Source organism: Pempheris klunzingeri, chromosome 5 (genome assembly GCF_042242105.1).
Source record: "Pempheris klunzingeri isolate RE-2024b chromosome 5, fPemKlu1.hap1, whole genome shotgun sequence".
NCBI lineage: Eukaryota > Metazoa > Chordata > Actinopteri > Acropomatiformes > Pempheridae > Pempheris > Pempheris klunzingeri.
The window spans coordinates 12445852-12555388 of record NC_092016.1 but is presented as its reverse complement, the minus strand read 5'-3'; the positions used below and the strand labels follow the sequence as shown (position 1 = coordinate 12555388).

Here is a 109537-nt window from a genome sequence, read left to right as displayed (position 1 = left end):
AACAAGACAACTATCTTGTCACATGACATACCGCAATGAACTGCACTCGTAAAAATATATAAACTTCACAAGGGGTTACATTAATAAGTGATTTTTCTCCTAGGTATGATTTTTCCACTTTCCTTTGTCGACATTTCTCTTTATATTGACAGTGAGAGGGATAAGTCTCCCCTCAGCAATAATACGAAATATTGGCTTTTAACAGCTACTTTAAAGCATATGGACGCTCAAGGCCATTCCAACATTGTGTAAAAGCCTAAAGGGATTTATACAGAGTGCAGTTTCCCCACAAATCTGCAGTACGCACCAAAACAACTATCACTTTATGTGGGAATTAGCAAATAGTTATCATTTCTGTGACATAAAAGGGCCCATGCCAACATGCACTGAAATAATAAAATATTGAAAGGTCTATGAAACATAAATGTGAATTCTTGCTACATCTGTCTCTTGCTAATTGAGTTGCTACCAAGAATGTTAGTACTCTGGAGAATAATTTGTCAGTGCAAAACATCGAATGGACCAATTTATTGGTTGCTGCAGGCTGTAGAGTTCCAACAGTCTTTGATCAACCTTTTTAGGTCAGTATCTCTTGAAATACAGAGAGGAGAATTACATAGCAGAGAAAATATTTCATCTTTTTAAAAGACAAGGAAAAGTATTTTTGTAGTTACACTGTTTGGCTGTAATGGTGAATAAATTCTTCAGAGGGCTTGAAGCCAGAGAGGGGAAAATAGCTGCTTTTGTACACCATATTTATTGTTTTGTGTGGATGGTAACTTAAACATTTATCATGACAAAAGTGACAGAAAGAGTAATTATAAGTTTTGCTTTCTCTCATTACTCACTGGATGTGAGATACATGCACTGACAGTTACCGGTAGGCTTTTCTGGCACATTAAATTAAAAGAGTGCTTCAAAGAGTTTTGTGCTGGCTGAAGGGTTGATCAATCTTTGATTTTGAAACATTCTTGGCACTTTGACAATGGATGTACCAAAGCTTGTTTGATAGATCAGTCAAGTGTCAAAAATATGTTTTGCCAAAATAACATGAGAACTGAGTTATAAGAAGTGTGCTGATCTTCATGATGAGTGCCCTCAGTGAACCTATGCCAAGGCTAATTCACTGTTGTTGTATCAATAATGCTGCACCTTGATGTGACACAAAACAAATGTGGACCATGTGACCTCAATTAGGCAGTATTCAATTACTTAGAATTTTAATAGTAACAATAATTATGATCAAAACTGTATTATTATCTTAACTGACTGTAAACCTTCTACAAAAACCTCACCTAACAATACTACAAACATGTAGATGTGTTCATTGTAGATTTATCATGTCATACGTATCTTAAAATTTCATACATCAAATCATACGGTAGTGAGAAAATAGGTTTCACTTCATGTCTTTTCATTTATTATTTAAGTCTCTTTAAGTCTAACATTTCCTTGGACAATGATTATTTGTCTTGTTTGTTAGTGAATTCAACACTCTTAGTGACCACCCAGGAACCTGAGCTGTGGATGAGTATAAAGACCATGTTTACTGTTTGTTAAGCCTTTTTCACCAGGCACCCTGGGCCTTGTTGCCATAGGAACAGACAACAAATCCTATAGTGACTTATAGTGACTTTTTAAAGCCATTTTCCTGTTTAACCACATTACAACATTTTACAAGTGACAGCTGAATAAATCAATTGCCATTGGAGTTGCACATAATAGCGTGTGTGTTTCTTTTTCTAAGTAGCCTATAACACGTTATAGACATTATGTGACATATTGTATTGTAATAGTGTAAGAGTACAGCTGGCCTTTTCCTCATTAAGCAAATTTTTAGTTCTGAAAATGGCAAAGAGTCTATGCTGATCACCACCTTATCCCATTCATTATATCTTTGAATGGTCCCCTGGTCACATGGCTAGAAACTGCAATTATGCTGGCAGTAAAAAGGAAAAATTGAGTAGTACATTTAAAAATGCTGAATTGCTTTAACTAATTTGGAAATAGAAGACTTAGCTAGTGAAGGCCTATATCCTCCTGTGTCCCTCCAGAAGTGCTGTCTCAACACCAGGCCATCGCTTTGTTGGTCTGCGCCAATGTGAATCTCCATGTAGTTTTGTTTGATTCAATTTTTTCCACTAGTATTCAATTTAATGTAAAGAGTTGGAAATAACAGAGAATCCAGCCTCTTTATATAAATCATCAAGTATTATCAACTGTAATACAGTTAGATAAACATCATATCTAAACATATGTGAGAACCTGATCACAAAGCAAATATCTGTGTGTAACACCACCAAATCTCTGAATTCATGGGGCAATCAAACCGAACAAAAGTCAGAATTATGCACTAAAAACAGACACAATAAACTAAAACATATTTACTTGGAATATATCTACACTCCATAATGGTGAGGTCATATTATTCATTTCTACTCAAAACATTTCAACAAGGCCCTCAAGATAATATTTCAGGTTGTACAGCGCACTACATCATTAGCTCATACATGTACAGCGTCTCAGAGGACCTTTAATTTGAGTAGGAAAAGTCTGTTCCTCCGCTATGAGGTTAAAGAGTGGGTGACAAGTGAAGAAAATCACAGTGGAATGCATTAATTAGATAGACCCAAAAGCATATTTATCAAAGGCTAAGCCATATGGGAATTATCTTAGAAAGGATCTAGTAAAGATAGGACAGGTTAATAGAATAAAAGGCCTTGAATAGAATGTGTGCTTATACATAAAATTTCCACCTGATCTCACATGTAAACGAATCATTAGGATGTGACGATTAAATGGTATGGCAAGCAGATCCTTAACAATTGAAATGACCTTCATGTGGTTTGACAGTGACAATTGGCTTCTTATGTTCACTCATTAAAATGTCAAACCTCTGACTTAATTCATCGCTGCATTTGGAAAATTCCACATGAAATGGGCCAATATTTGCTCAGAGTGAGAAGAGTGATTGTATGAAGTCGAATACGCTGATATCAAAAATAAATATTTCATGACCCCCCCCTTAATCAGAAAACAGTTCACAGGTCTGCAGAGGAAATAAACAGCCCGGTGATTCTGACTGAATCATCTAAACGGTGTCAATCACAAGTGAATATGGAGGGCTCCCGTCCCAGCTAGTGATGACTGATGGCCCTTCAGTCTCGATTGAGACAGACGGAGCTGATTGAGAGAGCTTATCTTTATGGTGGAGCCATGGAATTGTTAACAGGATGTGATGGCTCGCGTCCGCCAAGTTGAGCTGGGAAATAAAGCTGTTGGGCTCGGGCTACCTTACCATCATTCACGGGGGTAATGATGTCTGTCTGGCTCAGAGGTAAGTAATAGTGTGCCCATGGGTTGGTAAGGGCGTGACACAGCCACGCTGGCAAAGTTGAACTTGGACAAGTCAGTGCATTGCTACATTTTTAATAAATTTAAAAGACAATTTATAGATTAGAGTATAATGTAAAGCCTAAGGTTCATGGAGTTTAAGTAAGAGATGAGAAGCCATTGATTTCCAGCCATGGACATTTTTTTAAAATTTTTCCTTATGATGTATAGTAGTGCAGAGCAAAGTGACTGCAAATTTAAAATACAGCTTCTACATAAGCTTCTACAAAATAAAGTCTACAAATAAAGTCCTACATGTCAGTAAATAAAGGCAATTTCTGTGAACAGGCAAGAGGACGATGACCAGATGTAATAAATGGTGGAGGAGATGAAATTCTTCTTGAAATCAAAATGGAGGCAAGAGTATGTTGAGAGGAAGCAGTCAAAGATCTAACTCAATTATCTTTAGCAGGATAATTAATCAATTCAGTATGCACATCCAAGTCTCAGAGGCGTCTTTGAGATAATTGTTCTCATTGACTTGAATAATTATTTGTTTGCTGATTTAATTATTTTCGCATTTGGAAAACAAACGAACTGTGCTGGTACATACTCTAGGTTTTTTTTTTTTCTTTTCGGTGTTGGTAGGTGAAATTTTACTAAATATACTCTAGAGTGTCAGACTGAAACACTGATGTTATTATAAACCCTCATCCAGATTGTCTCTAGTGAAATTAACTGCAACCACATTCAGACTTTATGTCATTATCTGTGTGTGTGTGTGTGTGTGTGTTTTTTTTTTTCACAATCCTAACTTCAACTTGAAGAAGGTCAATAAAACATGAAATGTTTCTGCCTCGTGGCGTCAATACAAACTGCCCTGAATCAAAGGCTAATATTTCTCAGCTATGAGGTCAGCCCTGGGTTACAGACACACTGTCCTCATAATCACTGGCATGTTGAAAACAATTGTCGGAGTTCTCAGTTCACACCATTATGAGCATGAATGAGACCTCATGGCGACTGCAGCAAATAGCACAAATTATGAGGGTCATCTTAATGGCACTCACTATTATTTATCATGCCGTTTTAAATGTTTTGCTCATTTGTTTCCATTAAATATTTCATCTTCCCTTAAATATTCATTTAACTTCCTCTTTAAATTTTTTACCAGTCTCTTTGCAGTTGCTATCTTTTTGCCTCCCTTTTAGGCTTTGCAATCATAAATAATTATTCATCTACACCCAGAAAGAGATTGCATAAAACATGCACATGAATCCTTTTTGTCTTTTCTCATTAGTGATATACTTCGAGTAGCCTAAATACTTCCCGCTACCCCACTTATGGAAATTGGTTGGAGAACCTTCCTAATGATTCTGCTTCACAAATAGGTTACAGTTCCCATCTCTGATCCTAACGTTCATCCCTCTTTTCATGATGAAAGGAGGGGTCTGCTACAGCATCTGCGTTGAGATCTGGAGTTCACGTATTAGGCTACTTCTAAAAGGAGGAATCACATACATCCCACATCATATAATGCTATTATCGTACCTTTTATTGTTGAACAACAACAGCTGCTCGCTGACACTTATTTGGACACTGAGGAGAGACGTTTACTGTAATGAACAATGCAACACAAGCAGGATAGGATGGCAGGATGCTTGCTAAAAGTCGTCCTTATTATAGTTGATCCGTTTTTGCATCAATTTCATAATAATAATAATAGTAATTAATAATGACAAAAATTCCATGGTTGACATAAATGTGAAATACATTTATTAGAAATATTTAGGATAAATTCCTCTATCTGTGTTATATGTGTTGATGCTATTGACTGGCTCAGTCGATTTATCTTCTAGCTTCTTGGCTAAACAGACAACATTGGTCTTAATTTGTTAGATAATTGCAACATGACTCATTAGCAAACAGTGCCATGGAGGAAGGTGGAAGGGAAGCATAAACTCTCAATTTGACTGGATTATCCTTTTGTGATGAGGCCTAATGATCCAACAGAGTAAATAGCAACGTGTTAATTAGAAATTACACTGAATGATCCGCTGCACACAGAGGGGGTATTAACCAGGCAGCATCATTATGTTAGATCTATAGCTGTGTTTTCTTATCTCTCTTTTTTTTTTACCATGAGGTCTAATAGTAAAATGGCAATTATAAGTATCCCCAAAAGATTGAAAATTATAGTGCATTTGCTGCAGTTGGCTCCTTTCAGTTTGGGAATGAGTGTTTTTGAAATCTCATAAAACTAAATGGACTGACATGCTTTCTGCTCTCCAGAAATATTCACTCATAAGGCCTCACCTGACGGATGATGGCAACCATATTACTTAAATCACCATTAAAAAAAACATGTAAGTTTACCTGTATCACAAAGAAGACACAAGAGCATTTAATTTACTCGTTCAAATAAATTAAAACAATCTGGAAATGTGAGATAAACGATAGCTCTTGTAATTATAATTATAATAGTAATTTGTCTTACATCTTAGGCTTTGGTTCAATTTGATTTTCACAAGGGTTTGAGGTATGGTGGATTTTTATCATTCAAGGCATCTCCCAGGCTTGGCTGACTGTGTAAGTAAGCATCTGCCTCCACCTAGTGGCAAAGATTAGTCACTGAGGGGGAAAGCTAAGACCAAACACGACTTACTGAAGTCACTAGTGTGGCCGTTTCAAAATCAGATTAAAATCCTACTGGTGGAAATTAACCAACCACAGTTTATATTATATGTAATGAAACAACTAAACTGTCTTTTATGATGACAGGGGAAATCCACACATATATGAAACAGTTAATTACAGCTTGATTATTCCAAACTATGTGGACTGCAACAAGACACTGAGAGTCTGACATTTTTCCTGCCACCAGTCGGCTGCTTGTCCTATGAATCATGGACTACTGAGATCTGCTGTCCTACTAACACATTTGTGTTTTTGCATAGTCAAAAAAAAAAAAAAAAACAGGGGTTGTTTATGAAGCAAAAATCTTTTGGACTGAAGATGCAAGTTGAGAAATAATATAGGACTACTGCTAGGCTTACTTATACATCCAAATCAATGGTGGAAGACATACTCAGATCTTTTACTTATGTACAAGCAGCAATACTGCAAATGTAAAAATGCCTGCACTCAATTTTACCCTAGCAAAAGTATTAGCAACAAAATGTGTTTATAGTATGAAAGGTAAACCTGCTTGTTATGCAGAATGGACCCTTTTTTAGTGTTTTATTATTCTATAGTTTACATTATTAGATTATTATTACCAATTCATCAAATGTAAGCAGCATGTTAACATTTCATCTCATTAAGGTGGAGGTAAAAGCCATTCAACTAGCCTACATTGTGTACTATTGGGTTATTTAATTAATACCAATGAATCATATTTCATAAACTGATCATAGGTTTTGTAATATGCAACTTTCATTAATTGAAACAGAGTAAAATGTACAATACCTCACTGAAATAAAGTGAAGTTGAGGTAGGCCTCAAAAATATCACAAAATGAAGATATTCAAGTGGAATACCAAAAAATTACATTACTTTAATACATGTAGTTAGTTACTCCCCACTGCAACAGGTTAACCACTACAATTTACTGTAAGTGCAACTGATAATATAGAGAATATAGAATAATATAGAATATAGAGACAAAATTTACCTCACATCCCACAGGGAAATTCATTTGTTACCGCGACAGAGGAGAAAAGGTGCTGCAATAAGGGATCAATAACAGAATTAGTGCAAAAACAAGGAATATAAAGGGATATAACAAAATGTAAAAAATAGATGCAAATATAAAAATATGAGGAAAAAATATAAAATATATACATGAGTGTTTTGCACAGGATTCTGCAAGTAAAAGGTGGAATTACACTTTTTTTACAGACTGGAAATGGAAAATCTAACTTTTAGGAGATCCAATGGAAAACACAGTTGAGGTTTAAATCACTGTTTTGACCCCAGTGCAGACAGATTTTTCAGTCTCGTCCTTTCATAATGTTCCTGTCAGCAGAGGGCAGTGAGACCTTTTCTGAGGCAGTGAGACAGTTCACGGGAAGATCAAAACTGCCAGGGGTGCCAGGTCTGTGATTTTCCACAGGGCAGTCCGACACATAACTCATGTGTTATATATTCACCTATATCAAAGTCTCTGAATCTATTCGTATGGCATGTCTTACACTACAGCTTGATAGCAGTGCACTTTACAAAGTTTGTTTTGATCGTTTCAACTTGGGACACACCACAGAGAAGTGACATTTCTTGAACACAGAATCACATTTTGCATCACAAGAATGAGGCGGTGGAAAACACATAACCCAAAATGCACCAAAATAACAATTTCGTGTTTTTTTTTTTTTTATTTTAATGTGTACTTGATGGTTGAAAGATGAAGATGTAGAGAGATCATATACGAACCTGAAGGAAACACAACTGGCAACTCCGTAGACCGCTCACCCGCTCACTCAGTCACTGCGGCTAGCTAGAGAAGTAACAACAGTTAAAGTTAGCTGTAGCTTTGTTACCGTCCTCTGTGGCTACAATTCTGACATACTAGAGGAACCCAAGTTAGATAAATCAGCGGGTACTGACTTTATACTTCATATGGACCAGTGGGACAGCTGTCCTAACGTTGCGTCGTTGCTGACAACTACTTAATTTTACGGATTAATGCCGGCGTTAAGTATTTTTGCTGCGGCTAATTAAGTTAGCTAACTGTAGCCCATATGCTAGCGTGACTAACGCCTGTTACGTTAGCAGGAGAGCACTCCGACTTGGAGGAAGGAAGGGAGGAAATTGATAAGTCCGACCACTGCGCACGGCTGCCTATGCACAGCTAGCGTCCTTTTTTTGGCTCCAGGGTTCACACACTGTGACGCATTTAGGAAAGGTGGCTATCTGTGCACCCTGTGTGACATTTTACACTGTTTATATAATAAGATGCGCTCTTGGTCGGCATAGTTAGCTGTCAACAACAACAGTCCTCTCGGCTAGCTGTGCAGCGGACGAGAGCTACCGCGCTAGCCACAAACTTCTAACGAAGTTGTGTAAGTCTGATTTTTATCTGTCTGATTTATGTTAACTTGCAAGCCGGTGTTTTAAGCGTTTCTTCGTCTGACTCTTTGACTCGGACTGGCTTTAGCACCGGAGCGACAGGAGAAACTTATGGCATCGGATGTGATTGAGAGCGACGCGGTGCTGAAGGGTGTAAGTGATATGAATTTGAACAATAGCAGCCGAGATTTTGTCACACCCAGGAGGACTCATGAGGAGCTGGGAAACAGGCAAAGCTCCAGTCCCTCGTCCTCTGGAGTGTCCGGAGAAGGGGACGAGGAGGAGTTAGACGAGTTGCAAAGCAGCACAGCTTCTACGGTTGAAAATGGCGAAGAGGCACTTCAGGAGAGCCTAACCAAAACAAGAGGTACGCCACAGGAAAGGACAAGTCCTGACAATGAGCAGGAACAGCCGGCAGCGAGGAGCTCGACCCCGGTGAGCCTTCCCCAGCCACGCTCACCATCTGGGCCCATAGGAAGGTCTGTATGTGTGCAGTTTTATGATTGGCTTAAAATATGACCTAGTTTGTGGTTTCACCTCCATCGGTGCATGGCCTGACTGCAGCACCTGAGCCAGATGACTGCCTGAATGTTATCCACTCTACTGGGTTTAAAAGTTGGTAGACAGGCCAGCTATTCCCCTGCATCACTGCCAATACCAGTGCTAATTGTTAATATTAAGTAGTATTAGTAGTAGTAATACTTGTTAAGTAGTATTAACAATTAGCAGTACCCAAAACACAAGGATCAGTGCTGGCTAAAATGATAACAGGATCCTGCTCTGCCTTTTTAGATATAAAGCCTGTTTTCAGCAGACATTTTCATAAGTGAAGACCATTGATACCAAACGAGGAGGACATAACATTTCCAAACCCATATTTGTAGCCTGGCCAGAAATGAAGTCAAGTGACGCTAAGCTGTGGCTGGCATGAAATGTATTTCCTGAACACTACAGAGGGTGTGGACGCAACAACAGGAATACCTGTACAGTCTAATGTTGTTTTCTCCAGCTTCAGATAAAACACTAGGATCACACTGCCTTATAATGCAAACCAATGCAATAGCACCACAAACTAGAATGTCAAAAATGAAGTTAACAACAGCACTTTTTAAACAAAAGTGGAAACCATAAGTTTCAGATATGTGGCATATATTGCATATTTTTTGGACTGCGTGCTAGTTTACAGGTGTAACTCTTCAGGCTAAATGAGAGGATTGTACATGAAAATAGAAATCAGTAGATGAAAGCTGGACAGCAACACTAGTTTTAACCATAAGGAGACGACCTTTCAGGATGTCATTATCTCCTGGAAATGCCCACTGTGTTGATTTGTGTTTGAAAGGGCTTTTTAATCTTCAGTAGCCAGCAGTTTTTTGTCTGAAGAATTTGCTATTTAAGCTCAGCAAGTGCTTCACTAAAGCCATAATAGGCCACTTTTTTCTGACAGTGACACGTTTGTGTATCATAGACACTCTTATAAGCTGAACAGTGCCAGGGGAACTTGAGGCTCTCTTGAAGTGGGTCCCACCAGCTTGCACTGTATTGCTTCAAGTATAGTAGTTTATTGTGCTGGTTGCTCATCCTTCTCATCATGAAAATGGGGCGTAACAGTTTATGGGGGTAGACACTGCATGATGAAAAAGAGCATTGTACTGCAAAGATGTTGATAAATAATATTCCTGTCAAGACTGATGAAAAATATATTCGTCATTAACATTTTAGCCAACCCTCTCGATCAACATCTTTATATGGATTTATCTTTGTTTTGATATTTTAAGTTGACATTCAAACTCTCCATTATTGATCTGCAACTTAATTCAGCTCACTACTAAGTGCATTATTATTGTTCTAGTCTTTAAAAAGTAATTAATTTTTTCCATTCGACTTCCTGATGTGGCTGATACCACTTACATGCATCATGGTCTCCCTTGCACTTGGATTGTTAGGGTTGCTTTTCAGGAAACCACGTTAACGTGGCACTTCTTTTTTCTCAGCTGGATTTCAAATGTAACGTGGGGATTAGCGCTATACATAAGCAAACAGCTAACCTGATACGTTATGAAATGTTGAGTACCAAATGCTCAGAATGTTTCTGTGTCTGGGAGCACAAATGCAGTCGTGCATGTGATTAATGCATCAAAGGGAGCTCTGTACAGGCAAGATACAGATACCATGATCAGCATTAGTGAGTAGCCTTATGGTTTATAAACTAAGCCCCAACGCAAGCTTGTAAGCTTTTCAAGAAGCTAGTGATCTGATTATGTTACCAGCTGAAACCCTCGAGGAGATTCTCAATCAACATGCATGACTATGAATTATGTATTGATACAGCACGCATCTGTCCAGTAGCTCGTACAATGAAGGTGTCATGATTATTTATTTCTCTTGTCTAAGTATTTGGTTTGTTGAAAAAAGGCAATAAGCCTATGCCACCTTCTTTAGACTGTTGTGGTGGTTTAAAAAAAAAAGCACATTATACTTAGCATATCGATATAAACAGGACTTTTTAATGACTTGATGCAAATCTAAGGTGATAAGTAAACATGCAGGGTTGGCCACAGCAAACAAAAAACAGTTATTCCCCTTTATTTTCAGTAAGTTTTGAAAGCTAAAGGTTCATCGTAAAAGCCTTCTTTCTAGAATTCCCCCCTGGGGATCAATAAAGTATTTCTATCTATATCTATCTATCTATCTACTTGAGTTATGCACACAAAGTTTCACTTTATACAGCATGTCCAGCTGTGAAGATAAAAATGGCCTATTTGAAATGAAAATGTGCTTAAATGTTGCAAAAAAAAAGTGCTTGAATGCAAAAGTGACATGATGTTTCACTCCGTGGTGCTTGTTCATCTGTCATGTGCATTGTGACTAAAATCTGCAACTGAGGAGTAAGCTGTACTGCTTTTGGGTGTTAGCGAAAACGATGTCCGTGAACTTATCAGCCACTTCACATGAACAATTTGGCAGTGCGTGACACACTATCTCTTACCAACAACAGAGATAGATTCGACTTGCTCGACAAATACCTCTGTAGAAAAATACAAACGTATACATCGAGATTAAAGTGTCGAATCTGTTTACATTAATTAGATGGATCTGTTCAGGTATTGTGTAGCATTTTCTCATCATAGCCTACTTGTAACATAAAGACTCACACCCTTGTTTGCTGGGTGTATAATCATCTGCGTTTGTGTGGCTTTAGTCAAGAGTATCTTTTATCTTGTACATTTCCATCAGTGTCACCTGCCATATCCACTAACTTTGAAAGATTGTAGTTGACATATTAACCCACGAACAAAAAAATCCTTTTGACTCTTAGTCTACTTCCCCCCCGTAATTCTTTTGAGGATTGTGCAAGTCACAAGCACCCATTGACAGATAAGCAATTAAGTGTTAAGTTTTTGTTTGTCATGGATAATCTCTGCTTGCCCTGCTCTTGATGTTTTTAGCAATTAGAGATCATTGAACATAAAAGATGGCACAACCTTTCTTTGTTGTCATTTCTAGCTTGGAGCGCCAAGAGTCAGTCGCCACAACAGAAGCCCGCCTAAGAATGGAAGGAGTTGAACTGAAGGAAGAGTGGCAGGATGAGGACTTTCCACGGTAACGCCAATTAGTCTCAGTGTTGTAAATCACGCGGTTCCGAGCTTTGTACACGTTTGTGTTTTGAAAGTTGTCCAATAATCACCTCCTGTTCAATTATTAGGCCCCTACCGGAGGAAGAGGAGCTTGACGATGAGCTTTTTGCAGGAACCGTTGAAGAGAGAGACCCTGGTAATGAAAACAGAATAGTATACAATGTAGGGATGTGCATTTCAAGCAAAAGTATTATTCCATAGCCACTGGGAACCAATCGAGGGTTATGCGAATACCTCCCATCCGTTACAAACAATATAACCACTGATGACTTGACATCTACCCTAGGCTTTGCAATGAACCATGGCAAGAAGGCAAAGAAGAAGCTCGCAGCTCCTGACATCAGTCTCACACTGGACCGCAGTGAAGGTTCTCTTCTCTCTGACGAGCTGGATGAAAGCACAGAGCTGGACCTTGATGACATAGACACACCTTCAGACAACAGCAATGAGTTTGAATGGGAAGGTAAGAACTTGATTTGCAAGATGATAACAGTTTTAGTTCTGTGTATATTTTAACCCAGTTTGTTCCAGTTGAACAGTAAAGTTTAGATTGACTCAATGAGATGGGAGGTGCAACGATTCTTTAAAACTGGACCCAGATGAAGTGTGTTTTCCTTCCTTGACTTTACAGGTCATGGTAGGCAGCTGACTGCCTGAAGTGTAAAATGTGCTCTGTTGTTTTTGTGTTTCCGCACTGCTGCCTTCCTCTTTTTCACTTGGAAGAATTGTTTCCATTCTCTGCCTGGAAACAGGCTGCAGGCCAGCAACAGGTTTCTGTCTTCCTTGTGGTAAGGTCTCTTGGTCAGCCCCCGCTTTTTTTCTGCCAACCACGAGTCAATCAACTCCTATTGTCCAGATTTAAGTTCTGTCTTCGGTTGTTCAAACAAATCATGGGGACGTTTCATGTGCCACACCTTTCATTTTCAGTTCATGTTTGTGTGCATGCTATTTTTCCTTTCCTTGAAATGTTCTTGTTTGAGTAAACAATCAGTAGCAGCTGAACTGGTGTAATCTGCACTGTAACTCTACAGTTATCAGTGTCATATTTTACAAGCACATTATAAGGTATTACACAATAAGTGAATACACCATATCATAATAAAAACGTGCACTTAATGAATTTAGCTTTTAGGAGACATATTACATATGGCATGTAACTATATTAAACTTAATAGAAGATAAGATAAACCTTTATTGTTCCCCAGAGGGGAAATTCAGGTGTTTGCAGCAACACAAGAAAGAAATGCAAAGATGAAATGGAGAGCATAAAAAAGAAATAAATTATAGAAATTATATAAAATGAAAATAATATAGAGTAGAGACTATACAAGAGCAATTAAACTCAAAATTACAGCGCAAGAGTGACATAGTATTGTGATTAGTAGGAACAATTCTGTTAAGCTGACATAAGCTTATGTAAATTTTTCAATCATTCATTTGGTAGATGATTTCATAAATGATGAGCAGTAGAGCTGTGACCGAACAACGTCCATATGCCTGCCGCACATCGTATTATGCTTCTCCAGAAGCCCTTGAACATGGGATGGAAGACAGTCGATGACGATAAACTAATAATGATTAATGTGATATTTCACATCACACACACACCATATGCACTCCTGTAACTTTCACCAGCAAAAGAAATTAAATACAAACAAAATAAATTTGGGGTGGTGATGGCTATAAGCTCAACCCCCCGCGGAAGGCGTCACAGTTCCGTCACAGCCCTACTCGCCAGTTATTTTCAGAATCCGTATGTGGATTATACAGTGCTCTGAAGAAACACAGATCAATGTGTTAAATTCAGTCTATTTAGGAAATGGGTCGCTCACAGAAAGATCCTCATAAAAGCGTGCTGGTGTGATTTGGTTGCACTATTCACTTATTTTTCGATTCTGCTTGTTGCATGCACGATATATGTGATCATTTGAACACTTTGCTTGATGTCTCATACATCCCATGAAAGATGCACAGAAGTCCTCGGGGATTTCGGGGATGGCGCGTCGCTGTGAATGAGAGTGCTTCTTTGACACATTTATTTCCTTTTGTTATACCGTGACATGACAGGCTCACGCAGAGCACAATAGCAGGGGTTCCCTGAGAAAATGGTAGATTCTCCCTCTGGGACAGGCTGGCCTCAAGTGAAGGGGAGACATGGAAGTTGAGATGTGATTGTTGGTGTTGATTTGGAGAGAAAGCATGTCACCCAGATACAAAAAGATAAAAGCAAAAAAATTCCATGCAACACTAATGTCCATTGATTAAAATGCATGTGATTGAAAAGCCTTATGAAATATTGAGTGATCTAAACATTTAATAAATCCTTTGATCAAAGTAGATTTGATAACATCAGACAGCCCTCACATCCAGGGGTTGTAGTGTCCAAGCTGCGGGTTTTAACGCACCTCTTCTCCTTCAGACGATCTCCCCAAGCCAAAAACCACAGAGCTGCTGCAGAAGGGCGTGGAGTCGGTGCAGGAGTACTCAGCCTTGGAGGAGAGGGACGAGGGTCGACGCTGGAGGGTGTTTCGTTTCGGAGACCAGGAACACAGAGTGGACATGAAGGCCATCGAACCTTACAAGAGGGTTATCAGCCATGGAGGTCAGGGCTTTACATTGTGAAATTTTGCGACTCTCACATGAACACAGCAATATTAAGTGTCTGTCTTCTCTTTTAATGTACAAAATGAACAAGCTGTATTACATTTGTGGTTGACGGGAGTTGATCAGTCTGTGCTTATTAAAATTGGGAAGTAAAAAAAAAAGATGTTTTGATACTGAAACACCACTTTTTAATGTTTGATTTTTCGCTGCAGGTTACTATGGGGACGGTTTGAATGCCATAATTGTGTTTGCCGTGTGCTTTATGCCTGAGAGCAATCAGCCAAATTACAGATACATCATGGACAATTTATTCAAGTGAGTGGTTATTTGAATTTCCCAGTCCTTGTGAGCAAACATTGTAGAACCAGCCCTAATTGAATTTCCCCGGCGCAGGTATGTCATCGGCACGCTGGAGCTTTTGGTTGCTGAGAACTATATGATTGTGTATTTGAACGGGGCGACCTCTCGGAAAAAGATGCCAACCGTCGGCTGGCTCAGAAAGTGTTATCAACAGATTGATAGGAGGTGAGTCTGAGTGGTTTTTCGACACTCCAAACAAATAGTATTTACAAGAGATGCAGAGGCAAAAGCATCATCATGTGCGATGTGTGATTACCTTGTTGACAGCTCCTCACTCTCTTTTTAAACAGGTTAAGGAAGAACTTGAAGTCTTTGATAATTGTCCATCCCTCCTGGTTTATTCGCACCCTGCTGGCACTTACAAAACCTTTCATAAGGTAAGACTTAATGTTTAAGGTCTTTGGAATAATGAAACATAGCTCTCCTCGGGTAACCTTCAGATTGTGACATTTCCTGCTTTTCACAGCTCCAAGTTTACTCAGAAAATCAAGTATGTGTACAGCTTGACAGACCTTGCAGAACTGGTCCCAATGGAGTATGTGTCCATACCAGAGTGTATCAAGCAGTAAGTATGCTCCACCCAAACACATCAGCACTTCTCAGATTCTCTGAAAACAAGACAAAGTAGTTGGATGTCTGCAAGATAAGAAATAGAAGCCCAAGGCCAATACAGATATTGGTGCTAAACGGTGCTAATGGTCAAACGCTAACATTGAAGTAAGCATTCACATGGTTGGTTTACATGTCAGGGTGGTTCCCAGTTCATTTATTAATTTGTTTATTTATCTGTATCCCCATTAGCTGCCACCGTGGTAGCAGCTACTGCCATGATGGCAGCGGCATAGTTAGACTTGTTTTTTGTACATCTGGTGATTCCAGGTTTGCAGATAGAAACCACTGTGCAATGGAGCAATACTTGGCTGCTCACTTAATTAGTGAATAAGTAAATGAACCATGACCACAGCCGTGAACGTCACATTCCATTTCTTCACTTCTACAAGTTTCACCCGATCTTCACGACACTTGGTACAAAACACAATTAGATAATTCCTAAAATAAACGTTATTACCATGATGCTACTTGCCTTGATGTTTTCCCTACTATCAGTCTGTCGTAGGTACTTTTTGTGCTTGTACAGTGTCAGCTTTAACTGAACCTGCAAGATTAGGCCGCATCTCATCTGTAGGTGGTGCTACAGCAACATTCTTCTCCTCCTATGTGGCCAGTGTAGACAAGATGTCAGTCATTATGAGTGTGACTCAGTTTGCGCAATGCTTATTAGATCAAATCCCCAAGATTCCCAGGCAGGATTTAGGCGTTTTCCAAAATCTTGGACACTTTGGCATTATAAGCATTATTGTCTCACTTGCACTATTATATGATGGAGAAGAGATTTAAATGAATACTACAAATATATACAAACTACAAATATATATTAACTTCTTTTTTTTTGTGGCAAATATGCACTTAGAGTTCTCCTTAGCATGTAAACATCACTTAAAGGTGTGCCCCCAGATCATCTTGTTCTATGAACTGCTTTTAAAGAATACAGCCTTCATTTTTGAGCGTTCGCCGTTGCTGATGTGAGTCAACTATAGAGCTCACGGTGAGAAACTGCTCATGCTGTATTTCTCTTTGATGTGGCTTAACCTGAGGCAGATCTTGTATCTTCGTGGCATTTGAAGATACTTCAGCACAAATACTCATCAAATGTTTTTGCTCTTTTGGATGTTTGGTTGCTTTTGGCTGTGTATTTCTCCTTTCCTTAACTCCGTTTCCCTGCCCCCTCCAAAGGTTTGACGACGAAAAAAATAGGAAAAGCCGTAAAAGGTATATGCACTTTCACCCAGGATTAGTTTCAGCATTTTATTTTTATTTTTTTTTCGCATTTCACAAAACTAACAAGGAAATGATCGATTGGCTCTCAGAAATGCACCAATACACCTCACTCTGTCCTGCGTATTTTGTAGATGGATGATTTGCTGTTACCCTCTGGCCAAAATCAACAACTTTCCTCCCTAGTGCCCCACATTTTCCCCTCAGTAGATTCAGGAGGTTTAATCTGTTTGATTAGTTTCCCAAAATAGGTGGCTTGGTGATTGTTTAACCAACTAAATCCCATTTCTGAGCCAAATCTGTGAAGTTCATCTCAAAGCCAATTCACATTAAATTTCTTTTTGTTGTTTACAGCCCCCCAAAATATCAGCTATCTGCATGGGGGTTTTAAACACACCACGTACCTTTTTTTTTTTTTACAAGGTACTGTTTTCACTGTGATGCTGCCTGTCAGAAAGTTATGAGTTCTGTCAATAACATGGTCGAATGGTTTATGGGTGGATGGTTGCATTGCTGCTTTCCGATATCAAATTCAGGCCATCAAGTAGCACTTACCTGCATGTGTCTTTTTAAAAATCAGGTTTACTATTTGACGTGGTCGACGTTGGGTAAGTTTGTTGTGTGTCTGTGCAACTGAATTTGGTGGAAGCACAAAGAAGTAGCTCCTCTTAGTCACTGGTGTGTGGTTTCGCTGCAGCCGTGATGTCCTCACATGGTTCCCCTCAGTAACTCACCCTCACTGAACACCCAGCTTGTTCACTCTCACAGCTCTTGCATGACTCACTGCATACCCACGCCCTGCTGATGTTTAGTATTTGCCACAAACCTTTGTCAGCTTAACTCATGCACGCAAGAGATCGTCTGCTCCAATTGCTGGGGTTATTTAATTTATTTGCAAATATATCATGGGATGTTGGAACATTAGAAAAGTAATAACAGCAGGGTTGTAGAAGAGACTTAGTATTGCATATAAAACACTGCAGCAATTAGTTGTATTCTGTTATTAGGTGCACAAGTCTCTAAGTTGAACTTGCAAGACAAAAGCACTAAAACCTCTCACATTCCCATGGACCTAAGCCAAGTCTTACTGACAGTATCAACACACATTACACATTTTAAGCTCAAAAGTTGCACTCACCACATGGCTATAGATTGTAATGGACGATTCACAGGTTTGCAAAAGTGCAAAGATTGTATATACTGTGTGCATATACTTAGTGTACGACTGTTTGCAGTGTGTGCACTAGGCATTGAAGTACAAGTTTCAATGGAAGAACCTCATAATAACACAACTGATATTGAATTGATTGCTTTGTATTTTGCAGGTATTACCAACGTTTTCCTGAAAAAGTGAATGGATAATATTTTAATTGTGAATAAAAGTTGTTAAGGATGTAAAATACAAACAAATCAAACAGGCATGTGTGGGGAAATGTGAAAGTGTGAGTGAGAATAGAAATGTTCTCTCACGTAAAGAATTCCCTTCTAGTGACATAAAAGTAACGATCACATTCCAGGATGTGATCATATGGAAAGTGTGTCTATGAAGCAGTGTAGCAGCACGACGTGAGTTCGACTGTGAGTGAACCGTGGCCTGTTAGACAGCCCGCCGTCCAGGTCACACAGGAGCCTGATCGCTGTTGAATTTGTTTGCAGAATCGACCAAGACATGCACGGCAAAGTGGAGATCGCTGCTGCTGCTGCTGCTGTTCCAGAGTGACCCTGCTCGCACTGCAAGATGAGGAGGAGGAGGAGGAGGAAGAGGAGGAGGAGAACGATGAAGAATGTTCTGGGCAACGCGACTGGAGACTTAGCTCTTTGCATCAAGAAAGTGCCTTTTTGAAACTATGCTGCCTGTTACATTGTGGAACTTTTTACAGTTTGATCCTCGGCGTTTTTCCACATGCTGTCATTTTTAATCTTTTATATTTACTGCCCGTATATCATGTCAAACTTCGCTTATTGGTGTTCCCTAGTTACTGTTGTATCTACACATTATTTAAGGCACTCTGTTACAGATGGTTGGTGCATGTTCTGCTTTATTACATTTAAATATATATTTATATTCAAAAGGTGACAAAGGAGAGAAATTAATATATTTTTATGGTTGCTCTGATTTTAAACTGCATTTTAGGTCTCTGACCCATTGAGTGGCATTTCATAGAACAAGTTTTGATGGCACCTTTTTCACTGTTCACTGCTGACGTTCTGTTAAAATCCTGCCTGGGGAAAATAAAGTTTTATTTTTTGCCCCTCACTTGAATGTGCCCCCTGACTTGTGGAGGGAGAACATTTGTGAGAGCAACAATCTGCAAGCAAAGATGTAGGTCTTAATGTAACATTTCCTCCAAGTAAAGTCATGGATCCGCATCATTGTTGTGTATTTTTTTTATATTAAGTGCCAATTTTGCAGTGGTAACAAGATTGAAAACACTCATGCGGCAGCACTCATTGATAATGGTGACCAAAGGCAGAGTCTGTGCAACAACACTCAAATGATAGTCACCAAATTCTTAAAGGCAGCAGAGTCTGTGCAACAACACTCAAATGATAGTCACCAAATTCTTAAAGGCAGTGTTTTTACTTTGTGGAGCACTTCCACTCATAATCCACAAGATGGCATCACAAATACAGATTCCTCTGAAATCATACAGTATAAAATGTAAGAAATCACAAGATCCATACCAATAACTTGACAATGATATATAACAATATGCACAGAATATTATAAGAAATTATGTAAGATCTCTAACAATATTCCAACAATAACAGGAACAGAATATTTAAGACACTTCAGTAGATCCTTGATGAATTTTCCATAATAAATTAATCTAGTTTCTATGATATTTACTTGTTTCAAACATGAAGTGTTATTCATTTGAAATGTCAAGTTAAATATATGAATTTAAATAAGCTTTACAAAAAAGTGGAATATTGATCTGTGGACAGTGGGTCATGGCCTAAAGCCTTAAAACGCAGAACAGACTCCAAACATCGAATGGCGACATCATCAACCCCAGGATCAAACTTATTTGCGAGCAGGTGGTGGCGTCCCAGGAGCCACTTGAGGTCGCCAGCTCCGTACACACAAACTGCTCTTCTGTAAGACCCAGTGCAAGGATAGTAAGGGGCCCCGTTTTTCATATCTCCTGCTAAAAAACTCCACTTCACCACGCGAGCGCGGGCTTGCATATCTGACGAATCGTACTTGATGTGAGCAGGCACTGATCCGGGAACAGAGGGCATCCTCTGCAGAGTGGCCCACAGGTGCTCATCAGGGCTGTATGTGTCCTTCTCCCACTCCAGAAGTTCCTGAACCTCTCTGTCCTGCATCACATGTTTCACAAAGGCTCTTGTGACCACAAAGTAAGCATTTCCTGAGAACATGGGGCTGCTAATGGGTGGAGGACTTTTCCTCACATCGGTCATGACGACAGTGTCCGTGACATAGTAATGATACTGCCAACGGCTTTTCTTGTGGTCACTGGTGGTCTCAGACTCCATGCTGTTTCTCCCCCTGAGAGCCTTCAGCGCCTCAACTATCTCTCTGTTGGTTTTGATGGGGAAATCTGTCCCGCAGGTGTTAAGCAAGTACCTCCACTGGACGGATGAGCTCAGCAGATCTTTCATGCAGTTCAAATCCGCCTGCACCCTGGACCATGAGGTATATATCACTCCTTCCAATCTACTGGCTACAAAAACATTAGAAAAGCAGGAGACAATTGCCCTCACAGCTTCCTGAAACTGTTTAGAGGATTTCTGGTCCACATGCACACAGTAGATGTTCTGAGGAGCGTAAACGGCACGAAGAAGTCGCTCAAACATCTCAATCTTCTCATGGATCACCATGGAGTAGGCGATAGGAAAATCATTCTCCTCTTTACTGAGAGGTGCTGTGATGAAGCCTCTCTTTTCAATGTACGCTGGGCAGTCTTTTGTAATGTTGAGATAGAAGTCTTCAGACAACAAATTCAGTCTTTTCCTGGATGCCAGAAGCACTTCTACTTCGTTTTTCTTGCCCTCCATGTCTCCACTGATGATGGCCACGCAGCCCGGCAGGTCAGCAGAGAACTGCTGTGGTATCCTAAGGCCAGACAATGACTGGAGCCAGTTTCCCCAAAGGAAAACAGAGAGGAACATACCCACAAGGATGAGAGAGAGGGTCCTCAACAACATTTGACACTTCGCCTTCAGCCTTACAAGAGCCATCGCCTTGGATGTGGAGAACACAGCACAGGTGACCTCGTCTTCAGTGCAGGTTACAGGTTTGCAGCCGGCAGCAGCGCTTCATTTAACGCAGCACAAGCTGAATCAGCCTCCTAAGAAGGTGTGTCAAAACTAAGGTGTGGACAAACTAAACAAGACTTCTGATCTGAGCTACTGCATGTCCTGGTGCATGGTTCAACAATAATGCTGTGTCTTCTTAGACGTGAGGCAGAGCCCGCAAACCGCAGACTACACCTTCATGTGACAATATTTGACGTGTTGGAGAAAAGCATTTTTCCCGAGTTGCTATTCATGTTTTGTGCACGTGAATTTATAGCATCCCTCTGTAGCTTAGAGTGAGACTTTCACATTTTCTATATAATTTAGTAAACTCTAGTTTGAAAATTAGAATATTCTCAGAATAGTATCATAATATAGTCGAGATACACTGAGAAACACTCAAATGGGAAAGATTTTATTTCATTTATATATTTCTATTTACAACAAATCATGCAGATTTAAATTATTATACATGATCATGTTACTGTTTAACAAAAATCTCTGATATCAAGTAAAAAAAAGAAAAATTCATACATACGTCTATGTATTTTTTCACCATACCAACATACCAAAACAAAATACAGCTACATTCTCTTTTAAAAAGTAACTAAACTATTTTGAGTCTTCATATTGTGAGCATCCACGATACATTCCTCACTTACTGTAAGCTCAGGCATGGATGAATCTAGGAATGATTGAGACAAGTGCTCTCGTCCACATCCTGGTCTGCATCTGCGTCCTGCTCGTGGATGAAGCTGTAGCGCCGATATACTGATCCACCTCTGCTGGTGTACACCACATCCACCTCGTCTCCGCTGTCTGGCTCGGGCACCCCGTGGGGCATGTTGATGCTGCCGCTGCCACTCAGTCTCTCATAACTCTGGCTCCAGCAAAGCCTCTTCCTGGCATGGGCCTTGACCAAAGCGAACACAGCCAGGGCCAACCCCAGTGCTAGCAGCAGGGCAATAGGCAACGCGGCTGAGGTGTGCTTCAGAGCTCTAGTGGACATATTCAGGTCTGCTACCTGATCGTCTCCTGCCTTGGGTTGGGGGACCTCCACACACAGAGCTAGAACAGAAAGCTGCCTTTAATAGATGATCGTATCTGAACAATCCTGTGTTTATGATGACTTATGATAGGCAGACAGGGTCTCTACCTGAGCGGCTGTCACACACACAGCAATCGGTGTCATTCCCACCGGCCTGACAGCAGCGGGCGCAGCGGTTCTCCACAGCATGAAGAGCAGAATCCCGGTGACAAGTCAGACACTGTTCAGGTCTGGGCCCGGTGCAATGCCGACATGAGCTGTCGCACGGTTCACAAGTTTCCTACGATGGCACAATTTCACAAATTACTGCACTGGGTAAATAAAAGAAAAACATGTCAGTTGCTAGTTGGTAATGTTACGATATTTGGAAAAGAGAATGAAACCTTGTTTGGACAAATCTGAGTTACACTAAGTTTCTGTCTGTACTTTCTGTTGCTTGTTGAAGAAAAATGCTACATAAGGTTAAAAAAAACACAACTTCATTTTAAGTATTTATTTACAGCATCAAATATTCATTATAAACCAAGCACCAAGTTTGGAGAATATAGTTATAATTAACCTGACACTCACTTCATCCTAATAAACAGTGGCCTGGCAACACAAGCAAACAACAGCTGAATCAGCTGAACCTAAACCAGTATGAGGAGCCCACAAACAACACAAACACAGAAATAACCAAAGCTATTTGTGCTAAAGTGGACATCGCCCATACTTAGATACGAAAAAATGTTGTCAGGGCCTTTAGTTATTCACTTATGTAAGTGTGATTAAGAATTTGAAATGGACATCAGCAGCATCTCGTTAATGAATATAACACTCTTATGATGTGTCCTGGTGCACTAATCTAATGATTTAAATTGAACAGCTTTACCCTTTGCTTTGGATGACAATACAAAAGAAATACTGATCTTTTGCTATTACATATTGGGTAAATAAATAAATAATCAAAGCAATATGTGACATGACTCATAACTAAGAGCAAACCTCTTCTGAAAAGTATCGCCCCTCCTCACAACGCGGATAGCAAACATTATCCTTTAGAGTGCTGCCCCAGTCGCACGTCACACACCCCTGAGGCGAGGCATCTGCAAACACATATGCATACACACGGTCCGACTTCTTACGCAAGTAAAAAAAAAAAACATTGACTACAGAGCTTTACTTAACAGCTCCTTCATGCGTACCTGTGCAGGTCTGACAGCTTGTGTGACACTGTTTGCACACATCAGCCAGCAGATAGAAGCGGTGTGGGCAGCGCTCGACACACAGCTTGGTGCCTTGCAGTTCCAGAAGAGGAGGGAGACAGGCCCTGCAGGACTCGGGCCCTGGTCCTGTACACAGCTCACAGGACTGGTCACATTTCTCACATTGGGAGCCCTCTCTGTAATACCTGAAAAAAGATGCATGAAATAATCATTATTTACAAGTCAGCCGTACATAGATTTTTCATTCTCACGGATGTAAGTTCTACCTGTGGTAAGAACTAAGTGAAAAATGGTCATTATCAGTCAATGGTAAAAAAAACAAACCCAAATCACCACCAAAATCTTAACAATGGGCTGAAGCCACAACTCTATTGGTAGACATAATCAAATCAAAATAAAAAAAATATTAATAACAATACATAAAAAAAAAAAAAAAAAGTCAAGTGCTGTCAAAAATGGAACTGAAAATAAAAGTTTTCAGGGAAAGTTTGGCTCATCTCCAGGAAACGAGCAAAGTGGACTCAATAGAGGTCGTGTTTCAATGCTAAGTAAATGTTTCTGAGATTATGGTGGAGCCCCAGCTTTGTACCCTGTGGGACAATGGGTGATGCAGAGGTGAAGGAGACGCAGGAATCCTGGAGAGCACGTGAGGCAATCCCTAGGCAATGCTCCGGAGCAGGTGGAACAGGCGTGGTCACAAGGCAAACAGAATCCCAGCTCTGTGCCGTCAGCCTCCTGCCTTGTGCTGTATGTACCAGCCGGACAGTCGCTCACACAGGTGCTGTCTGGAAAAAGGCACACAGGACAAAAAGCTCCATTCTCAATTTATTACTACCCACTCATGTACTCTTTTTTTCATTTTGATTTAGTTTTTCTTTCCTGTTCATCTGGACACTTTTTGGCACCCGACTAGTGGGTGAACAAATATCAGTTCACATAAGAATCGCACTTTTTAATCCTCTATGATTCTGAATCAATTCACAAATGCCAAAGATTCATTAGTTAGCTGGTTAAGAAAGTTGTGCTGACAGAATGAAAAAGGTGGGAGGTGAGGGGACATCACACCCTGAAAGTGTGCATCACACACATACTTTTGTATTCATGTAGTTCAGCTTTAAAAAAGCCCATGTTTGATACCAACGTTAAGTTTTCCTCTGCAAACACAGTGAAGCATTTTGCTTTTTCTCTTTTCCCTTTTACTCCAGAACACCTGTTCTGTTTTTACAAAAAAAAACATTTAATCAGTGATGTTGGTCGATAAAACTACTTTCGTTTCACTATTTTCATACAGGAAGAGGACTAAGTTAAGTTAACTGTATCAACTTTGAAGCATCTTACCTTCAAAGTTGATACAGTTAACTTAAATAAATACCTGGAAAACACGGAATCCTTTTCAATTGTGGGATTGCCAAAGATTCCCTACTAACTAGTCCATCTTTAGACTGGAGGCTAGACTGGATTATGTCAAGAACACAGAAAGATACTGTGGTTAAGCAAAAATATCACAATATCACAAATTATATATTCAAAATGTTCCCATTAGTCTTCTTCTTCTAAAACTGTAACAAAAATGAACCCACAGGAGTTTTGTTTTGGAGTCTTTAAGTTATCAGAAGCGACCTATCAGGGTCTCATTCAGTGCTGGTTAAAGAGAAGATTGAAAAAGGTCTCTGGTTCACACCCCGCTGGGCCAACATGCCTGTTTGTTGCTAATGACAATGGCACTAATATCACACAGGTAGTAAATCTTCAACTTGTTTTAATTCTTCAGCTTTGACTGGCTTTTTAACTCCTTTCAGTGCTTCCACTTCAGTATAGAAATTCATGTTGCTTCTATCTGTTAAATGCTCTCAGAAGAACCATCATTATGAAGCCAATTTTTAATGTGTACTGGGGGCATCAACTGCAAAGCTGAGACAAGCTGACAAAAATCTCTGTAAAGGCTCAAATTAAATTAGTCAGAGTTAAAAATAAGACTGGTATTGAGTCCCTGAAGAGCTGATGGTCAGGAGATACATGATTTCACTTCGTTATATGGTTGCATAATAAATGCACTTTGTAAAAACCTGCTTTGCTGCTGAGTTTTGTTTTTTACACCCTGAACCGCATCAGTGTGTGCAGTCGAATATCCGTGGAAAATGCTCACTCTGAAGGTATTTGGGGACGGCACAGGTCTGGCATTCATCGCTGCCCGGGCCCTCACAAGAGTAACAGTGCCGATGGCAACCCATGCAAGTGAACTGGTCATCGTGCAGGTAGGTCCTGGGTGGGCAGTCTGTGTCACCTGTGACACCACACAACAGTGTGTTGGGATCAAGCACGAGTCCTCTCTCGCACTGCGTGCACTGGTTTGCGTCTGGGCCGGAGCAGCTCATACAAGTCTGGTGGCACTCTGCACATAGTCAGAGAAATCAGACTACATCACTGGAATGTCATACTACTGCAATTCATCATCACTAAACCTATGAGACAATACACGGCAGTGACACTGTTGTGGTTCTAGACACGGGCTTGAAAAATGTCATTGTGGGTCCCTTGTAAGACTTATCAGATAAAGTTTATATCAAGACATTTCTCTTTCTACTACTTTATCATTTTATTACTTTTTATCTGTTAAGCCACCTGCACCTTTCCAATCCCACTATCCAGGGTCTGAACTGTGCTTACAATTCCTCATCCTAATGTTTAGTTTTACAAGCCATGGAAACCACATTCTATATCTTGAAAGGCGATACATTTACTATTTTAAATTTAGTTTCCATGGGTGAGATGCCTCTGTGCATGAACAATGGGACCTGATTTAAGATTTAAAAGACAGTGTCAGACAGCGTACATGGTCAGAAACAATGCTTAAAAAAAAAAAGAGTATTGAGAGGCTAACCTTGACATTCCATAGCTTCAGTTTCATAGTAAGTACCACTGGGGCAGTCTTTGGAGCATGTCCCCTTATAGAGTTTGGGGCTAAATGTCGAGCAGGTCTCACAGTCATCTGCCAGGGGCCCTGAACAGCTGCCACAGGTGGGGTGGCACTGACCACAGCGACCCTCCTCCATGTCTTCATAATAGCCCATGGGACAACTAGCCTTACACACACCGTTCAGCATCAAGTAGAGGAAACTGCATTCTGAAATAATACAGAAGAGGATTGGTTAAGTTTTAAGAGACTTAAGGACTTCATGACACAATATCATCCACTTGGAATATCTTTCCATGTAAAGCTCAGTTGCACACACAGCTAATAACTCACTGAAACAGGTCCTGTCGTCTGAGCAAACATCGCAGTGGGGAGGACAGCGTCTGCAGGTACCATCATCTGCAGGATATGTTCGCAGTGAACAGTTGAGTCTGCACATACCACTCTCTAAGTAGTGGCCATCAGCACAGGACAGACACTGGGACTTGATCCCATCACATGTCAGACAGGAGCTATCACAGGCTTCACATGACCCCTCCGCTACTTCAAAGAAACCTCTGAAAGTAAAGTCAGGAGACAGTTGATAAAGCCTAAAGAGCAAAATCCCCAAAAACAACACCATATATAGTACTTTGTACTTTGTTGTATTGCTTAGTTTATGCAGCTGCTTACTCCGGGCAATTTGACCAGCACCGCCCCTGGTGGAGAAAAAGTTTATAGCTGCCTTTGGAACAGCTGATGCAGTTATCACTGGTGTCCATGCAGGCCTCACAGTTTGGCGAGCAGTCCTCACATAACTGAGTCGCAGAGTTTGCGTAGGAGCCGGACGGACACTGCACTACACAAGAACTGTCTTGATCCAGGAAATATCCTGTGAAAACAAAAACCCATAAAACACAATGCTCATTGGGATAATGTTTACATTTTTTTGCCATGACTGAAAAAAGAAAACATTTATACCTTTGAAACATGAAGAACAATCCAGCGCTTGTGGGCCAAAGCAGGTCTTACAGGATGCATCACATGCGTGACATTCACTGTATTTCCCTGAAATTAAAACGATAAACAGAGTAACCTTATCTCATACTATAACAGATCGTCACATTGGGGAAAAAAAAACAGAGTCTTGTTAAAACTGAATGCTGACTGGAGAACTCTCTGTTTGACCTACCTTCACCGCTAGAGGGAAGCACAATAAGCTGTGAGCAAGTCATAAAGTGCTTGGTGCCACTGATTGCTCAACACTGGCAGAGTGCAGTGGAGGCTGCATTGTGTTTTCAGTAAGTTCGTGTATATGACACCTGCAACTTACCACTTGTTATTATAGGAATCTGTACAGTGTCTAACATCTTGGACTATTGTTACAGCAACTTGGAAGTGGAAGTCACCATCATGGCATGTAAGCTATTTATATTTAAACATATGTATAGCTAAAGCTACCTGTTACTGACATAGAAATTTCAAGTGTAAAAGTGTAAAACTCAGATATTCTTGCAGTGAAACAATGTACAAGGTTACAAAATCAATTGAAAATGTATTTTTGTCACAATGGTCAGCAATGGGCAGTTTAGAAAATGACTAAAAATGGACTAAGTGACAATGAACAGGCTGATCTAAACAAGGATGTAAATAATCAAACCACTGAGGCAGAAATATAAATGATCAGCCTGATTACCCTGTATGCCTGAAGATAATGGAGTACTGTATTCCAACACTGTTGACACAGACACCAAAGGGGAAGCTGGTGAAGAGCCCCGTGCTTGAGGCAGAGGAGCCTTTTAAAAGTGTTCGACTAAAAAAAGTGCTCTTGAACGAGAGGTGACGCGGTGTATGTGCAGCAGGGTGACACAGTGAGAGGGGGGCCCGTCCTTCAACCTAGCGATCCTTCAGCAGGGTTCAAGCCCCGTCTCAGTGGCAAGCAGCCCACCATGTGTAAGTGTCCTTGAGGAGGACAGTGAATCCCTCTAGCTTCCAGGGACACTGTACTGACCTCTGCACTGACCTCCCATATGAGAAAAGCAATTACTTCCATCAGGGAATCAACCAGCCAAGTGTCATGTTATTGGGAATAATCTGACTCCACAGCCAGCCATTCAGTTCTTGTTTTATAGTAAATCAAATAGGACTCACAATCCTACAAAGCTACATATCTCTAAAGAAAAAAAAAAAACGGAGAAAATGAGATTAACATTGTTACTCTTACCGTCATAGAACTGTCCCAGTGGGCAGTTAACCAGGGGGCACTGCCCATGTAGAGGAGGGTTCCCACCAAGGCAAAGGTCACAGTCTGTTGAATGAGGTCCGTGACACGTCTGGCATGAACTGTGACAAGGCTGGCAGCGCCATCCACTGGAGTCACTGAAGGTTTGCTGTGGGCACTGTTTGACACACTCGCCTCCTGATAGGACAGAGCAGTACACAGAGGAAATGACATTACTACCTCACTGTACTTTTTAACCCGTTCTTATTTTGGAGATGTTTCACTGAAAGCCAGGTTATCTGTTCCAGAATTCCCTGATCACTATCTGTTGCTTAAACATAAATGATTTGAATCGCAAAATGCCAAAAAGTACATTTAATTTGAAAAACACGATGCATTAGCATCAGCACAATCTGTTCCTTTTAGGTTGCTCTGATATGGTCTCAGAAAAGATCTCTTCATGTGTTCCACAACTGTTTAAATCCTTCTCCACCATCTCTCCCTCTCCAAATTCCATCCACATGCCCAAGCACAAAACAATGACCTAGATCTTTTGAAACGGGACCTTGTGGCTGAAGAGAGAATAAGCTGATCATCCGTGATAGATGCTGTCTGGCACAATGTACAAGCACAAGTCCATAAAATATGAACCCGTACATGTTAAATAATCTTTGATAGTGCTGTGGTGTTCTTGCTAATCTTCTTTTTTTAGTAGCTACAGGCTTTATTTACAATCTCAAAGCTTTAACAGAGATGTCTATAGAGAACACAACCTAACAACACTATCCCAATTGCTGGTTTGCATAAACCAAACATTTGCATATCTCATGTTACAGATTTGCTGACACGAACATGATTTGCAATCCAAATGATGACTCAAGAGTGCCATCACTAGTCTTTAACAAGAATGATTGATTACTCTGACACACAGTGATTTATGAGTATATTAAATACATTTTCTGCTAGAACTGTATAGGACGAAAGGGTCGCCTGAATCCTTTAGTATGCTAATAGCAAGCAAAATATACACAGAAATGATAATTATTTGCTACTGGTACCATTGAGGAAGTAATCAGACTGGCAGGAAAGGCAGTGTGTGTTGCTCCTGCAATCAGTGCATGGTGATGGACAGGACAGACACAAACCCCTGCCCCAGTCCTCATAGGTGCTCTGGGGGCAATGCCTGCGACACTGGCGTCTGAAACTGTAAAAGAAAAGGTTAATTCAATCCTAAAATTAAATGGTGAACTAAAACTGTCCGTCACAGCTATTGCATAAAAGGAGCCTATTTTTTTTATTTTTTTAAACACAAACATGCAGAACAAAGCTATTGAAATATCAAAGGCCTGAGGAAAACTATTGTGGTTTAATGGAACTTTCAAAGATTTATAGTGAATGAAGAATGAAGCTGCTGCAGGCAGCCTTTGGCCCATATGGATGAACCAAAACCAGAGGAAAGACAAAACACACCACATGCAAGACGCAATCCCAACATGCACTTTGTCACTCCACAGCACACCTGCCGCTGTATTGTTGACTTCAATAGAGCCCTCGGCCAACGGGCGCGCTCAATCAAACGTCAGTAAGGACGGCAAACAGAGACAACAACATAATGTAGGCTGCTTTTCTTCAAGCTTATCATGGTTCTATTCTCTTCTTAAGGCAGAAAGTTAATTGGTGTTTTATTTGTAGCCCAGAGGCATGGGGAGATTTCTGTCATTAACCTATCCTATCAGTCCTTTGGGGCCTAACTGAGCTATTAAACATGAGACGGCTGTCCTAAAAAAAAAAAAAAAATTAAAATAAAACTACCCTAAAGGAGCTCAGAAGTTGCAATATATGTCACACATAAAACACTAAAGCAAGAATGACACCTACTTTACAGACTTACCACTCTAAATGAAACGAGCTAAATAGGAATTTAAGCCATTAGCTTTTATAGTATAACATCCTCTGTTGCCTCCTCTTCCACCTCCCTACATGAGAGAATCCGATCACTGACAGCCCAAGCTGAACTTCCTACTGCGTTGCCGTGGATTTGGTGCTAAGATGCAGTGGTTGTTTGAGAAGGAACAGCTGGAGGCGCCACACTGCATCCATCAACTCACTCACAATAGCAGCTGGTGCAGACCAGGCCCTGTCTCTGGCCTGGAAACAGTATTCTACTTAAGAATCTGTGGGATGTTTAAAAATCCCTCAGAGCAAATATTAGACTATCCATTCCAGGAGGGCGCATTAGCATTTCCAAAGCAACTTTTGTTTAGGGTTTTTACCCCCTGAATTAGTTAAGAAAAGCTGAAAATATGCTGTAAGTAGTCCCTAAAGTTAAGAAGGCTTAAGTAAATAAACTATATAGACCATATTAAGAGTGAATCTCAATATTCTTTTGGTTCAGCTGCACTTGCTTCCTTAGAGAGGAAGGAAAATGTCAATAAATACCAAGCATCCATCATGCTGAAAGTCTTTGTAATACTCACTGTTATATGAGAGAATAACATTGACTCCACACAGTTGAGCAAAAGCTGCCCAACTTAAACATTTGCCATTACTACCCTCAAAACATTAATAGTGGTATTAAGTGCTGGAATCTGTCACAGTTTATCGCAGTGAGGCTCTTCCTGCATTTCATGATCACCCCATGCTCTATTGGGCTTCTTTTATTGGTGTTTTCCTCGCAAGGCAAAGTACAGCGGCCACAGATATTACCGAGACCATCTGTCATTTTAAATCTCTGAAACCATTACTAATAAAGTAAAAGTCAGAGAAGACCGAGTATCTCGCTGTACCTATGTAACAGCAGTAACAGGAGGGGAGTGCAGTGAGGCGGTGGATTTTCCTTCAACCCTCCTCTGCTGTGATTCAGACGAGCAGTCAGTAAAGTCAAGATGGTGTACCCTATATAATCACACCTGCTACTGGCTATGCTTTCCACTTATACTTGCTCTCTTTCTCTCTCCTCTCCCCTCCATCTCACACATAACATAAAAACACACTTTGTTAAGTATCTCTGTGAAGCAGACCGCTCTCCTGTGCTCAAACCAAGGCTCAGATAACAGCATATGACTCGGAATGGAAGGTAACCTGATTCACACAATACCTGGAGGCCTAAACTCGGGGGGAGTGGGGGGGTACACAATTGGAGGCCTGTTCTTGCTCTGTAACTTGTGTTACACACTGGGTCCAAGTGATGCACCGGTGTAAACTGAAATACAGGTGAAATGAAGTTTCTCGTGGTATGGACAATAATTTAAAAAAATTCTATAAGCCAATATATGGAAAAGTACATTACCCTGCATACTGCATATTGATTTACCTAACTCTCAATCTTGCAAGACAATGGTAAGACAAATAAAAACCACCACAAGGTCATTTTGAGGTTAATTATTTCTTGGCAGAATCTTAAACGTCCATGAATTAAAACTTCTGAAAAAAGACATTTCACTGTATTCATTGTTGATTGACTGATTACCTTTGCCATTTTCCAAGCAAAAAATGCCAAAAAAACAAACAATGATTCCGACTTCTCAAGCACAATTATTCACAGTTTTATGATTGTAAACTAAATATCAGGGTTTTGGAGTGTTACACAAAATACAGTTTAAGAATGTCAACTTCTTTACTAGTTTTTCTAGTAACTTCTCAATTATTTGAGAATATAACAGTTACATTCATTGAAAGTAATTGTTAGTTGCAGCCTTGGTGTTAAATTTAGGTTTTTCAAATTATACTTGAGAATGCGCTTGATTTTATAGCAGAGGACATGGGAAGCCAGAAAAGTCATCTCATCAAGACAATAATAAAATGAGGGGGAAAAAAAACTCACAAAACATAACCTTCAACACAGCTGTTGCAGATCTCAGGGTCTTCTGTGTACAAATGAGAAAAGGTGATTAATTAGAATTCATGTGGCTACAACTCTTGGCTACATGGCTGCATGTGTGTGTGCTCCGCTGTGCATTATTGTTTTAACAAACATCACAGATCCTCCTTACATTGGAGAGAGAGCAGGATGGTGAATGCTGATCCAGTAAGGGTTTCACTTACCCACAGAACATGTTTTGCAGCCCATCTCACAGTCAATGCACTCTCCTGTATCAGGGTCCTGCACCTGCCCTGAGACACAGAGACCCAGCATAACAAGCCCAAATACCTTTCTGTTAGCCTACAGCCAACTCAGAAATTCTGCTTTACATTTACCTATGTCACAGGACGCTGTTTGGCAGACCCCATTCTGGAGTTTGTAGTGTTCCCGACATTTGGCACATATGTTGCCGTCTGTGCAGAGTTCACAATTAGCTATGCAGGACAGGCAGGTATAGTGACCCCTGTCAGGATAGAGTCCCCGGGGGCAGTGTATCCGACAGCGACCTTGGTGAAGGAAACGTTCCTGTCCATCTTCATCTGAGGAGGAGGAGGAGGAGGAGGAGGAGAAGGAGGACACAGAGGACTTGTTAATATAAAGCCTCCGCTAGTTTATCCTGTAATAAAGATGCCATTAGCCATATGGAACTCCTGCCAGGAAACGCCTTTTCCAAAAATCTGGACTCTTCTGAAAGTGAAAATCAATGAGCTCCACATAATAAATGCAGAGGTAGAGCCAAATGGACCTGACGATTACATGGGATGAAGGGTAGAGGAAAAGACATGCTGACAACTGTGTGAGAGTTCAGAGCCGTCAGCAAATGACGATGATGAGTATTAATACATATAACAGAGAGACCGTTTTATTGATAGGAAAGAAATTTCGTGGAGCTTAATAAGTGAATCAGTGGCAAGCATTTCATTATGCATGCTTTATTGACAAAGAAAATAATGGCAGAGCAAACAGATGTTAAAGCCATGAACAACATCATGAACTGATGGCTGCAGCCCAGCATGCTGACTGTAAGCCTGCAACGAACAGATCACAGTGTGAGATCACTTCCTGACTGATGATGCTCCAACTTATGTAAACAAAGGCAATCAGAGATCAGAGCCGTGGGCAGAGACAGAGTCCTGTGTTGGCCCAAAATGATTAATACTCTGCCACCTGCCACTAGCCTAGCTGTGGCACCGGAGGCATTTCTGGAAGCAGCTGAGTTACAGCATTGTCTCATCTGCTCAGCGCTGCACAGAAGATGTGTGAGACAGGGAGGAGAGAGGCAACAAGCTGCTGCAGCCCCTCTCACCCCTCTACTACCCTTAACCTCAGCATGCACAGAGAAATGTGGCCCCTATATGACGACAAACCACAGAGTAAGGAGTGAGGCTTTTGGCATTTGATGTTCTTTCACAAAGAGCATCACACAGATATACAAATGGAATAAACAAAAATCAGTCAAGCAAAAACAGCAAAAAACACATGGGGCACACAGTTAGTAAAAACAAGTGCATGATCGTAGCAACGTCAAAATGCATGTATTCCAAAAGGGGGGGTGTGTGTGTGTGAGAGGGAAAGAGGAAGAGAGAAGTGCAGGTTTTGCAGGTTAAGCCCAGTGAACTGCAACAGTAACACTTCTAGCCCAAGGGGATATTTTTTCCTCTCCCTCTGATTAACAAAGGCCCCATTCTGACATGATCAGATTACATCGAGTGAAAACTTGGGAGAAAAATGATCACACCTTCATTTCTTGCCCATTTCAAAGTGCCCCTGTGACAGAGAAATCTCAAGTTCTACAGCCAATCTCTGACTGTTTAACAAGAGTAAATGGTAAACCAGAGCTGAGTGCACCTCCCTTAATTCAAAAGCCTTTAAAAGAACTTTGGCTTTGGTAACCATTAAATTGTGCAGCTCTGACAAAAAACTCCACCTCCCTTTCAGTTGGATTAATGAGTCTGTGACATGGCTTTGTTTTATTCAAGCATCTGTGGAGCCAAGAAAAAAAAAAATGCTCAAAACAGAGGACTCATGTCGGCCAATGACAAGCAATTTAGTGTTCACATTTTCACACTTTATCCAGACAGTAATAGAAATGCTCATTTGAATTAATCGTTTGTTTAGCTGGTGATTATTTATTTTTTTCCTTGGTCCTTGCAGAAACTAAGGTATACAAGCATTGCCCTTAAAAACCCCTCTTTGGGTGAATCTAATGCATCGCAGTGTGACGAAAATTAAATATTTAATACTTATATAATTCGCCCTTTTTCTTTTGGATTAGTCACCCGTGGTTTTATCCTGTGTTCAAAGTACGTGCATAGGAAAAAAAAATGTGCTTACCAACTCCACAGGTAGTGCATTCAAACAGCTCATGTCCGTCGCACTCAAAGCAGGTGGGATGACAGAGAACACACTGGTTCTTCAGCATAAACTGTCCACTGGGACAGGACGACGAGGGTTTGCATCCAATAAATCCGACACCGGAGAGAAAGATCAGAAAAGCGGCCAAGCACCTCATGGCTGAGCCCGAGGACTTCCACTGCAAGTGAGAAGAAAAACAGCAAACACTCAGGATTGTCTTCAAAGACGCAGTGTCCGTGCAGCAGGTCCGCTGGCAGATCGATATGGAGGTCTGTGACACCAGCTCAGAAATAACTTGCTGGACCAGTTTGATCATGTGAAGCACCGGACAATGAGCGTGGACTGCGGTCAGGATTTAGCAAATGAGAGGAAAAAGACAGAACAACCCACTTTCTGTGTCACAATAGATCGGTAGCCTTATAGTACACACATTTCCCACAATTCATATTAATGCAATGGAGTGTTTGTCTGTTTGCACAGTGTTTAGCCTGCTAATTACAAACAAGGTTCCGGTTCTGACAACCCCTGACAAAACAAAATACCTTTGTAAAGACACACCTGTGGCTACAATTTACTGGTAGGTACTGAAATGTCTAAGTCTGTCACTAGGATGATGTTATATAATGCAGCCAAAAGTCAAAACCGGATTATTTAGATAGCCTATCTATGGTGTGGATTTATATAAACTAAATATAAAATGGGTGACCGTCATACGCCACAGGCTTCAACTGCATGATGAAAGATTTGACGTTAGCTAACACTAGGTTTAATTAAGTTATAGCTAGCCCAGCTAAAATGCATTAAGTGGACTGATGATGGCTTACAGATTAAGTTTTGTGTTTTTTAAAGCTAAAGGGGACACTTTAATTTGAAAAGAAAGAAGAAAACAATTCATAAGCTACTTTTACTGGTTTTGTGAGCAACTTTTCTCGGACTATATTGCTTTATGGAAGAATAATTGATTTCTGTTAGCTTAAATTAAGCTAGTTTTAACAGTCTTACCGTTCTTTGCGGTTTAAAACACTGTGATACATTCAACCCGAGCATTTGTTTTCTTTCTAACGTATCATTGTTGTCGTTTTGATGAAGCCCTACGCTGCTGGACGCTATTTATTCCTGAGATTTGGTTTAAAACCGAGTTGAAGTGGTTTGTTTTTGTTGAGACACAGCGGCCTCTCGCGGCTACTTCCGGGATGTGTAACCGAGGGCGTCATCGTCGCCGGCTGACGTCACGCGTCAGTCGGAGGAGGCGTGGCTTTGTTCTGCTGCAGCGGAGAAACATGACATGGGGATGAGCGAGGGAGAGGGAGAGAGTGAGGCAGCCTGATAGGAATTAACGGATCGTCAGAGGTCTGGACCGAAAACCTTAGGATGGGGAGTAATGACTGAAAACAGAACGGTAAGAGTCAGACATGTTTTTGTTTCCCACCCACCCACATACAGCGCGACAGGCCGATTCATGGCTCATTTGATAGTTAACACAATAGGCTACCACTGCAGACAGGTGCACCTGCCTTTATGCGAGTACGTGCCTCGATGCATTCAACTTCAGGTTCCGTGCGAATACCTTTTTATAAAATTTAGGTCGAAGGCAAATGCATCGAGGCCACAAATCTCCTCGACGGTTTGGGATGAGACGTCTGTAAACATGGATGTGGTGTTGAATCTGCATGCTTAGTCACAGACCTTTGTGATGTAGGAACATACAGTAGCAATATAATATCTGAGACAGCTGGGCATATTTTGTGATGGTGGCTTATCCTCAAACAAATTGCCTTATTGAGGTTTTGAAGCCTTGAAGGCTGTGATTCTTTTTTACAGACCTGGAATATCAATTATCACAGTGTGTTTTTTTTTTATGGGCCAGATGGCTTAACATGTAGATGGTGATGAAATACACAACTGCTATAGGTTTCATGCAATAAATCACAGCAGTTTCACTATCTGCTCATCTTAAAATATAGGAAGCCATACAATAACTGCAAATGCCACTGCCTGGTTTAATCCTGGTGCTCATATACGTTTCTTTTATTGTTGGCCTGGTTCACAATATCTACCAACTACGACTGCCTTGTAAAGATGGTGAGCTCACTAATTCATTGCTATGGTATTTTAAAACCATAATCATGTCCGCTGACAAAGACCTACATAATATCTTCAATCTATCTTTAATCCAAGCAGTTTTTATTTGAGCTAGGTGCAACACTAGTGGAATAAACTCACCACGGTTTCCTTCCTGGTCATTTGGAAGATGATGATTTACATCAAATCAACTTGTTTGCTGTCTCAACTGAATAACTTATTTAGCCACCTATTGCCCCCGTCCAAATGCTTAACACCAGCTTGGGAGACGGGCAGCTGACAGCAGTCGAGTCTGATTTGGAGACAGCTTGAATGGTCGGGGCAGAGATACAAAGCAGGGCCCATGGCTGCCAGGGCAAGCCAGGCCATGCCAGCTCCACAGAGGGCTTCAGTGCAGCAGGGCACTGGGGAGAGGGCGCTTGGCACCTGATCAGTTACCACAGTGAATTCTGTTCCTGTCACTGGCATTTAGCTACAGAAAAGCAGAGCAGAGATGACGGTTGTTGTTGAACCCAGTTGGGCTTTCATGTCACTGTGGCACTGCCGCTTTATCAAACTGCCTCTCAACTGATACAAAATGACATTCCTTTGCAAACATCTGTGCCAATTGCCCCCACCTACTTCAAAACCCTGAGCAGCAAAAGTTATCATCATAAGCTAAAAAAAAACACAGGTTGCAGTATTAAGATAACGTCTCACATTTACATTGATACATGTTTTGCACCAGGGGACCCAGCAGCAATGGTGTATTTTTCCGCTGGTATCATTAGTCAAGGATCTAAAAGAATGAGCCAAATAAATCATCTTGTGGACCCCGAAAAGCATCTGCAAAGGGGGCTTAAATCTCCTGTTTCCTTGCAAAATAAATCCCATGTCTCCATGCCCGATTCCTCCAGAGTTAAGACCTTCAGAGGAGATGAAATGAGTCAAGAGCCCACGGTAATCATGGCCCAATCACTGCATGCTTTGAAGTGGGCCCTGTTCTCTCCAGCCATCTCTACAGGTGGGGAAGCAATGTTAGGTGTTCCGTCTGCAGGCGGAGGGAGGTCAGCTAGAGGCCATGGAGGCAGGCAGAGGGGCTCCACTCACACAGCAAAACAGGGGAGGAGGGAAGGGGGTCACTACTTTGTGTGCCTGTGTGAGCCTGTATGCTGACGCCATGATGTTGCATAGATCCTTATGGGGAAATGTGTCTCCCAGTGAGCAAACCCCATTCTTAAATCTGTTTGTGGATATGTGACATTATGAAATGTACCTCGGAATCACCGTCAAATTAAGTCGTAAGCCATGTGCAATAAAGCTGTAATAAATCCTCACACCAGTATTCCCTTTCATGCTGTGGTAAAGGCTTCAAACCACAGATGTGCTGTAATAAGTTGACTGCAAAAACATTTAACCATGATTTATGGCCTTTTTTTTCCTAGTGGATCTAGATTTGACAGTGTTTGCAAGGCTAGCTTGTGTCTTACATTTGTCGTTTTTTTTTATGTCTGGATCACTGAAGAGGTGTATATATATATAACAGATCCTACGTGGCTTGTAACTATAGTCTGAAGGGACCCACAGACCTGTAGGTTTTTGAAAGGATGTTTGGATAACAGAACTTTAGCCTGTTTTGTAAGTTACTGGAGCCAGAAAATCCTAGTTTGAGCCAAGATTGGGAAACCTGTGGGGGCTGTGGTGAGACGGGGAAGCGGCAACTGCTGTGGCCGACTGTGAAAGGCTGAGGCACTTGTCAGTCAAGCAAACACCCCCACAAACGCAGCCTGTGTTCATCCTTAACGTGATGAACACTTTTTTTTTTTAAATCAACATGAAAAAAGTGACATTGGCCATTAAGGCGCACTCTTCTTTTGAATAAAATATTTTTCAAGAGAGAATTTTGGGCCTTTCCCATTAATATTGAACACAGACACTTTTCCTTAAGCTAGCATCTAACAGCACTTTAAAGGCATGCGTTGGCTTCAGAATTCAATCATAATGGCTGATGTTTGATTTCTAAAAGTGGGAATGGATCTCTGAGTGCACTAGTAAGTCGTTTTTTTTTATCTCGCGCTTACGGCTCAGGTTAATGAATCCAGACGCTGAGACCAAAACAAACCTGTTTAACACATAAGTCACTAAATTACATGCTGCTTGACACATTTAACCAAATTTAACTACCCTCCTTAAACAAGATAATGCTCTGCTACACCGCAAAGCTACATGGACTCTCACCACATATGTGCAAATGTCACTGCTTTAATTGCAATATAATAGCAGTATTTTTTAATAATATGTATCATGATAGCACTGCCCCTGAAGACACCAATCCTGCATTGGCTGTACATTAATGTACTGTACAACTTGTGTTAATATGGTGTAACAGGGATTGTGCCCGTTGAAGTTCTAATTAACCCTTAAGTTTAGCAAAAGGTGTTGTTATTACGGAATATTGTAATGAATGAGTTGGCATATATATATGTATATATATATATATATATATATATATATATATATATATATATATATTTGTTTACATTTAACACATTGTCTGAGATTGAACTTTCATCACCAATGAGCTGAGAGTGACACCCCCATACAGAAAGAGGCCACGGGTTGTGAGCTTTTTCTCAGTCTCTATCCAAATGTGACACAGGCAGCAACAGGAGTTAGATGTTGTGTTTGTCCAAGAACACATCCTCTGTGACAGCCTTTGCTTGTGTGTGATGTGTGTACACGTGTGTGTCTGTGCCTCCTACAACTAATTGCATTTGTGTTGCTTCACTTGCCCGGTGCCGTGTCTGGGAGCAGGCTGGCTGCTGGAGACGTCTGCCATTGTAACATTTTCACCACAAGGCCCAGCGGGCACAGCCATCCCCTGTCCTGCCTCGAATCAGCAAGGGAGCAGTTTCTAAATCAAACAGAACACTGTTGCACAGGATACCCTTGGTGACTCAATTTAGATTCATGCAGGCCCACAGCGTAGGTCATTTTCATTCATTCAGAAAAAGAGGTCAGGCCTCCTTTTTCGCTGCTATACCCAGCTGCATTTGTTGGAAACTCAGTCTATCTCCATTTTGTCTCACAGTTTATTTCCTTTGAAAAAGATATTAGAAGGGAAATGCAGGTTAGACAACACCTGGAGAAACCACTGTTGCTTCCTGTCATTCATTTTCTTAAATAGAGAAACACTTGCTGTGCAGTCTGTGACTGTCACTGCCCTTTCTTTCATCTGTACTCCGTGAGATACAGCGCACGTCATCAAATGGTTAACACAAGTCATTTGTGGAGTGCTGGAGAGAAAATTTGCCCGTTGTCAGCCATAGAAATATTTCTCCTATTTTCTGGAGAGATGAAGAAGAACACAGCTGAGATGACTCAGGAGGGTCAAGAAATGCAGTAGTCTATATTTTTGTACACTGTAATTATCATATGTCATAAATATCATATATTATCTCCCCCTGTTAACAATCGCACAGTTGCACATACTGTATTGTACACAGTTGAATTAATTTTACAAGAATAAGAGGAGGAGACCTGTGCCAATTGTTCACCCTTTAGTTCAAGCTCCCTTAGGCTTATTGGCTGTCTGTCATACTGTCTCCACTGTGGGTCTGGACACCATGTGAGCCCCTCTGACAAGTAGGTGCCATGTGGAAAATTTCTCATGAGAGAATTATTTCTTATAAGAACAAATCAGATATGTTTGGAATGAATCATCCTTAATATTTAGCAGCTTAGCCGGAAAACTGTGTATATATTAGAACCTTACTTTGCATTTTAGTTGATTTGGCGATGCCCATGGTAGCAGCCAGTATGGTTCAGTACTCCCTGAATTCTTTAGGGCAGCTAACTTTCCTTGAGCAGCAGCTGGAATGGCGGACTCCGACTTTAAATAGCTATTGCTGGAAAAATTCCAACCCTTAATAGCATCTACAATAAGGGTTGATTTTATAAAAATCCAAAAACTAGGTTAAATCTATCTTATAAATAATTGGTATAACTAAATAAAAATAACTAAACAGTGCCTGGATAATGTCACATCAATGACTAGCTAATAAACAAGGATAACAAGGATAAGTAACTGACTTTGTACTACACAAATTATTCCTGTCGAATTATAAAATGAACAATAATCAAAAAAGTGGCACGGCATGTTACATTTTTTTAGCTCACAAAACTCGTGAAGTAAGGAACTGATGTTAGTTATTTAAAGCAAATGTAGATTCATTACATCTTAACTTGCTTTAAACTATTAAAAGTGTACAAACTAGAATAATCAGACGATAGGCTCTACTACGTCAATAAATCACTGACCATCTCTGCTATTTCTAAAACTCATTTATTAGTGAAAATCCTTAGAACTGTAAAATCTTTTTTTGCATCACCAGTCACTACAACATGAATGTCAGTTACTGATACTGATATGACACATCTCTCCTCCGCAATGCACCCACACCCACTGAATGCCCTCTTTGTGGGGGCGCCCGAGGCCAGTTTGGAGAACATGCAGCAGTTACTTAAAACAACAAAGCAAACACAGAAACTTCCTATCTGGCTTGAAGTCTGTCGTAGTATTGGCTCTGTGTGTCTGTAGAAGCCGTCTCTGGAGTTGCTCTGTCAGGACATGTTGCTCAGGGTGAACACATGCCAACCTCTGCTTATGTTATTTGTTCTCTTGTTCATCAGTCGGCTTCTGTTGGCCAACAATTAACTTAAGTGTATATAACATTACGGACACTGATATAGAATTAAGCAACTATTTGGAGTAATGTTGATCTGAGTAGAGAATGAAGTCACACTCACTCTGTGTGTGTTGTAATGTGAGCTTCTCTGACTTTTGTTATGGTAGCCGGGACAGCTCCACGTGCATGTTAGTACGTGCGATTCTATGAATCGCCTTGCGAGCGAATCTGTAGCGCAGTGAAACTGAGCCGAAACACAAGTCAGAGCTGCTGTCCAGTGTTAGACTCAGCCAAGCTACTGATCTATCACAGCAGTACAAAAGCTGAATGAGGTTGTCAGTCAGCAGTTATGTACAGAATGAATGAGAAAGAATGAGGGACCCGACCACGGCAGTAGCAGCAAGGGGTGGTGGACGCGCACATTTGTATTTGTCTGAGATACTGAGATCTTGTATAGAGAACCTCTAAAATTAAGATTCATCACATTAATGCAGTTCTTTTGCAGCTTCCGTTAACTATTGATTTGTGCTTTGGTCAAGCATCCTTGACAGGCACAGTTAAGGTATCAGATGAAGTCTGCTGTTCCAAAGTTGGCTGCTTAGCATCAGTTCATAGCTAATCGTTTAGTCAAACGACTAAACAAACAAAGAAACCACAGGGCCACAAGTGGCGGAAGCCCTTGTGGCCCTGTGGTTGAATTTAGGGTTAAATGTAGCTTCCTTCAGTCGGAGTAAGAAGCGCCTTCTGTCCTGTTCTTCTGATCAGTAAGAGCATGTTAATGTTGTGATCAGATCATTGTTTGGTTTCCAGTCTGTCTTTGTGCTCATTTTTTATTTACTGGCTTGAGTGTTTGATTCTTTACATTTTTTAACATTTGGGGAACCTTGGGGCATTACCTGTGAGAATACACTGACCACAGTTAGTCTCCTAAGGCACTCCTTTACAGAGATCTTTTTCCCTCTCGCATGTCTCTTAAACTTGAGTAAAACATTAGCTAGTAATCATTCATTGACATTATACATAAAACAAAGAGAATGACTCACAGTTGCTTTTCTCTTTCACTTTCCAGTTATGGAACTTTGTTGCCGAAAAAGTGGCTTGACAGAGTGCAAGCACTCGATGCGTTTCAATATGTGTATGCATGTGGTTTGCTTTGATGGATGTGCACGCAACAGTCAAAAACACAGGCAGTAACAAGGAACTTAATTGACGTCACCACTAGAACTCAGAAATGTGTTTTAACAGTTCAAAATTCATGAACTCATGGTGACTATTCTTGTGGTTTAGCCAGAAAACTTTTTTTTTTTAAACTCAAGAACCTGCAGGTTTATGGGTTTAATCTCTTTTCTTCAGATACTAAATTAAGAATAAGTTTATATGATATTGCCCTCTCCACCTACTTAACTGAACATGTACAACTATCCAGTGGTGATGCCCCTCTGTAGAATACAGATATATAACAGGTGTCCAAACAATCTCTTCTAGTGTTTCCCGTCTTATTGAAGTTTCTGTGGAGATAATGAAATTCTTGTTTCACTATTTGTCATTTTGGGACATCTTAGCTGCCCTATGATCAAAGTAGAGCTTCAGCTGAATACAATTATTTCCTTTATTTTATTACATCTCAGATGCTTGTTTTGAGAAACTACAGACTGTCGTTGATCTAGCTAGGAGATCTTGTGCTCTGCTTTGCAGTAAATGCTGTTTTCCTGTTTTGTTTTTTCCATGGGACCAAAATGAAATAATCAGGTTGACAAGAGAACATGAAGTACTGTATAGCTGCTTAGCTTAGCTATAAGTGGCTCTGTGTGTGTGTGTGTGTCTGTGTGTGTGTGTGTGTGTGTGTGTGTGTGTGTGTGTGTGTGTGTGTGTGTGTGTGTGTGTGTGTGTGTGTTTCATTTCTGAAATAGAAAATTTAGATTCATAGGAGACATCATTGTAACCTACTATATACATCCTTTGGACTCAGATATAAAGAATATATATGTACAGTAACAGTATACCCACAATTCATCACTGACCACTGATCTGTAGGTGATGATAGACAGATAAAGCCTGTCAATCTACTTATTCACAGATATCCTCAAGAGTTGAGCTACATGTAGGTCTTTGAGCTGGCAAGGACAGTGGAAGCAAGCAAAAGATTCTGTGTGTTCAACACTTGAGAGGACACCGTCCCTCAGCACAAACTCAAATAGGAAACACCAGCTGGCTTCAGCTAGTTGGTCTGTTTATCTCACGTGGCATCAGAAGATAACTATTCAGATAGCAAGCAGTTCTTTATGTCTCTTCGTTTCCATGCTTGAAAGCCCCCTTTCACCGTGTCATTAATATACATCACAAGTGTGTCATATCCTTTGTGCTTTCCTCAAATCAACAGTAAAGTCACTTCGCACTTAGTGAGGCTTTGATTTCTAGTCACAGCTGTCTGCTTGTGGCACTACGTCGAAAAGGGTCTGTTCGTGAAAAGTGGGTATTGCCCGCTGTGGTAGTAGAGCTGGAGGGACTGACATTTTAAAGGGTTATGATCTTGTTCTGTGCCCCTCAGCAACCAGCTCTTTGTTTGGGTGCACGCTGCAACACAGCTGAGCTGTGTCTGCAGCTATGTTAGAACTGACGATTTGACTTGACTTTAAGGTCAGACAGAAGAATTATTAGTTGCTTTGTGAAACGGATTTGTTGCATGCGCTGTAAACACTGGTTGTTGCTTTTTGGAGACATGATGTGCAACCTGTCGTTTTTGCGTCGGTAAGTAAGCAAAGTTTATATGGAAGCGGTAAACTGTATAATTTTGATGCCCCTCAGGTAAATGGACAGTGCAGTGCTCATGCTGTACACTGCAGCATTAATTGAAATTTACCTCTAATATTAATGCGATGATGCATTTTTTGCAAATTGACAACAACTCTCCCGCCCATACATATGCTGTGCTGGCAGTGTGCGATGCAGCAATGAAATGCAAAGTGACATTATTGCTTCCAGCAGCATCTTTCTCGCAGCATGTGAAGGGTCGCTTCACAGAAGACTGGCTTTTTTTTTAAGTTTAGAGAAGGATTAACAGAGAGAAAGAGAAAGAGAAAGTATTTGTGTGAGTGGTTGTGCATGGTTTAATTACAGACCGTCTAGAAGTAAAGAGTATTACACTTTCTGCCTCGGATCAAGGAGTGGTTAGTGTTTGACTGACATGCAGCAGAGTCAGTCCTTCCGCCTTCCTGGCGTTCTTTCTGTTGGTCTCTCCATCTTCTTGCCTGTGGAAGTGGGCTCAGCGGTGGATTTCTCAGTTTGTCGGGGTGCTCCGAGGTCACAGCAAATAAATGTCGTCTGTGGGTCCTGACGGCAGGGGAAGTCCCACCAGTGGTCAGAGCATAACGGAGGGAGAAGGAGGGACCTCGCACACTGCCAGGTGGTAACTGGGGAGACAGACAGACATAAATGGAGCCCTCAAAAATCAAAATGGCTTAACTTGATGAGCCGGTGCTAGGTGAAGAGCCCTTGCTTGAATATGTCATCCACCAGCACTGATTGAAACACGTCACACATTCCACAGGCCGCCTGTAACATCGTCTAGATGACAGCATGTATGCATGTACAAACACACGTGTGCACGTTTGCTTCTCCTACACTCTGAGCGCTGGTGAGGCACATACACAATCGGCACAAGTACAAGCTTTCCATTGTGGCAGGAAGAGGAGAGAGAGGAGGAGGAGGGACAGAGATTGAGGCTGACTGACTGATATGAAGGCTGAATAGCAAGTGCTGCTTCCACTCTGCATTGAAATTCACTGATTGAATCTTGTGCTCTCAAGCAAGGACTTTGAAATACTGGAAGTGCTTAGTTTGTAGTTTGGTGAGACATTATAATATCCCATTACATGAATTTTCCATGCCACTTAAGTGTGCCGTGTTATGAAGTACGCTAATGGATTGTGTTGATTATTCAGTATTGATGCAAGGTGGAAATGATCTGTTTCCTTGGAATTGTGTTCATTTGTCTCTCCAATATACAATTACCTCAAATCTAATGTAACAATATTTTCCATTGCTGTATTTTTTTCCAGCATTCATTGAATTATATCAATAGCTGATGTTTCGGTCTCCTAGTATATTCAGATAGCAAATAATCATGTTTTTTTTTTCTCTGACCATAACAGTGAGTGTGTCTTGACATTTTGCTGTGCACAGGCATGTGAGTAAGTACGGGATAAGAATGAATGCCATCTTTTATTAGCTGTCTCCTGTGTTTTGGCAGCCCTTCGTGAAAGCACTTGCTCTGTTGGCTTTGAGATTGGTAAACACACTGAGGGCACAGTGAGTAGCGAACATGCAATTTTTAGTGTTTTTGCCCATACACGCACGTGCACATGCACACACACATATGCAGATTTGTGTACTCACACACTCATACACTCCTGAGACAGGGATCATAGGGTGGTTATCTAGCAATGTTGAACACAGCAGTTTGAGCCTGTTGGTGCTTGGCCCTGCTAACGGCAGCTCAGCTCACACACTGGTGGTGATTGCCACATTTGGCTTGTCGGAGTTGTTTTTCTAAGCCAAAATGTAAGATGCGATTCTCTGCCTTCCTTGAAGAACCCAAAATATTCTGTCCATCAGAGGAGGGATCAGACTGTCAGAGGTTTGACTAACTTAATTTGTGTTTAACCAACAAGCCCACATCTTATGTCCAACCCTTGCTGGGCAGGTCTCTTGCCACTATTTTGTAAATCGGGCTCAGGTTTTAGGTTTCAAAGGTCATTTGGACTCTCTGGACTGGTGCCACCTACTATACTGGGTAAGAGGCTATTCTGTGGAGAGAGCTAGTCCCTCCACAAAGTTTCACTGAATCAGTCACTCATTCATAGATTTACTCAACAAATTTACTGTTTCAGCACAAAGACTTTATCAGCAGAGATATCTGAAGATAATAGTCTGATATATTCAAGATCACTAATCTGCTTGAATCACAACGTATAGAGAAATAACAGCCATAAAGGGCTAAAACAATGACTGATTATTGAATTAAACTGTACCACCTTTCACCAGTCATACAGGAAGACTTGCGTTATAAACAAAAAAATAAAAAAAACTAGAGACGAACTTGCAATGGGATGTCAAATCAGTTTGTGTGCTGTGTGAAATATGGACAGGGACATTCAAGTACATGTTTAATACAACTTCTCCTCATGTCATCTTTTTTTGTTCTTTAAGCATGTAATGGTCATTGTCAACAGATTTTTCCACAAAATACTGTTATGTGTATATGTGGACTATGTCTGATGTATCATGTTAGCTGTCATTAGTAGTCGTTAGTGATAATAATGGTTGATGGTGGGATACAGTGATCTGCCACCTTAAAACAAATGTGGGGCAGGAACATAAAGTGTTGGGGGTTAAAGTCCCCTTACTCACTACCCCCCTACTTCCAGTGCCCTTGTGTGGACCATACCCACGTCCAAACTCGGCCTTCATTGGATTCTTAACTACACACCTGTGTGTAGTTTCATGACTGGATGCTATCGCGTTGACAAAATCTGCCCACAGCCAGACGTATAAACACACACACACACACACACACAGACTCACAAGGTGCTGTTGGTAAAGATACCAATACCAATCGAAATACCAATTTCTCTACTGGCAGTAGCCTCAATCGACCAGAACAGTTTATTAAGTTGCATTATGTTGTGGGGGGGGTTGTGTAATTGTGTCGCTCATCTGCACAGCATACTGAATGCCTGTATGCTGTCTTTTGGAAGCATTTTTTGGGGGGAATTGTGAAAAGCATTCCGTGAAATGGAGGGCATCAGAAGCCTTAGCCGAAGCAGACAATGTGAAACAGAAAGTGGAAACACAAATATAAATGATATAGAAATAAGATGAATGCAGTGAACATAAATTAATAATGCCTAACAGTGTGTAAAAAAATTATTTTTCCATAACACTGATGTCCCTAAACAACAGTAAGTGTAATACTGTAGCATACAGTCCACTCGGGGCACTCGTGAGCTCTCTGACATCTACATAAACTCACAACTAAGTATAAAATATACTGCAAATCTACACACTGCTGTTAACCTTGGTGTGCATGAAGGATTTGCTGCCTAACCATTTCCAGTTATAGAGGAGATGCAGTGCTTGTAGTACAATGTTTGTACAGTATGTTCACCTCCCACCTGCTGTGTATCTTCCTTCCATGTGGGCGATCACCGCTCACTATGGAGACAATTATCTCAGCTATAACTCATCCTATTATTGTAAAACAGCTACGTATACACATGTGCATTATGGAAACAGTGCCTGTTTCACAATTTCCGTGGAAGGGTGCACCTTATGGAAAAGAAAATTTGTATTAAACAGCAAATAAGCTTCTGTAAATTGGAAACTAAATTTGCATCATTTTCCTCTGATTGTCTACTTTGCACTGTCCGGTTTTCACGGAACAAAGGCTGCAAGTTTTCATTGTTAAGTTCGATAGAATCACTCACAGTAAGTCGTTTCATACTTTCTACTTTATTGGTGGATTAAAGTAGTGAAGCTAAAAAAAAAAAGGAAGTATGGTGGGTGGGGAACTGTTAGCATGCATAGTGTAAGGTGCTTTTGCATCTAATTATATTTGAGGAAGCATGAAAAATATCTGCTTTTTTTTATCTTTTCACAACTTCACTAAAGATACGTTATTCCTTCTCTGAGAAACGGCTTACTCAACTCAAGAATTCACACAGGTAGGTTTATTGTCTTGTGGTGTAAAGTGTAAACTTGATAGATGAAAAATATCATCAGCATAACTTGATAGACAGCTGGTAATGATGATCTAGTAAAGTGGTAGTAGTTGTCAAATAGCCACATGCCATGGAAACCACGTTTTAAATGTCGCACGATGTCTTTTGGTTCTTAAATTACAAACATCAGCAACGTACGGCTCTCAGTGGGGCAGATCGAACAGCTGTCTCATTTATAATAGTTGGTTCTGCTCTGCGTGTGTCTGCTTGCATTAAAATTATGACTGATATTTATGAAAAAATATATATGAGCTTGCATATTTTAAGTATGCGTTTCAATCAAACCATATCTGATGCTAAACGCTACATCTGACTGCGATTGAAAGACATTTTATAGCTAATTTGAGGCCCGAATAGCCGAATAGCTACAGAATAGTGATGCTGGGAGAGAGTGTTTGGGCAGGCAGATGATTAAGAAATAAATCAAATCCTGTGTGTGTGTGTGTGTGTGTGTGTGTGTGTGTATTTTTACAAACAGACCCTTGTAAATATGGAGGGGACATACAGCGGGCAGAATGCTCTCAGGTCAGTGGACCATAGGAGGCAAACAATGCGTGTGTGTTTGGTTGTGATTACAGTAAGGAGTATACAAGAGAATATACAACTTGACCCTGTTCTGTTACGAATATGTCTGCTCCTCAGCAGCATAATGGGAAGACTGTAAGAGAGCAAAAACATATGAGTTGCTGGTCGCAAGAGCACATGTTTTCCCCTGTGGTCTAAAGACATAAGTGTTTGTGTAGAGACCACAACATCAGAGACGCAGCCTGCAGTAAACATTTTCTGTTCATCTGTGACCTAAATATACTTGCATATACACTAATTACCAGGTGTGGTAACATGCACTGTGTACTTTTAATATTGTAATTGAGGAGCATCGTCAAGTGCTGTATGATGAACCCTAAATTCTGTTATTATGCTTTCATTGGTTGATTTTTGTAATATAAAGTATTTGCTTTCAAGTCTTTAGAAATGAAAGAATTCAGACCATTTATGCAAGTAGTTGTAGCATGAACACAATAAAGTAATTGTCAAGCATTAAAAACTTCACTTAAGTAAATGTACAGAGTTATTGGCATTAAAATGTACTTTTAGTGTGCTTCTTTTTCCACTATGTCATCTATATTTGCATTAATAAGTAATCATTAGTTTAATCTACTATAATGCCACATGTTTTGAAAGTGGACCACGTTTTCCATAAAAATGGATGAAAAGTAACGAGTAACGTCCGCTTTTAGATAAATGTCATAGACTAAAAGTAAAAAGAAGCATGAAATGGAAATACTCAAGTACAGTACTAGTATTTCAGGATTTTACTCAAGTGCAGTATGTGTACAGTAAATGTATTTAGTCACTTTCCACCATGAAAGAATAACACTTACAGGATAGTTATGGTGAAGCAATGAGGGGAATTGGCGTTTACATCGGGGGCAGCTGTTGCTCAGGTGGCACAGCAGTTCGGCCATTAATTATAGGGTTGGTGGTCTGGTCCCCAGCTCCTCCAGTTTCTTTGAGCAACACACTGAACTCTAAAGTTATGCAATTTTAACCTTTTAAACTTCCATTTCCATTCATGACAAAATCTTAGATAAATATTCTTCAATTGACCTCCAAGTCACCACTTCGGAGGTCACTAAATTGAAGAGGTTATTTGGGCAGTGGTGCATGCTCATATTGAAATATCAGTCATAATCCTGCTTTCATAATGACTGTCACCCAGACGAGCTTTCTATTTTAGAACTTCTGCTTGTTTTTAAGCTCATGTAATCTCACTTTTACTTGAGAATGTCAGTCAAGTAACTTCTGCATGTACTAATCTTGCACTATTTCCAGTGGTATATATACATACAATATACATAAAATATGAATATACATTTCTTATAGCCATCACTAGCATGCATGCCCAGCAGCTATGGCTGAAGTGGTAATAGGCTAATAGGTAATCACATCAACAACTAATTTATGATTTTCTAACTTTGCGTAGCTCACGGGTAAAAATCAGCATCCACTGATTCCCAAATTTACTCTACAATTTACTGGTTGTCATTTTAAGTGAGGAACTGCTCTGATTTCGAAGGTAACGCATAGTGCTGTGGTTAAAGCTGCTGTGATAGATTGTAGAAATAAACAGAGGACACATACAGTATATGAACCTTTTTTTTTACTGTTCATTTGAATTATGCATGACACTGAAGGATATTTCAGTCGCACTTAGGAGGGCTTTGACGCTAACTCCTCAGCACTTGCCAGTGTTCTGCTGAAAAGGTGGAGAGAGGCGTCGGCTGATGCGATCCGCAGGGGACAGACATGGCACAATCTCCTCTGAGTTTCCACTGTTGTTCTGTGCGGCTCTCACTCTCAGTGTTTCCACGTGTGGTCGTCTCCATGATCACATCTCCGTCTGCTGTGTCATGCAGGATCATCCTAGTACACGAAAAAACCCAGCAGCGACCTTATTTGCCTTTACCGGCGTCAGCATGTTTGCGTTTCGTTACGTAAAAGCAAGGGATGTGAGGCTAGCTCTGCACTTCCTTTACCACGCTGGTGTCACAAACACACCTGCGTTTCAGTGTGACAACCTGAAAATGTGATTACGTGGGATCTAAAGGAAAAAAAAGTGCTGCTTTTAAGTGCTGCTACTACCTAAACATATGGCTGATTAAGGAAATGTTTATGCATCCAGGAATAAAAGATGCTGCTTTAAAGGGATCTTACAACAGCTGAAAGTTGTAGTTACATATATCACAGAGCAGATTAAAACCCCTCTGCTGTTCTAAAAGTACTCAAGCATGGCATTAAGTGATATAATTTCATAAAAAACATCATAGTAAAAAGGTTGCAAAAGTAGGAAATTGGTCATTAAAGTCATTACAAGTAAACAAAGCGGTTTTTAAATGACACATGATGAAAGTAATGGCTCGAGGGGTTATTTTGGAGTAGCTTATTAACTCAGATGCAATCACAGATGTGCGTCAGTTGGGTATTTTACAGCAGCTTCAAAATGAACTCAGTCAATCAGACTGAAGGGTCATAACTCTGTGTTTCAGGGTGGTGACTCTCAATATCTTTCTGTGTGTTTCAGGGTCCTCTGCATCCCCAGTGTCTTCCTCTCCTCTGCTGCCTCTGACGCCATGGACTAGAGCTGCGTCTGGTTCTGATAGTCCCGTGGTCATCAGATGGCTTCTCAACAACCCTCAGCGAAAATACAGAAAGTATGTGTGATAACTAACAGAAGAAAGTTGAATCTGCATAGTCAGGGACAGCTCCTAAATAACATTAAAAGGACGAGGCTGCAGGTATTCTATACCTTAGTGATTATCAACAAAGCCCATGCAAAGAGCAAATTGCTTTGCCATAGATCTCCATTGTTGTCTAGATCCTATTGAAATACATTGCTGCCCTGGGTTTCTTTATTACGATAGACCAGGTAGTGTACTATTTTTTGAGTCAAGCCCACATACAGTGCCTTGGTCAGTACTTAGATCTTTTACTGACATAAATGTAGCAATACAACCAAGTTCAGTACCGAAGTGTTCATCAGCAAAATACGCCAAAAATAAGTATTAGTTGTGCAGACAATAGGCCCCTGTGGTTGTAATACTTATTTATACAGTGTTACATTATTGGATTACTGTCACTGATGCATTAATTTCGAAAATAGCATTTTTCTGTAGTTGGTCAACCTGGAGGTAATTTTAACTGCATTATGCAGGGTGAGGTAGTTTTGTCACAATGTGTCATATTTCACAAACTGATCATATGTTTTGTGTTAAATCTTAATCTGCGAAGTAACTAGTAAATATAGCTGTCAAATAAACATAGTTGGAATAAAAAGTATAAAGTCACATAAAATGCACAAGCATGTCACAAACGTGCGTAAAGTATAGTACTTGAATAAATGTGCTTAGTAACCACTGCTGCTGATGCCACAGATGTTCACTGATACACCAAATGTGTATTAATCTGATATAAGCCTGATATAAGGACTATCCTTTACAAATGCACTGTTTACTCCTGTTTGAGCAACATTTGCTGAAAACTACATTTCCCAGTTGTTTTAGGAGATTACTTTTGCAGGAAACCTATATAGTACAGATCTGAAACACATAGTTGGCTCCAGTGTTTTTGTGGGAATTGTTAAAAATAAGGAAGAACATAGACAAACGTCAGCCTCATCCTTTAAAGTAGATCACAGTGCTGTTATAAAGCCTTCATATTTTGTAGAAGCCTGATGCATTGTTTGTGTGACAAATATGCAAATTGTCATTCTGATTACCAGGAAGGTAGACACTCCCAGGTTTTACGTCAGATAGAAAAACATGCGTTAGGGTGTTTCTGAGTCATAATTACCTCCCACAGGGAAACGATCTGAATAGGGCTATTCTTAAGGGAAAAGGTGAGGTCATGACTTATAATATTCAGCTATTTATCTGTCTCACTCCACACCACTACAGTCTTGGCTTTTTGCCCCGCAAAGCAATATTGTGATTCTCACTTGATGGACAGCCTATTATTCTGCACTGTAACTGTCTGTAAGTTAAGGGTCCACCCCTAGAGAGTGTAATTATGTGCACATCTGTTGTCTCATTGGTCGTCAGAGAAGGCAACTGACTTTTAAACCTTTTGAATTTCTTGTAAGAGGTTTTCTTATAACTGAAATGAGTACACTCAAATGTTTTAAATTGAGGAAATAGCACATCAGAAAAACAGTGATCCAGAAGATAAACACGGTAGACAGACATGATGGACAGATATACAGACAATAACATAAAGCAGTTATGATGATTTATGTAATGGTATGAGAAGAGTCCAGGAGCAGAGATTAGGCCAGATTAAGTATGGTGTGTGTCTGTGTGTGTGTGTGTGTGTGTGTGTGTGTGTCTGTGTGTGTTTGCATTGAGCGGTGGTGAAATGTATTCATATTTGATGATCTTGGGGTTAGCATGTAAAGCAAGGGCTATGGCATGTGCTGTAGAGAGACAGAAAAAGACACATTACTGTTGTAGTATACATGATGTAACAGCAATATAATAATAATAATAACGACAACAACAATAATAGTAATACAATGTAATAATATTACCACTATCATCATTATATGAAATATGGTGTGATAGATGAAATATAATAATGCCCATGATCATAATTAACTTACATTTCTCCTGCAATGAGGATTGAGGCCAGACTGGGGTACTGGGGAGTGAGGAGCAAGCTTGCCAAACTAACTAACCAACATTTAGTTTAAGGTTGCATTTTGGGCCTTCCTTGATCTGATAACATGATATGCATCAACGATAATGTCACCCTGTGTTTCCTGTAGTTTACATGTGCTTAGACCCTCTCAGTACAACAATGCACATGCACCACAATGCAAATGGCTGACTGTAACTGGGTCAGCTAAACTACAGCTTAAGTGCAGCTTTGACTCATTAATATTGCATATGATAAAGACTAAAGTTGCTGGGCCTTGAACAAAGATATTTTTCTCTCTGGTGCCAACAATCAAGCAGTCTGGATAAACTGTCTGTCTTTTTTATTGTCATGAGCTTTTAATTTTCATGTGATGATAATACTGACAGAAGGGACATTTCTGAGATTGTTCTGTCCCAGCCAGTAAAAGATATGCAGTGATGTCCCGTTCATCCCGCTTTTGGAGTAATCCACTAATATTCCTCAGCGTCAGAAGCAGGAAACAACAGCATTTGAGCATTTGTTTTGCGTCAGCTTTATTTAGCGTCTGTTGGTTCACAACACTGAGCCAAACCCTGATGGACAGTCATGTCATGTGGCACACTGTGAGTTGGAGCCTCTCTGCTGCCTGCTGCTCAGAGGCGTGGGCAGAGGCAGAGTATCTGAATGTCTTTGCCATGCTCTCACTCCTCTTTAGGTCAAAGCCACAGGCCTGAGCAGCCCTCAAACCTCCGGTCCGCACACTGGGGCCTGGTATCAGAGCTGCAAACCTGTGGGTGTTTGTTTCTTCACCGACAATGCTCTGAGCTCCGTTCCTCTGTCACCCACACAGCCTCAAGTGGAATGAAAGCTATGCATGGACTCATTCATTCCGTGGCCTGAGGGAGTGAACGCGTGTGCATCTTAGAAATGTTGTTTATGACCTAACAAGGCAATATTTGTTGCTCATTAGAGCCCCAGTGCTATATAGCCGTGATGTTAACATGCTCTCCAGTGAGGATCATACTAAATAACATCACACTGAATCTCCCCAGCTCCACAAACAGTTGCCAGGCATCCTTCCTTGCTGTCCAACTCAGATTACTGATGTGGTTCAAGATACTGGATCATACCCAGAAACCCCTGGTTGACACTCGGTGGCAGGAAGAGGGTTAGTGTTGTTATGATCATGGGCGGTGGGCCAAAGGCTTTGAAGATAGGCAGGTGTGTCCTGGATAGAACCTTTGGCTGTGTTGTTGATATTACATCTGTGCTGCTGGATATTATGTTAGGACTGTTAGCAAGAGCTGGGAGGAGCACAGGGAGTGGAGTGTTATTCACAGTATTATGAATTATCAGCAGTATGTGGCATCAGCGCAAGCAGGCTGAGGCTACAGGCTGGGATTAAAATAAGAGAGAGGAGTCATCCAGTGATAGTTTTCTCACAGGGGTTAGTGGGTGATGTGGATTCACTGTGAAATGGTGTGTTTAAGGCCGGTTGTGTTTCCCGTTGCTGTTTTTTCCCCCCAGATGAGAACGTGAAGGCTGGCGTCCACCAAGGCCACCGCTGCACCTTGGGCAGCGCACACACATGATCACATGACTCTGGACATGGACGCGGTCCTGTCAGACTTTGTTCGGTCCACGGGGGCAGAACCAGGTCTGGCAAGAGACCTGCTGGAAGGTAAGACACCGACACCGTCCTGCACGTCCAAGATTAGAGGCTATCAAGCAAATTGTTATAGAGTCAGTACTTGGGAATTTCTGTTTTGATCAGCTGCTCCCCCTGTTGTGCTGCAGTTGCACTCAAGCGAGCAGAGGAGAGGACAGATCAGAAGAGGAGAGGAAATGAGGGGAAAGGAAAAGAAAGGAAACAAAGGAGGGGAGGAGAGGAATGGGGCTTGCAACAGCGAGCCAGCTTGCTGATTTAGAGGCCAGTGTGACGGTTTTACGAGTGCACTCCCCAGGGAGAGCTTTGTGCCCATTCATTGGAACTCATTGAGGAGTGCTACTGGCACTTGTATAGCTTACATACAGTGCCGCTTGGAGAGAAAAAACAGGAGAGCAAAAGTGCACACAGCAACAGAAAGCTGGTTGATAGTCAGCTGTATTGGCTTCTATAGCTAGAGACCGTAAAAGTGATGTTTTGTTGGGGGGGGGGTCATTTTTTTCCCAAGAATTTAGCAAATTCCTGTTTCATTCCAGGTTCTGATCAAACTGCAGTAAAGAAATGCTAAACGTGAAATGCAGATACATTTTTGTCTACTTTGCAGGACTAAAAGCATGCTCCACATTAATCAGACTTCCATTAGGGGATGAAATCCTTGTAGATTGTGTTCAGTACGTGTGTGTCCTGGAAATGTTCTTTTGTCTCTCTGTGTGTATATTATGCAGCTGGTGTCTAGTCTGATAAAAGAATTAAAGTGCTGTGTGTCTGTCTCTCCCTCCCCCTCAGTCTTTTTTTCTGATTCTGCTTTGGCACAAAGCCACAGGGGCATACTTGTGACACTAACAGACACCAAACAAGACACTGCACTCAGACAAGACAGACGTGGGCCTGGATGTCCTATTTCAGTATTATGCCCGCTGCTTCTTTCTGGTGTTAGCTTAACTTTCCAGACCTGCCTCAATCAGCCACTCTGTGACCCTGTGGTCTGAATCAGGATGGTGTGAGGAGCAGGCAGAGAGATGGAGCGGCAGAGAGAGAAATATGACAGCACCTCGTGTGGTGCTTCCCCCTAGAGGCTGCTTTATGCACTGGAGAATGTGTTTTGACCTTTGTGGTCAAGTTTATTGAGAGCCACAGTGAGCTCTTGGGTGAGGATATTTGATTTTTACTTGAGAGGGAAAAAAATTAAATGACCTAATTTTGGTGATTTTGTTCAATTAAAGAAATCAATTTGATTAGATTAGTTAGTAAAGCTGCTCATAGAGATCTAATTCTTTAGTCCCTGTATGGAAAATCCTCCTATGCAGCTGAGCTAATTTATAATACTTTAATGAGAAAAAGGGAGTTCAGTAAAAATGCTGTGTTTTTCATAGACGGGGATAATGTATGTTCATACTGCAGATGAATTTATCGGTGTTCCTTCTGCTGACGACAGCCATTACAAATGAAGGAGCAGAAACAATGCTTCCTCTGCCACAGTAATAGTACGCTAATGTAGAAGCATTTAAAGAGCATGCATTAGGTGTGGGGTGGCTATGTTGCTGGACCTTAAGTTGTCTTCCTGGATATGTGCGGCTCAAGCTGTTGAGATCCATAAAGTAGAATCAGTTTTGCATTGATTGGCGTGAGAGACAGTGATTAGTCTTCCCAGGTTTCATGTTCAGACTGCCGAGAATCACTATGTCTGGAAGTCAGTAGGAAAGAGGACAACTTCCTGCAGGTCTCTTACACGGGGAGTCCATTAATGGATCCTGTCTCACGAACACGCTCAGATTATATGCAGGCACCCTCTGAAGGTTTGTAGTTGTAGGCACTGATGTGAGTTTTATAAAGAATCTTTTGCAGATAGTTCCTGTGGCATCGTGAGAAGGCACGCTAAGTTATAATAAGACTGAGGCTTGACTTGTGTCTCTTAAACCTGGAAGGGATCTCTGTTAGAAAGACAGCACACAGAGAGGACAACTGTGTGTGTGAGTGTGTTCATGATGTGCATGTGTTACCAGTGTGTGGGTCCCGCCTGCACATCAATATATCGCTGTCACTCTGTTAAAGGATCTGTCTCCCGTCACTATCTTCATTGTTGTGGCACCACCCAACCTCAACCTCCAGTTATTCTCCCGATGATGCAGCATGTTTTACTCAGACAAAAGCATTGAAGGGTATTGCTCCATATGGGCTATATATAATATTATAGTTGGGGCACATTATTTCAAATTTTTAAAGATCTGGAAAATGTATCAGTGTTTATTTCGAACATGAAAAAAGCAATCCAGAAATCTTGGTTAAGGTCAGATTATCAAAATACTAAGTGCATCTGGAGTGAATCTGGCTTTCTGCAGCTTACTCAGCAGATCTTTTGCATTTTTATGCCCATTTTCCTCTTCACTTAACAATGACTGAGTTATTGACTGTGAGATAACCCTGTTTACTGTAAACTGCAGAGAACAGTGTCCCATTGCACCAGAAAAACTTTTTAATTTATTGGAAAATAACATTTGGTGAGGCACTTTTATTTAATAGAACTTCATATATTTTCAAGTGAAAATCTAAAAAAATCAAGGCAGTTTTCGTACAATATGAGCAACATTTATTCTTGATATTCATAGTCAGTGTTGATGTTCAATCATCCAGACCTTTGTTTGTGTCCCGCAGGTAAAAACTGGGACCTCAGTGCTGCTCTAAATGACTACGAGGAGCTCAGGCAGGTCCACACTGCCAACCTGCCGCAGGTCTTCAACGAGGGCCGCTACTACAAGCAGCCAGAGACACGTGACACGCCCACCCATGTCAGCAAGATCGACAGGCCGTGTGCGCAGAAGCAGGACGACAATGCGCAAGGTACGAAGGCCACCTCGGCATCATATTATCACCACGAGTGACTTCGACAGTTTTCTCTTTCTTCACTTTTTTTCCCACTCATCTGTTCAGCTCTCCCTTCTTCTCCCCTTTAGAGAAGCGTCTGTCCCGCGGGATCTCCCACGCCAGCTCTGCTATTGTCTCGCTGGCACGGCTGCAGGTGGCCAGCGAGTGTACCAGTGAGCAGTTCCCTCTTGAGATGCCCATCTACACATTCCAGCTCCCAGACCTTAGCGTGTACAGCGAGGATTTTAGGAGCTTCATCGAGAGGGACCTAATAGAGCAGTCCACCATGATGGCTCTAGAGCAGGCTGGTGAGTATTACAGCACATAATATAATATAATACATTCTACTATAGTGCATCTACTACTGCTGTATTAGATATGTAACAGAATCTTTTCACCATATTCCCTATTTAGATTACAGTGAAATGCAGAAGGCCTACAAGGCAGCAGCGATGAGAAATGCCAAATGTGAAATTCAGTAATGTAGACAGAGACGTAGAGGGTGAGACTGAAAGTAAGATAGAGCAGATCAGAGAAGCAGCATCATCTGGAAGCAAGATGACAACAACTAATTCAAAGCATCCAGCATCCCAAAGGATCCATTTCCCAGCTGAAGCTTTGAACTAACGGAGAGAAACTAGTTAGTGAAGCTTCAAATCTTCCAGAAGATTTTCCCACATAGAACATGTAGATATTGTAAAGCCTTCCTCACCTAAATCTGAGCACAGTCAACATTGGGGCACTTAAATATACTGACTGTCACATTTCTTTATTTCGTAAACACATTAATATATAAGCCAGCATCTGTCTTGTAGTTTTATAAATACATTTTAACAGTGACTCTTACCCAACCAGAAGATATTATCTGAATTGTTGTGGTAAGTGAGGGATGTACAGTCATAAAATCGTCGCACCATCATAGATTTAATCGAAAATATATTCATCACAAACTGTGGGCAAGTCCGCAACTGACACTTTTATAAAATATGTATCTCTGCAGTTAAGAAAAGGTAAAATAAAGTACAAACAGCCAGTTGTGTATAAGTGTCATTTTATGGGTGGTTGAATCTCAACCAACATATGGATCATTCTTGAGACACAACACAATGGAATGTAATTGGAGTCCATATTTCTAGAAAATTAACTAAGGTATGTCACCTATGAATAAAACTGAGAAATGCAAAAACATCTGCATTTTGAATCCATCTATACTGAGGGGTAAATCTTTCAGAGCCTCTTCTGTGTTTACTGTTGTTAAATAAATGATGCAGTCAGATCACCCCAGGCTCAGAGCAGCGAGGCTGTCTGCAGTAAAGCAGTGTGCCGTGCCCAGGGCTGTGAAGCAGTCGTCTCTCCCTCAGGGACGCAGGCAGGGCGGTGATGGAGCAGAAACTGGAGATACTGTAAAAGTCGGGCTGAGGAGGAGGATAGGTTGTTTTTTTTTTTTTCTGGAGACTGCTGAGGATGTTTGCAAGCATATGGCCAGTGCTGATGATTTCCTTCAAAGCTCAGCTATGGAGGCTAATTATGCCTGTTTACCAATTGTTCTCATTGGACAGCTGGGACATTAATTTATATTTGAATATCAAGGTGATGCAGAGTTAAGACTTCCAATTAAAGATTCACGTCAAGACATATTGTATGTGGTTGTGACATTTCTAATGCAGATGCGTCTTTACCAAATCTGATTGATAAATGTTTATGTCTGAAAGAATAAAATTAGGATATAAATTGAACTCAAAATGACAATTTTTACTTTGATTAGTTAGACAGTGCCATAGATAATTAAAAATAATGTGCCATAGAACTTTTTCACGGACTTGCGTCTTGAGACTTATCTGTTTGGAGTTGTTTTAGTGCTCTTGTTAAATCTAACTTAGGCTTACTATAAGCACACTGTTGTTGTATTTCTATTATTTATGAAATTAATAGTTTTCTGTTCTCCCCACCTTTCTCCTGGTACATCCTCAGCCATGCGTGGAATAAACATCTCTCTTTGAATGGCCTCTCCTAAAGTGTTTTTGTTTTTCTTGTGTGCAAAGGCCTCTTGTTAATAGATTATATTCCTCTGAGTTGGGGATAAAGGTTATTGTGGGTACGTGAGACATGTACTCATTGGATTATACTCATAAATTTAATATGGGGATCTTATTACCAATCTTTTTTGTGCGTGTTTCAATTTGAGTAAATTAAGAGAACACTGAAATATAAAACGATTTGTATTGCAGTGTGTTTGCTTCCCCCTGTGCACAGAATTCATGGCCTCATAATATTGCATGTGTATGCAGGTCGTCTGAACTGGTGGTCCACCATGTGCACCAGCTGTAAGAAGCTGCTTCCTCTTGCCACCACAGGGGATGGTAACTGCCTGCTGCATGCTGCCTCTTTAGGTGAGCCACTCACGTACACTACAGAATATTTAACATACAGTACCACCGTAGCATCCATCACAATCTCGAGTTTCGCTTTTAAAGTCAAACTTGGTGTGGAACAACTGTGCCAGGCAGTGTCACAGCTGGATTATAACAGTGTCAGTGCTGCGTCACAGCCTAATGGAGTGAGAAAGCAGGATGAGAGAGCAAAGGAAGCAATGAAGTGAGGGAGGGAGATAACTGACCTATACATTGCAGGAAACTGTCAGCCGCAGGGTTCAGGGTGGATAACATCATATTCAGGTCTGTGCTGAAGGAGATTGTTGACTCCCCAGTGTGAGGACTGCTGGAGCAGCAGAGGAGCCGTTGGGGTTAGAGGCACCAAAGCTAATATAATCTACACTGACAGTTAGACAACTAAGGCCCTTTGATGAGTGATGAAAGACATTTTTAGACATGAATTTAAAGAGCTGATGTCATCTTAGAATGATTGTGGTAGATTTTACTTTGGTGCAGTTAAGAAGTTCAAACTCTTGTTTTGTTTACGTGCAATGGCTGGATTGTGTGTTTTATGTCCTTGGTCTGGACGTGCAGTAACAGTGTTGTGTGTCTGTGTTGATCAGGGATGTGGGGCTTCCATGACAGAGACCTGATGCTGAGGAAATCCTTGTATACCATGATGAAGAGCGGAGCGGAGAGAGACGCTCTGAAGAGGAGGTGGAGGTGGCAGCAAACCCAACAGAACAAGGAGGTTGGGAGAGTCTTTGCACACTGCACTTCCTAAACGCATCACATCCCCCTTTCACTGATGACATGTTAATAAATCCGTATAAACAAGCAAATGGATGAGCCGCACGTAACCTCTGATAATAAGTGCAGATTTTAGCTTCCTTGCTGGGTCGCTTTCTACGATACCAAGTGTGCATTAGTAGCAGTGCAGCTAATACTGTCAAATCCTCTGCACTTCCTCTCCCTTTTTCTTGATGTTCATGGATTAAAGTATTTGCCAATCTATTAGTAAAAATTGTGTCACCAAAGATAGCTCAGGCAAAGAAGTAGTCCAGATGCTCATGTTTTAAAAATGCCAGGGGCGTCTTGGTGGCGCAGTGATCTAAGGCACATCTCATGGAAACGCAGCGTCTTGGTTCGAGTCTGATCAAGACCCTTGTTGCAAGTCATCCAAAATGAATAATAATAGGGATTGTGTGGGTGAGCATCATCACATGCTCATCAGAATTTGTCTGTGTGTGTGTGTGTGTGTGTGTGTGTGTGTGTGTGTGTGTGTGTGTGTGTGTGTGTGTGTGTGTGTGTGTGTGTGTGTGTGTGTGTGTGTGTGTGTGTGTGTGTGTGTTGCATGCATGTGTGTTTATGCAGTCAGGGCTGGTGTACACTGAGGAGGAGTGGGAGAGAGAGTGGAACGAGCTTCTGAAGTTGGCCTCCAGTGAGCCTCGCAGTCACCTAAGCAAAAACGGCAACACCAGTGGAGGGTAAGCTGTTCGACTCACATACCCCCCTGCACGAGTACACACTCTGAAGTCCCAAGATGCAACACGTATTATATTCCTTCGACCAGAATCCAGCAACGTTTGCTCCATAATCATTGCGTAAGATAGAGAGCAAAACAGAGCAGCAGTTGCGAGTTGTGCAGTTCTCGGCCCACATCACACATTACAACTCCCCTGCTGTGTTTTAATGCCGTGTGTGGTGAAACACGGCAGGAGGCCTACAATTAAAACAAAAGTGACCTTCTCACCAAGATGGATTTGTCAGGGAAACTCATTGTTCCCACTCAGACTGCTTCTCTTTCAAATTGCTTCCTTGATTTACTAACATTGTTGAGGCTCTCGTGTGAGACTGTGCCATCTACTGGCTGCATTTGGTACTAACAGCCTCCCCTAACCTGTGGGTTGCTTTTAGCTGCAGCAGGTGATGTGATTCGTGCACCCCCCTGTTGCATAAAGAAGAGTGGGTTTATCTCAGGCTACAGAGGCACATTGGAAACTAACTCTGGTTTCCTCCTCCTACGCACGCACACAAACCATGTGGTTTGTATCTTGTTTCCATTTTCACTGAAATAAACATACGTACCCTCTGCCATTCATGCAGGGTAGAGCAGCTGATGTGACGGAGAAAAAACAACTCCGATGAACAGAAAGACTCATTGAGATGTCAGCTTTAGATTGAAGAACCTCATAACAAACCGTGCAAAGACTGTTTGCATGTGACAGCAGCATCTGTCACATGGAAACTGCTTTTTCTTTATACATTAATTCACTGCGTTTCCCCACCGTTGACTTGTCTCGTACAAAGCCCTCCATCACTGAAAATATCCCATGAAATAGTATAATTTACTCAATTATTCTGGTGGTTTTACCCTCGCATTGAGTTTGACTGTAATACAGTAATCAGGTTAGGGATGTTTGATGGTCCTAGTGTGTGATGAGCCCCTAAATAGGATGAGTGGGATTCACATATTAAGAGGCTCTTTATTAAAGTGAATTTGGCAGCGTGGCTGTTTGTGTTGCTGACAATTTAATTGTTGCACATCCTCTGGTTCCCTGGTGGTTGCGTGCCTGAGAGCTCTGCCTCGACTTTTTCTCTCCATCTCACTCTCTCTCTCTCTCTCTCTCTCTCTCCTGCTCTCTTTCATTCAAACACAGGTGTAAGCGCATGGATCTTTGGAAATTGTTGTCCTGTTTGATAAAAGTAGCCAAAATGGAGCCCAAGATTAGTTTACACAGCCACGTGATAAGCAGGAACATTTACCATTTTGGACATTTACCATGTTTACCATGTTTGTGTATCATACTGATTCAGGGAAATTCTCTCAGTATCCCATAATCCCACTGTGTTACATGTTTGTTTTTTTTTTTGGTTTTGCAGGGTCGATAACTCTGAAGATCCAGTCTATGAGAGTCTGGAGGAGTTTCATGTGTTTGTGCTGGCCCACGTGTTACGCAGGCCAATCGTAGTGGTGGCTGACACGATGCTCAGAGACTCAGGAGGAGAAGGTAGACTAATTGCATCTTTCCTCGATCTTATACAGTACAGCATGGATTAGCAATGGCACTGACGCTAGATAACCGTTCTAATTGCGTTCCAGCATTTGCTCCCATCCCGTTCGGAGGGCTCTATCTGCCCTTGGAGGTGCCTCCAAGCCGCTGTCACTGCTCCCCTCTGGTCCTGGCCTACGATCAGGCTCACTTCTCTGCTCTGGTGTCCATGGAGCAGAGAGACCAGCAGCGAGAGCAAGGTAAGAAACTCACCATCAACACAAACCCACTTACATGCGCTAATCTTGACAGAAAAAGCCGGTGGCACCTTGCAGGCTGAGGTGTGGGATGCGCACACGTTTTCTTGACCTGCTGGAATTTGCAGTTAAGTTAGCTAATAGTTAGGCAGTCTTTGCTTTTAACTTTAAGTGGGTAGATTGCAGGAGTGAGAGCGAGTGGTCTGCCTGTCCTCCTAGAGGTGAATAATGTATGAGACAGCAGTCTAATTACCTGTGATCCATTATTAAAACAGGCCAGTTGGCAGCAGGAACCAGGGAGTGGCCAACATGGAGGGAAAGTGGACAGCAGGCTTCTTCTTCTGACTTACTGAGCTTTGACCAGATGGTTCAAAGCGTGTATGTTATTGTATGTCTACATTTCTTTCTCAGAAGTCAGGGCGTTTGTGTCTGTTTATGCGTATGCCTCTTTCACAGGAACCTGCACTGTGCAGAGCATACTGATCGTGTTATGTTGTGGTGAGAGTGTGTTGATTTTCCGTTTTTGTTGAGTGGCTCTTGTTTTTGTCTTGTTTTGTCCATTCAAATGCCAGTGTTCTTACTCCGGATGCATTGCTTATTCTCGAGGTCAAAGTAATCCTCACATGGAGTTCCTTTAATTGATAAATAGAGTGGATCTCCTTGACAACCGGTCTTAGTAGTCACAGCACTCCTCTGTATCTGACTCAGTGGGTGGAACTCACTTGTCATTTGCGTGGGCAGCCGGCCAACTCTGTCTTTCTGTCTCTCTTTCTCACTCTCAAATAGAGACACACTTACACAAAACCGTTTCTTTCTTCCTCTCTCCGTCTTCCTCCTTCTCTTGTGCTTTTCTGAGCATGTAAGGTTCTATTCTGGGCCTGTAAACAACTACCTAGTTATTAAGTCTGGGCACGACCACTGCAGACTAGCAGACAGACATGATTACTAACCTGCCATCCCTGCCCTGAAGTCACTCCCTTTAATGCCAGCAGCACATCAAAGCCGGCCTACTCTACAGCCCATAACTACTCAGCACTCCCGCCTTAATTTGATTGTTTTAGTGTGGCTGAGGGGGTTCTCTTTTTGTCCACCAGATGGTGCATATGTCCAGAGAACCCACGGTAGCTCAATCACAACACCACTGCATGACTGTACTTTTTCATTCTGGTACACGGTGTCCTGTGATAGGATCGGAGTGCGTTTTGTCTGCAGTCTCTCCAGGATGTTATGAAAACACTTGTACGCTTAGCTTGGAGCATTTGTATGTCACATGATGAATCATGTTACACAGAAATGATACAAATCTGTGCTGCTCTGGTTAGGTTTTCCTGGATTTTCATGTATGTCAGAGGCAAGGTTTTATGCTCTTGTATGACATTATCACAAATGGGCATTTTCTTATCATTTAAAGACACAGTGCAATGGTGCCATGCAAACGTATATCTCCGAATAGATGCCAGACAGGGGTTCAGATTAACAGACAGACAGACGAGTAAGTCAGACCTAATCTTCCACTGCCAATTAGGGCAGAATAGCCCCAGCCAGCCCCTAAGCCCTCACCACATCACCACATATGGGCAGGGTCCCCGGCTGCCGGAGCCCCAACAAACCAACCCTCTCTCCTGACAGTCAGGCCAATGTGTGGACTTCTCAGGTGGAGGGTCGCTCTCAATTTCCCCCAGCACAGCAAAGAGAGTCCGAGAGGCTGTTGGCTCTGTGTGTGTTCAGGTGCCAGAGGCTGGGTTAGAATACTGGCTCTTTCTTCAGGCCTCTGTATGGAAGATTATAGCAGAGTCCCCCCCAGTAACCTGATTCTAAATCACACTGACACATCACGCTACTGCCCTTTTTATGGCCTGCTTGCATGGCTGCTGGGGCTGTATTGATGGTGGATAGTGAAAAAAACAACAAGGGAGGGGTGAGTGAAGTCAAAGGTTATTGCTTAGAATCAAAACTTTCTTTTATTTTTGAAGTTTTTTTCTGAGCCCATCACAAAAGAGCAGTCACGTGGTTTTTCTGTAGAAGGTAGTCAGGTGAACCCAGATTCCTGTGCGCATGGAATTTTTTTTTTTTCTATCAGCCCACTGCTGCTCACCTGCTGTGTGATAATGACTGGCTCCCCAGTAGACGCCGCTGGCCGTGTCTTTTATCAGCTTGTTTGTGCTTCTGTGGTTAAACGACGTATGAGTGGAACTGACCCTCCTGAAAACTCTGGAGCTATTTCAAGCTCCGGTCCCAATACGAAAACACTTGCAGGTTTTCTTTGGCATCCCATCATCAACCCTCTAACACCCATTTGAATGAAGTAAATGGTCGTCTTTTACACAAAGACCACCTACAGAACAGTGCGGTGTAACCATCCAGCTCTGGCTAGATTTCACTTCTGTATCTATTAAAGCCACCCAGTGTATTACTTCCCATGCTGGCAGTGTAATTAAATCAATATGGCGATGACAATTAACTGCTATTTGTTGTGGTTTTATATGTTACTTCAAATGTGATGCTCTTGTAATTACCACCATGGTTCCACAGTTAAAATGTGTGGCAAAAGAGCTCAGGCTTGTTTATATGCATGACTGCTGTTTACTCTGGTGAATTGAGCCCTTTAAGTCTGCAGCTGTGCAGAGTGACCAAAGTCAGGAATTCAAATTTGTGCATTTTCCAGACAGTACAAATTGTTCTTGAATCGCAAAACAGATGAAACATTGGCTCAGTGTTCCTTCTGTGAATCAAAGCTTGTAATAGGTTACTTTGTCCTCTGAAGAGAGTAAAAGAGGAGGGAATATCCTCTGTTTTTTCTGCTCTCGTGACACAAAGCATGATATACTCAATGTGTTCATTTTGCACAAACTAAAAAAAGACAAAGATATTTATGTCCAATCAAATCATGTGAATAGATGCTTAGGAAGGTTATCTACCTAATTTCCAACAGCTGTTTCTTCACAGGTTACACCCAGGTTTCCTCCCTGTCCTCCCTGTCTGTACACCCACCCCTAGAAACAAAGATGCAAACTGAGCAAGGCAAGGCAGGCTAGCAGCTATGTTGCTGAGTACACAGCTTGCATACCACGGAGGGCTATGATGTCACCCATGCATAAGCTATGGGAATCGGTCATTCAAGGACAACAAAACAAGGCTGCCAACAGGGATAGTAAATACATTACAGCACACTTTAGTCCCCCAGAGCTCAATTGGCAGTGTTGAACCTCTGAATCTGGACTGGGCCCAAACAGGAACAACAGCACACACAGCACTTTGGAATGGCGAGAAAGGAGGACAGCTGCATCGTGGGAGCCAGGACGCCACCTCACAGACCTCCGTTGCCTGCTGCATGACCCGAGTGGGAACTGAGTGGGAGCTGGTTCACTGTCTTCTCTCTGTCTGTGCATGTTTGTGATTATGGCAGAATTTTTCTGGGCAAGAGTGTTCTAGGAAAGACCCTTCTTTGAGAAAAACTCTGTTTTTCCCTCCCAGTGTTCAGTGCTGCCATGCCACTGCTCTCATTACCGTGTGTCTCTGTGGCTCCAGGCATTAGTCATGGCTTTTTTTAGGTAGGTGGTGTAAAATGTATTGTAATTTGCACATATAATGCCAAGACAACCCTGACATTTTAAGACAGCTTCCCGGACAAGCCTAGTTCGTCAAAAGTGCTATTAGTGATGTGTTTACTCAGCTGATGGAATTTGTTGGCTTAGCGACTAATGGTGACAGATACAAATTAGTGATGTTAGGAGCCTTAAATGTGCTAGCATGGGCGTGGCTGCACTTCGGCATTCTGCGTCAAGAGCTTAAGGCATCATCACATCGCATGTACCACCACCACTATGACACTGACTTCATAGTGTACTTTGCACCTACGCAAAGGAACTCAAAAAGAGACACGCAGGAAAGAGTGAGTATTTGACCCGCAGTTTCATCAGGGACACAGGAGGAGCCGTTGCTGCTGGTGTCTGTGTCTCCATGACGCCTGCAGAGCAGAGCACTCTATTGGCAATGGAAGAATTGATGAAGCAGGGAGGAGACTGTATCTTCCATCTGGGGCTGACAGTGAAGGCTGGAATGTCCTCGGCCTGAACAGCCTGTCTCTCTCTCTGCTGTCATGTGGACAACAGCCCCCACACTAGGTAGCCTGAGGAGAGCTGTCATGTGGGCCAGTGGGGTCTAGCTACTTCTCCTCACACTCTTGTTTTGAAAGGCAGCCATGCACTCACACTCACTAACACGTACACGCCTGCACTATGCACATACTGTAAGCACGCCTCCCACGAGAGGAAGCCCGGGTGAGTGTCTGTTTTATGTTCGGTGTCTAGTGATTAGTGTTGAAAACCTCTTCCTGCTTGTAAGTAGCTGATCATATCAGCAGCATATGAATGAAATTAATTCGGCACTCCTGCTCTTAGTCTGTGCTGCTGTGTCTGATTGTTACTGTTACTAAACCAAATCATCACGTAAAGCCTTGATCCACTGTGGAGCCTTGACCTTGGAAATAGTCAGTCTCATCTTCCTCATGGATGGAGTCTGTAATGGAATTCTAGATGTTCAAATGTCCAATTCTTTTGTGTGGACATGCTGGTCATCTTTGACAATGTTGGTCAAACGTTGCGACTGAGAGTGCATTCTTGACCTTGGGAACAGTGTTTAACAAAACAGTCTTGCCACAACCACAACCATTTAGTAGTACTTTGGATTGTCATAGAAATCTGCAAAGTAGCTATGACCCAAGTTGTAATAAACTGGATTTTTCTTTTAACACAGCCTGTGTTATGAGAGGAGCAATCAAGTTAAAGAGCCCCAGCCGGCTGCGGCTTTTCTCTTGTCTGGATGAGTTGGTGTGAGTGACTCGCACTGGTCATGGTCCCTTCTCTGCCTAAAAAATGGATGGCAGATAGAATACACCCTCAGTATACTTTACCCCACACTGACAGGCATCTGGGATAATTAACGTGGCATTATTCTAGTGTGTCATTGTGGTGTCACTTAAGCTCTGACAACAAGGTGGCCCTGTGAGAGGACGGGTGGCGTGCAATGTAGTGTCCGTTGGTAGAGCTAGACCAAACTAACATTCTGATAATCTCATCTCTTCCAGCTGTTATCCCTCTGACCGACTCGGAGCACAAGCTGCTGGCACTCCATTTTGCCGTGGACCCTGGCAGGGACTGGGAGTGGGGGAGGGACGACAATGATAATACCAAGCTAGCAAAGTAAGTCCTGTATAGTATATCACAGGGGGTTGATGCTTATCAACAAAGCACACAGAGGCGCTGACTACGAAAGCAGCCCCATGAGGGGTGAGAGAGTAAAAACTGCAGGCCAAGGCAGTTCTATTAGTCTACCCACAAGGCTGTATGTGGGGGATTTAACTCTGATTATGAGCTCTGGGCTCAGGTCACTTCAAAGAGTGAGCAGAGAGAGAACAAATTGTAAGTCATGTCAGTCATCCATAGGGTTTCCCAGGAATGGCCTCACTGAAGCAGCAACACCCTCTCTGAGTTTTGCAAAGAGTTTATGTAACGGTTTCTGTTTCACATTCCTGCCAGTCAGGGGGTTAGCTTATCCTTTAAAAAGCTGCAGTGTTAACAATGCAGATATATAGAAAAGAAAGGATGCTCAAACTGCCTCCTAATACTACCTCTTCACCTGTAATGCATTGCAGGTGTTGTTAATGTCAGAGTTCTTCCTCGTACTGCTTGTGAAATGCAGCAGGTTTCTATCCAACTCTATGAATGTCATAGAGTTTGTAACTTCAGTAAGAATGCCATTCTGAGATTAGGTTTTATGAAAAATGTCTGTCACATGTCAACTGTGCTCACTGCTTGTTGTTAATTATGCGTACTTGTTCTCCCGCAGTCTCATCTTGTCTCTGGAGGCCAAACTCAACCTGCTGCACAACTACATGAATGTAACATGGATCCGAATTCCATCTGAAACAAGGGTAACTTTTTCTCACGCGTCTTGTTCGTGACAGATCATTTAGCCCTGGAGAGACTCCAGATGATCCAGATGTTCTTGAAAGTCCAATCAATCAGTTTTATTTACTGTCAAAATGCAATAATCTCACGCATTCATGTTTTTGTACTGATTATGACTCATCACAACTCAAGCAAATAAGTTCTTTTTTAATGGTTTTTGGTGAAATTTGTCTGGAATACATCGGGGATCTGTCTCCACTTATAAGCAAGATGTGAAATCGTCAAACCAAATGTTTTGTGAAAACATTGTTTGTGCTGTGTTCTGTGTGTTCTTCATTGGTGCATGTGTATGTGTGTGTGTCTCTGTGCAGGCTCCCCTGGCTCAGCCAGAGTCTCCCACAGCCTCTGCAGGTGAGGATGTCCAGTCTCTAGCAGAGTCCATGGACTCTGACCGCGAGTCTGTCGGCAGCAACTCCAACGTCAACAACGGCAAGCCCAGCAAGGAGAAGGACAAAGACAAGCAGCGCAAGGACAAAGACAAGAGCCGGGCTGATTCCGTAGCCAACAAATTAGGTAGCTTCAGCAAAACCTTGGGAATCAAGCTGAAGAAGAACATGGGAGGTCTGGGTGGCCTTGTGCATGGAAAAATGAACAAATCTAACTCTGGCTCAGGTCGCAGTGGGGAGAATGGAGGGGAAAAGACAAAGAAGAAAGAATCAAAGACAACCAAGGCAAACAAGGAGGAGTCAGGCCAGTCAGCCAGCTCCACCTCTTCTGAGAAGGCCACTAGTCCCTCCCCTACAGACAGAGACAGACCCTCCAGCTCCTCCCCCACCGAGAGACAGGACAGTGCAGGGAGAGTCTCAGGGGACAAGACCCTGGAAAACTGGAAATACAGCACCGATGTCAAGCTCAGCCTCAACATCCTGCGGGCTGCCATGCAGGGGGAGCGCAAGTTCATTTTTGCAGGCCTCCTACTCACCAGCCATCGACACCAGTTCCACGAGGAGATGATCAGCTACTACCTGACCAACGCCCAGGAGCGCTTCAGCCAGGAGCAGGAGCAGAAGAGGAAGGAGGCCGAGAAGAAGCCCCCTGCCACGAACGAGGTGGCCGCAAAGAAGCCCGAGCATGAGAGTGTCTTCCAGAGGGAGAGATCGGACAGCTCGCCTCCGGAGAGCTGCTCTCCTGTCCTGCCCCATCACACCCACTCCTACAACCACAACTCACAGCCCCCCCTGGGTCTTAAGATGCAAGGCAGGAACAGTCCCACTCCTGCAGCCCCTCTAGTCTCTGTCCCAGTCCCTCCTCTTACCCCGCCAATAGCCTCTCACCATGTCTCCCACCCTGCCCCAGCCCCTGCGCCTTACTCTTCCCCCAGTATTGGTGCTAAGAGACCTGGGCCCGTTCCTGTGTCTGCCCACTACAGCCATACACCGCCCATCCAGAGGCACAGTGTGATTCACTTACAAGATGTCAACATGCAATCTTCCATCTTCCAGGATGACCCCTATAAGCCTGTGGTGGGCACCCTAAAGACATGTGCCACCTATCCACAGCAGAACCGCACACTTTCATCCCAGAGTTACAGCCCTGCTCGCCTATCAGGGGTCCGCACTGTTAACACCATAGAGACCCTGTCCTACAACATGCCTGGAGAACACAAGTCCCACACCTACACCAATGGATTCGATGCGGGAGACATTCAGGACTGCCTGGAGTTTGCTGATGAGGACAACTCGTCTCACACCTGGCTCAACCAAGACAAAACCAAAGGGCGGAGCTCTGGAAGCCCTTTGTACTGCTTTCAGCAGCGCCGCTGCAAGAGGGAGAACTGCTCCTTCTACGGCAGGCCAGAGACAGACAACTACTGCTCCTACTGCTACAGGGAGGAGCTGAAACGCAGGGAGAGAGAGAGCAAAGTGCAGAGGCCTGCATAGCCATCACAGCCACTTCAGCCACTTGTCAGCAAGGCCGCAGGAGACTTGAGGGAACTACACCATCTGCACTCTGCATTTAGAATAACATGGTGGAAAACATTTTCCTATTTTGTTCAAGAATGCTCTTGTATTCCTGTCACCCTTCCCTTGTTAGTAAAGATTATTACTTTATGATGGGGGAAGCAGAACTTGAAACAGTGAGCAGCTTTGGCCAGAAATCGTGCTATTATGTTTTGGGGTTGTTTTTTTTCTGTCTCATTGAATTTAGTCTTTTACTTGTTTTAGAGTAAAAGTCATCTCTCTGTGATGTAACTTTCTGTATGTGAGGGAAAGTTCTTATTTTTCAAAGTACAAAAGATTTGCATCTCATCAGGAGGGAACATCTTAGCTCTTGTAATCAGTTGAATGCAATACCTCTGCTTGGTTCTTCAAATATCTGTGGAAAATTTGTAGTTGTTTTGCAATCAAAAGAAATTTAACGGGAGATTAATATTAGACTTTAAAGCAATAAATTGGTGATTTTTGCTACACCCTCTCCCAATTTTGTCTATGCACCAATAATATAGTTACTGTAGGTTAACTGTGTCTTGTAAATTGTAAAGGATTGTCACGGTGTGCTTTTGTAAACAAATTTGAACTACAGGAATTAAAATGTGTAAGCATTATAGATTGTAATGTTGGATTAGGATGAAATGTAAAACTATCTCATTTGTTAAGTGTACTTTTGTTCTTACCACGGTGCAAAGGTTTGCTGTGTCAGAATTGGACTCAAAATATTGTGTAAGATATCATTTCACCTTTCTGCCCGTAGTTTACCTCCTAAAGACCACAAGCACTGCCAAACTGGCTTCTTTAGAAAAAAAAAAAATTACAACTCAAATTTTCAAAATGTTTTCTGTGGCAAACACCTAACAATGTGCATATGATGAATTGCTTCTAAAATATGCAGTGTTTATGGTGTGTTTCTCTGAGTCGCCTGTTAACTACTCTATTCGGTCAGTGTGTTAGATGAGAAGAATTGTGGGTAGCGAGAGCAGGCCGATGCGTATTCGTCTGAAGTGTGATTAAGTGTCTCCTCCCCCCTACTCACACAACACGATGTGCAATCATGCTATTAGCACTATGTGGTGGCCTGCAGTATAGATTTGTCACCGGTCCAGTGTGAGATTGTCTGTTCTTCTTCCATAGCTAGAGGCCGTTAAAAGAAGCACCTGCTGCTAAGAGCACCTCAAGCCTTTTGTGATCATCAGTGCTTTAACCAATCAGTGGGTTTGTAAAACCCTGGGCCTCCAAGTGCTTTCTGCTCATTCGACATGACTACTGTAACGACGCAGTGTTTGTGTTGCTGTTTGTTCTGGTGATGCTTGGATAATGTACCATGCTGTCCTTAACTAAGTGTGTCCTGGCCAAGGATGTCCACTGCTCCCTGGGTTCGCTTCTGTCTCTCTCCTGTACACACTGCAGTGTTGCTCCTCCTTGTTTCTATGTGACCAGTTCATGGACTCTCACCATGTTAGGACTGTAAGATATGATTTTGTATTCCTTTAAGAGTTTTACACTACTTTAAATTATTAATTTGCACATTAGGTACAGATGTAAATATGAAAAAAAAATAGTTTATTGTTACAAACATGGTGTGTCTGTGTCATTTTTGTTTTTCTTCAAGGGCGGCAATCATGAGAAATCTAGAGGTTATAGATTTCATCTATAGGCTGAGGATTCTCTTAATCTGTTTTAAGCTATTTGAAAAGAACAGAGACTCGTTTAGGTTTCTTTTGACATACACTACAATATATTTTTTTGCTAATTATTTGCTTCCATGCTTCCATTCTGTGTTGTAGTGAGGCCTAAAAGCAAAGGGTAACAGGTTGGAATTGGTGTAACAGAACTAATTAGGACTAGATGTGGTTATGATGTTTCACACAACAAACACAGAAGACGATCAGTTGATCTGTCCTACTTTTTCCAGGAAAGTGTAACTGATGCTTAGCAGAGTTTAGCTGTGTCTTTAAAGGGCTACTTCAGCATTTTTATAGTGTACTTCAACAAAGTTGGAGCTCTTTTTTTTAAGAATCTCAAAATTGATTAACCCGAAGATTGTGATTTCCATAATGCATCTTATTAGTTTCTACTGACAAACTCTTCTACCTGTTTTTTTTAAAGTTTGTAAGGAGACTTTCTTTAAAAAATGACACCATCAGCACACATCATTAGAGAAGACACTATATGACTATAAAGTACTCCAAATGACGACTAAACCTTCATGTGTAATATCAGTGCAGTGGCCCTTTAAGAGGCTATCTACATTTTTAGAATAGGACACTTTCAATGGTTATTTATTAACATAGCAATAATGGAAAAAAGTAATTTATCTTATGTTGGCTTTTTGAATGAGTCAAACAGAACAGACTGAGGGGAAAATTTTCCACCAAAATGGGTCTGAGGTTAGAGTTGAGACTCTTAGGAGTGGACTGCCAAGTAGGGCAGCATTCCAGGCTGTGAGCTGTAACTCTGCCTGATTCCTCCAGAGACACTCCTACATTGGCAGGAGGACTGACGCCACACAGCGCAAGAGGCCTTTGAAAATCAGCAGAAAATCTGCAAGTGCATTCATGTGAAGTGTCCTCCACCCCGGTGATGGTTAAATCTGGTGAAGCCTTGATGCATGCGAGCAAGTCACATACCAAGACAAGTGGTATCAAACACTTCATAAAAATGGCTCAGGGTGTTCAAAGAGAGGTTTAATCATTTACTAGTCATTGCAGATATGTAAGGATGAACTTAATTACAGCTCTTTTTAAACTTCAAATGCAGAGAAAAGCAGCCCATGAGAATAACAGTAAGAGGGGTTTCTTTCTAGCGCGTTCAAAGCTCTTACCAAAGGCTTTCGGTCAGATTATCGTCTTTGATTTAGAACATATGGAGTTTTTTTGTTGTTTTTTTAAGCTATGCTAGCAGCATGGCTCTAGGGATGTCAGTGTAAGTCGGTTGATCAGTTGTTCCACCACTTTTTTGTCATGGGATTTTGTACCGACATTCGCGCACCACAGAGGATGAATCTTAACGACAGGTGATCCTTTGACATTTCATCTTCATCTCCACCAGCTGGTCAAAGATTTCACATATCTGGTGAAAATGATCTTAACAAATGGATTGGACAAAATGCTGTACAAACATTCATGGTTCCCAGATGACCTTTCTTCAAGCCATTAGGTTTACATTTGTGGTTTTGCGTGAAATGTCAAAAATTGGATGGATTGCCATAAAGTTCAATACAGACATCAACAACCCCCTCTGGATGAATTGCGATAACTTTGGTGTTCCCTTAAATGTTCCACCAGGGCCGTCATTAGTACGAAATACTAATTTGTCCAATGCTTTGTATTTTGACCAAATAACTGCATAACATTCCCATCAGCCTAAGCTGTAGCCCACTTGGCTTAGTGTTAATAAGCATGTTAGCATTTAGCTCAAAGCAACAGTTTGCCAAAGTACAGCCTCACAAAGCTGCTAGCATAACTGTAGACATTAAGGTCTTGTTAAACTATAATATACAGTATACCGCAGATGAGGAGAGAAACAATGGCCTGTCAACAGACATGTAAACAAAGTAACAAATCAAATTCTGACTGTCTGTTAGAATACACCACAACTTATGAGCTGTAAATAAAAAAATTGCAACATTTGAGGATTTTTTTAAGATATCTTTTTTAACAAACTATGAGTACGAGGTAAAATTATCTCTTGCTTTTTCGAGAATCTGCAGTGCGTACAGTAGCAACTGACTGAGTTGGTGGAGGGAGAGTGAGGAGAAGGTTGCTTAGTGGGCAGCAGCCTGTTATGTGTGGGATGGAATGCATACTTCTGACTGAGCGTATAGTCTTGTGACTGCAGGAGACAAAGATGTGGGTTAGACTCAACCCAACTGCTTCAAGTCACGTTTGGACTGGACGTGGACTGTGGCTGCTAAGAATATGAAATGACCTGTTTGAAAGTTTTGAAGATGAATTACATCCCCACGTGATGTTTAATGTCAGTCACACAAAGGCGCACGAGGGCCTCTCTCTTCAGAGCAATGTATCCCTAGCCCTTGTATCCTGCGTCCTCCAAAACAACTACTGAATGAGACAGAGTGCATTGTGTTCTTTCTTGGATCCCCTTTTCTCAGAATTTCCTTTGAATTTGCATGAGGGACCTCTCTTTGCTTCTCAAAGCAACAAAGAGCTCTATCAGGCATACAGCAGTCGTTTGGCAGGCCTCTCATCCCCTCAAACAGCTCAGCACAGCCTCCATGTTGTCAAATTCACTCAGCTCATTTCAAACCAAGACTCATACAAAAACACCAGGAAACAGAAATTCTAAACTGCCTTTTATTTCCCTCTCAGATGCATCTGTCTCCTTCCTCGCATAATTAGAACCCATTAGAGACCTTAACACAACACAATAGTTCATAAATATTGATTTTCATGGTGAGCAGTTCTCTCATTAACATGGTGAAATTAAAATGTTGGACAATTATGCATATCTATGGGTGTATAAATTGAATATTTAGATCCTCTTTGTACTATTCTCATCAGCAAGTCTCATCACTAGATTGTAAGCCACTCTACCTGACAGTATTTACAGTGCTGTTGCGTTTTAAGCAGGTTGCTGCCTTTGATGCCTCTGCTGCAGTGAGTGGTAATGCCAAACTCCCCCACCCCCACACCCCCTCCTCCCATAGCTAAGCCTTGTTCTCAGCCAGTGCCAGCCTCCAATATCTGAGCTCATCCCACCCGCTCTGCAGGATCTAGCGCCAGCCCTGCCATGCACTGCACTCGAGAGTGGGTGGCATCACATGGCCCTTCAGCCTGCCTTCTGGGGTTTGGCATGGAAGAAGAGGGACGTAGACACACACACGCACACACACACACACACACACACACACACAGGCCACTGTGTAATTAGGACCACTGCTGCTGCTGCTGCTGCTGTTGCTGACCACATCTCCCTCTTTTTCTGTGGATCAATTCCACTGAGTCTTAAAGTCAGCCATGCCCACACACCTCAGTGAAGCAGAGACCCTTTCCAGCCCACAAAGCCTCCCACACTATAGACTTTGAGTGTGTCTAGGTTGGGTGCACCAATCAGCGCTGGTAACACCACCCACTCATACCCTCATCTTCCATCTCTTTCACACATTGTACTGTACTTTCCGTCAGACAATGCATTCAAAATAACTCGTGGATGAGGTTCTCTCCAAATACCCGAGTTTATTCTGCGTACAGAATCTCACCTGGAGAGGTGCTCAGGAGCTGATAATCCAAAGAAAAGGTGTGACTGAAAAGATAAATCAGTCAAATTGAAACCACCTCCACCGCCCCCACATCCTGTCTGCAGGGTGATACCAGCAAAGATGTGCTCTCGCAGCTCATAGAACTGCCTGTACTTTGCCCTGCATCTGCAGCAATATAACTCACTACAGAGGGGAAAATGTGTCATCTTGAGAATAAACATGTGACTAAAAGACATGCAGCCCAGAGAGAATATGTGCCTCACCCACACAACCAGCGAAACCAGAGATCTTTCTTGTAATACGGCGAGTTATGTGTGAATTAGCTCGGTTAGCGGTCTGCAGAGGGACTCAAGTGAGACTCTACTCTTGCATGACCAAAGGCTTCACCAGCACAGCGAGGCAAGGTAGAGAGATTTTTATATTTATGTGCTCAATTATCCTTGACAACAGCTCCCTGCCAACATTCAAAGCTTAAAAAATTGAAGTTAAATATAAACACATAAAAACTAACTACGCAGAAGTCCCTCATGTTGCCACACGAATATGAAAAACAAGCTCTGGGAACACGCCGGCTGTGATGGCACACCAAGTTGTGTGGTGGTGCCAGGGGTGGCAGCTTGTCTGTTTGTGTAGCGTGGTGTGCTGGTAGCTCCAACCTGCCCGGAGACAGGAGGTGTACAGATTGAGCAGGGAGAACACCAGGCTCCTCATCAAGAATTTTAATGCCTTCGTTCGTTTCTCTTCCTTCCTGTCTCACTCCACATTGCATGATTCATTGTGAGCAGGAAAGGCCACGCCTGTGATCTCTGCTGGTGTTGGTGGACACACTCGGCTTAGGAGAGGGTTGAGAGCATGTTGGCAGTGATATTGCAGAGCAGCGAATGCAGGTGGAGTGAGGGGTGAGTTTTTTCTCTGTCGCACGGAGTTAAGGGAACACTTTGCACCAGGAGAGGCTGTAGGTTGTAGTGAATCATCCGTTCTTCTGTGGTTAGAAGTGAACCGGGCATATACAGGAAACCTCATACAATTTATCAGTACATTTGGTCTGAAATACAATAAGGAAGGAAGGAGTCCCCAGCATTTGGTGCTCCACCCATTGTTGATACCCCAGCAGTTACTGTAAATATTTGCATGGGTGAAGTGAGGGAACAAGGTGTACTTCCTGTTGCAAGAATAATACTGAGTCACATGGCAGGCTGTGCAACCGAAGGGTGTGATCTGTATGTAACCCTTAAAAATCTGCTAAATAATCTGATGATAAAATAATATTTTATATATATATTATATATATATATATTAAAAGTTTAATTTATCAGTGCACTCAGGGATCTTGCCTCTACAGCTTCACTTTGTGTGACCTAAACTTGACATTACTGAGTCAGTTCCCTGATTTAAAGGAATAGTTTGACATTTTGGGATTCACTTTCTTGCCAAGAGTGTGATGGGAAGATTGATATCACCCTCATATCTGTATGGTAAAAGGAATGCTAAGGCTACAGCCACCAGCTGGTTATCTTAGCTTGGCATAGTGACTGGAAACGCTGGGAAACAGCTTGCTCTGTCTTAAATCTACTGACCAGGAAGTCCACAAATTAATGTTGTATCGTGTTTGTCTAATCTAAAAATCTTAGCATCTATCATTAACCCATAATGTGTTGAATCCTGTTGATAGTGGCCACAGTGGCCACTATTCAGCAGCAATCACAAAGCATCACAAAAGTAAAAGAGCACAAAACAATATTGTAGCTGCTTATTTTAAGAATTTATTTCCAAATGTAAACTTCACTATTTCATGCATACAAGTTATGACAACATACATTATTCAACAATCTGTTATTTTTCATATTTGCATAGGACATGGTCACAATATATTGTCTAACATGTAAAAAATAATGCCATAAAAAGGTACAGCAGAGCGGCTAAGACCAGCACATTAAATGTGTGTAGAATCCGAGGAACTGTACAACTGTAATACTTGAATGTAGTGATTTTGGTTTGCTGAGAGAAAAACAAAAAACAAAATGACACCTGAAGGTTAGAGTGAGGTCATCTGAGAATGTACTGGCCATAGCTGAGTCGAGAGTTATTTACAGATTAGATTATATTGGTGCTGAGAGGGGACGCAGCACCATGGAGTCACTACAACAGGCAACTGATGGTGATGGGCAGAGGAGAAACGCACGGAGGTATCAAGAGAGCAACATTACACTGAGGAAGTACATTGAGGACAAACAGGTACGGGAAACAGAACCCAAAGGCTGGTGAGAGGCTCTCTCTTTGTAATCAAAGGCAGGTCACTCACAGCACTGTGTGCTGCATAACCTGAAACAGAGTGAAATCCTTTAAGGGCAAAAATATCCAACTCTTGAGCAAAAGACTTCCTGTCAGGGTGCATTTCTACAGTAAAGAGCAAACGCCACACAGTGTCAGTTCAGGCAGTCAAGCAAGACCACATGGTCAGTGAAGGGTACAGACAGATATGGTCCGCTATGCTGCATGTTCCCACTCCCTCTGTCTCTTTTGTCTCTCTCTTCACTCATTCAGAATTCGTTTGCTCGTACGATTAAATGCGTTTTAGTTCATTCAAGTGATTTTCAAAGAAGAAAGAAAAATAACAAAAGTTGCTTATTTGAGATGTAGAAAAAGGTCCATATTAAGCACAACATCCACTGATCAACACTTACAGCATATAAAGTTGAACCCAGGGGTCCTAACTGGGCTGGGTTCAAAATTACTGCTACATTCATCTTTCCCTTCAAAGCCTTTGGTAACAACAACTTGTAACTGTGGAGCCTCTGATGAGCTGCGAACTCAAAGCTCCTTCTCACTGCTCAGGAACCACTCTCTCCTATCATGGCTGCCTCTTAAACATTATCCCCACTGAAAAAGCCTCAGGCCTTTGCCACGAGGGAAGACATGCTCTGTATGTCCTTAACTTTTGTATATTATATACCTTTGATACTTTTAAATATTGCATGTATGTTGTTCATTCAAATTGGCTTAGCCTTCACAAAGAGCCCGAAGAGAAGAAAGGAGAGATTAAACCTGGGAAATGTTGACAATGAGAGACGTACCTTGTGCACAACTCACAACGTGTAAAACCTCACAGCCAAGACAGACTTCTATTCATAACCTACAAAAATGCATCGGGTCGATGTAAGCAGCACATTTATAGCAGATGCAATTTTCAATCCTTTGGAATGGTTGGTCGTTCATCGTCATTATCATTAAGATTGTTTATGTCAAAAATACCTGGAATAAGCCATTATACATTGCTTGAGTATTGTACAGCAAAACAAAGAAGAAGAAGGAAAAAAAATTAAATAACAAGAACCAAATGAAAACAAAGCTACACAATCAAAATGTTTACATAAAGCAGAAAAGAAATATTACTGTACATTACATAAAAACATGTCACACTTTATAAATCTGTACAGGTTTGTTAAATGTCTGATAGTAGCTAGGTTTTTTTTGTTTTACCCACAACATTTGTATCATCTGTATGAAGTTACCATTATAGTTTTGGCACACAATTGCATCGATCATGCTTGCACGTTGAGATCAGTCATGAAGATTTCAGTTGAGACGGTCTGATCAGTGATATATTCATGTAATTAATATGAACTTTTTAAATAAGATTAATGTTAGTTCTTTACATACTAGGCAACAATCAGTTCACTTGAATGAGTTTTGTACAATTAGCAGAAAAAGATATTAATTGGTACGCTGTTAGCATCTTGTAGAAACCTTGCATTTCCATTTCGTCATTGTTTAAAGTCCTTGTTTCACTAACAGATGTTTAAATCTGTAATCTTACTGGGATTACAATCGTAAAGTTGGATTAAAAAAATGCTGACATGAAGTTTCATAGTAATTTACAGCTGACATCATCCCCCTTATAGAAAATGTTTTAACTAAGACAAATATGTGGAGCTCAGTAGGGAAAGGGTGTTTTAAATATTTCTGTAACATAAAACAATAAAAATAAGGTTTCATTATTTCCTGGAAAGATTACGTCTTGAATCTACAAGGATGTGCAGGACCCTGACAACATGTGATGATTATATAAAATGTAGCCCAGTGTTTTTTGTTTAAATTTTTTTTTTTTTTTACAGAAAAAAAGTCTCTTTCTTTCCTCCTTCATTCAAGTAGGGACAAATAAAACCATCAATTATTTGTGCTACTCATCAAGCAAGCGTAAGCTACATGATGGATGTTTTGAAAAGATATGAAGGTACAACAAAAGTAAAATATTTATAAGAGGTATGATTTTCTTTTAAAATATACACGCTTACACATTTCATATGAGACAAAAAAAGCAATAATAAAAATCATGACTACATTGCTAACTCACAATGCTGTGGTCTCTATTCTTATGGAAAACTTTTAAAATAATCTAAATAATAAAGAATGAGTCACTCTGTCTGCAACTGTCGTACATAGAGGTCAGGAAGTTTCCTTTTCTTATTTTTCACACCAAACACCCCCCAAACAATCCTCATATTTTCTGACTTGGAGGAAGTTTTGGATAACAGGTTAACTGGAATAACCTGCATCCTGACATCAACAAAGTATAGTAGTAAAGTGTAAAGTGAATTATTTCTGATTAAAGGGGTGTGCCCCATAGTGGGGCTAAAGTCATGTTTTGTTTTGTTTTTTTAACAAAATATGGTGCCTTTAAAATAGCCCGACAAAAACAGTCAACCTTAATGCTGTAATAAATTCCAAAGAGTTGCTGAAATGACCTGAAGACGATGGAAAATCCAGAAAAAGAAAAACAATAAAGTAAATCAAACAGACTATACACCTTTCTCCAGAGAGGTTAATAATTATTTGACAACAAAAGCAAGTACAGTAAAAATGGACATGTACAAAACTGTGTTCAATGGCCTTTTGTGTTGAATTATTCAAGTAGATTTGGTACAGTGAGAGTAAGAGTTATGAGACACTGCCTGTGGAGGCCTAAATGTCACTGGTGCAGTCTGGATGGATGGATAGACTGGGCTGTTTACACTGTCACAGTCGGTTTACTTTAAGATGGTAAGGGCCTTCGCTCGCCTACTGGAAGTCCACTGACACTACGGGTCAAAGGTGTTTAAAGGGGCGTTTTCACTAAAATCAGCTCCAGAGCGCCCAGTGTATCGTTGTCATATAGTGGGATATTGTAGACGGGGGTCGGGCCAGTACAGAGGTGTTCCTGTGTTTCCAGTGTGGTCGGACACTGACCAGCAGTGAGCACTAAGCACCCAGGAACATCGGGAAAGGCTGGCAGACATTTCTGTGCAGCAACTGATGTTACAACAAAATCCACAAACTGTCCCATATCTGCTTTGCGGATGTTGACCCTGAGGTAAATGTGCAGATTATGGATTAAGAAGTGATTAATGAAACGTGCTTGAGGGTGAGCTACTCAGTTTTGTTTTTTTTTTTTTTTTGCAAGCGAAACAAACCAAGTCAAAAATTGACCATAATGAATCATGGATTGATACCACAAAAAAGCTGCTCAACAGCAATTTGAAGAATGTGTTCTGAATGTGAATGTGAATCTAAATTTTTCCTTTAGAAATGGTAAATGTAAAACCCTCTCAGTGCTTCTGTTACTAAGAGCTGCTGATCAGTGGCATTCAAAGTGTCATTCTGCAGCCTGGAAACTATTTTAACATCTTACAGAAGGTTGTTTTTTTTTTTTTTTTTTTTAAAACATGTGGTGTTTTGAGGAAACTACTGCATTCGATCTAAATAAGGGATGTTTTCTTTCTGGAGGATGTGACAGAGCTGATTCTTCACAACTTGAAAGAGAGATGGCTGCTGTGGAGAACGAGGGACAAGGACCGCCATTCATGAACTTACACCTGCCAGACCGCCGCAAAAACCTTCAACGCTTCCAAGGCAAAGTTGTTAACATGCATATAGTGTGAAGCATGGGACTGCAGGGCAAGAGGCAGTCGGATTGTTGGTAGAATGAAGCTAGCACATGCGATTGATGATGACAACACTCTGGAGGGGTCTGACAGGACCAAATACGTGGACGAAACTATTTCCGGGCTGTAGTGCTGAAGCATTAAAAGAAAATGTAGGCATAACACAGACTGGCTGGGCTGCAGCAGTTTTGATAGTGGTGCCCGTTTCCATGGAAGGTTTACTGTGCCTTTTGCCTGACTTATTGAGGCATGTCTGTCTAGAAACACAAGTCAGCTTTCTCACGGGACATCTGAGCTTCACAGGCAGGACGACGTGAGGCTGGTGAGCACCGCACTTTGCTGATATGTTCATTTTGGTTCAAATGTTTGTACAACAGTTTAAAAGCCCCCTTGTTGCGAGAGAGAAGTTTGAAAGCAGCTGTTTGAGAGCTCTGGTTTATAACTGTGAATGTACTTTCCTTGGCATTGTGAAATTTGACTCTCCAGCAGTAGTAGAGGATTTCTCCCTGTGCTTAGGATGGAGTTGGGTACATCCCACCGTCACTGCTAGCCTCGTCTAGGTAGTACTGTTGTTCATACACTTCTCTTTCTACTCTTATCTTACAGGTTGGATCAACCCAGTAATTACAGTCATTTTTTCCGCTCACAGTTTCCACAGTTGGAGGGAGGAAGGGAGTTGGGGTAGGAGGAGGAGATGGGGGTGTCTGCGACTGAGTGTCTCCTCCTCTGTGCTGCTCAGCTCATGATAAACCTCTCCTCTTTTATCAGGACCTGCCCTCTCTTGCCTGTCTTTTGCAGATAGCCGCTTTATTCGCTCTGTGCGCCACCATGTCGCAGCCCAGCCCGGCTCTGCCCAACACACTGGCCTACATTTGACCCACAAGTTAGGCAACCTTATGCAACTTGGCAGGCTTCGAGCGTCACCGCTCTCTGGCAGGACAGGTAGAGCCAGATGGATGAGGGAGGACTCCCCGGGAATGGCATGTTAGCACTCCTCCTGCGGGCTGTGAATAGCTTCTTGTGGGATGCAGCTGTTTCCTCCAGGGAGGCCACAAAAGGCAGGAGGGAGGGAAGTGAGCAGGCTGTCTGGCTCTACCTGTGATATTGCCAACCACCAGCCTCAGGCCTCAATGAAGGGCGGCTTACAAGACTGAATAGAAAGCTTTCATTCACTCTTGTCTTTGGTACTTTTTCCTATGTGCTTGAGAGAGGGATAAACATTGTTTAAACTAAAGTCCCTTTGTGTCCATTTTGTGTGAAATACTGGCTGATGATACAGTGCTTTTTTTTTTTTTTCTTTCATTAAAAAAAAAAAAGCATGAACAGCTGCTTTGAAACTTAACTGTCTCTATTTAAAGGGTCTGGAGTTTGTTCAACTCAGTGTATTTATAAAAACTGTTAACCCAATATAATCCTGATCCTCCCACAATGCAGCTTTACACAGTATATACTGCACACTGCTGTTTAATGAAACACATATTTAACCCAGTGTAACGGCAACTGAATATTAGCATTGCCATGGAGGAGCAGATGTATTTTGTTTACTGAGGTGGGGGTTTGGGGATCGTTTTCTTAACACACAGCAATTACATTACATATGAACCCCCAGAACACAAGGGAGAGCAGAACATGAGTACTGTGTGTGATTAAACATATGACCGTAGGGCTAGTTTCCTCGAACGTGAAAACCAACAAAAAAACAAAGAGTGCAAATTGTGTTGAGTGTAAGGCTGCTATATATGTTCTGTATGTTTCTCTTCACCATGTTCATTCTTTCAAGCTAAGAAGGCCATCCCTGAGAAGGGCGTAAAATTCAACCCCTGTTGAATTTCAGAGTAAAGTGATGAGTATATTGTGCAGTCAATGTGAGTACTGTTACGTACTGTGGTATTACAGAAATAGCAACTGTCTTCAATCCTGAGGTGTGTGTGTACCCCTTCTCCTCACCCGTTCAAAAAAAAACAAAAGAAAAACAAAAAAAAAAAAAGCATTTTGATAAGACTTGTCAGGGTGTCTGTTCTTTTTTCTTCTAAACCTTGTTTAGCTGACTGCGAACATACATTGGACAACTAGCCATGATCAGAAGCTAAAAAAATACAGACGTATGGTACAGAATGTAAATATTGCCATCTGGGAAAGGCATTACCTTCTTTTAGGATCACACAAGTAATTGCACTACAATAAGCAGTTATGTACAGTATGGTACACCACAGCAAGCGCAGGAATAGCAAAGGGGGGGGGGGGGGGGGGGGGGGGGGGGGTTCTGACAACTGTGCAACACAAGTGTTATGACAAAAACACAGGCCTCGCAGGTCAGAGGCAGAAAGTGCGACTGGGTTTCAGTTTAAGGCGAGTTGGCTGGGCTGAGGGCGGGGCTGAGGGCGGGGCTGAGGGTGGGGCTCGAGGCATCCGAGCGGCTGTAGTCGCTGAGGGAGCTGGGACGTGTGGTGCTGCCGCTGCTGCCGCCATGGGGCCTCTTCAGCATGCCGGGCTGGAAATCTGAGTGGCGCCGGGCGTGCTTCATCAGGTGGTCGCTGCGCATAAAGCGCTTGTCACAAAGCGGGCACCCAAACTTTTTCTCCCCCGTGTGGGTGCGGTAGTGGCGGGCCAGCTCATCGGAGCGGGCGAACTTCTTACTGCAGTCAGGCCAGGTACATGGAAAAGGCCGTTCTCCTGCAAAACACAGAGGGAGAGATTGTCAGTGTTAAATTACACAAGATAGCAATTAAGCATTAGGAACAATTTGGTTTTGTCATTTACTTACTCCTCACCATTTTTTACATGATTTTGCACAAATTTTTCCATGTTTTAGCCTGTAAACCTCTGACTTTAGAAAAATGCATGTCTAAATATGTTTGTCAGGCCTTCCGAACAGCCACTGATTTCCCATTGTTTACAGTCTTTTCAAAATCTACTTGCAGAGATGTGATACCTAGGTTAAGGTGGATACTGTGCAGGAGAAATCAAATGGTGACCATCATGCCTCCCCTTATATTTGACAAAGTTACATGATTGTCGTATGGTATGTATGGAACTGAACGGGAGCCTACGTCTGTCTCACAAGTACTGATGGCGTCTGTGAGTGTAGAATGAAACTCAGTGGTGTATACATATTCCTGCAAACTGGCGCTTACCATGCATCAAATGGCCAAGATTGCCTGACTTTTTACGAGGTGTTTACAGGTTAACAAGTCATGAAGACTGCCATGAACAAGAACAGCAAAGAGACTCACTCACTCAACAGCGAACAGACTCACTGAAAAAGACTTCTCTGTTTTCTGGGGATAGCAGCTGCTGAGTCATCACGGAATAATAATCACAAGGTTATTGCTAGGTCTGATAGGTCAGTAGAAGGAAAGATATCAAACCACCACAGGACATCTTCAAAATATTGAAAAATGTGGGACAAAAAAAAAAAGCAAGATGTGAGCCGTGAGACTTGAAGTAAATCACCTAATAATTTGCGCTGTGCTGGAGGAGCAGACACGGTTTAATTATCAAAGCTCCAGATGCTAATCACACTCACAATGGTTACCCAACCCATTTTCCAACATGCAACTATCTGTGACTCGGCACATGGGAAATTATACCCTTCCCCCCTCCATCGGGCAATAAAAGTGGGCTTTGACACAAATCTACTCAAAGCCAGATGGTACTATATATCTTGTGGTTTCCTTCCATTCTGATGTGGAAACAGTGCACATGGAGCCTAAATGCTGCGTTCTGCATCCACTGGGCAATATGTCTAATACTGTATTCCATTTAGTTCCATTTCAGTGAGTTTCTGCCTGACAATAGCGACATCCAGCATCTAATTTTACCAGCGTGACATTGCAGTACTATAGCGAAGGGCAGGACATATTCTTTTAATGTTGTGATCTTTTGTGAGAATAAGAGTAATCAATCATCATGTGCAAGCCTGTGCCAGGGATTTGAGGTATGAAAAGGAATAGACGATGCGATGCATGAATGTTTATAAGTAGCATGACAAATGAGCACATAAGAACAAGCCTGCCAAATGCTTTCTTTGTTCTATGGCTTCCCTGAGGGCCACAATGGAAACAGTGCTGTTCAGCATCAAACACTCATATGCTACCTGATGCCAGTGAGTCTCAAAAACAAGAACTTGGTGCACTAGTAGTCTCGGTCCCTCCCCCTCTATACTGCATTTTCACAAAACATGCAGACAGACAGAGCAAGTCTAGACAGCCCGGTCTGTGTTCCCGTCTGTGACGCCTCACCTCAGCTCTAGACAAACTCAGCCAGCCAAGCCCACAAAAGTTTCTGCGGGCTCATACAAGGCCGTGTATGGAGTGTATGCAAACTCTGTAAATGACATATAGACATGTGCATATACAAATTGGACAAAGACATGTCTCCTTCATTCCAAAACATGTACACTGCTCTCACTTTGCTTCAAGGGTTAACACACAAAGAAACAAACCACCTGTCCTCTATGAAGTTAGAGTCAGAATTCATAAAAATGAGGTGGCTTTGCCGTTTACACATCCTGGATTACACCCTGGACAAAAGGAGGCACTCTGACTTTTAAGGCACTAATCTCATTGAAGAAACTCCTGATAGTCTGATTTCATACCTTATTAGCTAGAGAAGCAGCCTGTGCTGCCACCTGGCACTGCAAAATGAGTTATTGGCTAAAAAGTAGAGCTAAGCTCTGCGGACTGCTTAAGGCTCAATAACCAGTGTAACGGATCCAACAACATTAATATTTAACCAGACACCAGAGAGCTAGGCTGAGATATCCAGTCTAACTGCCCTGATACAGTAATGCAGTCATAGTACAAGCATCAGGTATCCAACAGCAACTCACCGGGACGCATCAAATTATTTAGAGCTCCATGACTTCTTAGAAAATGCAGAAATAACAGATATGCTGTCCATTTTCACCTCCCGCTAAACTGCTTTTGACATTTAGGTCAAAAATATGAATATGCATTAAGAATCCTGCTGCTTTAATGTCAGCTTTGAAAGATTTGCCTACATAGAAAAAACCATGCAATGCCCCAATTAATTGTTGTGGACCTTTCATAACATGAGGATTTCCAGGAGGGCAGTAAAAATCTAATTCTGGAAACAATGAGGAGGTTTAGGGAACAAACGCTTTGATCCTGAGTGGAAATGATGATAGGGGCTATTGCCCTGTGTGGTGGGAGGACGTCACTCGCCAAGATATTTCAATAGACTGCAGCTATTACTCAGCATGTACATGTCAGCATGAACTTGGTTGAAAGAAGAATGCTGCAAGCTACTCCCCTGACCCTGTTCTCATTCCCATCTACTTCTAGTGCTGTCACAGCAGAGCATGTTGGCAATCGCGACGCCAGACCCCAACGACTGGTTATCCCATCTCTGGCAGCGTCCGCATCCAGAGTGCAGTTTGTGTTTCCTAGAATGTGTCAGTTGCAAAGGGGAGGGGTCATATGGGAAGCTTTTCCCTAACGAACACAGTGACCCAGTTACCCGTTAAGTGAGTTACGTCATGCACGCAAACTGTACCTCTACTAAGAACTAGTGTCCCCCCTCCAAGGAGATGTGATTATGTCACAGGTACTGTTGTTATATAACTGTTCTCTCTGAGGCCACTGGGTCACTAAATAAACAGCTCATCTCTGCTCCTCTCCCTCCATCTTTCTCTCATTCATATCTAAGAAGTTTGGCTCCTCAGTTTCTGCAGAAATGGTTAAGAGAAATGGAATCTGAGTTCGTCTCCCTGGTGTAAGGGATGCTGTCTGCAAAGGTGAGATCAAATCTCTTTTTGACGTGAGCAGCAGCGCAGGAACTCAACTCGATCACCTGCTCCAACAACAGCTACCAGCATTTCAAACAAGAGTAGATAACATTCCTGTTGTGTCCTCAGGCATGGGCCAAATTCACACAGTGTACAGCTGAAACCTCCATGTGAGCCTGCCATAAGAGAGCTAGAGTAAATAGCTCTGCAGGGTGAGGAGGGGGAAAATACAGTTCCTGTAGATACATTAGAGATCACCTTCAAGTTTACTTTGCTCTGCCTGCACAGTGAGAACCAGAACAGGAAATATCTTTTACAGGGCTCAGAGCAAAAACAAGGTGCACACTAAAGCTGCATGGACTTTTACAAGCAAACCAATCAAAAAGTATAACTTGAGTCAGACTGTGGAGCGCTACATTTGGAACTACCTCACTTCATCGCTGGCTTAGTGGCACAGTCAACTTGGCAACATGAAATGAGAGGGGCAACACTAAGTCCAGTGGCAGGGTTCTGCACAATCCTGTAATTTGGTTGTATGTTTACAACAGACTATGACCTGTAACCAATCAGGAGCCAGCTACTCTGCCAGCAGACAGCCATTCATGGGATTTTGGGTAATACGAAAATGACTACTGAGTCCCTCATCAGCATAAACCACTGGAGCAGACAGGGTTAACCCAACTGTACCCAGCCTCTCCCTCTACATGCACCATCACATGCCAAGATGATATAAACACTAACATATGTGTGCAGAACAATGAATATATATTAAGGCTTTTGCAGGTCCTCTTTTCATTGTTCACACAGCAGCATATGCAGGCTTCGCTTGTGCAAAAATAACAACAAAGGCTAGAAAAGTTCCGCGGTCTGTACAAAGGAAAAAAGGCGCCGCTTGATTTGAAACACATCAGAGATCAGAACAACCGTTTACGTGACTATTTGTTGATGAAAAATTAACTATGTAGGAGAGGAGTCACATTACCAAGAAAACATCTTTTCTCAGAAGCTTCTTTCAGAGTTTGTCACAAACAAGCATAAGTTGTCTCTGCAGGGGCAATAAAGGACCCTTGGGTGGGTCAGATGCTCGTGATGAGGACTGGCTCAAACTTGTCAGGAGAAAGCTCTAAAAAAGCTCTAAAAAAAACAGGGAAGATTTGATCTATTATCATCTTTTGTCTTTATTGAGAGGGACCTCGCTTGCCGTTGAATAGCCTACCTCCCCTTGTGGGCCTATAGCTGTCAGGTTGTGAACAATAGCAGCAGCCTCGCTCCCAGCAGGAGAGGCACTTCTGTAATGCATTTCAATCAGGCAGGCTGTGCGTACTAACCGTAACTCACTCCTCCTGGTCTGCACTGCACAGGCTATTGACATTCACCCGGAGACATGCATCGGGGTCGAGTGTGACTGTGTGATTCCTGCACACACTTAGCCATACATTACTTCATCCCCTTAACTCTTTAAGGAAAGGGCAGAGATGGCTTGCCTGTATTGACCAGCTCATCACATTTGCCTCAATTAGTTAGAGTGTGCTCTCTCTTTCAGCCTTGAGTGCATGCTAAAACAACCTGCAGCCTTGATGTGTTGCGGGCAGTCTCCTTATCTTTTAAGCCCTGGTTAACTAAGGACATGCAAACAGCTGCAACCATTAACGGGTGTTTACAGTTGGTCTGCAGAAGCAGGTGGGAGCAGGGATGCCCCATCATCCGTGACTCTCACTCACGCAGTACAATGCCAGCTCATTCCACTGATGGAGTCTGACACTAAAGCTCATATGAGATAGGCATCCTTACAACCCAGCGCCAAAGAGAACAAAGAGACATAGCCCCGCTAGATCCTGAGAGGCCTCGCCACAGTGTGATAAGAGGAGATGCAGGCAGGAGATGGTGCCAGCTATCCAATGTTACACCTGATACTCAGATGGCGTGTCGGAGAGAAATATTTTCATGTGTCACAGAAAACGGTTATGCCCTCCTTCCCCCCCAAGTCTGTACAAAAACACTCCTCATCTTGTGCTGAGGGCCACACCCAAGCGTGCCGAGGTCTGCCACAGTCTGATTTATCACTCAGAGAAAGGGGACACACCTTACATACGGTAGGGAAACATCAACAGCCCAGCTAGAGACAAAACGCTCCCTCTGACATTACTTCCACAGCAATTTTCAGCCATTCTTCTCTTCTTCAAACTGTGCTGAACCCAACGCAGTGGACACAGTCAGAGTAACTCTCAGATGGGTTAAAGTGAGTGCCGGGCTGACAGGGGTGTTCTCTGCTGCATAGGTCACAGCCCTTCAAACGTTAATCAGATTAGCTGCAGATGCAGCTGAATAAATGACCTACATCAATGGAGGGCATTGACAGTGAATATCCTGGTATCTAACCCCACCCCCACCCTGCCGCACTGTGTATTCTCCGTCTTTGTACTGCAGATCCTTCCCTTGCATGCAAGATGCGGTTGGTGGTTTTTGAACAGTGGAGGTGAAAAAATGCAGTGTTCCACAGGTCTGTATCCCTCTCTTCCTGCCGCTGGTAATCAACACCACGCCACAAGCCATGGCCGGGGCTCGGCCTTGCAACACAACACGCTTGAGCACCTATTTCGCTTTGCAAGCTGGAGAAGAGTGGGAGGGGCTGGTGGGGGAACAGACAGAGCAGCTTTTATAGAACTACTCCTGAGCCAACTAAAGAATACATGAGCCCTGTGGGCCACTGAAAGCAACACATTGCTTGACAGGAGCCTTTCAGTGTCCACCATGCATGCTTGGCTGCTTAATCACAGTTAAATCAGGTTGATATTCCAACATTAGTGAGGACACATCCTACTGCCCGCTTTACATGGCCACATATAGGATAGCATATGGACAGCATGTGCACCAGCACACGCCTCAGAGATGTCTTTAATGGAGGAGCAACGCTGCACCAGAGGATTAGAACAGGCAAGATGGTGCCCCCTTTGGTTTTATTTACATCCCGAGGATCAAGTAGATTTAACTAATACCTTGTTTCCACTGGACACATATAGTAGTGTACTGCTGCACATGGTTTTCACAGGTCAACCAGATTTCATTCACAGGAGCTGCTTTTAGGAAAACATTTCCTCTTACATCAGAGGAAAACACCAATGTGTGCGTTAGTAAATTTAAGGACAAGACCCTACAGCCATGGTGGTGGTGTTTTGAGCTAGATGCTAAAGTCAGCATGTTAACATGCTCATAATGCCAATGGAACATGCTGATGATTATCATGTAATGTTTACCATGTTAACCATTTAGTTTAGTGTGCTAGTATGATAACACGACTACACGTGCTGGATTTCTGTACCAGATTTCACATTTCACACAAATGTAAACTTCAAAAAGGCTCAATAGGAAAAGTCAGGGGATCCCAAAAGTCATCTGGAACCGTGAACATCTGTACTAAATTTTGGTGATGATGCTTCTATTAAATGGTGACATGCTTCACTGGATATGTGAAAACTGACCTGCTAGTGATGCAAAAAACCATGAGATCACTGAAGAATTTCGTGGCAATCCACACATAACTGTTGAGATGTATCAAACTGGACCAAAGCGGTGGACCAAGCAACGGACAAGCTGCTACCATGGCTATAAGCACAACATTTGTAATGTCACCAAAATAAGGACAAATGGAAACTGTTGAGCATCTCCTGACTGGGCAGTTGTCCTTTTATTACACGTCAGGAGAAAACTCAGCTCAACTGGGTGGGATGGTGGAAATCCTGCCGTGTGGCAGGTAGACAGACTGACCTCTTGTGCCCCACTAGACTTTATGCCCATTACTGTGCCAAGGTCAGGCTCAAGCAAGAGCAGGAAAACCCCATCTCCACCCTGCTACCTCATCACTGCCACCAGCCACACAGGAACACTGTGCACTCTGTGTAGCAGTGCAGCCAAATATAAAACCACTGGCAGAGATGCAGTATATATAATCAGAGACTCCTGCTTCTTTTTTCCATGTGGAAATTGGGATAATTTCATGTTTAAAAAAGTGTCATTAACCACAGTTATTCGGCTGAAAATAGACGGCATGCATGAATAACTGGGTCTATATGGCAGTGGAACTGTACTGCCAGGTGGTGCCACTTATTTTTTAGGACAGAGATTTGCAGTCATCTCACAGTATTAGAGGTACCCCCAGCAGCACACAAAAGAGGTCCAGACAAAACGTCAAACCAACTGTAAAATATGTCATTAGGCTCTTTGTCTTTGAGGAACATTGACCCTGTTCCTCCTGGTGATTCAAATAGTTATCAAATAGGTCTTCTACACTGACAAGATGGCCTTTTGTGAAGCCCAGCTGTGGGGGGCACAGAAGGCCCAGGCTGTTCTTTTTGAAGAAGACAAGAGTTGTAATGAGCTTGTCAGGGGCCATCTCTCCTTTGGAGATGGCAGTCTGCATGACATGACCAGGGCAGAGTAATGAGGCTTCACAGAGAACACCATGTACTCTATGACCACAAGACACCTCTTGGGAAAGTGGGTCTTCATCGTTAGAGACGGTTATGCTTCTTTAGACAAGAACAGAAAAAGAATGAATGTAAAGAAACCAACTGATGCTGAGAAACGAATGAGAAGCGGTGCCATTTACATGGCCTTTGTTTGTTTAATTTAAATTTGAGTTTATCAGTCCATCTGCATTACATGAAAGTATTTTCCATACTGTGGGATAAGTATATGTGTCAGAGAAAAGCTACACCTCCCATACGTGGGTGGGGGGGATCAGACAAAAGCTGTCTGGCAACCTCAGACCCCTGAACTGTGGTAGACTCCTCGCCACCAAACTCAATGCAGTATAATGAGCAATTTAAATGCAGCATCTACTCTCCAGTCTACAACATCCTGGTGTCCCTATAGCACTGGGTCAGAGAAGAAAACAGTGTTTGACAAGTAACCTAAAATGGAACTACTTAGTATAAACTGAAGGAAGCCTTAATCGGATACTTCTTAATATGTTTAAAGAGAGTTTCCAGTGACACTTAACAGTTTGTAAAAGTCAGTATTCTGACTGCCTGTGAGTGGTATTTTTCCAAAGTTGAGTGAAGAAATGTCACCAAACGACATCATAACATAAACTGAAACATAATGCCTTAAAATAAAAGTTATGATGCCTCTCATAAGCCATAACTACTTGGTGAAGTTCATTTTGAGGTAGTAATGGGATTGATTTTTTTATGTTCTGTAGACATTGCATAAGAAATACGATGTAGCTCAGATTTCAGCTCCTCTTACAACCTTACACAAATCACACACACACACACGGATTGCAAAAGTTGGGATGATGAGGCTTTGGGCGTTACAGAAGTCAAGTGAGGACGCCTGGTCCCTGCTCTTTGTTTAGTGTCTATAACAGTGTGTGTTTCCCCCCTCAATTAGATAGTGGTGTTTGGCTGGGACTGACTGAGCTGGAATCCATTCTCTCCTGATTCTGCTGGTCGGGGCTGAGGGGGAGCACACTGCGAGAGTCTGGCTCTATGAAAGCACTGCAAGGTTGGCTGAGGCAGCCCGCCTGAACTCAGTTGACCCACATTCTGGGACTATCCAATCAAATAAGCAGAAAGAGTCATTATTATCAGAATTTATGGCACACAAACCAATCGTGAAGCCAGACGACGGAGCATATCCAAACAGAAAGGCAAGCGAAAGGAAACGCTTAATAGGCAAAGAGACAAGGGCAGGGCTAATATGGAGCAATAAAACTGCACTGAAAACACATGGTTAGGGATGAGGGGAGGCACACTGACTGCTGGAGGCTGGCTCACTGTGAGCACTGCTGCAAATTTGGCTGAGATGAGGCAGCTGAACTGAGATGACTCGCGTTCTGTGACTATCCAATCAAATAAGCAGAAACCATCCTCATTATCAGAAATTATAGGACGCAAACCAATCACACAGCCAGACACAGGAGTGTATCCCAGAAGAAAGGCAAGGCTTAATAGGAGAAAGAGACAAGGGCAGGGCTGATAGACAGAAATAAAACTGCACTAAAATACACAGTGTAGAAAGCACAGGCATTTTATTCCCTTTAGGAGGTCATTTAAGTAATGATACCGGAGTGTTATGGATCCGTTTTATGTACATACATGAGTCAAATCAATGTTTCATTCTCTGAGCTTGTTCTTGACAAACACTGATTATACAGCACTGCAGTCAGCACCCAGCTGCAGTTGACGCATAGAAGGCAGTGTATTATATGTAATTCTCAACAAGGATGAATAAAACTGTGCTAAATACCAATACAGGAATATCCACCATCTACAAGTTAAATCACCATTTCACAGGCTTATAGTGTCTTATAGTGTGTGCTTACTGTTATGTTTTGTTCTTTTAATCACATTTGGCATGTATATGTAATTCTCCTAAACAATAATAAATACAGTGACAGGCAAGTACATCCAAATACACAGGCGAGCGAAAATAAAAGCTTAATAAGCACAAAGAGACAAGGATGTACCCCTGTGAGGATTGGTCACAGATTTTCAACATGGAGACAAATAAGGAGTGCATTGTGCAAAAAGGTGCAATGTCAAGAATGTATCTCACATATTTTGAATTCGGTGCAGAGCATGTGTTTTTCTTGCACATATTTGTGAAGCATTACAATTTTTTGATATGACTCAAATGTGGGTCAAGTTCACATGTTTCTTATGTGATCCAGAGAGACCTGTTTTGTTTCTGTTCTGTCAGGCTGACGTGTGCGTCTGTGTCCGTGTGCGTGCGTGTGTGCGTGCAGAATGGAGGATAGCGGTGGGAAGAGGGGGTGTGAGCCGCAGTCTACAGAGCAGAGGGAAGGAGAGGCTCCTCAGTCGAGGCTCGGCTAGCTGAGTCTGTTGCTGGCCAGATCAGCTGGCAGTCTGTCTAGCGGGGGTGTGGCACATCACAACAAAGGGCTTTGGGCAGACAAGTGACTGCACAGCTCCTATAAACCCCCCAATTTGAGTCGATCTACATCCCCACCCCACCCCTCTCAGTACCCTATCCTGCGGAATGCAAAGAGCAAATATGGAGGTATGGTCAAACGTAGTGTACCGCTGATCTGGAGCTCATTTGGTAGCCTCTCACTCTGCAGTGTGACGGCACACTCACTGGATTGATCTTGAAAACTTTTTTGCATGTCCGTGTCAATGCACACTTTGGTTATTCCGCGATGTGCACGATGCTTTTTCACTCACGTTGCCATGACACAAAATGAAAGTTTACTTTAATCAATGCGCACAGGAGAGCGCTGGAAATCCGATCGGTGTTATTTTGCGCTGCAGTTTCGGCTTGGACACACAGTCCAATGCAGGGGGGGGGGGGGTTGCAAGAGGAAAGCGGTGACAAAGCTCGGAGACTTGAGTGGGAGTGGTACTATTTCACCCCCCCCCCCCCCCCCCCCCCCCCCCGCGCACACACACACACACACACACACACATATACACACACCTCCCCACCCTGAAATCAAAAGGACATTTCGCAAAGTTCGTGCAACTTAGAGGAACAGCGCGATTATTAATTTATGCACCAATTCTGGCTTTTTCTGTCCTGTGTGCGCCGATTACTTCCATGTAGGGTGGATCCGTGAATATTTATAGCATACACAGCCTATGACTCGACGAAACACAGCAGCCACTCACCATCCTCTGTACAATATCGGTTTGAATGTAAGAGAAACCACACTTCCTATCAGTATTCTCAGTTTTAATAATCCAGTCCGTTCTCATATAGGCCTAGGCAGGAGAACTGCAACACTGTTCACAGCAACAAACATTTGCATCCAGCGAAACTGACCTGTATGTGTCCTTAGATGGGCTTTGAGGTGGGATGATTTGCCATAAACTTTTTCACAACCTGAATAGTGGCATTTGTGCTTTTTCTGAGGTGATTCTTGCTCAGTTCGACCTCGCGATCTTTTGCCTCTTTGTTTGAGCGAAGGATCGGAGATGGTGGTAGGTGTGGCAGAGTTTCCATCATCTCTGAGGTTCGGCATGCTCTCATCCTTTATTTTTGCCTGCTCGGCAACATTGTTGGGTGTCTGCTGGTTAAAATCCGCCAGAATCCGCGCCACCACAAAAAGAGAGGAGTTATCTTTCACCAAAGGCTCTTTAATTTCCTCTCCGTTCTTGGAGGAGGACGGGATTTCTGGTTTAATCTCCCTATTCCCTTTAGGAGCGTGGACAATTGCACGACTGGACATTGAAACAAGGCACTCTGCTGCAAAGTGATCCATTTTGTCTTTGAAACAGCCCCCTCTGCTCCTTAATGACATTCAAAAAAAATGAAATAAAATGATGGCGTGTGAGAAAAAGTACTTGTTCCGTGCTTCCCTTTGTGTCGTGGTGGTGGTGGTGGTGGTGGTGGTGTTGTTGAGGAGGAGGTCGTTCTCATCAGAGAGAACTGACTTTATGATCTTACCCGGCTTTCCAATATCATCAACATCCTGTGAGAGAAACGCCTCGGACAAAAATGCAGACAAGCCCCCTCAGAGGGAAAAAAAAAAAGGAAACCTAATGTCTTTGTTTAGTGCAACGACGCTGGTAAGAGGACCTCTACAAACTTGGATGTGTTAACTCCCATCGCGGCTACAAACACTCTCCAGCATAGTGAGCGTGTCTCCTGAGCGCCTGTTCCTGCTGGTTGTATCCATGCTGGGGGCGTGTCGACCGGCAGCGCTCGGCAGCATCGTCAGAGCAGCCGCTCATTCATTGGGTGCTGCGTGTCCCCAAATGCACCACACAACACGAGTTACTTGGAAGTTTTACCACAGGTTGCCTCCATGCATTTAGATGATGCACCTCACTGGCTACGCACAGTTATGCACTGCGGAGACCTTTAGGGAGAACACATGCAATGAGAGGTGGTGGTGGTGGTGGTGGTGGGGGGGGAATAGAGGGGGAGGGGGGGGTTATTCTGCAGCTTCCTGTGCAAACCTGCATGCATGTACATTGAGTGCATGTACAAGCAACGAATCCTCACATTAGAGAAACTGAAATGAGAGAATATTTGGCTTTTTTTTTTGCTTGAGAAAATTTATACTAATTGATATTGATCATTCTGTTGGTATAAACAAGCGAGTTCACTTTCTGTTAGTTGATGGGAATCAGTGTTGTGTCAGATTAAGTATTGATTGAATTAAGAGAAGCATTAGAGCAATTTCCTCTTCATACACTGACTATGCAACTTTTTTTGTACAAAATAACCTGATGGTTGAATTTCAATAGAAGCCATTTGGTCACATTGACTTCCCCAGTTATATCTAACCCAATCAGAAATAAGGAAATGATGAAGGACAGCACATTAGTCACAAAATAACTATTCCGATGCAAGTGAGTTGTCTATTCTGCAAAATAGGCTGCAACTCATCATCAGAAAGACGTCTCTTGATACTTTGAATTTTATTGTGTCACCTTCTTGGAGCGATCAGCACACTCTGGGGCCTCTGGCCAACGAGACAGTGCTACAGCAGAGAGCTCAAACGCTTCAAACTGCCAAATTATTGGCTTAGCCTGCTGAGATTCCACACAGGGAAAATAATTCTTCTTCACAGCCTCTCAAAGGCTTTTAATTATGTTCCAGCCAAAGAAGGGATAGTGGTGTAAACATGACTGGTAAAAATCTGATCCTTTTCAAACTTGTTAATTAAATCCTCTAATTTTTATTGTATTTCAGTACTACCAGAGCACACTGTTTTGTTTTGTAATGCATACTTGTTTTGAATGCATAATTTTATATATGAAGACAGAAATAGAAAAATTACATCATATTTGCGGTTCAGCCTTGATAAATTGACAGAGGCGCTCGGACGTTTGTACACTTTGTCATCATGACCTATTTTTTACGTGAAATATTCACAATGTGACATCAACTGCTTGTACAGGTTTTTTTTTTGGGAGAGATGGCGTTTTCCTCTCAGCAAACACGCAATTTATCTCAAAACCGTGTACGGAGCAACACTGTGGTCTCTGCCAATTGAAATTCAGCCAGCCACCACAGGCAATGTCTTCTTCAATTTATCCTCCAGCAAGAGACAAGTGACACTATTGTGGGGAGGGAAGAGTCAAAGCTCTGCGATGTGAAGGTTTTGTCATTATTAGGCAGTTTATTTCATGGTGCTACAGTGGCTCAGCCTGAACATATTTTCAGACACCTGGAATTAAATCCAGTCAACTTTTCATTAGTTTTCATTGTAAGATTTTCACATTGAGGAGTCATTGTGTGGAAAATAGCGTGTCACCAGTTACAAAGTCCTGGCAGAAAACAAACCATGCTGATGGTATTGATTAGTAGCAAGGACACGCTTGAATGTCCCGGTCAACCCAATGCACCCAAATGAACCCCACTGTTAATATCGCAGACGTTTTCAGGATGCATTTGTCTCAGACTAGGAACATAATTTGTCTATAATGTTCCCTGTGATCAGTGTCGGCTACATTGCAGCTTTTCATTTCATATCAATCCAGCTTGAAAGCCCAATAAACAAAAAAAGTCAATTAAGCAAATAAGTATTAAGAATAAGAATAAACCTGCACTCTGCCGACACAGGATTAGACCTGCTTTCCTGTAGCAGCTGATGCTCTCCTGTGAGAATGAATGCACACTTTCAGCACTGTGCACAAAAGCCCACACTAGAAAGTTCCCAGTGTTCAGCGTGAGCAAGGCGATGTGGCATTCAGAAGGCCATCTGGCTGTATTATTTTACATATTCTTTCACCACAAAAACGTGGTGTTCTTGTGTTTCACGTGGTGCTTTGGCGATCTTTTCTAACGAGAGCACGAGAAGAGGGCACAGTTCCTCTTTCACAGGGTTATTTCCCAGAGTCGTGTAGAAACTGCAAGTGTTTATCAACTCCCACTGGGTGTCAAGTACACAGAGGCCAAAAGAGACAGTGAGGAAATCAGCTGCAGCTTATACAACCGAACCTCTCCAAAGGTAACAAGCAGCTGTAGAGGCGATCTGCAAAAAAATAAAAATCTCACTCAGAGGGAAACAGTGAAATGTGTCTCTCTGTAGCTGCAGCAATGTGATGATTCAAGAGACCTTTTGTACGTTCCCAAATCCCAGCACCAACCCCCAGTGTGCAGTGTCCAAACAGCACACTGTCTGGCACTGACATAAAGTTCTCAGGCAGGAACAGCAGTGTGATTGGCCTCTTCACTTCTGTTTGTAATGGGAGAGATCCTCTTTAAGCACAGGACAGCCTGACCACTATAACAATCTAGTGTGGCTGTTGTGTCAAGGCCAGGCTCTCAAGGCAGATTAAAAAAACAAAACAAAACAAAGAAAAAACAACTAAAAACTTTGAATTCATGACACACCAGATTGTTTTCTCCACTTTGCAGCAGGTGGTGGTGTTCAGTGGAGGGCGGTGATCTCTGGCTTATGACCTGAGTTTGATGCCCACGTTCGATTAAAACACTGAGTCAGAAACCAAACTGCTGTCAAAGTAGTGTATTGTTGCTTTTCTTAGTCTTACCCAATGAATACAAATACTCCCAGGACTAGAATTCCTTTGATATCAAACAAAATCCTTGTTTTAAGTTATGCAAAGGTTAAAAAAAAAAGAAAAAACAACAGAAAATATTCTGTTATTGTAATATAAGTCTATATTTTAGACTGTGTGTAGACTCTGTAAGGCTGTGCTTTGAGCTAAATGCTAACATTCTCACAATGGCAATGCTAACATGCTAATGTTTAACAAGTTTACCGTGTTCATCATCTTAGTTTAGCATGTTAGCATGGTAACATTTACTCATTACTACTAAACACGGAGTACAACTGAGTTTGAAAAGCGTGTCGTAAGTTTTATAAGTATTTGTTCATAAACAAATTGAAATGTTGACCTGACGATGGCTCTTGCTTAAAGTTAAGGAAGTGTGAATAAAAAGGCTCATTCCTATGTTGTTTTCATTAAAATGAAACTTCAGTCATGAAGCCAAATCATTCATTAACTATTGTCCTTCTGGGTTTCCTGTAATCTAGTGCTGAAGTTGCAAGGGCACTTCAGCATGTCAAACTTCCCTGAAACAAAAATGAACCAGGTCTTATCAGAACAGAAAGAGTAATAAAACACTTTTAGTGCAGAGCCAGCCTTGCCCGTTAGGTCACATGCCTATCTGTTACCGGATTCAAGAGAATAATACAGATTGAACACATGGTTTCATGTAAATCAGAGGCACAAATTCACAGATTAAAATAAATTCAAGTTATCTGAGTGGTGAGAACTGATATGGAAGATAAAGTGCAATAGTGTGGTTACTTATTACTATGGTGTCTCTCTTTTTTTGTTGTTTCCCTACAAAGCTTACTCATCCTTCGTGACACATCAACAGTTGGGCCCCATGACTAATAACGACGCAACAGGCTGTAATTTCACCTGTATGGAAGAAAAGAGCATTAGTCAGACAGAAGTCGTTGGACAGGTGTTGAAGAGTAAACATGTTCATGTAAGTAAAAATTGATTTCAGCAAAGTGAACATCCACCTTCTAAGAAACTCTGTAGTTAGCGTGTGCTGGTGTTTCAATAGGCCAAAGGTGAAATAATGATCCTTGTTACTTTGACTGAAAAGGGAAAAAAAACAAAAGATCAGGTACAGCGTGCATGAATGCAGTAATCACATGAGGCCAAATGAGTCAGTCAGGCGTAACCGAGATGCATAAACAAGTTCAAACTACGTGTTATTGTAAAGTGCGACCTGGATACAGTCTAGCAGGATATACTTGTTACAGTGTTATTGGGTTCTTATCATCAAAACTCTACTGTCACAACATTTCCCTTAGTCACAGAGCAAACATGAGATTGAACAAAGAATACTGACTGTTCAGGACTAGAGCGAAAGCCAAATAATTACCAAGAACATGTACAAATAAACTCCCATGTCTCCGTTCCTGTTGCAGGCCATCCTCGGAAATCTTCCACTTGTATTCAGCCTTTTGTTTTTCTATTCAATTAATAAAATAATTCATAATAATTAAAGCGTGTAGTTCTAAACGTTGTTGTCTGATAGTTTGTTATAGCTCAGGAGAGACGCAGTGTGACACAAAGGTATTGTATACAATGCCATGGACATCAACTTTCCCATTTTAGTTAGCATCCTACCATCCATAAAGTGCTGTTTACTGAAAAATATATTCTGTGAAGTCCATCAGCAGTATGTTCAGAAGAGCCTCCTTTGTAAATGAAAAGTTTGACATTTTGGGAAAAATACATTGATTGTTTTTCTTGCAGTGATTTAGACAAGATGATCAGACTGCGTTGTAGTGTAGGTGTAGTTAGCTTAGCATAGAGGCAAAGAGTGGAAATAGGGGAAACACCCAGCCTGCCTCAGTCCGAAAGTACAGAGATAAAACCAATTAACACCTGTTATATCTTCTAAATATCATTTTACATTACATTACATTATGTCTGGGACTATTTCTCAGCTGGTTACATGAGGATTTCCGGGATGTTGCGTTGGTTTCCTGACAAGTAAACAATCTGGCACGTGACTCCCTAAAAAACATAGACTGTCCCATTTACAAAGATTGAACAAATAATATACAGTGTTTCCTCAAGGATATTTTTCAGCAGTGGAGGAAAAAGTGTTGTTGTACCTGGGTTGTGAGACCCACAGTGACAAAACAAACTGACCTGAAAATGTAATCAGAATCAGAATATTTTAATACATAGCTTATATTAGCGTCATTGGTAATTATTTTTTATAATTATTAAATTGTTTATTGAAAGAAAGTTACAGGTTGTTTAATTCACTTATTTTGTGAACGCTATTAGCATTAGCATTACCTTATATTAGCTGGAAGATTATTTTGCCATATATATTATTCATATGAATAATAATTAGTTGGCCATGAACATCAATAGAGAATGCATGGAGAATGTGTATTTCAACTGTAGAATCTAACTATCTGTTGGCTAGTTAAATCCACAATTTTTCTTGTACCCCAGTAAAGTAATCGCATCCTCTGCCCTCTTTGTCACTCTATCTGAGGATTAAATGCTGCAACTTCTCGCACTGTTGTTTATTTGGTTGTCATGACTTGGTGAGTGACTGACGTCCCATCACTGTTCCAGTTGCTCCATTTGTTTGAGCTCCGTAGAGCTCCATACCTCATGACATTTCATAAAATTCTGAATTTTGAGTGTCAAGCCGCCGTTTCATAATATGCAGAATGGAAACACTGATGCAATGCGTAAATGAATGAGCTGTAGGTGTGCTGGTAGGTGCATTTTGTTACCTTCGGACACAGCCAGGCTCACCCTCTTTGTTTCACCCTCCTTCAAGTTGTTGGCTGGCTGTATGTGCATAGTTAATGGACAAATGGCTGATAACTGATGAATGATGGCTGGCACTGATCTTCTCATCAAACACACAACAAGAAAGTGGATGGATATGCCTCCTAAGGTCAATATGCAGGTGCAATGAAGCAACAGTGACCTGCAGACATATGTGCAGTTAAGATAACATAAGATAACAAGCTGTCCAGGACAGTTATAGACTGTGCTGGACAGATGTCCTTCTTCAACAACCAGTAAGTTGAGACTAGAGGGAAGACCAGGAAGCATTGTAATGTCTAATGGCACAATAGAAGGTGCTCTGTGAGGCACCTTGCAGGATGGGTTGGAGGCTGAAAGAGGGGGTCAGTGCATCCGTCCGTTCACAGAAGGGTGGGAGGTGTTGTTTAAGATGGAATTCAGTTTGGTCGTCATCCTCCCTCTGCCTGCGCCTCAAGGCTGTCCATGTTCAGCCACACAACAGAGGCAGCCTTTTTCAACACTATGTTAATCCTGCCTGCCTCCCCCGCCTTGGTGTTGCCTCCCCGGCACACCACCACAGAACAGAGCGCTGCCCAACACTCATTGATAGCACACGGTGGATCGTCCGCTGCATAATTTGAAAGGAGGAGAGCCTCCTCAAGGCAGCCACTCTTTCCTATGACGCGATAGTGACGACTGTCATGCTTATATAGATACGAGTCCATACTCACAAGTTAAACTGACGTCACTCACTTGACCCCAGGCTCACTCTGTGCGATGACTATGTCCTGCCATCATTGTTTCTTCACATCACAGCATGGTGGCTTTGTCTGCTCCCTACAATACAGGCTAAAAGAGCAAAGTGAAGCAGACACAGTTTTGTTTTTGCACCCATTTGCTGGTCAGTAGTGGCCCTATTCAGAATGCATTGATCAGTGCAGTGGATGGGGAGGGATGTGCCTCCCAGGCATTGGTGAGGGGAGCTGACTATAAAATACACCATTCAGCTGGGTGGTGAGTCCGCAGGCGTTGCATTAAATTACTGTGCTGATGCTATAGAGATGAGGGTCTGTTTTCTAAGGGCATTCAAACAGAGGCACTTATATGTCATCCATGAGAAGTAAACCTCCAACGGGGTCGACTCGAGTCTAAGCAAGGCTGCACAGAGCACTGCACAGCACACAGAACATAAATACACCGAGACACTGTTATATCTGTTACTCCTAACTTGATTAGGTGTAACAGATATAACAGAGGGCAACTGATAAATCACTTAATCGATACAATGTCAGAAAACAGGGAGAAATGCCTGTTATGATTTCCTATAACCCAAGCTACTGCCTTCTTGCTTGTTTTATCTGATCAACAGTTCAAGACATTCAATGCACATCAATACAAATCAGAGAAAATCAGCAAGTCTTCACATTGGACACGCTGGAACCTGTTAATACTTCAATTTGTTTGCTTAGAAAATGACAATCACAAGCAACAAATCAGTTATAGTTGTGATTTAATATTGTGTTGATGGACCCATCAATTATACTACTTACTGAACTGGCGTTAGAGTCCTAATAAAGTGGTTTACAGACGCAGGCCATGGGCTATAGAATTAAAATCCACTGTGTACACATCTACAGACAGTCTGACCCTTACAGCATAGACAGATAGATATGATCAGCAACTTCAGATCCTCAAAAAACTGTGTTTTTAGGTCTTCTGGTGTTGATCTGATTTCTCCCCACTCCACCGTTGCAAGTTAATCCCCCCCCCCCCCCCCCCCCACACACACACACACACACACACACACACATACACACACGCCTATGTATTTCATAGTATTCGTGTTGTGACATTTCCTCATTTTGTCTTTGACTTTACAAAGTTTTGATTGCATTAACAAACTTGCACGCAGTTGTGTAGAGTCTGTAATTTGGACAGAGTGGATCACATATACCACCCATTTAAATTGTAGGTGGTGCAGAGAGAGTTCAAAGGGAAAACAGCGAGGTTGAATTTCAAAACATACGATTTCCAAATAGGTAGTGTTACATCACACGGCTGTTTTCACCGCTTCGACCAGGGTGCGCTCTAAAGTCACCGGGTTCACGAGTGGGCGAGGCTTCACACACACAAACACACACACACACACACACACTGAAGCGGCGCACAGCGTCAGCTCCGTGCACGCGCCGACCTGACCGCGGGGATGCGCCCGGTGCGAGTAGGGGGGGGGGCACGAAATGAAATGTGATCTGAAAACCAGAAAAAAGTTGCAGCGTCTCCCTTAAAACTTCCCGGCGTGCGTAACTGCACCATCTACAAGGGACGCACGTTGTTTATCCTCGAATGACCCCGATGCTGAAGTGAGAACATCCCGTTCCTGAGATATTAATAGCTCCCCTTGCGTCACCAAACTGTGGCGGACCGCTTTGCTAGACACGCAACGGAGCCACAACCTGTGCCAGCAACACATTCTCCTCCAAAGCAAACATGGTTATAAAACAGGTAGTCATCATTCTCCACCAGCTGTCTGCGGGTGTTACAGCCAGTGTGATTACCGCTTGTAAGTGTTACACACGTTGTTATTAAGGTGGTGAGAGCTCAGCCCCGATGACAGTAACTCAGCCAGTGCACAATTGGGGAGTTTAGTGTCAGACTAAAGGGCGATTTATTTGCATGAACAGAATATGAGTCAGTCTTTCAGAAAACAAAAGCTACTGTAAAAGATGTATACTGCACAAAAAAAAAAAAAAAGTCTACAGTGCCATTTTACAGCCAAACAATCCATCACAGTTTTGCGCCAGGAGGAGAGCCAGTGTTGTTGATGAGCTGAAAGCATAGCCTACAATGCACAATAAGCCATATGTTAACTCAGTCCCTTCCCCCAATCCTGAAGCCAAGTGAGGCTGGAGCTACAGAGCCTGGCCTGCATAGCTCCAGAGGGAGGGAGGGAGGGGAGAGAGGTGGGAGGAGAGTTTCTGTTGCTATGTTCACTGGGAGTCTCCTGTCTGGAGGATCTATGGGCAGGCTGATTTTGAGGGCTGACATGGCAATGTTGTATGTAGGTCAGCAACAGTAAAACAACTTAGGCCGCCCCAAATAGCACACTGGAGGAAAAGCGTTCCTGTGCGATGCCTATACTGGGCAGAAAATCTTTACATATGACTGTTATGAAACAAAGAACAGTATTAGCACTCAGTCACATGGGTGCTGCTGGTGTTAAAACCTTACATTTTCTTATTTCACCCTGTCCGTACTGTGACTGCAGAGCTCCACCGCACCTGCATCCACAGGCACAATGGTCGAGGCGTTCACCCCTGGATGATGTTTGTTTTCAGATGCCAAATAAAACAGTGACGTGGAACGATTAATTTTACGTCCATGTCACTCTGTGTAAAGAAAAAAAAGTCACAAACAAAAGAACAACTCAACACATAGTCATCATCAGCTGAATGAGTGGCTTCAGTTGCCAATAAAAAATGTAGATTTGAGTCAAACCTGAGTGACACTTGGCTGAGCTTGACAGTTCGCTCTAGACCTCGTAAACAGAAACAAACTCAGTCTGCTGATGAAGACCTTGTGATAAGGTTGAAAGTAAATCAACCTTGAGTCAAGACTGTTTCGTCTCTCTGCTGTTTCCAAGGTCAAGAAAGAACTGAGGTTAAAAAAAGTCAAGAACCGATTGTGTCCTGAGCTTCATTTAGTCTATAAGTTTTAACTTTGTTAAAACAGGGAATTGCTGATTTTGAGCGACTAGTATGAATCAGGATTGTCTCAGCCAAACACTTCCTCCTTTATGTGGGGAATGATTGTTTTTAAGGGAAATGATTTTATTAGCGCAAGTGTAGCAGAAGCATACAGACCAACAGGCTGAGGTGAAACTCCCTAAGACACCTGTTCATGCAGCTCAAGATGTGAGTTAGCTGAAAGGTGCTTGTAGTCAAAACTCTTTGGGATTCTGATAAAATTCTTTGGCTCTGAATGATGTCTGGATGCGCAGTATGTGCTTGAGTGATTGCTGAGTTTGGCGAGGTTGAAAAAGTTAATGAACACCAGGAGAACACTGCTTTATGTGCCTGAATGATTCAATAACCATTGGCCTTATTTGATTAACTAAGTTTCACACTCTTGAATTTCATTTCAGGTCTGGACTACATTCACATCTATGAGTGCAACATAGCTGAAGAGGTTTTCTAGGTAATAAGTTAATGAAGACAGAAAATGTCTACAGGCTGGCTAGGCCTCAATAGATTCAATGATTCAAGTGTTTAGCCTCAGTCAGATCAGGTCTTTAGAGATTTGTCTGCTCCTGCAGCCTCAACCGATTACCTTACTGCCATTTGCTTAGTCTCCCACCACCATCTGTGTTTCAGATCATCCAAGGCAGTTGTAATTACAGTCACAGGCAGGAGCCCATAGATAATGACAATGCTGCTATGATCAGCAGGATTAGACATGTGCTTGTCGACTTGGGCTTTTATGGTCTGTAACACACCCTGGACAATCGATGAAGAGATGAGAACCTCACTGACTCTTTGTCTCCTGCTCTGATAATGCAATTTCCTTTGACAAACGGGGGTTTCTTCCCTATGTCATGGTTGTAGAGCTCTGTCTTGTGCTCCGTGTTGCAATTTGACTATATTTGGTGATAAGTGTTTTGAATTTGCCTGTGATGTATTCACACATGTCATGCAAGCCTTGCAACAGAATCAGAGTGCGGTCTGTTCACATCAACTCGAGTGTTGGAGTTGTCAATATGTAATTGCCATTATTTACCAGGTGAACAAAACAGATTTCAGCTATTGAACAATGTGTCTCAGCATGGGCCATCTATGCAGCTGGCTATTTTTCTCAATTTGATTGTACAACAAAATCTGGCCTGATATTTTAGAAGACTGCAGTCTTGTGTAGATGAGGTGAAGATGTCTTGACAACTAATGGGCAGAAGGCCATTTACTTGGCATGGATACTCAAGTGGATGCTTCCTAATTATTTTAGTGACCCCTAGAATTTGTCTAGCAAAGATCTGAAGGTAAAATTTCCTCTTACTGAACACTTAATTATCTTGAAAAAGTATTATAATAATAAATTAAGGCTGTAATACTGAGCTTTGCTTGTATAGCACCTTTCATACAAGTAATGCAGGTCAAAGCACTTTACAACAAATAAATTAGGCTGCATGTACCGAGTGCTTCACATGAAATACACATAAAATGAACATAAAAATGTACTAAAAACATTAATCTAACATAAGATGGAAAATAGAACCAAAATCTTCTGGATATTCGTGATCCCCAAAGAATGATACCAAATTTGAAATTTGCATTTGACCCCCCTGATCTCTCCTCTAGTGGCTCCATCAACAATGTCACTTGTTCATAAGAAATATCAAAATATAAAGGCTGGTTTATGCCATGAGATTTACTGAGCACATTCATGTTCCTCAGAGGATGAACCCTTCCCAGTGTGGATATTCTGTGACCTTATTTCCTTTTGCGTCACCAGTAAATGTCAAATTATCAACTTTAATAGAACAGAAAGTGCAGAAAACTAAAGGTTAGGATGAATCCTAATGAGTCCTCATGTTTTTAGTGACTGCCTCACCTTTGCTCTTTTGCCACTCTTGAGATAATGTTTGCTCCAGCCATTAATAAAGCCCTGAGAAGAACTAAACTGATAGTGCTTTTGTAGTGTAAGTTGTAATACAGATGGCATGACTGGTGGAGCTTTAGTCTTTCAATTCATTTTCTTTTGAGTGTTCAACCACAGCATGAAACCACATTAATTTGCGGCCATGTGATGGATGGTTATCTACAGCTTTCTGTTTGGACATATCGAAGCAGCTTTATTAACTGCAGGTAAAGTCGATTCAATATTTTTTTCAGTTCAATAATCTGGATTTAGAAAATAATGATTTTTGGCTTGAGTGTACTTTTACCCTGATTCAGAAAAGTCACCCACATCCAGGTGTCCTGTTGATTTTAAGTTTGATACTGTTGATATTTAGCTTATAAATGTCTGCACTCCTTTACATCCTGATACTTCAGTCAGTAAAAACTGGAGCTGAATAGTCCTGATCTTATGGATCTCCCATGCCAGACAAGGTTTGTTTGTTTTATGCATGACCCAGGCATAGAAACATCGCTCTGGATTATACATAGCTAGCACGCATTAACAACAGCCTGTGGCTTGGATGAGGCACTGAAAATATTGACTGTTTTTGGCTCGTAATGCTCAGTAATCCCGTTCAGAGCAAAACTGTGGCTGCAGAGGTAGTCAAACAAGCACACCAGAGACCATTGATTTTGCTTGTTTACATCCAATTCTGACATTCATTTACATCCATTAAACTGTGGCCGTGGTCTGACACGCAGACAGCTGTATCATGTGGCTTCGCTTCCTTGTGCGAAAGTGTTGATCAGCAGTTTTGTGCCTTTTGTCTGTCTAGCTGTCTGCTACCGTCTCACATCTCCAGAGTGTTACTGCAGGGCAGCTCAGATCTTTCTGTGATCAGATTCATGGCAGTCCCTTAAAAGGTCAGGAAAAGTGCGGAGGAAATAAGGCTTTTGAGTGTGAATCCCACATCTGGTTGTTTGGATGTTGGACGATAAGTTGATTCTGGAAGTTTACGCAGCTGAGCGCAGGACCCAACACCCACCCACCCTCCTCCTCCTCGTCCTCCAGAGAGACAGCTCTGCTTCACTGCTCCCTGGGAAAGGCTTATGCACCCCCCCCCTCCAGACAAAGCAGTCACAAACATGGCGGTTTATGAATCTTCTCTGATCAAAGGAAGGAGCCACTGTTCAGTTCAGTATGACATATTGTGAAATGGAGTCAATGGTTGGAGTAACTTCCTTCAGGTCAAGAGAGCTGCTGTTTTACAGTCCCGCTGCAGCACATGGATTCCCTGTTAACCTCTGTGTGGGCCCCAGGTCAGTCTTTGAAATGACTTACGCCAG

The 109537-nt window shown here is 42.0% G+C and overlaps 5 protein-coding genes across 10 annotated transcripts; 2 read left to right on the top strand and 3 right to left on the bottom strand.

Moving 5' to 3' along the window:
* The first annotated feature begins 7839 nt into the window (after window positions 1–7839).
* bnip2 (BCL2 interacting protein 2) lies at window positions 7840–19208 on the top strand. 6 transcript variants are annotated; one of them, XM_070830407.1, is made up of 12 exons: window positions 7840–8879; window positions 11908–12003; window positions 12107–12174; window positions 12325–12501; window positions 12791–12826; window positions 14458–14640; window positions 14855–14957; window positions 15036–15167; window positions 15293–15379; window positions 15469–15567; window positions 16797–16832; window positions 18495–19208. In XM_070830407.1, the coding sequence occupies exons 1-12, from the start codon at window positions 8512–8514 to the stop codon at window positions 18556–18558; spliced, it is 1449 nt and encodes a 482-aa protein (XP_070686508.1). In that variant the 5' UTR covers window positions 7840–8511; the 3' UTR covers window positions 18559–19208. The 6 variants fall into 6 exon arrangements, with proteins under 6 accessions (XP_070686508.1, XP_070686509.1, XP_070686510.1 ...); XM_070830408.1 differs by lacking the exon at window positions 12791–12826; XM_070830409.1 differs by lacking the exon at window positions 16797–16832.
* A 546-nt stretch (window positions 19209–19754) lies between these two features.
* Window positions 19755–21047, bottom strand: gcnt3 (glucosaminyl (N-acetyl) transferase 3, mucin type). Its single transcript, XM_070830506.1, has one exon. It carries the CDS (start codon window positions 21045–21047, stop codon window positions 19755–19757), a length of 1293 nt encoding a protein of 430 aa, XP_070686607.1.
* A 609-nt stretch (window positions 21048–21656) lies between these two features.
* On the bottom strand, window positions 21657–34853 carry LOC139201806 (proprotein convertase subtilisin/kexin type 5). The gene is made up of 16 exons (XM_070831232.1): window positions 34668–34853; window positions 32669–32872; window positions 32516–32584; window positions 32295–32337; window positions 29530–29675; window positions 28475–28669; window positions 27232–27318; window positions 26944–27142; window positions 26605–26828; window positions 26239–26481; window positions 25504–25749; window positions 23947–24142; window positions 23337–23542; window positions 23137–23237; window positions 22261–22432; window positions 21657–22172 (listed from the first exon to the last, which is right to left on the bottom strand). Exons 1-16 carry the CDS (start codon window positions 34843–34845, stop codon window positions 21790–21792), a joined length of 2892 nt encoding a protein of 963 aa, XP_070687333.1. The 5' UTR covers window positions 34846–34853; the 3' UTR covers window positions 21657–21789.
* Window positions 34854–36001: 1148 nt separating this feature from the next.
* otud7a (OTU deubiquitinase 7A) lies at window positions 36002–72975 on the top strand. The gene is made up of 13 exons (XM_070831266.1): window positions 36002–36087; window positions 51299–51428; window positions 54916–55069; window positions 57707–57892; window positions 58006–58224; window positions 60205–60306; window positions 60912–61039; window positions 61663–61775; window positions 63172–63299; window positions 63392–63541; window positions 68625–68739; window positions 69386–69470; window positions 69819–72975. Exons 3-13 carry the CDS (start codon window positions 54985–54987, stop codon window positions 71385–71387), a joined length of 2880 nt encoding a protein of 959 aa, XP_070687367.1. The 5' UTR covers window positions 36002–36087; window positions 51299–51428; window positions 54916–54984; the 3' UTR covers window positions 71388–72975.
* A 5427-nt stretch (window positions 72976–78402) lies between these two features.
* Window positions 78403–96958, bottom strand: klf13 (Kruppel like factor 13). The gene is made up of 2 exons (XM_070830011.1): window positions 96118–96958; window positions 78403–85256 (listed from the first exon to the last, which is right to left on the bottom strand). The coding sequence occupies exons 1-2, from the start codon at window positions 96593–96595 to the stop codon at window positions 84928–84930; spliced, it is 807 nt and encodes a 268-aa protein (XP_070686112.1). The 5' UTR covers window positions 96596–96958; the 3' UTR covers window positions 78403–84927.
* Between the last annotated feature and the right edge of the window lie 12579 nt (window positions 96959–109537).

Excerpts from the sequence above, each read along its gene's own strand:
- LOC139201806 (XM_070831232.1), bottom strand. The coding sequence starts at position 34,845 with ATGAGGTGCTTGGCCGCTTTTCTGATCTTTCTCTCCGGTGTCGGATTT. Across the intron at positions 26,482-26,604 it reads AGACGACAGGACCTGTTTCA|AATGCAGTTTCCTCTACTTG; the intron begins GTGAGTTATTAG and ends GTATTATTTCAG. Across the intron at positions 23,543-23,946 it reads ATCACCCATTGTCCCACAGG|GTATTACAGAGAGGGCTCCC; the intron begins GTACAAAGCTGG and ends ATCTTTTTTCAG.
- bnip2 (XM_070830405.1), top strand. The coding sequence starts at position 8,512 with ATGGCATCGGATGTGATTGAGAGCGACGCGGTGCTGAAGGGTGTAAGT. Across the intron at positions 8,880-11,907 it reads CCATCTGGGCCCATAGGAAG|CTTGGAGCGCCAAGAGTCAG; the intron begins GTCTGTATGTGT and ends TGTCATTTCTAG. Across the intron at positions 12,827-14,457 it reads AGGTTTCTGTCTTCCTTGTG|ACGATCTCCCCAAGCCAAAA; the intron begins GTAAGGTCTCTT and ends CTTCTCCTTCAG.
- klf13 (XM_070830011.1), bottom strand. The coding sequence starts at position 96,595 with ATGTCATTAAGGAGCAGAGGGGGCTGTTTCAAAGACAAAATGGATCAC. Across the intron at positions 85,257-96,117 it reads CCATCTAAGGACACATACAG|GAGAACGGCCTTTTCCATGT; the intron begins GTCAGTTTCGCT and ends TGTGTTTTGCAG.
- otud7a (XM_070831266.1), top strand. The coding sequence starts at position 54,985 with ATGACTCTGGACATGGACGCGGTCCTGTCAGACTTTGTTCGGTCCACG. Across the intron at positions 61,040-61,662 it reads AAACCCAACAGAACAAGGAG|TCAGGGCTGGTGTACACTGA; the intron begins GTTGGGAGAGTC and ends GTGTTTATGCAG. Across the intron at positions 68,740-69,385 it reads GATAATACCAAGCTAGCAAA|TCTCATCTTGTCTCTGGAGG; the intron begins GTAAGTCCTGTA and ends GTTCTCCCGCAG.
- gcnt3 (XM_070830506.1), bottom strand. The coding sequence starts at position 21,047 with ATGGCTCTTGTAAGGCTGAAGGCGAAGTGTCAAATGTTGTTGAGGACC.